The sequence below is a fragment of the Oncorhynchus keta genome, chromosome 10 (genome assembly GCF_023373465.1).
Source record: "Oncorhynchus keta strain PuntledgeMale-10-30-2019 chromosome 10, Oket_V2, whole genome shotgun sequence".
In the NCBI taxonomy this organism is placed as follows: domain Eukaryota; kingdom Metazoa; phylum Chordata; class Actinopteri; order Salmoniformes; family Salmonidae; genus Oncorhynchus; species Oncorhynchus keta.
In genome coordinates this window covers 23,860,499-24,004,677 of record NC_068430.1, presented here as the reverse complement: position 1 = coordinate 24,004,677, position 144,179 = coordinate 23,860,499, and the positions used below count along the sequence as shown (strand labels likewise).

The 144,179-nt window shown below is 42.7% G+C and overlaps 2 protein-coding genes across 12 annotated transcripts; both read left to right on the top strand.

Moving 5' to 3' along the window:
• Positions 1-29,483: 29,483 nt before the first annotated feature.
• Positions 29,484-96,566, top strand: LOC118388151 (FYVE, RhoGEF and PH domain-containing protein 5-like). 10 transcript variants are annotated; one of them, XM_052526728.1, is made up of 23 exons: positions 29,484-29,717; positions 32,341-35,173; positions 47,080-47,197; positions 48,069-48,127; positions 50,096-50,126; positions 58,661-58,812; positions 61,181-61,337; positions 76,844-76,934; positions 77,102-77,152; positions 77,467-77,525; positions 79,241-79,312; positions 79,513-79,581; positions 81,382-81,465; positions 81,594-81,673; positions 81,803-81,899; positions 82,712-82,849; positions 83,219-83,458; positions 83,584-83,712; positions 84,137-84,291; positions 84,465-87,346; positions 87,619-87,652; positions 87,755-91,016; positions 91,328-94,729. In XM_052526728.1, exons 1-20 carry the CDS (start codon positions 29,708-29,710, stop codon positions 84,499-84,501), a joined length of 4,662 nt encoding a protein of 1,553 aa, XP_052382688.1. In that variant the 5' UTR covers positions 29,484-29,707; the 3' UTR covers positions 84,502-87,346; positions 87,619-87,652; positions 87,755-91,016; positions 91,328-94,729. The 10 variants fall into 10 exon arrangements, with proteins under 10 accessions (XP_052382688.1, XP_052382689.1, XP_052382691.1 ...); XM_052526729.1 differs by lacking the exon at positions 87,619-87,652 and having other exon boundaries at positions 84,465-87,414; positions 87,721-88,502; positions 88,809-91,016; XM_052526731.1 differs by lacking the exon at positions 87,619-87,652 and having other exon boundaries at positions 84,465-87,414; positions 87,721-88,774; positions 89,727-91,016.
• A 12,564-nt stretch (positions 96,567-109,130) lies between these two features.
• Positions 109,131-142,973, top strand: LOC118388418 (protein kinase C delta type-like). 2 transcript variants are annotated; one of them, XM_035777485.2, is made up of 18 exons: positions 109,131-109,340; positions 127,125-127,325; positions 129,440-129,572; positions 130,420-130,689; positions 132,591-132,759; positions 133,410-133,441; positions 133,631-133,716; positions 134,787-134,916; positions 135,271-135,371; positions 135,484-135,577; positions 135,747-135,871; positions 137,540-137,713; positions 137,996-138,087; positions 138,255-138,317; positions 138,433-138,571; positions 139,112-139,300; positions 139,728-139,856; positions 140,024-142,973. In XM_035777485.2, exons 3-18 carry the CDS (start codon positions 129,464-129,466, stop codon positions 140,180-140,182), a joined length of 2,061 nt encoding a protein of 686 aa, XP_035633378.1. In that variant the 5' UTR covers positions 109,131-109,340; positions 127,125-127,325; positions 129,440-129,463; the 3' UTR covers positions 140,183-142,973. The 2 variants fall into 2 exon arrangements, with proteins under 2 accessions (XP_035633378.1, XP_035633377.1); XM_035777484.2 differs by lacking the exon at positions 127,125-127,325.
• The last annotated feature ends 1,206 nt before the right edge of the window (positions 142,974-144,179 follow it).

The following is a 144,179-nucleotide window of genomic DNA, read 5'->3' as shown; positions in this document are numbered from 1 at the left end:
AAATCACATTGTATGAATTATTTTTGTTTTAGATTTCGTCTCTCACAGTTGAAGTGTACCTATGATAAAAAATTACAGACCTCTACATGCTTTGTAAGTAGGAAACACTGCCAATTTTGTAGGTTATCAAATACTTGTTCTCCCCACTGTAGGTGTTCAATTGGGTTGAGATCGGGTGATTAAGACGGCCATGGCAAATAGTTTACATCTTTTTCATGTTTATCAAACCATTCAGTGACCACTCGCGCCCCGTGAATGGGGGCATTGTCATCTTCTGGGGGCATAGCCATGGTAGACAAAATAATGATCTGCCCAGTGTTTTTATACATGATCCTAAGCATGATGGGATGTTGCTTAATTAACTCAGGAACCACACCTGTGTGGAAGCACCTGCTTTCAATATACTTTGTATCCCTCATTTACTCAAGTGTTTCCTTTATTTTGTTGGTTACCTGTATATTATTCACACATAGTGTTGTACAAAGATTTTTCAGTCCCTATGTACCTCTGTGGTTCGGTGTCTCCTCGGTGCTGATCTGTATCACTGTATTGGATGTTTCCTATTAGTCACTGCATCTGACAGATAATCACAGGCTGTGTCTTTCAAGGACAGCACAGCACTATTACTACAAGAAGCCTTAAGACAGAGGAACGGAAATGTATTCTCAGGCTATTTTAACCCTGTTAGTCCTGCTTGAGCTTCCTATTTCCTGTCCTCCTCAGTATACTTCCTGTCGAGCCATATCTTATGTTTCTCTAATATAGAATGTCATCTGCTGAGCAACAAAAATAACCTGGAATTTAGTAAGCTATGGACAGTTCATATTTTTCATTGTACAACATTGTCAGGTAGGCCTACCACTGCAATGCTGGGCAAAGGGGAACTATTATGGAACTACTGTATATAGGCTAATGAACCATAACAGGTCTCATTCCATCATGTTTGCAGTGAAGAGGCTTTGGACTGGTGGATCCACTGTGTTTCATGTTTGTCTGTTCCCACCCTCTGGTTCATCCCCTGGGGAGTCTTTCAGGCCCACATTTTTATTCCCTCTTCTTTCCTCTCGGTACGCTTGGCTTGGGCAGGGTGGAGCTCTAGGAAGTGGGGTGTATCCTTCCTCTCTGCTGAGGACATGACTGAGAAGGGGGTGGCCAAGCCGGGGGAGGGCTGGAGGCCGGTGTTGATTCAGGGATATAGATACAGAGTGGGGCCCTCAGCCTGTCTCTCTGCTCTGACAATGTACACAACCGGTCAAAAGTTTTAGAACACCTACTTATTCAAGGGTTTTTCTTTCTTTATTTGCTATTATTCTGACATTTCATATTCTTAAAATAAAGTGGTGATCCTAATTGACCTAAGACAGGGAACTTTTACTTGGATTAAATGTCAAGAATTGTGAAAAACGGTGTATGTAAACTTGCGACTTCAACTGTATGTATCTTACACCTTAGCCAAATACATATAACCTCAGTTTTTCATCATTCCTGACATGCTGTTTGTTTACAGCTCAGTATTTAACACCACAGTACCCTCCAAGCTCATCATTTAGCACCACAGTACCCTCCAAGCTCATCATTTAACACCACAGTACCCTCCAAGCTCATCATTTAACACCACAGTACCCTCCAAGCTCATCATTTAACACCACAGTACCCTCCAAGCTCATCATTTAACACCACAGTACCCTCCAAGCTCATCATTTAACACCACAGTACCCTCCAAGCTCATCATTTAGCACCACAGTACCCTCCAAGCTCATCATTTAACACCACAGTACCCTCCAAGCTCATCATTTAACACCACAGTACCCTCCAAGCTCATCATTTAACACCACAGTACCCTCCAAGCTCATCATTTAGCACCACAGTACCCTCCAAGCTCATCATTTAACACCACAGTACCCTCCAAGCTCATCATTTAACACCACAGTACCCTCCAAGCTCATCATTTAGCACTCACAGTTACCCACAGTCCAAGCTCATCATTTAACACCACAGTACCCTCCAAGCTCATCATTTAGCACCACAGTACCCTCCAAGCTCATCATTTAACACCACAGTACCCTCCAAGCTCATCATTTAACACCACAGTACCCTCCAAGCTCATCATTTAGCACCACAGTACCCTCCAAGCTCATCATTTAACACCACAGTACCCTCCAAGCTCATCATTTAACACCACAGTACCCTCCAAGCTCATCATTTAGCACCACAGTACCCTCCAAGCTCATCATTTAACACCACAGTACCCTCCAAGCTCATCATTTAGCACCACAGTACCCTCCAAGCTCATCATTTAGCACCACAGTACCCTCCAAGCTCATCATTTAGCACCACAGTACCCTCCAAGCTCATCATTTAGCACCACAGTACCCTCCAAGCTCATCATTTAACACCACAGTACCCTCCAAGCTCATCATTTAGCACCACAGTACCCTCCAAGCTCATCATTTAACACCACAGTACCCTCCAAGCTCATCATTTAGCACCACAGTACCCTCCAATCTCATCATTTAGCTCGAGGCCCTGGGTGTCAACGCTGCACGGTGCAATTGGGTCCTGAACTTCCTGAAGGTCTGGCCCTGTTGGTGAAGATAGGAAACAACACCTCCACTTTGCTGATCCTCAACACTTGGGCCCCACAAGGGTCCATGCTCAGAACCCTCCTGTATCCCCTGTTCACCCATGACTGCGTGGCCATGCACGCCTCCAACTCAATCCGGTTTGCAGATGACAAAACAGCAGTATGCTTACCAACAACGATGAGACTGCTTACAGGGAGGATGTGAGGGCTCTGGGAGTGAGGTGTCAGGAAGATAACCTCTCACTCAACATCAACAAAACAAAGGGGATGATTTGGCACATCAGGAAACAGCAGAAGGAGCAGCACCCGATCGACATCGACGGGACACCAGTGGAGAAGGTGGGAAGTTAAGTTCCTCTGTGTACACATCACCGACAAACTGAAATTGTCCACCCACACAGACAGTGTGGTGAAGAAGGCACAATAGCGCCTCTTCAACCTCAGGAGGCTGAGGAAATGTTTTGTCACATAAAACCCTCACAAACTTTTATGGATGCACAATTGAGAGCAATCCTGTCGGGCTGTATCACCGCCTGGTACGGCACCTACACCGCCCACAACCGCAGGGCTCTCCAGAGGGTGGTGCGGTCTGCACAACAAATCACCGGGGGCAAACTACCTGCTTTCCAGGACACCTAGAGCACCCGATGTCACAAGAAGGCCAAAAAGATTGTCAAGGACAACAACTACCCGAGCCACTGCCTATTCACCCCGCTATCATCCAGAAGGCAAGGTCAGTACAGGTGCATCAAAGCTGGGACCAAGAGACTGAAAAACAGCTATTTCAAGGCCATCAGACTGTTAAACAGCCACCACTAGCACAGAGAGCCTGCAGCCTACATACAGACTTAAAATCATTGTCCACTTTAATAAATGGAACACTAGTCATTTTAAATCATGTCATTTTAAATTATGTTTACATATCTTGCATTACTCATCTCATACGTATATGCTGTATTCTATACAATCTATTGTATCTCAGTCTATGCTGCTCTGACAATTCTCGTCCATATATTTATATATTCTTAATTCCATTCCTTTACTTAGATATGTGTGTATTAGGTATTTATTGTGAAATTGTTTGCTATTACTTGGTAGATATTGCTGCACTGTCAGGAGTAGATGCACAAGCATTTCACTACAATAACATCTGCTAAACACGTATGTGTCTAATAAAATTTGATTTGATTTGTTCATGTTCCAAAATTGCACCACTGTTTGTTGTATTGCCCAGAGCTACATCCATTAGATCAATTTCAGTGACGTGCATCCAGTGTTTTAGTGGGGTTTGGTCTTCAGTATGTCTGGACTCATGTGTAACCTGCTCGAACTATTAAAAAAATCCCTGTTTATTATTTTATATCATAGTAAATTAGATTGGCATCTTTGGGTGATAGCAGGTTCCTCTGGATAATTTAGATAATGTACTAGTGTTTTCAGGCTCATTTTTGAAAATTACAACCAACTCTTAAGATATTTTTGGATATTAACAATACATTTTTCACAGGTACACTTTCTTAGGTGATGCTTCAGATGAAAAATTGTGCCATATGTCATGGAAAAATTACAAAGAGCAACGATTTGAGGTACATAACATAACATATTTTGGAGATGTGGTAGTTTATATGATAGACTCTGCTGTGACTACTCTAGATGTTGTGGATTTAACCTTCTTCTCAAAGGTGACCCAGTGTCCCCTTCTGTCAGTAGGTCCAGCACCTGATGGATCAGAACCAGACGGGCTTAATCTACTCCCGCCTGTTTCACTCCCTGCAGTCCCAGTCCATCACAACATCACAAATACAGCTTTTCCACAGCTACAGTAAAAATACAACTCCACATTGCTCCCCAGGAAGGTACGATGCTATACACTTCCATGGAGCTGCACAACACATACAGAACCAGTCTGCAACTGAATCTTGGACTTCCTGACGGGCCGCCCAGGCGGTGTGGATAGGCAGAATCGCAACCGCTATGCTGACCATCAATATGGGGCCCCTTAGAGGTGTATGCTTAATCCAATCCTGTACTCCCTGTTCATCCACGACTGAGTGGTCGAGCACAACTCCAACACCATCATCAAGTTTTCTGATGACAAGAAGGTGGTAGTACTGATCACCGACAATGATGAGGCAGCCTATAGGTAGGGCAGAGACCTGGCAATGTAGTTCCAGGACAACAACCTCTCCCTCAGCATCAGCAAGCAAGACAAAGGAGCTACTAGTGGACTACAGGAAACGGAGGGGCAAGCACACCCCCACCCGCATAGATTGGGGCTGTAGTGGAGCAGGTTGAGAGCTTAAAGTTCCTTGTGTCCACATTACTAAGGAATTAACATGGTCCACACACCCACACAGTTGTGAAGAGGGCACGACAGCGCCTCTTCCCCCTCAGGAGGCTGAAATTATTTGGCATGGGCCCTCAGATCCTCAACAAGGTTGACAGCTGCACCATTGAGAGCATCTTGACTGGCTGCATCACCGCTTGGTACGGCAACTGCAAGGCACCTGACTGCAAGATGCTACAGAAGGTAATGATAATGGCGCCGGAGGGGAGGGCTGCAGTTCTACGAGCTCCAAACCAAACGTGCTATTTTGCTTGTTTTTTGTACATAACTCATTTTGTACATAATGTTGCTGCTACCTACCGCCTCTTATGACCGAAAGAGCTTCTGAACATCAGAACAGCGATGACTCACCTTGAACTGGACAAAGATTTTTTTCTTTAATGAGTCTGAGCGAAGGATATACAGCTTTGTCAAGACAATGCCCACATCCCCGTCATCAGCATGAAGAAAATACGGAGGAAAAGGGTGAGGAGGGCGGGTTGCCCTGCTGATGTCCAGGAGGGCTCTCACCTGGGCTCTCACCTGGGCTCTCACCTGGGCTCTCACCTGGGCTCTCACCTGGGCAACTGCTGTATGGGAACAACAGATGGCCACGTGTTAGTTTGGAGGGGTTCGTGGAAGAGGTGAAGAATGTTTTTGATGCCCCGTTCTCCGGGAGAGAGGCTGCCTGGAAGCTAGTTAAGCTTCGGCAGGACACCCGCAGTGTGGCAGACTATGCAGTGGATTTCCGCACACTGGCAGCGGAGAGTGCTTGGAACCAGGATGCGTTGTTCGATATGTTCCTGAACAGGAAGAAGCCAAGGACGAGCTTGCTGCTCAGGAGTTACCTATGGATCTCGATTCCCTCATTGTGTTAACCATCCGTATAAATGGGCGAGTATGGGAACGATGGAGGGAGAGGAAATTTGATTTTGCTCGCACATCCAGACATTCCACCTTGCCTCTGAGTCATCCCGGAAGTCCCCAACGTTCCCGTTACCGAGAGAACCCAAGGCTTCCTGACCTCCCCCAAGAGTTGCTGAAGACTGCCGAGTCACCGCTTCCCGAGCCTATGCAACTAGGCAGAGCTGGGCTGTTTCCAGCACAACAGCAATACAGGATCAACACGCAGAGTTGCCTGTATTGCGAAACTCTTGTTCATTTTGTGTCCTCTTGTCTTTAAAAAGACCAGACTCACCGATAGGAGTGAGTACTCTGGTGTGCCATATGGGGAGCCTTTCTGCTTCCCTTGCTCGCACCCCTTTTCATGCCATTCTGCTGTTGGGAAACCTGTCTACATCTCTCCATGTCCTCATTGAAGCTGGGGACGATGAGAGCTTTTTGGACACTACCCTTGCTTCCAAGCTGAACATCCCCACTAAATCCTTCTCCATTCCCATGCTGGACAGGCACTCTATAGGCCGGGTCACTCATAATACCACTCCCATCAACCTACGGGTGTCAGGGAATCACAGCGAGACTATTCAATTTCTGCTCATCAAGTCTCAGATTCCTGTGGTTTTGGGATTCTCCTGGCTCCAGCGATACAAATCAAATCAAATGTATTTATATAGCCCTTCGTACATCAGCTGATATCTCAAAGTGCTGTACAGAAACCCAGCCTAAAACCCCAAACAGCAAACAATGCAGGTGTAAAAGCACGGTGGCTAGGAAAAACTCCCTAGAAAGGCCAAAACCTAGGAAGAAACCTAGAGAGGAACCGGGCTATGTGGGGTGGCCAGTCCTCTTCTGGCTGTGCCGGGTAGAGATTATAACAGAACATGACCAAGATGTTCAAATGTTCATAAATGACCAGCATGGTCGAATAATAATAAGGCAGAACAGTTGATACTGGAGCAGCAGCACAGTCAGGTGGACTGGGGACAGCAAGGAGCCATCATGTCAGGTAGTCCTGGGGCACGGTCCTAGGGCTCAGGTCCTCCGAGAGAGAGAAAGAAAGAGAGAATTAGAGAGAGCATATGTGGGGTGGCCAGTCCTCTTCTGGCTGTGCCGGGTGGAGATTATAACAGAACGTGGCCAAGATGTTCAAATGTTCATAAATGACCAGCATGGTTGAATAATAGTAAGGCAGAACAGTTGAAACTGGAGCAGCAGCATGGCCAGGTGGACTGGGGACAGCAAGGAGTCATCATGTCAGGTAGTCCTGGGGCATGGTCCTAGGGCTCAGGTCCTCCGAGAGAGAGAAAGAAAGAGAGAAGGAGATAATTAGAGAACGCACACTTAGATTCACACAGGACACCGAATAGGACAGGAGAAGTACTCCAGATATAACAAACTGACCCTAGCCCCCCGACACATAAACTACTGCAGCATAAATACTGGAGGCTGAGACAGGAGGGGTCAGGAGACACTGTGGCCCCATCCGAGGACACCCCCGGACAGGGCCAAACAGGAAGGATATAACCCCACCCACTTTGCCAAAGCACAGCCCCCACACCACTAGAGGGATATCTTCAACCACCAACTTACCATCCTGAGACAAGGCCGAGTATAGCCCACAAAGATCTCCGCCACGGTACAACCCAAGGGGGGGGGGCGCCAACCCAGACAGGCTGACCACAACAGTGAATCAACCCACTCAGGTGACGCACCCCTTCCAGGGATGGCATGAGAGAGCCCCAGTAAGCCAGTGACTCAGGCCCTGTAATAGGGTTAGAGGCAGAGAATCCCAGTGGAAAGAGGGTAACCGGCCAGGCAGAGACAGCAAGGGCGGTTTGTTGTTCCAGAGCCTTTCCGTTCACCACTCCTGGGCCAGACTACACTCAATCATATGACCCACTGAAGAGATGAGTCTTCAGTAAAGACTTAAAGGTTGAGACCGAGTTTGCGTCTCTGACATGGGTAGGCAGACCGTTCCATAAAAATGGATGTCTATAGGAGAAAGCCATGCCTCCAGCTGTTTGCTTAGAAATTCTAGGGACAATTAGGAGGCCTGCGTCTTGTGACCGTAGCGTACGTGTAGGTATGTTCGGCAGGACCAAATCAGAGAGATAGGTAGGAGCAAGCCCATGTAACGCTTTGTAGGTTAGCAGTAAAACCTTGAAATCAGCCCTCGGTCAGCGTGGTAGCAACACATGACCACAACATGGTAGCAACACAACATGGCAGCAGCTCAACGTGGTAGCAGCATAAAACAGGGTGCAAACATTATTGAGCATAGACAACAGCACAAAGAGCAAGAAGGTAGAGACAACAATAGATCAGTGATGTTGTGTTAAGATTTTCCCCAAACATGACACTTTGTTTTCAGGACATAAAGTTCATTTCTTTGCCACATTTTTGCAGTTTTACTTTAGTGCCTTGTTGCGAAAAGGATGCATGTTTTGGAACATTTTATATTCTGTACAGGCTTCCTTTTAATTCTGTCAATTAAGTTAGTATTGTGGAGTAACTACAATATTGTTGATCCATCCCTAGTTTTCTCCTATCACAGCCATTAAACTCTGTAACTGTTTTAAAGTAACCATTGGCCTCATGGTGAAATCCCTGAGCGGTTTCCTCCCTCTCTGGCAACTGAGTTAGGAAGGACGCCTGTATCTTTGTCGTGACTGGGTGTGTTGATACACCATCGAGGGTAATTAAGTGTAATTAACAACTTCACCATGTTCAAAGGGATATTCAATGTCTGATTTTTCTTTATTTTTACACCATCTGCCAATAGGTTCCCTTCTTTGCGAGGCATTGGACCCCCAATATTTATATTTTGTTTATTTTTTCACTATCTTTATCTTTTAACTCTGCACTCTGCTACACTTGTTGTTTCAAATGCAATAAATAAAAGGATGGAAAGAGTAGCAAGATATGGGAGAAGAAAGAGAAAGAGTAGCAAGAGATGGGAGGATAAAGAGAAAGAGTAGCAAGAGATGGGAGAAGAAAGAGAGAGTAGCAAGAGATGGGAGAAGAAAGAGAAAGAGTAGCAAGAGATGGGAGAATAAAGAGAAAGAGTAGCAAGAGATGGGAGAAGAAAGAGAGAGTAGCAAGAGATGGGAGAGAAAGAAGAAAAGAGATGAGAAGAAAGAGAAAGAGTAGCAAGAGATGGGAGGATGAAGAGAAAGAGTAGCAAGAGATGGGAGAAGAAGAAGAAGAAAGAGTAGCAAGAGATGGGAGGATGAAAGAAAGAGCAAGAGATGGGAGAAAGAGATGGAGATGGAGGATGAAGAGAAAGAGAAAGAGATGGAGAGAAAGATGGAGATGGGAGAAGAAAGAGAAAGAGTAGCAAGAGATGGGAGAAGAAAGAGAGAGTAGCAAGAGATGGGAGAAGAAAGAGTAGCAAGAGATGGAAGAAGAAAGAGTAGCAAGAGATGGGAGAAGAAAGAGAGAGTAGCAAGAGATGGGAGAAGAAAGAGAGAGTAGCAAGAGATGGGAGAAGAAAGAGAAAGAGTAGCAAGAGATGGGAGAAGAAAGAGAGAGTAGCAAGAGATGGGAGAATAAAGAGAAAGAGTAGCAAGAGATGGGAGAAGAAAGAGAAAGAGTAGCAAGAGATGGGAGGATAAAGAGAGAGTAGCAAGAGATGGGAGAAGAAAGAGAAAGAGAGAAGAGATGGGAGAAGAGATGGAGATGGGAGAAGAAAGAGAGAGTAGCAAGAGATGGAAGAAGAAAGAGTAGCAAGAGATGGGAGAAGAAAGAGAGAGTAGCAAGAGATGGAAGAAGAAAGAGTAGCAAGAGATGGGAGAAGAAAGAGAGAGTAGCAAGAGATGGGAGAAGAAAGAGAGAGAGGAAAGAGATGGGAGAAGAAAGAGAAAGAGTAGCAAGAGGTGGGAGAAGAAAGAGAGAGTAGCAAGAGATGGGAGAATAAAGAGAAAGAGTAGCAAGAGATGGGAGGATAAAGAGAGAGTAGCAAGAGATGGGAGAATAAAGAGAAAGAGTAGCAAGAGATGGGAGGATAAAGAGAAAGAGTAGCAAGAGATGGGAGAAGAAAGAGAGAGAGTTGCTAATCAGGGCAGAAAGTAAATCAAATCCTTTTCCTGTGCTCTGCCACAGAGGGATACAGTGAGTCTCTGGGGACACTGCATCACTGAACACACATTTTAACATATTTAACATATCACATACATTAGATCACTTAGCCTTTTGTGCTGGGACTGTTTACATGAAAACTCGATGACTCAAAGGAGAGCTTGGTATTTATGCCTGGTATGGCTGGCAGCCTGGCGCTGTCTTCAGCATCAGAGGACACAATCACATTTAATGGCCTTCAATAGGATGTAAACCAGCCCTTAGTTATTACACAGCTTCTCTCAATTCACTTACCATCAACTCACTCACCATCATCTCTCAGCTCACTTACCATCATTACCAAGTCTGACCATAAAACTGTTCATTACTTCACATCTCACTGTCACCTATGAATAATACATAATAGGTCTTTGTAATAAACAAGTATTATTAAAGACTTCAAGATTACATTAAAGATTACATTAAAGATATCATCAGGAAAAGAAAGAGAATTTGTAAAATGTCAGAAAATAGGGTGTTTTAGGTAGAAAACAGACATTGTCCATACTGAGGCAGCAAAACATTTTAGTCACGGTTTTACTCTATGTACTAAGTGGTGAGCATGGAATCTCTGGTGTCACTTTGAATGGCGGGACAATTAAATGAAACTGCCTGAAGACACTTTCTGGGCTAGTCATTAAGAATGATGTGTAAAATATCTACTAACAGGTCGATGTTTAGCTAAGTGTTCTGTTAATTGCATCGGTTAACAAGAAAAGCACTGAGGGGAGAATAAGTAGGGTGTTGTTGAAATACGGTAGTTTAAGTGGGAATCAAAAAAATCTCAGACTTGGCCTACACATACAATATGATTCAAATTGAATTCCTATCAAAGCTCTCCAATACATTTAGAGGTTTAGATGGTACAATGACTCTATGCACTGCTTGTTTTGTCACACAAAACTGAAATTATCTGAACCATTATAATTGTAGCAACCAGGCAATGGCGGAGCGATTCCCCCTTATTGCACCTTTTTTATAATTAGAATATATACATATTTTTTTACTTTTACCCTTTTTTTGTGGTATCCAATTGGTACTTTAGTCTTCTCTAATTGCTGCCACTCCTGTATGGACTCGGGAGAGGCAAAGGTCGAGAGCCATGCGTCCTCTGAAACACGACCCAACCAAGCCACACTGCTTCTTGACACACTGCTCGCTTAACCCGGAAGCCAGCCACACCAATGTGTAGGAGGAAACACCGTACACCTTGCGACAGTGTCAGTGTGCCCGGCCCGCCACAGGAATCACTAGAGCGCAACTGGACAAGGGCATCCCTGCCGGCCAAACCCTCCCCTAACCCAGACGATGCTGGGTCAATTGTGCACCTCCCCATGGGTCTCCTGGTTGCGGCCGACTGCAACAGAGCCTGGGCTCTAGTGGCACAGCTAGTAACTGTGATGCAGTGCCTTAGACCACTGGGGCACCCGGGAGGCCATATTGCACCTTTATTGGCTATTCTAGTCCCTGTTGTATGTACTGCAGATTGTTGCCCATGGATGCCTTAATTAGCCCCCTGCTGTAGAATCTCAGTGAAACGTCTCCTGTTCCATCTCACCTCCCACCACCGCTTCATTTCCGTCTGTCACATCTCACTTTCTGCTGAGGACAGGAACACTTCGATAAAAGTCACTCCATGCATATGACTTCTCATTTCTCCACAGCAAGAGCAGCATTTTGGAAGTAAGTTCCCTCGCCTGTGTCCCTCCTCACCTCATCACCTTACCGCAGTAAGGAAAAGTGCAGATATGCATGAGCACAGGCCATCCCCCATCAGCAAGAGGGGGGAGGGGGATGCTGAAACTTGTCTAACAACCGGAGAAAAGGTTTGTACAGCAGAATAAGCACATAACATATTATGTTCAACCTGAGAAGAAGAGGAGTTCAATGGTAAGTTTGCCCCGAGGATGTTTTATATTGTATGGCCCATTCACATCTGTGTTAACACAAACCATAATGGGACTCATTAAATCTGCTGTAGTAGAATGGACCACATCCCCTCCTGGGAGAACCTGTAGCAGCAGTAGCGGTGCGTGGATAAAATCACTGGTGGAAGCCAAGCCAGGGGAAAAAATCCATATTACAACCTATGTGTTGTGATAATTGTGTTGTCTGCTCTATAACCTGTTAGTTCATATGCCTTGCGACGGTGATAAATTCAACCACACCTTTGTTTCATCACAAAACTGGAGAGCAACCTCTGTACGGTGAAGTCCACAAAGCATTTTGTATGTAACAAACAGTTACATGACCTACAGCATTACATTATCAAATCACCAATGCTTCGTCTAATACAGTGACCACTAAAAGATACCAAAACTATTTAGTCCAATCAACGTTAGCTAAATATGATATGGCTGTCCATGTTTCTGATTTGTGTGTTTGTGTGCATGCATTCACAGAAAAAACATGTTGACTAACCCTACTTGTAGAGAAATGCCAATGCCATCCTCCTCTCTTTCATTTTGATTAAACTGTCTATCACTCTGTCATACAGTGTTAGCTTTTATTTTTTGTTGTCCTTAGGCAAGCTGACTAAAATGCTTGCTCGCTAGCCTAACTTCATTCATGGGCAACGTTAGCTAGTTAACATTAGCCTTCTACATCGAGCTACATATTTAACTTCCAACCTCTGTCCAGGGGCACAATGTATGAATTTATGGTTGGATCAGAATCGCCTTTATGGTCAATGGCCAGTACGGGGAATTAAGTAAAACCACAAGTCCAAATCCTGATCTCCATCCATGGCTAATTTAGGAAAGGGATGATTTTAGCTAGCTAGCCACCGGAGGACAACAACACAACAAAAAGCAACAATTCAAGTTGTTTCTGTCAATTACGTATTTCCCTTGATGTGATTGGAGTGAAGCCAAATCCAAACTTGCTTCCCTTGACCCTTTTTTATTTTGGTGTGCAAGCTCAACGCTGGCTTCCCTTGACCCTTTTTTATTTTGGTGTGCAAGCTCAACGCTGGCTTCCCTTGACCCTTTTTTATTTTGGTGTGCAAGCTCAACGCTGGCTTCCCTTGACCCTTTTTTATTTTGGTGTGCAAGCTCAACGCTGGCTTCCCTTGACCCTTTTTTATTTTGGTGTGCAAGCTCAACGCTGGCTTCCCTTGACCCTTTTTTATTTTGGTGTGCAAGCTCAACGCTGGCTTCCCTTGTATTCAATGCTACGGGTTGCAACAATGTAATACTCTTTATAACCAGACAGCATCAGATAGATGGCCAACACATACAGAGGGGTGCTGTTCGCTCCTATGCTTTCTCCAGTGAGACACCGTACATTAAGCCTCTTTCAAATTTTTGGAAAGTTATGAAAACACAGAGAGACTAAAGATCATTTGTATTATTTATTTTTCTTGGTCAATTGATTGGGGAGCTTGGCTTCCCTTGGCATCCATGAATACATTCCACTGTGCATTAGCACAATCTCTGAAGCTTGTCCTCACTTGCTCATTCTTTATGATCACTCATATAGTAAAGAGATGTCTACATCTTCACACTGCACCTTTGATCATAAGTGGTCAGTGGTTGTTATTAGTGCTACATAAAGCACAAGCAGACATTTTCGCGAAGAGGTCAAGACATAATGGGGTTCAATCCGATGCAGAAAGCTGCTGGAACCTGCTCTTTATACCGTTACTCAAGAGAGTGAGAGGGGGAGATTAGAGAATGAGAGAGACATGTCTAAGTTTATTTGCCTGCCTGCCTGCCTGTCTTTCACCAATTTATCCATTGCAGCTTTATCACCAAGTGTTTTTTGCCTTGAATACAATGTATTGACTTATGAGTCCACTGCTTCAATACCTTGATGCATATCGTGTGTGTGTGCGAGCAAGCGAGCGAGCGTTCGGTCTGCCTGTCCGCTTCATTGGAATCTGAGAATCTCTGTTTGTCTTGTCTAATCTTGCTACAATGTTGAGATCTTATGCTAACAATGTCAAGGTCAATCCACCATAGCTTTATTAAGACTGTGAATGCCACTCCAGAAGAGAAAGGTGGCTGCCATAACAATTACGCTTCATGACAGAATATTTAATACCACAGCTCATGAATCGGGATGCCATTTGAGTAAATCTCTTCTAGCTAATCGAGCATATTTGATTGTTTGAGTGAATTGTTCTCACTTTATCACCACATTTGTCAGTAAGCATTTCACGGTAAGGTCCTACACCTGTTGTATTTGGCGCATGTGACAAATAAATAAAATGTGATTTGATTTGACGTATTACTCAATAACAGTCGGATACATTTCAACAGTGCTTGGGGGTCTAAGGGAATTGGGTTTCACTGGGGTGACAAATGGGATCTGAATGAAATAAGGGACAGATGGGGGGGGATTCAAAGTAGGGAAGGTTTGTGTGGTTTGTTATTCGGCACAGGGGATGGTAGTGTGTTTTTTCCCCGGGTTTACATTAGCTCTTTTGCAGGTTTTACTACTGTATAGGTATAGTCAAGCATTAAGTCACCTCGGGGGTTTATTGTATATGGCCAATATACCACACCCCCTCGGGCCTTAATGCTTGACTATACCTCAGGTCAATATAGTCTACCAGTCTAACTCTATCCTGCCCTCTATCCACCATTCACAGTGAGAATAGGGGAAGGTGTACCGTTTGTCCAGATCTGCAATAGGTTAACTAGCAATCATACCACACATAAAAGCATACATTTTCAATTGTAATCCACAAGAACGAATAGCAGATAGGCAGCAGACAGGCCATGTGCATCATTCCCATGGAAAGACACTGAAGACATGAGACACACAGTTCAAAAAGCTTCCCTATTCATCTTGTTTAGGGACAATAAAATGATCCTACACAGACTAGCCTACAACACTACAATGAAATGAATAATTGCATTATTGTTTTAAAGTGAGTACAAAATTCTACTCTAGGCTGCAGTGAAAACGTCATTGGAATAACTGTGCAAAAGTCCTGTGATTTGACTGTTTCATTCCATTTGGATCCATTGTGGGTTTCCTCTGGACAGTTTAGAAAGACACAGTAGCAGGCCAGTCTGGCTGTATGTTTACTTCTGATACTGAGATGCTCGGTCTGTTGCAGTTCATCATTCTCCCAAGTAGTCCTGTAATAATGTGGCCTGTGCAAACCTATGCAGACATTTTTGTGGCAAAACCATCAGTAGGCCAAGAGTGGAAAATGCTATGGAAAACCATTTAGCATGAATTTTTTTATTTGGTACTGTACATGGGAATTTGACCGCAAAAGTAATTTTTGTCCACTATAATGTGTACTCAGACTTTTATCTGCAACAAGTCAATTTGATGGAAACACAACTCTGATGGGAAAATGTGAATATGGTTTTTATGCCGATTTTAGAATATTCACACAGTTCGTGTACTTCAGGAAACAGCAGAGCGAGCACCCCCCATCCACATTGACGGGACAGTAGTGAAGAAGGTGGAAAGTTTTAAGTTCCTCGGCGTGCACATCACGGACAAACTGAAATGGTCCACCCACACAGACAGCGTGGTGATTAAGGCGCAACAGCGCCTCTTCAACCTCAGGAGACTGAAGAAATTTGGCTTGTCACCTAAAACACTCAAACTTTTACAGATGCACAATTGAGAGCATCTTGTCGGGCTGTATCAACACCTGGTATGGCAATTGCTCCTCCCACAACCTCAAGGCTCTCCAGAGGGTAGTGCGGGCTGCACAACGCATCACCGGGCGCAAACTACCTGCCCTCCAGGACACCTACAGCACCCGATGTCACAAGAAGGCCAAAAAGATCATCAAGGACAACAACCACCCGAGCCACTGCCTGTTCACCCCGCTGTCATCCAGAAGGTGAGGTCAATACAAGTGCATCAAATCTGGGACTGAGAGACTGAAAAACAGCTTCTATCTCAAAGCCATCAGACTGTTAAACAGCCATCACTAACATAGTGGCTGCTGCCAACATACAGACTCAAATCTCTGGCCACTTTAATACATTTTATAAATTGCTAACCATGTGTATGTGACCAATAAAATTTGATTCGATTTGATAGAAATCTGTCGCCAATTGGATGTAAACCCAGCTATTGACACCCTAAAGACTCTGACAATTGCACAAGTCCACAGTCACTTTGATTATGCCTGCACAATATGCACATCATGGTTCACCAGCACCCCATACATCTAAAGAATAAGCTGCAGACCAGCCAAAACAAGCTTGTAAGATTTGTACTTAACCCCCCCCCCTCATACTCATCTGGTTGGTCCCATGTTTCATGAAGTGAAATTAAAGATTCCCTACATTTTCCATATGCACAAATCTTATTTCTCTCAAAGTTTGTGCACACACTTGTTTCCCTATTAGTACGCATCTCTCCTTTGCCAAGATAATCCATCCACCTGACAGGTGTGGAATATGAATTATCTGATTAAACAGCATGATCATTTTTACACAGTTGCACCTTATGCTGGGGGCAATAAAAGGCCACTCTAAAATGTGTAGTTTTGTCACACAACACAATGCCACAGATTTATCAAGTTTTGAGGGAGTGCGCAATTGTTATGCAGGACTGTCCACCAGAACTGTTGCCAGAGAATAGAATGTTCATTTCTCTACCATAAGCTGCCTCCAATGTCGTTTTAGAGGCCTGCATACTCACCAGACATGTCACCCATTAAGCATGATTGGGATGCTCTGAATCAACGTGTACGACAGCGTGTTCCAGTTCTTACCAATTTCCAGCAACTTCACACAGCGATGAAGAAGAGTGTGACAACATTCCACAGGCCACAATCAACAGTCTGATAAACTGATCCACGTCCATATCTTTTTTTGAAAGATATGTGACCAGCAGATGCATATCTGTATTCCCAGTCATGTGAAATCCATAGATTAGAACCTAATGAATGTATTTAAATGTACTGATTTCCTTCTATGAAATGTAACTCAGTAAAATATTTTAAATTGTTACATATTGCGTTTATATTTTTGTTCGGTGTAGTATTCATTAAATCAAATCAAATCAAATGTATTTATATAGCCCTTCGTACATCAGCTGATATCTCAAAGTGCTGTACAGAAACCCAGCCTAAAACCCCAAACAGCAAACAATGCAGCTGTTGCATTATTTTGTTCGGTGTTGTATTCATTATTTTGTTCGGTGTAGTATTCATTATTTTGTTCGGTGTAGTATTCATTATTTTGTTCGGTGTTGTATTCATTATTTTGTTCGGTGTTGTATTCATTATTTTGTTCGGTGTAGTATTCATTATTTTGTTCGGTGTAGTATTCATTATTTTGTTCGGTGTTGTATTCATTATTTTGTTCGGTGTAGTATTCATTATTTTGTTCGGTGTAGTATTCATTATTTTGTTCGGTGTAGTATTCATTATTTTGTTCGGTGTAGTATTCATTATTTTGTTCGGTGTTGTATTCATTATTTTGTTCGGTGTTGTATTCATTATTTTGTTCGGTGTAGTATTCATTATTTTGTTCGGTGTAGTATTCATTATTTTGTTCGGTGTTGTATTCATTATTTTGTTCGGTGTAGTATTCATTATTTTGTTCGGTGTAGTATTCATTATTTTGTTCGGTGTAGTATTCATTATTTTGTTCGGTGTAGTATTCATTATTTTGTTCGGTGTAGTATTCATTATTTTGTTCGGTGTAGTATTCATTATTTTGTTCGGTGTAGTATTCATTATTTTGTTCGGTGTAGTATTCATTATTTTGTTCGGTGTTGTATTCATTATTTTGTTCGGTGTAGTATTCATTATTTTGTTCGGTGTAGTATTCATTATTTTGTTCGGTGTTGTATTCATTATTTTGTTCGGTGTAGTATTCATTATTTTGTTCGGTGTAGTATTCATTATTTTGTTCGGTGTTGTATTCATTATTTTGTTCGGTGTAGTATTCATTATTTTGTTCGGTGTTGTATTCATTATTTTGTTCGGTGTTGTATTCATTATTTTGTTCGGTGTTGTATTCATTATTTTGTTCGGTGTAGTATTCATTATTTTGTTCGGTGTAGTATTCATTATTTTGTTCGGTGTAGTATTCATTATTTTGTTCGGTGTAGTATTCATTATTTTGTTCGGTGTTGTATTCATTATTTTGTTCGGTGTAGTATTCATTATTTTGTTCGGTGTAGTATTCATTATTTTGTTCGGTGTAGTATTCATTATTTTGTTCGGTGTAGTATTCATTATTTTGTTCGGTGTTGTATTCATTATTTTGTTCGGTGTAGTATTCATTATTTTGTTCGTGTAGTATTCATTATTTTGTTCGGTGTAGTATTCATTATTTTGTTCGGTGTAGTATTCATTATTTTGTTCGGTGTAGTATTCATTATTTTGTTCGGTGTAGTATTCATTATTTTGTTCGGTGTAGTATTCATTATTTTGTTCGGTGTAGTATTCATTATTTTGTTCGGTGTAGTATTCATTATTTTGTTCGGTGTAGTATTCATTATTTTGTTCGGTGTAGTATTCATTATTTTGTTCGGTGTTGTATTCATTATTTTGTTCGGTGTTGTATTCATTATTTTGTTCCGTGTAGTATTCATTATTTTGTTCCGTGTAGTATTCATTATTTTGTTCGGTGTAGTATTCATTATTTTGTTCGGTGTAGTATTCATTATTTTGTTCGGTGTTGTATTCATTATTTTGTTCGGTGTAGTATTCATTATTTTGTTCGGTGTAGTATTCATTATTTTGTTCGGTGTAGTATTCATTATTTTGTTCGGTGTTGTATTCATTATTTTGTTCGGTGTAGTATTCATTATTTTGTTCGGTGTAGTATTCATTATTTTGTTCGGTGTTGTATTCATTATTTTGTTCGGTGTAGTATTCATTATTTTGTTCGGTGTAGTATTCATTATTTTGTTCGGTGTTGTATTCATTATTTTGTTCGGTGTTGTATTCATTATTTTGTTCGGTGTAGTATTCATTATTTTGTTCGGTGTTGTATTCATTATTTTGTTCGGTGTTGTATTCATTCATTGGTCTGGTCCACAGAATTACCATGAACTCAGCCCCCAGGTATCTATCAAACCATTTTCCATTTGTTAGAGATGTCCACCAGCATAATGCCAAAGACTCTAATATTCACTGTTTTAAATGTAAGCGTCTATCTGGTAGGAACACATTTTTATATAGCCTACTTGAGCTGGAGAGTGAGACATTTACATTACATTACATTTAAGTCATTTAGCAGACGCTCTTATCCAGAGCGACTTACAAATTGGTGCATACACCTTATGACATCCAGTGGAACAGCCACTTACAATAGTGCATCTAAATCTTTTTAGGGGGGTGAGAAGGATTACTTACCCTATCCTAGGTATTCCTTGAAGAGGTGGGGTTTCAGGTGTCTCCGGAAGGTGGTGATTGACTCCGCTGTCCTGGCGTCGTGAGGGAGTTTGTTCCACCATTGGGGGCCAGAGCAGCGAACAGTTTTGACTGGGCTGAGCGGGAACTGTACTTCCTCAGTGGTAGTGCCCTTGTTTGGGTGTAGGGCCTGATCAGAGCCTGGAGGTACTGAGGTGCCGTTCCCCTCACAGCTCCGTAGGCAAGCACCATGGTCTTGTAGCGGATGCGAGCTTCAACTGGAAGCCAGTGGAGAGAGCGGAGGAGCGGGGTGACGTGAGAGAACTTGGGAAGGTTGAACACCAGACGGGCTGCGGCGTTCTGGATGAGTTGTAGGGGTTTAATGGCACAGGCAGGGAGCCCAGCCAACAGCGAGTTGCAGTAATCAAGACGGGAGATGACAAGTGCCTGGATTAGGACCTGCGCCGCTTCCTGTGTGAGGCAGGGTCGTACTCTGCGGATGTTGTAGAGCATGAACCTACAGGAACGGGACACCGCCTTGATGTTAGTTGAGAACGACAGGGTGTTGTCCAGGATCACGCCAAGGTTCTTAGCGCTCTGGGAGGAGGACACAATGGAGTTGTCAACCGTGATGGTGAGACCATGGAACGGGCAGTCCTTCCCCGGGAGGAAGAGGAGCTCCGTCTTGCTGAGGTTCAGCTTGAGGTGGTGATCCGTCATCCACACTGATATGTCTGCCAGACATGCAGAGATGCGATTCGCCACCTGGTCATCAGAAGGGGAAAGGAGAAGATTAATTGTGTGTCGTCAGCATAGCAATGATAGGAGAGACCATGTGAGGTTATGACAGAGCCAAGTGACTTGGTGTATAGCGAGAATAAGAGAGGGCCTAGAACAGAGCCCTGGGGGACACCAGTGGTGAGAGCGCGTGGTGAGGAGACAGATTCTCGCCACGCCACCTGGTAGGAGCGACCTGTCAGGTAGGACGCAATCCAAGCGTGGGCCGCGCCGGAGATGCCCAACTCGGAGAGGGTGGAGAGGAGGATCTGATGGTTCACAGTATCGAAGGCAGCCGATAGGTCTAGAAGGATGAGCGCAGAGGAGAGAGAGTTAGCTTTAGCAGTGCGGAGCGCTCCGTGATACAGAGAAGAGCAGTCTCAGTTGAATGACTAGTCTTGAAACCTGACTGATTTGGATCAAGAAGGTCATTCTGAGAGAGATAGCGGTAGAGCTGGCCAAGGACGGCACGCTCAAGAGTTTTGGAGAGAAAAGAGAGAAGGGATACTGGTCTGTAGTTGTTGACATCGGAGGGATCGAGTGTAGGTTTTTTCAGAAGGGGTGCAACTCTCGCTCTCTTGAAGACGGGAGGGACGTAGCCAGCGGTCAGGGATGAGTTGATGAGCGAGGTGAGGTAAGGGAGAAGGTCTCCGGAAATGGTCTGGAGAAGAGAGGAGGGGATAGGGTCAAGCGGGCAGGTTGTTGGGCGGCCGGCCGTCACAAGACGCGAGATTTCATCTGGAGAGAGAGGGGAGAAAGAGGTCAGAGCATAGGGTAGGGCAGTGTGAGCAGAACCAGCGGTGTCGTTTGACTTAGCAAACGAGGATCGGATGTCGTCGACCTTCTTTTCAAAATGGTTGACGAAGTCCTCTGCAGAGAGGGAGGAGGAGGGGGAGGGAGGATTCAGGAGGGAGGAGAAGGTGGCAAAGAGCTTCCTAGGGTTAGAGGCAGATGCTTGGAATTTAGAATGGTAGAAAGTGGCTTTAGCAGCAGAGACAGAGGAGGAAAATGTAGAGAGGAGGGAGTGAAAGGATGCCAGGTCCGCAGGGAGGCGGGAGTTTTCCTCCATTTCCGCTCGGCTGCCCGGAGCCCTGTTCTGTGAGCTCGCAATGAGTCGTCGAGCCACGGAGCGGGAGGGGAGGACCGAGCCGGCCTGGAGGATAGGGGACATAGAGAGTCAAAGGATGCAGAAAGGGAGGAGAGGAGGGTTGAGGAGGCAGAATCAGGAGAGGAGGAGGTTGGAGAAAGTTTGAGCAGAGGGAAGAGATGATAGGATGGAAGAGGAGAGAGTAGCGGGGGAGAGAGACAAACTGTCACAGCAACTCAAAGCCATACCAGCCAAAACCACTTTTAAAGATTATGTCAAAAGCTGGCTGATGTGTAAACAGTATACTTTTTTTGGGCTGTATCTCTGTAATGTATCTCTATAATGTGTCTGTATCTATGTCATTTTAAATTATGTATGTATTTATGTAAAACATAGGGAACACAATGGAAATAAGTCCCCAACTTTATTGTGCAATCCTTGTCACTTTTAAAAATCTTTGTACTGTGTGTATTTTTATTGACAATAAATAAATAAATCAAAACAAACTGAGCGGCGGCCAATCACAGATTGCCAAGCCTTCGATATTGGGTAGGCCTACAAGATAGGGAGGTATGTATTTTCTGTTTTCTGTTAGTCTATTTATAGTGGTTTTGAAGAAAGAAAACATGATATTGAAGTGCCAGAAGTCGGTATGCTTTGTTTATTGGTTGTGGACACTGGCACAGAAACCTGTTGGTGGATTTTTTTTCTTCATATACAGTATTTTATATAATGGTAAATATGGCATCAAAATGTTGAAAATCTCATTTCCTCTTAGCTGATCATTGTCTGCAGCTGGCTCTGATCAGCTGGCTCTGTAGCTTTTGAAAAAGGGTTGTGGAAAGTGCAAAGTGTGCGTGTGTGTGTGTTTTTGCCATGGCAAAAGCATGCTGTCTGCTGCTCCAGCTCTGACCACAGCTGAGTATCACCTTCATGTGCCACTTAATGTTGTTACAGGGAAATTAAAAGACACTTAAAAGACAGACAGACAGACTATACACACTTTGCACTTTCCACAACCCCTTTTCAAGAGCTATTCATCTTTATTGCCCACTTAAGGTAAAGTGCCCCAGATAGTTGAGGTTTAATCTCTCATTTACTGCAATGGCACCCCAACAATGGATCCATATAATGGTGACGATGACACAACATATCCATCATCCTTGTCAAGAGCGAGCCCCTGTCTTGGCAATAACGACTGAGATCACAAAGAAGATGGATGAGGAAGGGGAGTTTGACCCTAGAGAAAAGGAAAGATTCACATGAGGTTTTCATTTAAAACCTGAGAATAAAGGGACAAATTATCAGCTGTCAACTGTTTACCAAGATAGTGATTAGTGACATTTGGAGGGGGTATCATTTATTAAAAACAGACCTATTTGACCCCTGTGTTGCCATGGCAACAGCAAATCCATCACAATGCAGGTGCCCAGAGTGATAGACATACCAGTTGATATGGAGGTTGGCAGGACAAAGATGCAGAGAAATTGTCACAAAACATCCTATTTGAAATCCCCCCTTTCATCCTATGTCCTTTTCCTGATGTTCCATGCAGCGTAATTGACACAACCAATGTTTATTGCATACATGGTTATTAAAAAATGCAGTCACGCACAAAACCTCCCAAAACCTCCCGTACATATTTCCCCGAAATGAACATTGAATATGCCATTTGAGCTTCCTCCCTCCATCCCCTGGGCTGGGGCGTCCTGTGCATGTGAATGAAGGAGAGCTCCTGCTAAGACCATCCAAGCAAAACCTTAACCAACCCTCACAAAAGATATGTGTGTGTGTGGGTTTGTGCGTGTGGAGAGCAGAACAGACGCATTGAGAGATCTGACTATGAATGACACACTATGCTCCACGCAGTCTTAGCAGTACCTCAGAGGACCTGAGCAGAGGATCCCACGGGCTTCTCCCCTACAAGAGGGGCACTTTGCTCACCCAGGGGATCCTAGCACTGTGGGGAGTGTACGTCCTACTTATATTAGGAGATTGTGATGAGTTACCTGGAGGGAACCCGATCATCTCTGGGCATAAGGGGTGACAACATAAGACATGAGGGCATACCATTAAAGGGCATACCATTAAAGGGCATACCATTAGCTAGAATCCACAGTTTTGTTCAAAAGGAATGGGACTGGAAAAATTTAACCACTCTCAAATTCATAGACAGAGCTAAGGACTGATCATCCATGATATCAAAATTATAGTTTTAACCATGTTTTGAGGCTATACAGTGATTATTTAAATGTACATTGTTTACAAACATTGGAGTAAAACAAACTTCTATTTTGGGTTCTAATGGGGTACGACAGTTTAGCTATAAGCTCATGAGGCATGTATAAGTTATTTTCTTCAACAATCAATGGGTATATATCACACATTTATAAGTCCAAATATGGGTTTAGCAACTAAGGATTCTAGCTTCAAGGACACTTACTGTACAGTAGATGTACCACTGGCAGCTGTTATAGAACTGGACTGACCCATGAAGCCCCATGTAGGCTCCTGTCAGGATAGTAAACAACAAACAGAGCAGATTGACCGTTGAGTGGTCTGACATGTCCCATATCTGTCTCCTAATGAGAGCTGGCTGTCATTCACTGGCTGTCATTCATTGGCTGTTATTCACTGGCTATCTTTCAGGGCAGGAGAACTTGCATACACCGTTTACTCTCGACAGGTGACATTTTGACTGTGTACTATTGTCAAAACTGACTTCAAATACTCTATGGCATTCATTAAAAATGACTTTAGACAGCAGCTGATACAATGGGGCACTATGTGTAGGATAGGTGGAGACACTTTGAGTGTCAGCTGTGAATGCTGAGTATGCATAACTTGTAGTCCGGCGCTCTCGTATTATACAGTCTAACACTAATGTTATTTTGACCTTGATTTCTAATTTCCTGTCCATCAGGGATTAGAAAATATTTAATTAATCAAAATCAAAGGCAGAGGATAAAAAAGTGGAGCTACTGATATTGTCATATCAGACAGCCCTGAGCAAGAAGGAAGTGCTCTGTCTGAGCTGCCAAGAAGCAGTGTTTTGGGGAGGGGGGTGGGGGGATAAGAGACTGCTTTGTGTAAATGTCACGCAGGTCTGGCGGAAGAACCAAAACAACAACCATCTGTGTTTTGTAGTGGCCTATCTCCCCTGCCTGAGCAAACCAGTAGCCAGTTGACATCACAGAACTCCCTCAAATCTACACACAGGCAGTATGATGAAAGGCGCATTGTCAATGCATGTGAGAACCCCAACATATGTTTTCTTTCTTAGGCTTGCCCTTGTGTGATTGTTTTTCCAATAGACTACATTTTTCTTCGCTATAGAGGGTAGATTACGTAACCCAGGCCTAAATACTGACCGCTGATACATTATGAGGTTTGAGTTGTTTTTGGTACACTAAATGATTATGGTGCATAAACGTCTGAATCGACTTTCCACTTCTTTAGGGAAAATATCTAATGTTACTGTCATTTTTTTGTGATATCCTGGTGCAACGTAATCACATAACTTATTCCCATATAGTTACACATGAACAATGCCTATGCAATGTAGTGTTGCCAAATATATGTATTTGGCTAGAGTAGTATCTGCATCTTCCCAGTCTCCTTTGACTGAAAGATCACAGTCCACAGGAAGAGTAGGCTAAATCCAGGCAAGGGAATGTTTTAATTCATGATCCTATTATTTCCTTCAGGCCCTATAGAAAAATACCTTCGAACCACACGCTACAATTAAGCAATTAGGCACAAGGGGAGGTGGTTAATATACTGTACCACAGCTAATGGCTGTTCTTAAGCATGACACAACGCGGAGTACCTGGATACAGCCCGTAGACGTATATTGGCCATATATCACAAACCCATGAGGTTCCTTATTGCTATTATACACTGGTTATCAACGTAATTAAAAGAGTAAAAATACATGTATTGTCATACCAGTGGTATACTTGTGGTCTGATATACCACGGCTTTCAGCCAATCAGCATTCAGGGCTCAAACCATCCAGTTTATAATGAGCTTGATAACACAATTAAGGATTTCACATGATATCATGGGCAGAACCATGGGACATACCGTAACTGTTCAGTCCTATTACCATGATAAACAAAAACATATTACACAGAATTAGGAAATAGAAAGCCATCAAAGAGTGCACAGACCATACACTCTCGCAAAAGGATATACCTTTACAGTGCTCATAAATGTATAGCACTAAAGGCTATCGGCTGATGTTTTGACTGTGCCATTGTGCTTCATTTTAAAAGCCATGCACAACTCTTTTTACAATGCTTCTTGAGGGGTTTTGAGCCTTATAAACGGTTGTTTTTACAGTCAAGCGTGGAGGATTGTCTCTCTATGAATAGAGAAAGTAGAATGACAAATCAGTCTGTTATCAGACTGTTATTTTTCAGGCTCTCGGCGAACTAACAGTCATTGTACTGCCATTGTACAGACACATATAATAGCGTGTTATTAACTGGGGAAACAAAGCTAGAGAAGCACTTCATTCTTCATTCATAGCCTAAACCTTTTTCATTGTACACACACATTACAGAGATATCATTACAGACAAGTTGCAAATAATTAGACAATGTAAAAACATTTGAAGCAAAGCACTTAGTAATAACAAATGCAGAATGGAAAACTCTTCACAAGACAGTAGGAATACAAACACACGTTACAGTGCAGTAAATAAAAGAACCAGGCAAAAGGCTGTAGCAATGTGTATTATCAAGTCGAGGTTGGTTTCGGTGACCTAGGTGATACAGGTGGGCTGTATTGATTGGCTGAGGAGGTTCTTGGGCCTGTGGGAAATTGAGACTTTTTTTTTGCTGTTTTTTGATGAAGTGCTGACTTCCCAGATCCAGCTGTTTACTGCAATACTGTGCTCCAGACTGTGTTACTGGGGGAGGTGTGAGTAGTGGTCCTGGGTTTGTTCTGTTGGGAGAGCATACTGTATTATACACACATTTGCTGACACCAGGATTTTTTATTTCACTTTTATTACAAAGAAAAACAACTGCGCTTTGGCCAGTTGTGCGACTTCAGTGGATTTGGGTCATTGTATACTTCTGTTGCAAGTCCATTTGCACGCAATCAACCTTAATGAATTGAAATGGTTTATTATGATTATTTTCATCATATTTTCATTTTATTTTCATGCTTCTAATATTCAGGGGACTTGATGTGTGTAAACCTCAATAAAATATGTCAATACACTTTCAGTGTGTCACGCTTTACCATTGACTAATTACAAAGGGGTTGAGGTCATTTTATGGAGGGTTTCTTCTTGATTGCTCTCTGAAATGACACACATCAGTACACTAGAACCTTTTGCAAATAATGTGTAATCTTGGCTAACCGTTCCATTGAATTAAACTTCACAGGTAATACATCTGTGACGCACAGTAAGGACACATTGTGCAATGTTTGGGAGTGTGAATAAATACCTACCAAAACAGTGGTTTCCAGTAATTGGCCTCGTTACAAAAATAATGCCTGACAACTTTACTGACTGGGGACAAAAACATTGAGAACATCCAGGTTCAGTCGTGTAGCAGAGCAGGTGTTACATCTGGACATGTCTAAAGGGCTGGGAACAAGTCCCTGACCCCTTTCCCTGGTCTCTTTCCTGTCTAGGGCAGTGGAGGGAAAGGAGAGGAGGGGGGGCTGGGGATCGATTTGTTCTTTGACATGTTCCTCCTGGTGTCTCCCCTCCCTTTCTCTCTCTATTGCTTCGTCTGTGTTCCAGGTGGTGGGACAGAGCCATGCACACAGAGACCCTCATAGTCCAGGAAATGTGTCTTCAGTCCAAAACATGTTTTTATAGTCTATGCTACATCTGGTGGGATATTTACCCATGAACCCATTCTCTTGTCTGTCCACATCTATCATGACACATTACACAAAGACCCATACTCCAGAACCAAAACAGATTTGTGAAATAATAGTGAAAACAACACGGTCAGATACAGCACTCAATACAGCACTCAATACAGCACTCAATACAGCACTCAATACAGCACCCAATACAGCACTCAATACAGCACCCAATACAGCACCCAATACAGCACCCAATACAGCACCCAATACAGCACCCAATACAGCACCCAATACAGCACCCAATACAGCACTCAATACAGCACCCAATACAGCACTCAATACAGCACTCAATACAGCACCCAATACAGCACTCAATACAGCACTCAATACGGCACTCAATACAGCACCCAATACAGCACTCAATACAGCACTCAATACAGCACTCAATACAGCACTCAATACAGCACCCAATACAGCACTCAATACAGCACCCAATACAGCACCCAATACAGCACTCAATACAGCACTCAATACAGCACTCAATACAGCACTCAATACAGCACCCAATACAGCACTCAATACAGCACTCAATACAGCACTCAATACAGCACTCAATACAGCACCCAATACAGCACTCAATACAGCACTCAATACAGCACTCAATACAGCACCCAATACAGCACTCAATACAGCACTCAATACAGCACTCAATACAGCACCCAATACAGCACTCAATACAGCACTCAATACAGCACTCAATACAGCACCCAATACAGCACCCAATACAGCACTCAATACAGCACCCAATACAGCACCCAATACAGCACCCAATACAGCACTCAATACAGCACCCAATACAGCACCCAATTCAGCACTCAATACAGCACTCAATACAGCACTCAATACAGCACTCTCCAAAGAGAAACACAACTGACTGTGCCAACGACCAGGCAAGTGCTATCTTTAGAGGTGATTTGCCATTTGCAGAACATAAGGGCAGAAACTCCAGCTGTGAATGTGCTACTGACACATAACATTGACCTGGCTGGCTTGAATAGTAGGCTAATATTTCATGAAAACATTAACAAGCCCATGCAAAACTACACTGTGTGGAATGAGTCATATTATCATTTGAGGCTTTGCAAAAGTTAATCAGCCTATGTAAGACAATACAAACTCCACATAGAGTAGCAGGTGCCAACCATTTTTCAGATAGTCTAGTCTAGAGGACCTGGATCACCTACTGTGGCCTAATATATCTGCAACACACAGTGCTTTCTGCACCAAGCCATCTGGATTGGGGAGTTTGCAATGTGTAACACATGACATGCCTCTGCAGTCCATAGGCCAACCCACTGGGCACAGATGTCAATTCAATGTGTATTCCACTTTGGGTCAATTTCATTTCATTGAAATGATGTGGAAACAACACTGATTCAACCAGTGTGTGGCCAGTGGGAAGTGCTCTCCAGCGATTGAACAAAGGTGATTATTCTATTGTATTTTCCTCCATTCACCTCTGACGGTAATATATCCAGGAGGATCAGCTACAGTGTCTGACCTTCTAGTTTGTAGAAAAATAATAATAAAGAGGCTAAATGTGACCCTCCCAACCTGTGGGTGTTTAACCAGCGATGTTAGCTGGCAAATCAGGGGCCCCAGGAGACTGACTATTCCAGCTTCCCCTTGTGTCTCGGGATGTCTCTGTGTCCTTGAGCAGCCCATGTTTGAGCCCAGATAGAGGTTACTGAAAGTTTGGCTTTCCTTGAGCCTTGAGAATGTACACAGCACCACTCAATCAGCCGACATTAGCATACCTAAGGGGTTAACGTTGTCAGCCTTGTCCATCTGTTGCTAAGGAAGGGTTGCCTGTTGTGCGGGAAACAGGGAGAGCGGTTTCCTGTTATGTAGAGCGGTTTTTAAAGGGTTGCTTTTCTCCAATCATGCAACAGATGCCCAGCCAGAAAGCCGGGCCAATAGCAAAAGCTTTTGGTGTCCCAAAGAAACTGTTTTTAGAAACTGTTTTTGGGAACTTTAGAGTTCCTAGTAGTCTGGAAATGTTTGAGGGACAAATACTGTATGTTCTGGAATATTATAGTAGGTCTTACAACACAAGTTTATCATGACTCATACATATTGGAAAACGAGTTCTCAGACCTATCTCACATTCAATTTGTATTAATTATATATACATTTCAATAAAGATATCAATATTGAAAAGGAACGTTTGTTTTCTTCTTTAATAATAAGTTAATAATTAGAGACACTATGAAACCACAGATTCCAAAAATATCCACTTCATATGACTGTGATCAATGCCTCATATAGCCTTGCATACTCACACATCTAATACATCCAACTCTGTCTCAAATACATCAAAGGTTAATGCATTAATTTATGGTGTACATACCGTATATAGCTATTGAAATTTTAAATGTCTACTTTTTAATGATCTGAATGTAGATTAAGTGGGTTTGGTCAGTGGTCCTTGTCCGCGCGATAGACCTTCCTCCTCATCAGGAACTGCGAGAGAGCACCTCCCTTCACGAGCGCACCAGTCGCCCATCGGATGCAAGCTATGTGGACAAACAGCTGCTACCTTGACGGAGAAATCCTCGACAAGTAGCGAACACTTGGATAAACAGCGAGAGACTTTTGGATTTAGACGACTTGAATACTTTCAACATGAATTAGGGATAAGTTTCTAGAACCTGTGGATACATGTGGCGATTGTTTCCTGCTTGTGAAACATATATGGATATATGTTGCTATGGTGGATGATGTTCCAAAATGAACACAGGTACTGTATGTAATAACATTCATGTAGCGATGCGCATTCAATAAAATTGAGCTGCTATAGACTACTCATCCACCCAGTGTATTTACATAAAAGGATGCTCCAAGTGTGTGTGCGTGACATAGAGAATGTCTCTATTTTGTGTTCACAACAAATTCACCTTTTCCTACACCACTTGAAATAGCATTGGATAAATGAAATGTATTTTTTTTAAATCATTGCAGCATCATAGACCAAACAGGTACACAGTTTAGATTCGTTTTTATTTATTTGTATTACTTTTTCTTTGAGAGATCGCCTAATAGGGGGTCAAATCACTCTGGGTGAGATAACAGCTATTGCGGAATAAAATTCAATGAGTAGTGATGGGTAGTGAAGACACTCACCAGTGTCATCGCGGATGTCCTGCAGCAGCCTATAGAGTGATTCATGTGGCATGTTATACTGTATGACCGATTATGTGATTATTTATTAAACTTTTGAGGTGAACCCAAATATCTACTGAATTTCTACTGCACTGTGAAGATTGGCCTATTTACTGTGTAGTTTATAGCATTATTGTTCTTATTTAATGGGTGACATTTCATGATTCCCTCACAGTCTGAGATCATATCATGTGAGCTTGGCACAGTCAGGCTCCCAGTGTCTATTTTTCATTTGTTTTTTAAACATTTGTTTTAATTGAATTCTTGTTGCATAATTCATATCCTGTTGTTTGCAGAGGGACTTAGTGGGATGTTTGTTTTTTTCTCCGTTTTATTGTTCTTTGACACACTGAAAGGACCTTTTCAGCAAAAGTGTGTGTGTGTCAGGGGAAAAATGACAAGAAGGAAGTCCATTTGTGTGAGAATTTGTACTCCTAGAAGGGTTCATGAAGGAGTAAGGGTGCGCTGTTAATGTCCTTTCCTCATGGACTTCCTGCGTGGAGTCCTCAAGGGGAGTCTGCTGGAATAGTTTATTAGTGGTGTTGGAAAACAACAATGAGACAGACAGACAGACAGACAGACAGACAGACAGACAGACAGACAGACAGACAGACAGACAGACAGATGGACAAGGAGTGAGAGAGCATAGTGCCCGCAGGGTTTAATAAGTTGTGTGTCACGGCAGGTACTAAATTACAGGAAGAGGGGTAAGTTGTGTGTCACGACAGGCACTAAATTACAGGAAGAGGGGTACGTTTTGTGTCACGACATGTACTAAATTACAGGAAGAGGGGTAAGTTTTGTGTCACGACAGGTACTAAATTACAGGAAGAGGGGTAAGATGTGTGTCACGGCAGGTACTAAATTACAGGAAGAGGGGTAAGTTTTGTGTCACGACAGGTACTAAATTACAGGAAGAGGGGTAAGTTTTGTTTCACGACAGGTACTAAATTACAGGAAGAGGGTAAGTTTTGTTTCACGGCAGGTACTAAATTACAGGAAGAGGGGTAAGTTGTGTGTCACGACAGGTACTAAATTACAGGAAGAGGGGTAAGTTTTGTTTCACGACAGGTACTAAATTACAGGAAGAGGGTAAGTTTTGTTTCACGGCAGGTACTAAATTACAGGAAGAGGGGTAAGTTGTGTGTCACAGCAGGTACTAAATTACAGGAAGAGGGGTAAGTTGTGTGTCGCAACAGGTACTAAATTACAGGAAGAGGGGTAAGTTGTGTGTCACGACAGGTACTAAATTACAGGAAGAGGGGTAAGTTGTGTGTCACGACAGGTACTAAATTACAGGAAGAGGGGTAAGTTGTGTGTCACGACAGGTACTAAATTACAGGAAGAGGGGTAAGTTTTGTTTCACGACAGGTACTAAATTACAGGAAGAGGGGTAAGTTTTGTGTCACGACAGGTACTAAATTACAGGAAGAGGGGTAAGTTGTGTGTCGCGACAGGTACTAAATTACAGGAAGAGGGGTAAGTTGTGTGTCACGACAGGTACTAAATTACAGGAAGAGGGGTAAGTTTTGTTTCACGACAGGTACTAAATTACAGGAAGAGGGGTAAGTTTTGTGTCACGACAGGTACTAAATTACAGGAAGAGGGGTAAGTTGTGTGTCATGAAAAGACTTAACAACCAGCTATCTTTGACAGGTTCTCCATCCTTGAATTGTACTAGTTATTGAAAGCAAATAGCTAGAAAACACTTGACTTGACTGTAAGCTACATGCATGCAGTGCCTGAGTCTCAAAACATGGGACTTTGATATAGGTGAAATACAATAAAACTTTGTTCTGTCTGTGCATGTCGTTTTTTGATCAATTAATTCATTGATGAACATTAAATGATGATCATGCCATTTAAGTGTAGAACAATACGTCTCTATATTCCAGTCAGGAAGATATTATTGTTCCTACAGTGTGTTCCTTATGGCTTTGTTGTTTTCCCAGTAGATAGCCATCTGCATATCACAGAGTTTGAGACAAATCTGCAGTTTTTCTCTTTACAAATAAAAACAAAGGCTAAGGGATTGCTTGTTATATATCCATACAACCAAAATTCAACCAAATGTTTAAAAGGGTATGGAAATATGATTCTAGGTAGGTATTGCACCTTCATCTACTACTTCAATTACTATTGAGGTTGAACATTGCAATTGGACTGAAATTAATCACACCTTTCTCTCCTTTTCTTTCCAGATTTACAGAAGCGACTCCAAGTTCCCCAACCAAAGATCCGCAGTCACCTAACGATCAAGGTACAGTCCAAACTGATGTCAAAGCCTTGTCCCTCTACCCGGGGTCCCAAACCTCCCATCGCCCCAAAGCCCAGACCCTCCTTATCTGAGACAGAGCAAGAGGAGGAGCAGTGCCCCCCTCACGGTCTGAGCAATGGAGACCTGACCTCCTCAGAGGAGGAACCTGAGGACCCCCAGGAGGTGGCAGAGGACCACATAACTCACCCCACAGAACACAACCAGGAGGAAGCAGAACCAGAAGAAAACCTCAATGACATCATAGATGATGAAGGGGGGAGTGAACAGGAGGAGAAGGGAGATGAGGTAGAGAGAGAGGGAGAGGCGTTGACCGATGCAGTCCCATTGGATAACACTAGTGCTACTGACACTCACATTGCAGTAGAGGAGGAAAACTCTAAAGAAACAGATGACTTAAACCTTGAGAGTGACAGTAATGACACATCTGTGGACCCTGAAGATGTTTTGATGCCGTGTCTCTCAGAGTGTGAGAGAGGGAATGAAGAAGCAGAGTGTGTCAAAGAGCGGAGGGAGGAAGAAAATATTTTATCTGAAGAGACTGAAACACCCGGGGAGCCTACTGGATGTCCAGAAGAAGATGCAGAAGAACCGGACACAGAGGATTATGATCAGGGGAACTTCCCTAGTCAACCTGCCGCAGACACTAACAGTGGGCTTGAAGATGAGGACAGATCCCCTGGTGGATATTTGCAGTGCAAAGTACCCACTGATGAGGCTGAGGAAGAAGCAGAGGTTCTCTCACTGGGAGCAGACTGCTGTACACACACACCCGTCTGTGAAGACTATCCCTACGACGTGATTGGCCCTTCAGATGAGCCTGTTTACACATGTAACACTGGTGAGCCCGGTGACACAGGCGTGTGGCAGCCCGAGCGTGCCACCAAGGACCCCTCTGGGCGCTTCCGTTTCTCTGGCAGCACTGAGGATATGTTTGGGCCTTACTCTGTCATTGAGGCGGTGCCTGCTGACAGGATTCGCACCGCTGAGCCTGATGTGAATCACAACGATATATGCTGTGGTGACAAACCACACACTCCAAAGGAGATGGACACAGCAGGCACCTTTGACCAAGAGCCTTATTATGTGTCATCGGACGACATGGCAGAGCTAGAGGATAAACAGAAACTCCCAGAAGAGCGTGAGGTCCAGGACAGTCCTGAGCAATCCAGCCAAGACAGAGAAACAGCTAAGGAGGATATGGATGAATACGCAGACATCGATGACTCCCTCTGCCCAGAGGCCCATGACTTTCAGCATCTGGAGGGTGCATCATCAGAGGACTATGTGGAGATTGGGGACGATGATGAGACGGATGACACGGAGAGGAAGCAGATCAGAGGGAGGAGTGTGAGAGAGAGAACAGCCAAGCGTGAGCAGGCTTTCTCCAGCCAGCGGAACAGCTGCCAGCCCCGTCTCAGGCTGTGTAACATCACAGTGCCAGCAGACCTGGACCGGACACGGACCCCAGAGCTCACCAACAGGGTGGTGTTCGCCCACACCACAGAGGCCTTCGAGGAGGACATTGAGGAGCTGGACGGCCACATCGTGCCTTATTACGAGGACTCCAACTCAGATAGTGAGGAGCACATCTATGAGGAGGCTGGTTTTGACTCTGAGGGGGAGAACTTTATCTCTAAGAGCATTGTGACGCGGTCACGCTCCTACTCTGGGAAAGTTCCGGGTTATGTCCCTGAGACGGTTCCTGAGGAGACATCAGAGTACCAGAGTACTCATGACTACTGTACTGTGGCCTTAAACCAGAATGGAGAACCTCTGGTAAGTCCTGAGCAGCCTGAGATCAACAGACTCATCCCCTCTCTGAAGCCACGCCGCTTCCTACTATACCCACGCTCATACTCCGTAGAGGGTCAAGAACTGTCATCAGGCGCTCACACAGAGGCTGACCAATCGCTGAAAGAGGAAGACAGGATGAAAAGGACAGATGACACCCTCTATCTGCCATGTGCTGTCACTTCTTCAGGGAGCATTTCTCAACAGAGCCACCAGTCATCCAGCGGCATTTCCACGCCAACTTCTCTGGTGGACATTCCACCTCCCTTTGAATTGGCTTACATCACCAAAAGACCCGTCACTAAAAGCTCTCCATCCCTCCTGATCAGCGTCTCTCCTGAGTCCACAGACAACAAGCCCAAGAAGCAGAAGTCCTCATTCAAGCGCTTCCTGGCCCTGAAGTTTAAGAGGAAAATGGACACTAAAGGCTTTGGTGATGGTAGCAGCCGCTCCTCGCGCTCCTCCTCTGAATCCAGCCACCACGGGCCAACAAGAATCCTGGACCTAGAGCACAGGAGCACTGGCTCCCCTCAGCCCCAGTCCCAGTCTCGCATGGTGAAGCCCCAGCAGCGTCCTCCAGACCTGCCCTCAACCTTTCTGCCCTACAAAGATCACAGGAAAGGAGACCCTAAAGCCTACGGAAGCAGGGGCGTGTCCAGGGTAGAGTCCTTCGAGGAGCGCTCCCGTCGCCCCCTCATGCCCCTCCCCCTGACCAAACCCCGCTCTATCTCCTTCCCCAATGCAGACACATCAGACTATGAGAACATCCCAGCTATGAGCTCTGACTATGAGAACATCCAGATCCTCCCTGGAGGGAGACCCACCAGATCCATGACTGTCACAGAGTTCTTTGAGGACCCCAACCGCATGGTGGCCCCCTCTAATGACAACGATGGCTATGTGGATATGAACAGCTTCCCTGGGATCGACAGCAAACCCCAGTCACCTGAGCAGGAGCCTGAAAGGTACAGTCATTTATTATACTCTCGGATGTTGGGCCTCTTCAGTGATTGTCTGAACTGAATTACCAGCACATGAAAAAAATGCCTCTCAATTTCATACAGTCTGCAGAGAGGGCTCTTCCCCATAGTACTCTGCACACACTGTTTTCTAGTGAACTGGTTTGGCCAGGCTCCTTCAGTTCAACATTGCAATCTCCAGGCCAGCTGAGAGATAACTGTAGCTAAAATGAACAGCGGGCTCCTGGCTGACCACACTTCTCTTTTTTTGGAGAGTGTTGTGTTCTGTGAGAGATGAGCAGCCTGCTGTGCGGAGGCTCATTGGGTTTGGAAAGATGAACAATGCTTGTGGGAGAGCTTATCCCACTTTGTCATTTTCTGGATTTCAAGGTCACACCTGGTGTTGGTTTCATATGTCTTTTGAGGGGATGGAATAGCTCACAGACACTGAACACTGTAGACAGAGCTTTATGAGAGAGAGAGAAAGAGAGAGAGAGAGAGAGAGAGGTAGGAGTAGATTGGTATAATTGCTCTCCTGTCCTTGACACCTGTGGTTAAGTTTAGGATCGCTTTTATTAAAGGCAGTTTCCCCAATTGCCTCTCTTTCATTGAGCCCAGGAGGGGTGGTGAGATTTACAACAGGGCTGAATAGAGATAGGAGGAGGACTCACTGGGACCTGCTAGAACCAAATCTCTCTGTTCTCAGCCACTACTCTCTACAGCCACCTCAGGTCACCCTCCAGTCACATTTAGACACCTGTTTGATGGTGGCTGTGTTTTCATAGGGACAGAACATTTCTAAAGGCCTCTTAACAGATGTTTTATACATTTTCACAGCAATGCCTGGGAATTTATGGTTGCGGTATGCAAAGCTGCTTATTTCACACTTATTGTGATAATTTTAATTCATTATTTATATTTTGAAAGATTTGCCTAGATGGAGTGTTCTATTAACATGCAATTGCAGTATATTTTGATTCATAGAATAATTAAGCAATAAGGCACGAGGGGGTGTGGTATATACCCAATATACCACGGCTAAGGGCTGTTCTTAGGCACGACGCATCGCGGAGTTGGCCATATACCACAAACCCCCGAGGTGATTTATTGCTATTATAAACTGGTTACCAACTTAATTCGAGCAGTAAAAAAAGCTTTGTCATACCCGTGGTATACGGTCTGATATACCACGGCTGTCAGCCAATTAAGGCTACAGTAGGCATGTATCTTTCCTCTCCCCCAGAGCAGGATATTTTTCAGCTGTTGACGTTATCGATTGGGCTCATTGTGTGGTGGTGGTCTGAAATCTCAGGCCCTGCTCACTGATCTAAAGGGGACTATCTGTCCTGTCGCCTCGCCTCGGCTGCATTCTCTCTGGAGATACCTCTGTTGCCGTGGATGCTGTGTGTGTTTTGTTTCATTTTGCTGTGTGTGTGTGTTTGTGTGTGTCTGCATTTCAATGTTAGGGTGTGTAAAAAGCGTCTGCTAAATGGCATATATTACTATTTGTATTTGCCTGCCAAGCTTATGCTGAAGGCTTGACATTGCCACTGTCCGGTGGACCGATGATGGCAGGGTGATTTATTGAGCATGTATTCAGAAGTTAACACTCTTCTCTCACCACCCAATAGAGAGGAGCGAGACTGTTGAGGGCAAAGGGACAGTGGGCTGAAGTAAGACAATGGGATAATGCCCACATAAGAACGCAAATAGTTACCACAAAGTTAGAATGTTGCAACAGTATCTTTTTTTTTTTTTTACACCAGATTTGATTAATATACAACACAGTTCTCACACTGTTTAGCATAGAAAGGCAACGAAAAACACATTTTGTTTGTAAGTGTAAAGTAAGGCAGGGTAAAGAAATGCAAAGTAAGAATTTATGCAGACATTAATGAATGTGTGTGCCTGTTTAAACTAGGGTCCTGCTGGATCAGAGCTGGAGCTCACCGGGACAGACTGAGACTGTCTTGCCCTTGCCAACATAGCTGTATAGGAACAAACAGAAGAGTGAGCTCTGTGAGAAAGCATCATGTCAGAAAGGAAGGCGTCTTGACTGTGCTTGTGTTCTTTTCAGAGGGCAGTCAATGTGCTTATGCAGTACCAGTAGGATCAACAGCATCAGTGAACTAATGTCACCCCACTGGAATAACCCCACAACAGACCAAACCACAATAGTCAAGATGATATACATACAGTGTACATACTGTATATATTGTGCAGGTCTTGTTATAGATTTATATATTTGTTCCATCTGCAACATATGCAAATATATTATTAGAGAGAGTGAGAAAGGCCTGCCAATTATACACACACACACACACACACACACACACACACACACACACACACACACACACACACACACACACACACACACACACACACACACACACACACACACACACACACACACACACTCACTCACTCACTCACTCACTCACCGGACAGTTTATTAGGTACAGCACCCCGTTCACGAACATGGATCGCTCCTACAGTGAGTCACGTGGCCGTGGCCGCTATATAAAGCAGGTAGACAGGCATCATGACATACTGTTTGATTGAACACTGGAATGGGCAAAACGAGTGACCTAAGCGACTTTGAGCGTGGTATGATCGTCGGTGCCAGGTGCACCAGATCCAGTATCTCACAAACGGCCACCCTCCTGGGCTTTTCACACACGACAGTGTCTAGGGTTTACTGTGAATGGTGCGATAAACAAAAAACATCCAGTCAGCGGCAGTCCTGTGGGCAAAAACAGCTCGTTGATGAGAGTGGTCAAAGGAGAACAGCAAGAATTGCACAACTCGTCGATCCTCGTCACAGATGGGCTATTTCAACAGACGACCACACCAGGTTCCATTCCTATCAGCTAAAAGCAAGAAGAAGCAGCTCCAGTGGGCACGCCATCACCAACACTGGACAATTGAGGACTGGAAAAACATTGCCTGGTTTGATGAATCCTGGTTCCTGTTGCGTCGTCATGCTGATGGCAGAGTCAGGATTTGGCATCAACAGAATGAGTCTATGGACCCCTGCCTGGTACAAGCAGGTGGCGGTTTTGTAGTGGTGTGGGGAATGTTTTATTGGCACAAGTTAGGTCCCTTGATACCAATTGAGCAATAAACGTGGCAGGCACTTTGTATAATTCATGCCCCGAAGAATTCAGGCTGTTCTGTAGTTCTAGATGGGTGTACCTAATAAACTGGACAGTTTACAGTGTACATACTGTATATATTGTGCAGGTCTTGTTATAGATTTATATATTAGTTCCATCTGCAAAATATGCAAATATAGTCTTAGAGAGAGTGAGAAAAACCTGCCCATTATTCTTATTTATGGTAAAAAGGTTTACTCGACCTTGAGATACAGCAGCATGATGGGTAAACCCCTAGTTTGTATTTTCCAGTGATGATGACATGGATGTCTTATGGTGGGTTTTCTAAAATGGTTCAACATTCAGCACCTTTTGAACCTTTTGGCATTCAGGTCCAAAAAGTAACTTTATGAGCACTTCTACAATGGAAGATGTCGTTCAAATCAAAAAGGGTCCTGTCAAAACAAGTGATTCAAATCAAATGGATTTACCTCAGGGCAAGGCGGCATTTGCCACACCACTTTTTAATCATGTGTAGCAGTGCCACACCACTTTTTAATCGTGTGTAGCAGTGCCACACCACTTTATAATCGTGTGTAGCAGTGCCACACCGCTTTATAATTGTGTGTAGCAGTGCCACACCACTTTATAATCGTGTGTAGCAGTGCCACACCACTTTATAATCGTGTGTAGCAGTGCCACACCGCTTTATAATTGTGTGTAGCAGTGCCACACCACTTTATAATCGTGTGTAGCAGTGCCACACCACTTTATAATCGTGTGTAGCAGTGCCACACCACTTTTTAATCGTGTGTAGCAGTGCCACACCACTTTATAATCGTGTGTAGCAGTGCCACACCACTTTATAATCGTGTGTAGCAGTGCCACACCACTTTATAATCGTGTGTAGCAGTGCCACACCACTTTATAATCGTGTGTAGCAGTGCCACACCACTTTTTAATCGTGTGTAGCAGTGCCACACCACTTTATAATCGTGTGTAGCAGTGCCACACCACTTTATAATCGTGTGTAGCAGTGCCACACCACTTTATAATCGTGTGTAGCAGTGCCACACCACTTTATAATAGTGTGTAGCAGTGCCACACCACTTTATAATTGTGTGTAGCAGTGCCACACCACTTTATAATCGTGTGTAGCAGTGCCACACCACTTTATAATCGTGTGTAGCAGTGCCACACCACTTTATAATCGTGTGTAGCAGTGCCACACCACTTTATAATCGTGTGTAGCAGTGCCACACCACTTTATAATTGTGTGTTGCAGTGCCACACCACTTTATAATCGTGTGTAGCAGTGCCACACCACTTTATAATTGTGTGTAGCAGTGCAGACACCACTTTATAATTGTGTGTAGCAGTGCCACACCACTTTATAATTGTGTGTAGCAGTGCCACACCACTTTATAATTGTGTGTAGCAGTGCCACACCACTTTATAATCGTGTGTAGCAGTGCCACACCACTTTATAATTGTGTGTAGCAGTGCCACACCACTTTATAATTGTGTGTACCAGTGCAGACACCACTTTATAATTGTGTGTAGCAGTGCCACACCACTTTATAATTGTGTGTAGCAGTGCGACACCACTTTATAATTGTGTGTAGCAGTGCGACACCACTTTATAATCGTGTGTAGCAGTGCCACACCACTTTATAATTGTGTGTATCAGTGCCACACCACTTTATAATTGTGTGTATCAGTGCCACACACCACTTTATAATTGTGTGTAGCAGTGCCACACCACTTTATAATCGTGTGTAGCAGTGCCACACCACTTTATAATTGTGTGTGCCAGCAGTGCGACACCACTTTATAATTGTGTGTAGCAGTGCCACACCACTTTTTAATCGTGTGTAGCAGTGCCACACCACTTTATAATCGTGTGTAGCAGTGCCACACCACTTTATAATTGTGTGTAGCAGTGCCACACCACTTTATAATCGTGTGTAGCAGTGCCACACCACTTTATAATCGTGTGTAGCAGTGCCACACCACTTGTTTTTTAGACCGATTTGCCACATGATTTGACAACTGATGCACAATTTCTCTGTCCTTCACATAGGACTTCTGGCTGCAGGCTCTTAAGGTGTCTTGACCATTCAGATTTGCGTAAAGCGCAGGTTGCGTTGGTCAGGCACAAAGCTCAAGGCCTTATCTCCACTTTCCTCTGGTATTTATTTAGCAAGCGTGATAACACATCACTCCCGATAGACACAAGCAAAAACTCTTCCATAAATGTAGCAGCCTATACACCTAATCATTAGCCACGTGACATGCTGTATTGCATGGAAACAAGATAATTATTTAGTCTGATTAACTGTAGGCTACTAACAACAGCAACTGCATGGTCTAGCCCTTCTATGTACCTCTGGCCGGGGTTAACAGAGCGGTAAAGTTGTGTATTTATAGCCCTTTTATTTGTAAGAAAATGTAAATGGGGGAAAATGTGGTTTATATTCAAACTTGGGCTGATTAGTTTACTTCTACTTTTTCAATCCAAAATTATTAACTGGAATTAATCAACAAACGCAATAGCTGACATAGACTGTGACTTAATGTTGTATTAGGCCTACAGTTGCAGGGATGCAAACCTGCATAAAGCATGCTTAGCCCTGTGAGTTGTATTGTCCAATCATGTGTCTGTAACGTCTGAAGAGTGATGGGTGTGGAGTCAGGCGCAGAGAGCAGAAGATACGAGGGAAAACCGCTTTAATGTCCAAAACAACCAGGAACACGTGCAAATGGGTGAAGCCAAAACACAGGCGCAAACACAACCCAAGGACCACTGGTAATAACCCGGACAGCGAAAACCCAATACGAAACAATACACCTCTACGTACATAGCAACAAGCCTGCACAAACACAAGCGGGCTAAACTAACTTAAATAACACCAACCCCAAAACCCCAACAAGAAACAGCTGAAAACAATTAGACAAAACCAAATTAAAAGGAAAAGGGATCGGTGGCAGCTAGTAGACCGGCGACGACGAGCGCCGAGCACCGCACGAACAGACAGGGGAGCCACCTTCGGTGATATTCGTGACAGTTTCTTTCTCTGTGTCTGTATATAGGAAACCCCCTAGTCCTTTAAAATATAATTCATATGAACAAGTACAAGTTTGCTACAGTTTGACAGAGTTTTCACCCTCCCCAAGGCCAGGAGTTTGTCCAGGAGTTTTCTTTAAACTATTTGACCCGATTAGAAAAACTCTGGTCCCATCATAGCCCATATTCTGAAATATTAAAATGTTTTACAACACATAATTGACGTCATACTGTATAAGGTCCAGAGTTTTACCTGGTTAGGTTACCAGATCAGCAAAAACTACGGGCCCCAGAATTGTTTCTGTTGCCACACCACTCTGGGACCTGTGGTGCCACCTCTGATTTACCCTAATGTAAAGAGCAAGTGGGACCCAGTCTTGACCATTTAAACAGGGTGCTCACAGTATGACATGACACAGGCCCCACTCAAAAGACAAATAGCCTCTCAGATGCTCCTCTGTTGTTTGTGTGGATGGTCTATCATGGCAGTCACAGTCATACAACACTGTCAGACATCTAGCAGAGCAACAGTCAGAAGTCAAACAGAACGATCAACATAAGCAGAACAAAACCATTTAAAACTGTTCTTGTGTTTTTAAATCCCCATCTGCGATTACATTTCCCTTGTTGAGTCAACTAATGACCCTATTTACACTTTTCCTGTTTTCTTTAATAGCACAATTACAAGGACAGAATAGCACCTGACCTGTGAATGCACAGAATACATATTTAAATGCTCAATGTTTAGCCCAATTGAAATACATATTACAGTTGAAGTCGGAAGTTTACATACACCTGAGCCAAATACATTTAAACTCAGGTTTTCACAATTCCTGACATTTAATCCTAGTAAAAATTCCCTGTCTTGGGTCAGTTAGGATCACCACTTTATTTTAAGAACGTGAAATGTCAGAATAATAGTAGAGAGAATTACTTATTTCAGCTTTTATTTCTTTCATCACATTCCCAGTGGGTCAGAAGTTTACATACACTCAATTAGTATTTGGTAGCATTGCCTTTAAATTGTTTAACTTGGGTCAAACGTTTTAAGTAGACTTCCACAAGCTTCCCACAAGTTGGGTGAATTTTGTCCCATTCCTCCTGATGTAACTGAGTCAGGTTTGTAGGCCTCCTTGCTCGCACACTCTTTTTCAGTTCTACCCACACATTTTCTGTAGGATTGAGGTCAGGGCTTTGTGATGGCCACTCCAATACCTTGACTTCGTTGTCCTTAAAACTTCTTAGGGCTAGACACATTTTTTCTAAATATCTGCCTGACTGACACGCCCAAAGTAAACTGCCTGTTGCTCAGGCCCTGAAGCCAGGATATGCATATAATTGGTACCATTGGAAAGAAAACACTTTAACGTTTGTAGAAATGTTAAAATAATGTAGGAGAGATTATAACACAATAGATATGGTAGGAGAAAATCCAAATAAAAACCAACCAGAAATAGAGACCAAGCTCTTACAATGGAAAGTATAGGAGCATACTGAATTCTAGCTCCCAGGATGCAATTCCTATGGCTTCCACAGCGTGTCAGCAGTCTATGTTCAAGGTTTCAGGCTTGTAACTTCCAAAACAAATAGAATTTTAGTACATGGACACAGTCTTTGGAAATTCGTGTTTGGGCGCGCGATGAAGACAAGACGCACCTGCTAAAATCGGTTTCCTATTGAACATACTTCTATCCATAAGAAATATTTTAGGGTATCTGAGGAGTAAATAGAAATGTATTTTGACTTGTTGAAACAAAGTTTAGTAGTAGATTTTCGGATTCCTTTCTTTGCATGTTGAACGAGTGGATTACTCAAATCGATGGTGCCAAATAAACAGACCTTTTGGGATATAAAGAAGGATTTTATCAAACAAAACGACACTACATGTTATAGCTGGGACCCTTTGGATGACAAATCAGAGGAAGATTTTCAAAAAGTAAGTGAATATTTAATCACTATTTGTGAATTTATGAAACCTATGGAACAATATTTTGATGTGGGACGCTGTCCTCAAACAATTGCATGGCATGCTTTCGCTGTAATAGCTACTGTAAATCGGACAGTGCAGTTAGATGAACAAGAATGTAAGCTTTCAACCAATATAAGTATGCTTAGGGTCATTGTCCATTTGGAAGACCGATTTTCAACCAAGCTTTAACTTCCTGACTGATGTATTGAGATGTTGCTTCAATATATCCACATAATTTTCATTCCTCATGATGCCATCTATTTTGTGAAGTGCACCAGTCCCTCCTGCAGCAAAGCACCCCCACAACATGATGCTGCCAACTCTGTGCTTCACGGTTGGGATGGTGTTCTTCGGCTTGCAAGCATCCCCCTTTTTTCCTCCAAATATAATGATGGTCGTTATGGCCAAACAGTTCTATTTTGGTTTCATCAGACCAGAGGACATTTCTCCAAAAAGTACGATCTTTGTCCCCATGTGCAGTTGCAAACCGTAGTCTGGCTTTTTTATGGTGGTTTTTGAGCAGTGGCTTCTTCCTTGCTGAGTGTCCTTTCAGGTTATGTTGATATAGGACTCGTTTTACTGTGGATATAGATACTTTTGTACCTGTTTCCTCCAGCATCTTCACAAGGTCCTTTGCTGTTGTTCTGGGATTGATTTGCGCTTTTCGCACCAAAGTACATTCATCTCTAAGAGATAGAATGAGTCTGCTTCCTGAGCGGTATGACGACTGTGTGGTCCCATGGTGTTTATACTTGCGTACTATTGTTTGTACAGATTAACGTGCTACCTTCAGGCGTTTGGAAACGCCTCCCAAGGATGAACCAGACTTGTGGAGGTCTAAAATCATTTTTCATAATGTTCTGAGGTCTTGGCTGATTTCTTTTATTTCTTTTGATTTTGCCATGTCAAGCAAAGAGGTACTGAGTTTGAAGGTAGGCCACCAATTGACTCAAATGATGTCAATTAGCCTATCAGAAACTTCTAAAGCCCTGACATAATTTTCTGGAATGTTCCAAGCTGTTTCAAGGCACAGTCAACTTACTGTATGTAACTTCTGACCCACTAGAATTGTGATACAGTGAAATAAGTTAAATAATGTGTCTGTAAACAATTGTTGGAAAAATGACTTGTTTCATGCACAAAGTAGATGTCCTAACCAACTTGCCAAAACTATAGTTTCTTAACAAGAAATTTGTGGAATGGTTGAAAAACGAGTTTTAATGACTACAACCTAAGTGTATGTAAACCTTCTGACTTCAACTGTATATACCCCATCAAATCCTTGGAAAATGGGGACATGTACGCAGGTCTTTTAATAGAAAATCTCTCTATGCTCTTCTGAATTTGTCACAGTAGATTTAACTCCCAGTTATTAAGGAAGACACTGGTTGCAAAGTCAAAGATATTGCCAGCATAATTATATTGCTGTGTAATGAGCATTTTAAAGTCTTTAAAGTATTGTTCGTATTACCAGTTTTCCTGATGGCAAAATTATATACAGTGTAATGAGGACATGTATTGCATATGGAACCAGGGAAACATAGATGTTTAAATGTGGAATAGATATCTAATAAGAAAACATTAGGCTTCCTATTAAAGCAGTGGTTGAGCTGGAGTTAACTCTTGAAATTACCCTTAGTAGGTAGTAAAAGGCAAATATTTCAATCTAACTGTTCTGTAATGGTTTATGTATATTGTCATTAATGTAGCTCTATAGTACTTGATTGCTTTATGAGTACAATTATGTCCTGTGTGCCTAGACTCTGGGAGAGAGAGTACAGTACTATTCAAAGAGTGAGATATTATTGGAGAATCTGAGGACTGTAATGATCTCTGGTGTTGGTAAAATAGGGCCTTGTCTTGAACAGTCGTATATGGGAAGAAGTGCTGCTGGAGGCAGGTTGCTGTGCAGAAGTTGTGCTTTTACTTACAGTAGAAGATGGTGGTTCACAGATCCAATTGGCAATATTTACAAATACTTAAAACTATACATGCACATTTATTGAGACATGGATTGTATATGTGTGCCATTCAGAGGGTGAATGGGCAAGACATAAGATTTTTGTGCTTTTGAACGAAGGATGGTAGTAGGTGTCAGGCGCACCAGTTTGTGTCAAGAACTGCAATGCTGCTGGGTTTTTACACTCAACAGTTTCCTGTGTGTATCAAGAATGGTACACCACCCAAAGGACATCCAGCCAACTTGACACAACTGTGGGAAGCATTGGAGTCAACATGGGCCAGCATCCCTGTGGAACGCTTTCAACACCTTGTAGAGTCCATGCCCCAATGAATTGAGGCTGTTCTGAGGGCAAAAGGCCGGGGTGCAACTGAAAATTAGGAATGTGTGCCTAATTTCTGCTATAGTCAGTGTATAAAAGTAAGCAGACATGATCTTAATCAGAATCCGTTCACAAAGGAAACACCATTTTATTCACAATTCACAGTCGATGCATAGTAGTGAAATCCAGGTAGTTCACGTACTCTAGCCTAGAACGTTATACAGGAACAGGACATTAGAAACAGACGAGACGCTCCAAGAACTATCAGAAAAGAAAATACACTTGATAGATAGAGTCTTGCATATGTTCATGTGTATGTAGTTTAACTTGGGTAAACAACATCTAACATGTTGAATGCAAAAACAAAACACTCATTTGGCAGGAGAGTGCACTATGGAGAGATGTGCCTAGTGTGTCTTGGGCACAATATGCACCACAGTAGACACATGTCATATGGAATCAGGGAAACATATTTGCATTTTAAATGTGAAAATAGATCATGAAAATAAATAATTTGTGCTTCATAAAATATAGGTTGTGCAGGAAATGACTCTTTAGTCCAGACACTGGGTGAGAGAGTAGGTCTACTATTCAAAGAGAGATTCTATTGTTGGAGAAGCTGAGGATGGTGATTTAACACTGGTATGACAGAGTGCAAAAACTGAAGCAGTGGTCACAAGAAAATGTATAAGGGACTCCCTCTATTTTAAATACAGTAACTATGAGCTCATAAGATTCAAAGGTTCATAAACCCTCCCCTCTGGTCTACTCACCATCACTGTGACTTGGCCCCACAAGGGGATAGAGGGAGGTCACAGATGAGTAATGTCTTCTAGAGACCTCTTCCAACCCAGTCAATAGCACCCGTGTGTGAGCCTACATTGTAGTGTGGCCCAAATGAAGTATGACTGTGTCTCAGTGAATATGAAGTCTAGCTAGGAACTATTTTAACATTTGGTATTCAGAAGCTAAGAGGTTAGACATGCAGTACAGGCCTGTAATAGCCTCTGTCTTTATGGGGTGATCTCTTATAGTTATCAATATAACATGCTCGTTATACCCTCTACCGCAATGAATGTGTGTGTGTTTCCTTGTAAATCTTGGTACAGGACAACATGTGTGCGCCTATATTTGTTCATGTCAAACTGTGTGTGTGTGTTTGTGTTTGTGCGTGCGTACGCGCATGTCTGTGTGTGTGTTCCTCTGGTCTGTCTCTCTTTTATCAAATCTGTTCACAGCAGGATCCCAAAGCAGACACTTCTTCTCATGCTATTAATGCCCCTGCAATCTGTCTCCCGTCATCCATAGTACTACTGTAGGACATAGACACAGACACACACACTGAAACGCAAACTCACACAGCTGAGTGGCTATTACATGCAAGAGCAGGAGGAGCGGTGCATTGAAAAATTAAGAGCACATTTGACTGTCTTCTTTGCACTCTTGCAGCCTCTATAGTAAAACGTTATGTCCCTCTTCTCTCCCTGATTTTGCAGTGCCTACACTGAGCCTTTCCCAGTGAACCATACTCCAGCAAGGCTCTCAGCTGAGGAGGACCATGGACGTACCTCAGAGGAGGAGGAGGGAGGAGTGGAGCATGGCTACGACAAACAGGTGAGACATCTAGCAGGAAAGACAATAGACTATGTCATTTTATGAACATGTATTAAATCACAGGTTTCACAGATCTTCAAAGATTTGGGAATAAAACGGTTATGAGCTCATTTTTCTAAGATGGATGACCTTTACTTGTATTATCCACAAAATAATATTTAACTTGGCTACCATATTCAATGATGTGACTCACTTTCTGTACAAACTCCAGGTTCCTCCTTCTTTCTATTCAATCAGCCATTTTATAGCAGCCCAGAGAGGGACCCCACCCCATCCCTCTGCCACAATAATATCAGCCTGGCTCTGGCCACGTGACTCACACTTCCTTGTTTTATTTTTCATCAAAAGGAGAGAAATAGTTGAGCCAGTCCCAGGAACAGTTATCTGGACAAAAGTGGGGTTTGGTCACATTCTAAGGAAGTGAGGATCAACATACTAGTCCGGTTATATTTGTACGCTGTTCTGGTTTAGTAAAAAACTAAAAGAGTAAGACTAATGGCCATAATTCCCTAAAATGTGTTCATGTTTATTTTAGGTCCTAGAGGTTAAAGAGGCTAGTGATTGCCCACTAAATCAATGGGGAGCATCGTTGTCGCCACGAACACAGCCAATCAGCCTCTCATACATAATGCATCTGAATTTAAACCTGTGTATTTGAAAAGGCTTTCTCGTCTATGCTTCACACTAATGAAATAATCAGTCTTATTTTGACAGCAGAAAATCTAAAACAACCTGAATTTGCTTTTCCTCAATCTCCTGTTCCCCACGTCGCTGTTGCTATTTATGTTTCCCAGGAATAATTGCACACATAGAGCCTTTTAACATCAGCTCTGTTCATTCATCTCATGCTACTTTCCCTTCTGTCACGCAGATTGATGGGCGATCCAGAGCCTTTTACGTCGCCAAAGAGCTGGTGGATTCTGAGAGACTGTGAGTAACTCTTTTAATGGATTCAAAATCCTCCCTGCTTTAGTCAGGCCATTCACCACCTCTCTTGTTCTCTCTCTTTCTCTCCTCTCTTCCCTCTCTGTCCTCTTCATCACTGTTTTCACGAATTCATTGAGCAGCATCCACAGCAACCCAAACTGACAGACAATTCTATTTAAACCATAAAGCATGAGAACCCGGGGATTATTGTGTGATAACTCCCGACTGTTCTTAGGCCCGAAGGGAAGCCGAGAGCCGGGTAACGGCCCTTAGGAGGGCCTTGTTTATTTCATAAAATGGTTGCAAACATATAGTAAATGTGTTTTATTTCTTCCTTCCAACAGACGATATAGCCCAGGCAAAAGCCAATTGTTAATTCTGAAGTTGCTAACCAAACAGGCTGGTCGTTTATTCATGTTTTGACCAATAATCTATCTTGGCACTTCCCCACCATTCTAAAAAATATTTAGGAAACTATATAAATGCATTTATTAATGTTTTTGCCATGTTTATTATATTACAGACACCTTAATGCATACTTTTAAAAGTTAAAGTGTTACTGTCCCCACTACAACAACAAAATACTTAAACACATGTAATTTTGTCCTTTAAAGATGAATTGAAATACTGTAGAATGCCATGAATTCCTATGGAGGACTGCTCCTACTGGGTAGTGCCAATATGGCTGACTGGGGGCTTCAAAGACTCTCACTTGCCAGTACATAGCACCCAGGATCCAGGGTTTATTTACATCATTGGTTTTGACCCAGTCTTTCATTCTATTCATTCCACTTTGTTATGCTAAACAAGCCATTGGCATGTAGCTAGCTATGAGAATGTCAATGATGACGAGAGACAAGAAATTCAATCAATAATTATTTAATAAATATAAATAGGAAACAACAACTTCAGAAAATAATGATTTAATAAATATAAATAGGCAACAATAACTTCTTCAAATAATTATTTAATAAATAATTTATAAATAGGCAATTGTTGAGTTAATTCTACTGTATTAGTGACTGTATGTTTGTTAATTCCATGTGTAACTCTGTGTTGTTGTATGTGTCGAACTGCTTTGCTTTATCTTGGCCAGGTCGCAGTTGCAAATGAGAACTTGTTCTCAACTAGCCTACCTGGTTAAATAAAGGTGAAATTTAAAATGTAAAATAAGATAGCTATGGAGGACAGCTAGGCTAACTAGCCAACTAAAGCTAACACACAATCACATCAATCAGCTGAAGTGACAGCAAACTATGTGCATATTCATTTGTTTTACCTTTGTTTTTATTACCAATTCTTTGGATATATCCATTATAATGATCCTGATAAGTGAATTCGCCTGGATCAGAGAAGCTGTCAGTCTAGTGAAGTTCATATGCGTGCCACAGTGGAGATTGCAAAAATATATATAATAATGCTTGATGTTGCACAGGTCAGATAGGCACACAGCAAGGCTTATATAACCCCCACTGCACCAAACCAATTCATGTCTAGATGTTTCTAAGTTTATATAAGTTTATGCATGCCTGGCTGGGCAGTGGGACAGTGGATGCGCATTGATACTTGAAATGTAATAATGGTAATCGTTTTACTATACTGAACAAAAAATATAAATACAACATGCAACAATTTCAAGATGTTACTGAGTTAAAGTTCATATAAGGAAATCAGGTGGATGGATTATCTTGGCAAAGGAGAAATGCTCACTAACAGGGATGTCAACAAATTTGTGCACAACATTTGAGAGACATTTCTGAGATCTTTTATTTCAGCTCATGAAACACGGGACCAACACTTTACATGTTGCGTTTATAATTTTGTTCAGTATATGTAAATCATGGGAAAGACTTTGCACCTTGTTCTTTTATATCCTGTTATAATCTCCTACTATATCTGAATGGATGTGTGAATGGATTCCCATTCAAGCTGACAATACAATATCACTAACTCTCTCTTGTTGTTTTTCAGACATGTAAATGCCCTCAAGGTCCTTCAAGAGGTAAGATAAACAAACTGATCAACATCACTGTCAGTGAACAGACTAGAATGTATTCTGGAAAAAGCCCTCTGAACACTACAATTAAAGGTCCCAAAAGCCATTGATAACATCACTTCCTGTGTGTCTGCTCCTTGGTTTGTGGTGGTTCTCTCCAGCTGTCAGCCTGCACTGTGCTCAGGTTTATCAGTGTTGTTCCAGCTAGGTTGACTTCCTTGCCTTGACAACTTAGGCTGGTCAGCCCAGGGGTAGTCAGCCAGAGGATGACGCAGAAACGTACGCACCAGGCTTTGTTTTGGATGTCCTTGCACAAGCGCTCAGGCACAACCAAATTCGTTGACACCAGGGTACCTGACTAAGGTCAGGAATAGGTCAACCTTTTATTCAGTTGGTCAACCTTTTATTCAGTTATGCCTATTGTAACTTCACCTCTTCAATAAAAATGTTGGTACAAGATGGCAAGGGGATTGGTTCTTTGTACAAGTTGTCCTGGGCAGGAAATACAGCAGAAGTAGACATTTTGAATGAGGGCAGTGCAGTGAGGAAAACAAAGGGTTGAACTGTTGATTCCCAGAGGTCAGTGATGCATTAAACACAGAAGTGTCATTCCTCTCCATTATTCTGTTCTGCATGTCAGAGTAAGTGTCCAGTCCAGATCCCATCAGGGTTGGCTGAAAGATGGACATATCCCAGTAAGGCACTGAAGCTCAACCTTCACATTTAGGATAGATTGAATGTGGTACTCTGAATAATTCATCTGATCCCATTTTGTTCTCAGAAGAATGTTGTATGTAGAGCTGGTGTGTGGTTACTTGGACAGTTGGAACCTGACAGGTTGAATCCAGGGAACCTCATCATTCATACTGGATACCCTTGAGCAAAGGCACAACCTGAATTAGTTAGTTAGGTATAGACCCATGATTTATGATTGTTTCATTTGAAAGCTGTAGTCTATGCAATTTGATCCAATTAAACAAGCTGAGTGATACATTTACTCTCCACTCGAATGATCGTACTCTATATAATTATTATACTTGGTTTATTAGATACTATAGTGTAGACATAATGATATTTATGGGATTGTTTTGTTTCTTTGTTATGAGTCTTTCATGTAAAGATCATTCTTATTGTCGTTATGGTTTTTCCCCATTTATTCTTAATTCTGCATACTTCCCATGTTTTTTAATACTGAACGCAGGTAGTTTAACCTTGGGTTTTTACCTTCACAATAATGTTATTATTTAAGCTACTCGTCCCTCATACCCAGAGCCGCCTCTTCCTGTAGGCAGACTATGCACTGTGTGTGGGGTCCTGTGGCAGCTAGGGGGCCCCTGACCAAATAAACTCAACTTACTGTTGAGTTAGAAAAGCAGTATACACAAAGTGTAATTTTGAAATTTGGTAGTACATTGGCAGGTCTCCTCTTTCTATGTCAGTCACCTACAGTCGCTCAATGATCTCATTTCAGATTTTGATTTGCTAAATAAGGTAGTAATCTAGCCAGCTCTCTAAACCTTGTAGGCCTAATTATCACCAAATGACCCACTAAGCACACAGGGCATGTGCCCGGGGGCCCTGACCTCCACAGGGCATGTGCCTGGGGGCCCTGACCTCCACAGGGCATGTGCCCTGGGGCCCTGACCTCCACAGGGCATGTGCCCGGGGGCCCTGACCTCCACAGGGCATGTGCCCGGGGGCCCTGACCTCCACAGGGCATGTGCCCGGGGGCCCTGACCTCCACAGGGCATGTGCCTGGGGGCCCTGACCTCCACAGGGCATGTGCCCGGGGGCCCTGACCTCCACAGGGCTGCCATTGATTTTGTTAGTCACTCTCACATAGATATCATTATACCCGGCTCCACAAGGGGGCAAAAGGGGGCTTAGTCCCCTCAGTTGAAACGTGTGCCCAATACATTTTAATTTTATGTTCCAATGTAAAAAATAGCATTATTACTCAGCTTGTTTAATTGTTATTTTACTGCTGCTCTTTAATTACTCGTTACTTTTATTTCTTATCCATACTTATCCATACTTATGAATACTTTCTGAAGGCACTGTAATTCTTATCCATATTTTATTTTCTTATTCGGCGCAAATTCTATTTTTCTTATTTAAAAAATGCGTGAGTGACAGGTTGGTATAAAATCTGTATCTGCGCTGTATCAGCACAATGGACATAACTCTCTGTGATGTGTGTAGGGGGGCTATGGAATGCCACTGGGGTGCAGGGTTTCTGTTAGCCTCTAATTGCCGGCTTTTGGCCGATAAAATGAATGAAAAGCCGATAAATAAAATTGTTGCCGGCCAAATTGTTGGGGGCTGCCCTGCTGCAGAGGAGAGAGAGAAAGTGAGAGAGGAGCCTTGGCCTAGGCTACTGTTGATTTCTAAGATGGAGGCCTTTTTCATTGAAGTAAAAAGAAAGTTAGAGAGTATGCTATTAGGGCCCCACAATGGAGGTGTCATAATACCCCAAAAACCTAGTGGTCAAACAGGGAAATGGTACCTATCATTTTTCCCACTGGGAATTTTAGAAACACTTCAAATGAGGGCTGTGTTTTGTGTACACCTACCCTGGCATGACATTTTAATAACCATTTAAATATCTCGGACAAGGTGACTTTTATCAATATATTCAGATTAATTTACTCACAGATTTTGAAATGCTAATTAGCATCAAAGTAGACATCATACAAGACTACAAATCCCTGCAATCTCCTGTACGTCATGTCTAGCAAACATCTTAGCTAACAGGTATTGTGTACACTTAAAACTTGCACAAGACAGTTCAAAGAATTGTCAGTTTAAAGAAATTTAGCCAATCTATCCCATTACAAAATGTAACTAACTTTAGATAATTAACCCAGAGATCTTTTTTTTTTTAATGATTATATTTTTGGGGGATAATAGATTGTGGCTTCTATCAGTGTAATTGTCTGCATAATTTCCAATCCCCCATATATTTTTTGTAAATATATATACAGTATATATATATTATGTTTAATAAATATATATATTTTAAATGTGTTTTCCTTCTTTATTATTTTCCCTTAACCCTGCCACCCCTCCCCTAATTGGAGTAAACTAATTAAATATATTTTCCTTCTTTATTATTTATGGGAACCATACAAAACACCAATATAGAAATATTGAACTAGAACACCCCCTAGTCACTTGACAGCCTGTTGTAAAATAAATATCTTTAGCATATTGCTGTCATTTGTTGGGTATGTTAGGTGCTAGCTTTTCTTGGTAATTGATGCAATATAGCGTGTTCAAAACTTTTGTGAAGGTTCAAACCATTTCGCAAGTGTTTTGTTTCATTCTGTTGGGCCATTTTCTTTGGCCAAACGTTGTGTTTGCTGCAATATAATATCCTGCTTGTATTTTCCCCATAAATAATGGCTTGACTTACTTTTGATATTACCCTAATAAAGTTGGGAAACTATGAAGGTTTGTTGTGGTGTGGCTACTAGCCGATTATACTGCAAGCCTATGGTATGAAGGCAGGGCGCACAGGTGCTCCAACTGATTTCCGACAGTTTAACTTGAGGTGTGGAAGAATGTTTTTGGCCTATCAGTTACTCCTATAATCTAAAAATATAATGCTTATCTTTATAAAAAATATTAAAATTAACGTATTAGCTTCCTCCTCCTTTTTTAAATGTTAATACAGTGGACGCCTAATCCAATAGGCCTTGTAAGCAATGCCCTGATGCATTTAGTGCTCAAATCTTCAACAGCTGAATCGTGAGGTGAACAATTATTGTTTTAGGAAAGTAAAAACCAAAGAAACAATAGGCTTTAAAGTTTTGCATATGCGTCACATTGGAACACAAGGAATAGTGTTTTTGTACAGTGCCTTCAGAAAGTATTCATACCCCTTGACTTGTGTTACAGCCTGAATTCAAAATGTATTCATTATAATTTTTTTCACCCATCTACACACAATACCCCACAATGACAAAGTGAAAACTTGTTTGCACATTTATTGAAACATAAATACAGAAATATCTCATTTACGTAAGTATCCACACCCCTGAGTCAATACATTACCTTTGGCAGCGATTACAGCTGTGAGTCTTTCTGGGTAAGTCTCTAAGAGCTTTGCACACCTGGATTGTACAATATCTGCACATTATTGTTTTGAAAATTCTTCAAGCTTTGTCAAGTTGGTTGTTGATCATTGCTAGACAGCAAATTTCAAGTCTTGCCATAGATTTTCAATCCAATTTAAGTCAAAACTGTAACTAGGCCACATAAAGTTAATTTCTTAGTTCACTTTAGTTCCTTATTGCAAACAGGCTGCATATTTTGGAATATTTTCTATTCAGTACAGGCTTCATTCGTTTCGTGTCATTTATGTTAATATTGTGGAGTAACTACAATGTTGTTGATCCACCCTCAGTTTTCTCATATCACAGTCATTAAACTCTGTAACTGTTTTAAAGTCACCATTGGCCTCATTGACTTAGAAAGGACACCCGTATCTTTGTAGTGACTGGGTGTATTGATACACCATACAAATTGTAATTCATAACTTTACTATGCTCAAAGGGATATTCAATGTCTGCATAGATGCCCTTCTATGTGAGGCATTGGAAAACATCCCTGGTCTTTGTGGTTGAATCTGTGTTTGAAATTCACTGCTCAATTGAGGAACCTTACTGATAATTGTATGTGTGTGGTAGAGAGATGAGGTAGTTATTCAACAATCATGTTAAACACTATTATTGCACACAGAATGAGTCCATGCAACTTATTATATGACTTGTTAAGCACATTTTTACTCCTGAACTTATTTAGTCCTGCCGTAACAAAGGGTTTGAATACTTATTGACTGAAGATATTTCAGCTTTTCATTTTTATTCACTTTGTGTGTAGACCAGTGACACAAAATCTCAATTAAATCCATTTCAAATTCAGGCCGTAGCACAACAACATGTGGAAAAAGTCATGGGGTGTGAATACTTTCTGAAGGCACTGTAATTAGTTACCGTAAAGGTGGCTCTTCGGAAGAGGTAAGAAACAATCTAGCATATTGTTTTTTTAATCAAAATCTTGCTTTAGTTTTGTAGGGCACTGTCCATGGGTCTGATAGAGCGCAGTGGAAATTTTGCGTCAACCTATCACTTCTTGGTCAAAAGAATTTAAAAGAATTTAAAAGTTTGTGTGTATCGTGGTATAGCGTGATATAAACAGAATTCAATATATTTGTCAGAATGGTGGGTGTAGCTGGTGTATGCAGTCAGGCCCAGGAGAACAGAGAATTGGGAGCAATGTAACTTTAATCAGAATAATGAATGGTGCTAAGTAAAACAATACACTTGCCCAAACACAAACATCAACCCGTACGGCATGACGAGGTACTCATAGTGGCCTGATGTGGTACTAAACACCGTCTTCCCCTCGTCTCCGTCCCGGATACGCACCAGGTTGTACGCGCTCCTGAGATCCAGTTTAGTGAAGAAGCGCGCCCCATGCATTGAATCAATCGCCGTGGCGATAAGAGGTTGCTGGTAACTGTACCTCACAGTGATTTGATTGAGACCTCAATAGTCAATGCACGGGCGTAGACCTCTATCCTTCTTCTTCACAAAAAAGAAACTTGAGGAGGCAGGTGAAGTGGAGGGCCGAATGTACCCCACCCTGCGAATGTACCCTGCCCCAGAGATTCGGAGACATACTGTATGTTTCCATAGCCTCCGTCTTCTCTTACGACAGGGGATACGCATGACTCCTGGGAAGTGCTGCGTCTACCAGGAGATCTATTTCACAATCCCCCCGTCGATGGGGTGGTAATTGAGTCGCCTTCTTTTTACAGAAGACAAGAGCCAAATCGGCATATTCAGAGGGGATGCGCACGGTGGAGACCTGGTCTGGACTTTCCACCGTAGTAGCACCGACGGAAACTCCTAAACACCTCCCTGAGCACTTTCGTGACCACCCCGTGAGAGCCCTCTGTTGCCACGAAATAGTGGGGTCATGACAGGTCAAACAGGGTAGGCCCAGCACCACTGGAAACACAGGATAATCAATAAGGAGAGATTCTCCTTGTGACCCTCCTGCGTAATCATGCCCAGTGGAGCGGTGACCTCCCTAATTAGCCCTGACCCTAATGGTCGACTATCTAGGGTGTGCACAGGGAATGGCATGTCCACAGGAACAATGGGGATCCCTAAACTATGGGCAAAGGATCTGTCAATAAAATTCTCAGCTGCGCCTGAATCTACGAGCACCTTATGCTGGGAATGCGGGCAAAAATCAGGAAAATTATTCAACAAAATGTGAGCAACAGGGGGCTCTGGGTGAGCCTGGTGCCGACTCACCTGGGGTGACACGAGAGTGCCCTGCCTGCTGCCTCGACTCCCAGAGGAACCTCCCCAGCACCGACCGGCAGTGTGCCCTCTGCGGCCTCAGATGGTGCATGGAACGGCCCCTCCACCGGTCGCCCTAAGTGCAGCACCTCCCAGCTTCATGGGCGTTGCAGCGGTGGTGCTGTGGGATGGAACCAACAGAACCCGATCTGGACATCTGTGGGTAGCCATCCAACTGGATGGACATGTGGTCCTTCTGTAGCTCAGTTGGTAGAGCATGGCGCTTGTAACGCCAGGGTAGTGGGTTCGATTCCCGGGACCACCCATACGTAGAATGTATGCACACATGACTGTAAGTCGCTTTGGATAAAAGCGTCTGCTAAATGGCATATATTATGTCCACTAGCTGGTCAAAGGTGAGTGTGGTGTCCCTGCAAGCCAACTCCCTACAGACGTCCTCACGCAAACTACAACTGTAGTGATCGATCTGGGCCCTGTCGTTCCATCCCGCACTGGAGGCCAGGGTCCGAAAGTCCAATGCAAACTCCCGAAAAACAGGTGTGTAGAAACAAAGACAAAACAAATGGAAAATGAAAAGTGGATCGGCGATGGCTAGTAGACCAGCGACGCCGACCGCTGAGCGCCGCCCAAACAAGGAGAGGAAACCACTTCGGCCGAAGTCGTGACAATAATTCCAATGAAAGAACCCAAATCACGCCCCTGGGTATAGCTGGATATTGGTACAGTGTGTTTCATCATAGAAATGGATACATTAGATCATTTTTTTCTTGGTAGCCTATTGGACTTCGTGGTTGTAAATGGAACCGTATGTATTGGAAACGTGTTCGAGTTTGATTCACAGAAGTGTATTGTGCATCACAACGTGTTGCTGAACTCATGAGCAGTATGATTTTTCATGTCTGAAGCAGTGCTATAGGCCTATTGATTTGTCAAGACACCTGAGCATGACTACATCACTGGAAACTGTTTTGGTTATTTGGATCTCCATATTACCTTTGAAATCTCGCTTAGGGCCTCCAAAACGCTATAGGCAGCACTGCTCATACCCACCTATCAGGCATGACATCAAACCACATACACACACACACAAAAAGATGTATCAAACAATTGTTCCATTGTTTGATAAGGAATAACACAAATACAAAGAATTTCCAGACACTGTCCCCAAATGGAAAGTGAAGATCTGCTTCTGAGTGTTCTTCTCCAGGGCTTTCCCAGTGACAGGTTGAATATACAGTATGTTACTCAGACCTGACTTGATGTCTTTATAAAATGTGTCTATCAGGTTTGACCTAGCTTGACTGGCTGTTTTACCCACTGTCTAACACTGTCTTTTAACCTGGTACGGCTTCATTCAATACACTGGGGCCGAAAGGAGATTAGAGAAGTAGAGGGTAAAGCTGCTGACCTGTGTAGGGACGTAGTGAGCTGTGTGCAGGACAACAGTGTCCGTCCCTGGGGAGCGGGCGGCCAGGACATAAAGTAGCAGGTCTGCTTCACAGCAGCAGTGATGAATGCTAACTCAGATGGGATCGATAGTAGATGATGAACGGGAGGTGCTAAAGTAAAGTGTCATACTTGTTTTATGTCTGCAGTGTTCTAAAACTGAAATTGATGAGGTCCAGACGCTTGTCCTTGTAGACACATTATGGCTTTATATTATAGATGGTGTTTGCTACTAGACAACCATACCAGGAGGGAGAATTGATATTGGTTAAGCATTTTGACACCTACAATCGATTAGTGAGCTTTCATGTTTTCCCCAATTGTTGGAGTAGATAAATGACCCTTCTCATGAGCATTCCCTCCTAGTGCCATAACTCCACTGGCATTGTAGCCTCTGTGGTCACACTGACACAACCACGGTTTAAAGGCTTACCATGGTTGTGAACATATAAGTAATGTCAGTATGTTGATAAATGGTAGGGTTGTGTCAACAATGTATCAGCAACCAAAGTCATTATGTAACCCAACAGCTGGTATGTAACTCAGGTCCAACACACCTTTTCCTGAGTGGTTGGACAGGCAGAGATCACAGAAGGACACAGACTAAGTTGATACTGGATTAGGGGACGGGAAGAATGTTAAACTCTAGGAGAATCTGACCCATCACCCCGCTACCTCTCCCCCTCCTTCCCCGTTTCCCCCTCATTCTCCCCCCTTCGCTTCTCCCTCTATCCTTTCTCCCTCCCTTTCATGCAGGACTTCAGGGCAGCAGTGTTGGAGGCGGTGGGGGAGGATGGGGAACCTGTGGTGGAGGAACAGAGGCTGGGGGAGATACTGGGCACGCTCCCTGAGGTCTACATACTCCACAGCAACATCCTCACCGAGCTGGATGCACGCATCAGACAGTGGTGAGACATACAGTAGATAAAACACAGTGGGTATATGACAGTCTATATGCACTCATAGATAAATACCCACAGACTTGTAAACTCCATAGAATAAAGCCTGGAGAGTTTTGCATTTCAAGCACACCAAGTAGATTGTAAATAGTATATTACCATACTGTATGTTTGTCAAATCAAATTGTGTTTGTCATATGAATATAACGGGTGTAGACTTTACTGTGAAATGCTCACTTATGCACAGTTAAATAAAAATTCTGACATGAGTAATAAAATACACAACAATGGAGCTATATACAGGGAATACCAGTACCAGATCAATGTGGAGCTATATACAGGTTGTACCAGTACCAGATCAATGAGGAGCTATATACAGGTTGTACCAGTACCAGATCAACGTGGAGCTATATACAGGGAGTACCAGTACCAGATCAATGTGGAGCTATATACAGGTTGTACCAGTACCGGATCAATGTGGAGCTATATATAGGTTGTACCAGTACCAGATCAATGTGGAGCTATATACAGGTTGTACCAGTACCAGATCTATGTGAAGCTATATACAGGTTGTAACAGTACCAGATCAATGAGGAGCTATATACAGGTTGTACCAGTACCAGATCAACGTGGAGCTATATACAGGTTGTAACAGTACCAGATCAATGTGGAGCTATATACAGGGAGTACCAGTACCAGATCAATGAGGAGCTATATACAGGGAGTACCAGTACCAGATCAATGTGGAGCTATATACAGGTTGTACCAGTACCAGATCAATGTGGAGCTATATACAGGTTGTACCAGTACCAGATCAACGTGGAGCTATATACAGGTTGTAACAGTACCAGATCAATGTGGAGCTATATACAGGGAGTACCAGTACCAGATCAATGAGGAGCTATATACAGGTTGTACCAGTACCAGATCAACGTGGAGCTATATACAGGGAGTACCAGTACCAGATCAATGTGGAGCTATATACAGGTTGTACCAGTACCAGATCAATGTGGAGCTATATACAGGTTGTACCAGTACCAGATCAACGTGGAGCTATATACAGGTTGTAACAGTACCAGATCAATGTGGAGCTATATACAGGGAGTACCAGTACCAGATCAATGAGGAGCTATATACAGGGAGTACCAGTACCAGATCAATGAGGAGCTATATACAGGTTGTACCAGTACCAGATCAACGTGGAGCTATATACAGGTTGTAACAGTACCAGATCAATGTGGAGCTATATACAGGTTGTAACAGTACCAGATCAATGTGGAGCTATATACAGGGAGTACCAGTACCATATCAATGTGGAGCTATATACAGGGTTTACCAGTACCAGATCAATGTGGAGCTATATACAGGGTTTACCAGTACTATATCAATGTGGAGCTATATACGGGGAGTACCATTACCAGATCAATGTGGAGCTATATACAGGGAGTACCAGTACCAGATCAATGTGGAGCTATATACAGGGTTTACCAGTACTATATCAATGTGGAGCTATATACAGGGAGTACCAGTACCAGATCAATGTGGAGCTATATACAGGGTTTACCAGTACTATATCAATGTGGAGCTATATACAGGGAGTACCAGTACCAGATCAATGTGGAGCTATATACAGGGAGTACCAGTACCAGATCAATGTGGAGCTATATACAGGGTTTACCAGTACCAGATCAATGTGGAGCTATATACAGGGAGTACCAGTACCAGATCAATGTGGAGCTATATACAGGGAGTACCAGTACCAGATCAATGTGGAGCTATATACAGGGTTTACCAGTACCAGATCAATGTGGAGCTATATACAGGGAGTACCATATCAATGTGGAGCTATATACAGGGTTTACCAGTACCAGATCAATGTGGAGCTATATACAGGGAGTACCAGTACCAGATCAATGTGGAGCTATATACAGGGTTTACCAGTACCAGATCAATGTGGAGCTATATACAGGGTTTACCAGTACCAGATCAATGTGGAGCTATATACAGGGAGTACCAGTACCATATCAATGTACAGAGATTGGAATTTTAGGAATTTTAGGTAGATATGTGCATGAAGGCAGGGTAAAGTAACTAGGCATCAGGATAGACACTAATAAGAGTAAAATAAGGAACAGAGAAGCAGCAGGAAATGATGAGTGTAAGTGTGTATGTGTGTCTATTCAGTAGCTCAGGAGGTTCCTCTGACCATAATTCAATCATTTCCCTGTCAACTGGTATTCAATAACTTACATGTTAACTGTTATTCAATAACTTGCCTATCAACTATTAGTCAATAACTTAAATGTAAACTATTATTCAATAACTTAACTGTCATCAATCCGCCAAACCTCAACATGATTCTATTCCCCATCACCAGGGAAGAGAGCCAGCAGGTGGTGGATGTTATCCTGTCTCGTCAGGAGGAGTTTGCTGTGTTCGCTACCTACATCTCTAAGTACGACCGCAGCATGTCCCTACTGGCAGAGAGCTGTAAACTCAACCCTGCCTTCCATGACATCGTCAAGCAGTTTGAGGTAAGAGGCTGGACTTAGTTTGAGCTTACAGACTACTTATTAAAGTGGAAGACCTCTAAATAAAAACTCAATGTGAGTTTATAGTCTGTAAATTAACCTCTGCATATGCAGGCTCAGAAACATCAGTCCTGGGGCTGTACCTGCCAGTCTCATGCAGGTTTCTCTATGAGCAGAGGGATTTACTATAACAATGTCCTTATTCAGGCAGGAGTTCCCTGTTCCATTTTTATAGCAGCTTTAGTTTGTTATCCAGACTCCACTGGGAGTCAATGGCCTTTCCAAACTCTATTCTGCTCTGCTCTCCTCTACGGGACTGACCTTTTCAATGCGCTACTCTCATGTTTGATACCTTTCACAGTCCGAACACATACCTTTTTGTACTGTGAATCCCTTTATCTTGGCTGTCAACAGAACGTAGGAAGTAGTATCTGAGAGGATGTCTTCAAACTATATGCACAACTCCATAGTAAGCAAATGACTCCTCCGTTGAGTAGGAAGATATGTAATCAAGGCCCCTAATGATGATGATAGTAACCATTAACCATGGCAGAGGATATTAAACATGCTCTCAGATAAGACCATTGGGATGCAACAATGGATTTGTCATTTCCACTCCAGGCATGGGCTGACCTATAGACTTTATTCAGTGCTCATATAGTGGAAATCTCTCACATGCTCCAGGTTACCTAGCTTACCCTGTTAAGTCCTATTGATTGGTAACGGTAGAGTTAGCAGTTCGACTTGTAGAATGCTTGTTTATCTTTGTGCAAGAATAATGCACTATTTCTATGTTAAATTGACATTTGTGTTATGAAGTAATTCAATTAATTTACCACATTAAATTGAATCACCTCAAGTTTCATTATAATTATGTTAATTTTGGAAATTAGTCTTGGCTCTACATGCTACTAAGATTCTACTCAAGACCGCCCACAGAGATGCATAACATACTGTTTCTTGCATATTTATCAAATAGCAGTTCCTCACCATATTTTGATGCATAGTGATTGGTGGACATAATGATTCTACGCATCTCAATGGTGATTAGGATCGCAACCCGACAAGGAAGCAACTGTCTCAGAGCTCATGAATATTCAGGAGCAGCTGCCCTCACCAGAGATACTGTGGTTCTACAGGACTATGATAGGACAGGCAATGTAGGTGAGAGAGAGCGAGAGAGAGAAAGAGAGAGAGAGGCAGAGGCAGCAGCAAAAAAAATATCCTGCAGCAACAGGAAATGTGGAAATATTACATGGATTATAATTCATGGACATTTTTGTAGGGGGTTATATTTTTTGTAGGAAAAATCAAGTCACATTTCAAAGTGGAAATTACAAACTTCAGAAGCCTTTTTAAACCTCAAATACACAGGAAATCCTGCAACATGGGGATCAAATTAAGATCGTACATCTGTAGATAAAATTGAATTTTCAGACAGAAACAAGCAGAAAGCAAATCTAGGGTTTTTTGCTCAAATATGAACACTGAGGAATATTATGAAGATGAATGTTATTCCTAGTTAAATGCTTGTACTAGAAATAACATCCCCTATGCCTGGCTGTGTAGTGGTGTGGGGACTGCCAGGGGACTCCTTCTGTGTGACCTCCCCGTAATGTAACACACAGGGCTGTCTGGAACAGTAGAGACCAATGTCACAGACAGACAGTTGAGAGAGACAGTAGGCCTTGTTTACCCTACTATTTATCCTGCTATGGCAGTTTAGCCAGTGATCAATGCAGGAAGTGGTTGTTATTATGTCAGATGACCATGTAGATGATTTATGTATACTTTATATCTCTTCCTAATTGGTTTGTTTTTGTTGTTAATTTTGATAGCTTAAAGGAGTGTGTCCTTCATATTATTTCATCTGCTCTCTCTCTTTCTCCCTCTTTCTCTCTCTCTTTCTTTCTCTTTTTCTCTTTTTCTCTTTCTTTCTTTCTTTCTTTCTTTCTTTCTTTCTTTCTTTCTATCTTTCTCTCTCTCTCTCTCTCTGGCTCTCTCTCTCTCTCTCTCTCTCTCTCGCTCTCTCTCTCTCTCTCTCTCTGGAAGTGGAGGGTTAAGCTCTTTAAGCATTGGTCCAGCAGTCTTGTGTTGTGGTGTGTAATTTCATTGTGGATGTGGTGATGACAGTGATGAAGTAGCTACGGGCTGTGATCAGATCACCATAGGACCTTACAGGAATAGCCCCTCTTCAGCCAATTTGTTGTTTACTGTGCTGCTATGTGTGTGTGTGTGTGTGTGTGTGTGTGTGTGTGTGTGTGTGTGTGTGTGTGTGTGTGCGTGCGTGCGTGCGTGCGTGCGTGCGTGCGTGCGTGCGTGCGTGCGTGCGTGTGTGTGTGTGTGTGATGCAGCAGGTGCACAGAGAGAGATAAAGACAGTGCGATGGTGTGAAATCCCAGTATAGGCAGCTGGGCAATGAGGCAGACACAAGCTAATTAGAGATGCAGCCTCCTTTACAACTCCCCAATTAGATCAGCTGTGTGTGCAGCCAGTGAATCAGCTGGCCGTGTGTGTGTGTGCGTGTTTGTGTGTGTGCGCACTGGCATGTGAACTGCAGACATCTTCTCTCTTTGGCTCACTAACCCAAACAACTACTCACTAATTGTCGTCTTTGGCTCACCACAGAAGCCACTTCCGCCTTTCAATTGGATCACAATTTATATGAACAAGCGACACTTGAGGAGCTGGTGTTCTGTCAGTAAGGTTTTTTGAAGGGATGTTGTTATTGAACAAGAAGGGGAACATTTTAAGGGTAATCCAAAGATAAAGGAAACCACACTGAGCGAATGTATTGTAGTATTTTATTGGGATTTTCTTCCCGGGGTCCGAACAGGAAACTAAACAACAACATAATATACCTAATATAATATACATAACACTACATAAAATACATAACACAACATAATACTACATAATGATATATAATACTACATAATATCCTGCCTCTGCCTCATGCTTCAGAAACAGTAGATGGCTTCTGCCCTATAAGCCGTTCCGGGTCGCACTAGCCAAGGCTCGTGCAAGGTCACCCTCCTATATACTAAAATGCATAATACAGTACAACATGTATCAAAATGTCTGTCTTTTCACAGTCCTTGTTGTGCCGTAAAGGTGTTCTTTTATCTGTTTTTTAATCTGTTTTTATTGCAAGCTTGAGTTACCTGGGGTGTTACCTGGGTGTTACCTGGGTGTTACCTGGGGTGTTACCTGGGTTCTACCTGGGTGTTACCTGGGGTGTTACCTGGGGTGTTACCTGGGTGTTACCTGGGTGTTACCTGGGGTGTTACCTGGGTGTTACCTGGGGTTACCTGGGTGTTTACCTGGGGTGTTACCTGGGTGTTACCTGGGGGTGTTACCTGGGTGTTACCTGGGGTGTTACCTGGGTGTTACCTGGGGTGTTACCTGGGTGTTACCTGGGGTGTTACCTGGGGTGTTACCTGGGTGTTACCTGGGGTGTTACCTGGGGTGTTACCTGGGTGTTACCTGGGGTGTTACCTGGGTGTTACCTGGGTGTTACCTGGGGTGTTACCTGGGTGTTACCTGGGTGTTACCTGGGTGTTACCTGGGGTGTTACCTGGGTGTTACCTGGGGTGTTACCTGGGTTACCTGTGTTACCTGGGGTGTTACCTGGGTGTTACCTGGGGTGTTACCTGGGGTGTTACCTGGGGTGTTACCTGGGTGTTACCTGGGGTGTTACCTGGGGTGTTACCTGGGTGTTACCTGGGGTGTTACCTGGGGGGTGTTACCTGGGGGGTGTTACCTGGGTGTTACCTGGGGTGTTACCTGGGTGTTACCTGGGTGTTACCTGGGTGTTACCTGGGTGTTACCTGGGGTGTTACCTGGGTGTTACCTGTTACCTGGGTGTTACCTGGGTGTTACCTGGGTGTTACCTGGGTGTTACCTGGGGTGTTACCTGGGTGTTACCTGGGGTGTTACCTGGGTGTTACCTGGGTGTTACCTGGGTGTTACCTGGGTGTTACCTGGGGTGTTACCTGGGTGTTACCTGGGGTGTTACCTGGGTGTTACCTGGGTGTTACCTGGGGTGTTACCTGGGGTGTTACCTGGGGTGTTACCTGGGTGTTACCTGGGGTGTTACCTGGGGTTACCTGGGTGTTACCTGGGTGTTACCTGGGGTGTTACCTGGGTGTTACCTGGGGTGTTACCTGGGGTGTTACCTGGGTGTTACCTGGGGTGTTACCTGGGGTGTTACCTGGGTGTTACCTTGGGTGTTACCTGGGGTGTTACCTGGGTGTTACCTGTTTACCTGGGTGTTTACCTGGGGTGTTACCTGGGTGTTACCTGGGGTGTTACCTGGGTGTTACCTGGGGTGTTACCTGGGTGTTACCTGGGGTGTTACCTGGGTGTTACCTGGGTGTTACCTGGGGTGTTACCTGGGTGTTACCTGGGTGTTACCTGGGTGTTACCTGGGTGTTACCTGGGTGACCTGTGTGTTACCTGGGGTGTTACCTGGGGTGTTACCTGGGTGTTACCTGGGTGTTACCTGGGGTGTTACCTGGGGTGTTACCTGGGTGTTACCTGGGGTGTTACCTGGGGTGGCTGAGATTTCCATATAGTCATGGCTCTATTTAATACTGTGCATTTCCCTGCCTCTGTTCTGGACCTTGGGACTATGAAGAGACTGCTGATTGCATGTCTTGTGTTCTACCAATGAGTGTCCGAACTGTGTGCCAACTGCTTGAACAGATGGTTCGGTACCTTCAACATCTCGCACAAAGACCAGTAGTGATGCAGTCAAGCTCTCCTCAACTTAGAGCCAGGTGAGACTGACATACATGTTATTGGCATAACACTGAAGTCTGGACCTATTTCCATTGTGGTCCTCTTGAGACAAGATGGCTAGACAAGATCGAACACAGTGAAATAATAAAACAAAAACAGAGAAGAAGATCATCTATCTCATCATTCTAGTTACATTATAGGGGTTCTTCATATGGGCACAGAGGACATCAAACACATTTTTACTTTATTTTTAAAGCTGTCCAGAGAGGAAGTTGTTTTTATGAGCAGAAGCAACTCATTCCATTCTGAGGCTTCAGTATACAAGAACGTACCTTTCCCAACATTACTCCTGAACCTGTATAAGCACACATCAGCAACACCTGATCTGGTGCTGTGATTGTGTGCATCCCTAACACGAGGAAAGTAATCAGATATCTGGGCGCAGGACCATAAATACTCCTGTAAACCAAACCTAGTCTAATCTGGGACACCCTAGCCTCAACAGGCAGCCAGTTTAGTTCCTGAAAGCAGCTCCTGCCTATGTCTGTATGTGATCTCTCCTTCAATACATCCCTGATCTGCTTATTCTGGGCTATGAGTTGCCTCTGCCCAGAAAAACGATGTCCTCTCTGGGGCGGCAGGTAGCCTAGTGGTTAGAGCGTTGGACTTATAACCGAAAGGTTGCAAGATTGAATCCCTGAGCTGACAATGTAAAATTCTGTCGTTCTACCCCTGAACAAGGCAGTTAACCCACTGTTCCTGGGCCGTCATTGAAAATATGAATTTGTTCTTAACTGACTTGCCTGAGCTTCCCCTTCATAAGTTTAGATAAGCCCCCAAACCAGGAAGTACTACCATAGTCAAAATGGCATTGAATGAGGGCAGTAGCTAGCACTCATGGAGTCCTTATCAAGCAGCTTGGACTTTCTAGCCAAAACTTAGTCCTGGCATTAACCTTCCCTAGCACTTTATTGGCCATGCTCACACCTCCCAAGCTTCAATCTAGGATACATCCCAAGTAGCTAACAGAAGTTTTTGTAGTCAGCACATCGCCCCCTAATTCCACACTAATTTCAGAGGAACTACAGAATTTAGGTCTGTATCCAAAACTAATTGCTTCAGTTTTCCCTAAGTGCAGAGATAGCTTATTATCTCCAAGCCATTTGCTAATATTAGTAAGCTCTGTGCAACATAGTTTTCCTTTTGTGAGACAGCAGAAGTGTAGAGTCATCCGCATAAAGAAAAAGATGGCAAGATCAAGCATCTTTAATATCATTAATATACAATAAAGGCCCAAGCACACTACCCTGCGGAACGCCACAACTCATTCGTTTTGCCTGAGACAGTGAACCATTAACCTCTACTACTTGCTCCCTTCCTGATAAATAGGACTTTACCCAGCCTAGAGGGATACTACTTAATCCCAGTGCCTCCAGTTTGGAGATTAAGAGACAGTGGTTAATTGTATCAAAGTCCTTCTGTAGGTCAAGCAGTACCATTCCACAGAGATTTCCCTCATCAATCTCTTAGCTGATGAAGTCAGTCAAGTAAAGTAGACATGAATCAGTGGAGTATGTTTTTCTAAAACCAGACTGAAAATAATACATTACACCCTGTTTGTTAACATATTCATACATTTTGCTCATGTACAACTCTCTCCAGGATCTTTGATGATACACAGAGGATAGATGCAGGCCTATAATTCCCAGGGTCAGACTTTATCCCCTTCTTATATAGAGGTATAATATTAGCTTGTTTCCAAGATGGCGTAGCAGTGCAGAAGTGTTTTGTTCGTCCTCTCGTGTACTTCTGTATTTTTTATCTTTTGTTGTGGATATATTTCAATTTTATTTTCAATCTTCCATTTTAATTCAATTATACCTTCAGGTAACCTGCCTCACCCAATGTGATACGGAACCGCTATTATTTAAATTTTTTAGAGAACCACCTAGCCATCAGAAGCTAACCAGCTAATTAGCTACAAGATATTTAGTCATTGTTAGCCACTGGTAGCGGCCTTTACCTTCTACATACAGATACCAGACCTTTTTTTTCAGCCTGGATAATACTCGCCAGCCTACCAGTATCGGACTGTCTCTCCACTACATAGCCGGATTCTTGCCGTAATGCCTTGACCATTACTCCTGATCTTCACAGCAAGCTAGCACCCACCGAGTTACCCAGTACCGAAGCTATCCCTGAGGCCTACCTCCCGGCCTACTCAGTTGTTCACCCGGACTCCACTCAAACACAGCTAGAACCCACTACTCCACCGGATCCTTGCCGTAAGCTCTGTACCTTGGCACCGGATCACCGCTGCTACCGAGTGGCTATAGTGGCTAACTCCCCTGCCCCGAAGCTAGCACCAGTTAGCCGTTTGCCAGGCGCATCTCTCGGCTAGCAAACTAAATTACTACAACTACAATACCTCTTTCGCCATCTGGCTTGGATCCTTTGTCGACAAGGCGCCCAGCCGCACCACCACGACTGGTCTGTCGACGAATACTCCATCCGCTGTGCCTTCGACCGGCCTCTGTCGGACGTCGGGGCAGACGTTTCTACTAGCCCTAGGCTACTAACTTTAAACACTGCGTCGCCCGCGTGCTCGCGGGCTAGATAGATAGAACTGCCAAAGGAGACATTTGTGAATTGATCGCCCCCCATATAGCTTCAGAGTTCGTTCTGTTAGGTGACCTAAACTGGGATAAGTAATTAATTAGCATTTTATTGCATTTTATTGCATGACATAAGTATTTGATCACCTACCAACCAGTAAGAATTCCGGCTCTCACAGACCTGTTAGTTATTCTTTAAGAAGCCCTCCTGTTCTCCACTCATTACCTGTATTAACTGCACATGTTTGAACTTGTTACCTGTATAAAAGACACCTGTCCACACACTCAATCAAACAGACACCACAATGGCCAAGAGATGGGCTACAGGACAATAGGCAAGCAGCTTGGTGAGAAGGCAAAGAGAAGGCGAAGTTCAAGATGACGGTCAATCACCCTCTGTCTGGGGCTCAAAGCAAGATCTCACCTCGTGGGGCATCAATGATCATGAGGAAGGTGAGGGATCAGCCCAGAAGTACACGGCAGGACTTGGTCAATGACCTGAAGAGAGCTGGGACCACAGTCTCAAAGAAAATCATTAGTAACACACTACGCCGTCATGGATTAAAATCCGACAGCGCACGCAAGGTCCCCCTGCTCAAGTCAGCGCATGTCCAGGCCCGTCTGAAGTTTGCCAATGACCATCTGGATGATCCAGAGGAGGAATGGGAGAAGGTCATGTGGTCTGATGAGACAAAAATAGAGGTTTGGGACTAAACTCCACTCGCCGTGTTTGGAGAAATAAGAAGGATGAGTACAACCCCAAGAACACCATCCCAACCGTGAAGCATGGAGGTGGAAACATCATTCTTTGGGGATACTTTTCTGCAAAGGGGACAGGACGACTGCACCGTATTGAGGGGAGGATGGATGGGGCCATGTATCGCGAAATCTTGGCCAACAACCTCCTTCCCTCACTCAGTAAGATCATTGAAGGTGGGTTGTGGCTGGGTCTTCCAGCATGACAATGACCCGAAACACACAGCCAAGGCAACTAAGGAGTGGCTCTATAAGAAGCATCTCAAGGTCCTGGAGTGGCCTAGCCAGTCTCCAGACCTGAACCCAATAAAAAATCTTTGGAGGGAGCTGAAAGTCCGTATTGCCCAGCGACCGCCCCGAAACCTGAAGGATCTGGAGAAGGTCTGTTTGGAGGAGTGGGCCAAAATCCCTGCTGCAGTGTGTGCCAACCTGAGAACTACAGGAAACGTATGATCTCTGTAATTGCAAACAAAGGTTTCTGTACCAAATATTAAGTTCTGCTTTTCTGATGTATCAAATACTTATGTCATGCAAAAGAATGCTAATTAATTACTTAAAAATCATACAATGAGATTTTCTGGATTTTTGTTTTAGATTCCGTCTCTCACAATTGAAGTGTACCTATGATAAAAAATTACAGACCTCTACATGCTTTGTAAGTGGGGAAAACCTGCAAAATCGGCAGTGTACCAAATACTTGTTCTCCCCACTGTATATCCATCCTGCCCTGCCTTTCTAAAGTTTTCGAAAGCCAAGATAATAAACAGATCTCCGCTGTGCAATCCGGTTTCCGAGCCGGTCACGGGTGCACCTCAGCCACGCTCAAGGTACTGAACGATATCATAACCGCCAGCGATAAAAGACAGCACTGTGCAGCCGTCTTCATCGATCTGGCCAAGGCTTTCGACTCTGTCAATCACTGTATTCTTATCGGCAGACTCAACAGCCTTCGTTGTTCTAATGACTACCTCGCCTGGTTCACCAACTACTTTGCAGACAGAGTTCAGTGTGTCAAATCGGAGGGCATGTTGTCCGGACCTCTGGCAGTCTCTATGGGGATACCACAGGGTTCAATTCTCGGGCCGACTCTTTTCTCTGTATATATCAATGATGTCGCTCTTGCTGCGGGCGATTCCCTGATCCACCTCTACGCAGACGACACCATTCTGTATACTTCCGGCCCTTTCTTGGTCAAATCCATAACTCTATATAATACTTCTTGACTTGGTTGCTTCCATGCAAACCAGAACTGGGGGGCAGCTTGCTAACCAGCTTGCTGGAAACAGAAGTAAAAAAATAGTTCAATTCATTGGCAACCTCTGCTTTTTCATATACAGTTGAAGTCAGAAGATTACATACACCTTAGCCAAATACAATTAAACTCAGTTTTTCACAATTCCTGACATTTAATCCTAGTAAAAATTCCCTGTTTTTGGTCAGTTAGGATCAGCACTTTATTTTAAGAATGTGAAATGTCAGAATAATAGTAGAGAGAATTATTTATTTCAGCTTTTATTTCTTTCACCACAATCCCAGTAGGTCGGAAGTTTACATACACTCAATTAGTATTTGGTAGCATTGCCTTTACATTGTTTAACTTGGGTCAAACATTTTGGGTAGCCTTCCACATGGTTTCCACAATAAGTTGGGTGAAATTTGGCCCATTCCTCCTGACAGAGCTGGTGTAACTAAGTCAGGTTTGTAGGCCTCCTTGCTCGCACATGCTTTTTCAGTTCTGCCCACAAATGTTCTATATGATTGAGGTCAGGGCTTTGTGATGGCCACTCCAATACCTTGACTTTGTTGTCGTTAAGCCATTTTGCCACAACTTTGGAAGTATGCTTGGGGTCATTGTCCATTTCGAAGACCCATTTGCGACCAAGCTTTAACATCCTGACTGATGTCTTGAGACGTGGCTTCTTTCTTGCTGAGCGGCCTTTCAGATTATGTTGTTATAGGACTCATTTTACAAGCAAAGAGGCACTGAGTTTGAAGTTGGCCTTGAAATACATTGACTGGTACACCTGCAATTGACTCAAATGATGCCAGAAGCTTCTAAAGCCATGACATAATTTCCTGGAATTTTCCAAGCTGTTTAAAGGCACAGTCAACTTAGTGTATGTAAACTTCTGACCCACTGGAATTGTGATACAGTGAATCATAAGTGAAATAATCTGTCTGTAAACAATTGTTGGAAAAATTACTTGTGTCATGCACAAAGTAGATGTCCTAACTGACTTGCCAAAACTGTAGTTTGTTAACAAGAAATGTGTGTAGAGGTTGAAAAACGAGTTTTAATGACTCCAACCTAAGTGTATGTAAACTTATGACTTCAACTCTACCATCTCCCCCCTGATGTTCCGTCCAATACTGTTTAGTTTGTTTTTGGTAGTACTACTACAGCCTAGTTCCTTAAATGATTTCGAAGTCTTTTTAGGGACTTTTTTGGTCTCAATTATTTTCTCAGCAAAGTAACCCCTCTTAGCTTCATCCATCCTGCTCTGTGCTTCATTTCTGTGATGTTTATACAGGATGAAATCATGCTGCTCTTGAGCATTCTTTATTTTTTTTATTCCTTGCTTGGAAAGATTCTAGAATCTCATGATTAAACCAAGGGCTAGATCTCTGCTTTACCCTGGCCAGTCTAATGGGAGCCATCACATTCACCACATCAAGGAATCTACATTTAAAGACTTCCCAGGCACTGTCTACCCCTACACTATCTAGCACAGGTGACCAGTCAATTTTACCCACTTCCTGCCTAAACTTCCTAGGACTTCATCAGTCCTCTGATTCTAAAAGTTTTGTGACACTTAAATATATCTTTAAAAATCCTCCTTGTGTAAAATGTAATACAATGATCACTGATTCCATATACTATTACTCCACTCTGTGATATTTTAGATTTATCAGACACCAATATTAAGTAAATCGTACTTTGCACTGTTTCACATATCCTGGTGGGATATTTTATAATTTGGGTCATAGCAAGTGATCTACAAAAGTGCATAAATACATTGTGGGTTGGGCTATTATTTTTGCAGACATCAGTATTGAAATCCCCTAACAAAATTATTTCCTTCAACAGGGAATCATTACAGTTTGACAACACAAGTTCAAGACCTTCATAGAATGCATTCTGCTTGGGCGGCCTGGCCTATAACACACCCCCAACAAAATCGGCTTGGTTTTGGGAAGGCTGATATCCAGCCAGACAATCTCCAGATTAGCGCTTAAATCCGATCTGACGTTAAACGCAATGTCTGATCTTACAAACGCACATATTCCCCCACCGTTCCAATTCCGATCCTTCCTGACAACAGAGTAATTACCTCAATCTATCTCAATTTCTCAGTCACAAAAAGATTAATCAAACTATGTTTCAGTAAAACATAAGACACCCACCTCTGATTTGCAAACCAACAGGCGTATCTCATCGATCTTCGGTAGTAGGCTTCGGCGTTGAAGTGCACAAAATGTAAGCTCTTCTCCCCAAAGGCCTCATTGAATTCCCGATCCACTTGTAACTCGCCTCCCACTGCGCTGCCATCTTCCCACTGCACTGCCTCTGGTGGCCTCTCTGTTGCCATGGAGCACCCCTCCCCAGGTGCCACTCCATCGTCCTCACCACCGTGTCCCCCCGTCACTCGCCTCTGGTGGCCTCCGCTCCGCTGTGGACCCCCCCTCCTCCGGTGCACTCTCCACCCTCGGTCAGTCCTCTGTTCCCACTCCACCTTCAATGATCGACACGCCCCATGGGTACAGCACACCGACAGCAACGGTAAGCTTCATTGACACCTTGCCCAAAGCTAGAATTGCTGCATTTTAAGTTTTCGCAAGAGGAGCCTGGGTACATAGGCCGTGTGATGGGGTTGGTGATAAAGTGAGGTCCAGGGCATTGATGGATATCACCCGATAAGAGAAGGCATAGAGTTATTATAAGATCTCCACCATTAATTTGAGATTTCAGACTGGCTTTCAATGATCGTTTTTGTTTGTGCCAAGGTGCTATGAAAGTTTGGTGTTTAACATTCCTTCCAAATCCGAAGTGCTGGATGCCATCAAACGTGTTTGCATGACTGAGAAGTTGCTGAGAATGTACTATTCATTCATCTAAATTGCAGATGCAATTATTTCCAGTAACATTTAACACAAACACATAAAGTAAAAGTGCTGCCACCATGCCGAACTTGCCGGTCGCCAGGCAGAGATTGAAAATCCATAACACCTACGTTTTCTCAACAATAGGTTATGATCAAAGCTATCAAAAGCTGCACTGAAGTCTAACAAAACATCTCCCACAATGTTCTTACTACCAATTTCTTTCAGCCAATCATCAGTCATTTGTGTCAGTGCCGAGCATGTTGAGTGCCCTTCCCTATAAGCATGCTAAAATTCTGTTGTTAATTTGTTTTCTGTAAAATAACTTTGTATTTGGTCAAACACCATTTTTTTTCTAAAGTTTGCTAAGCGCTGGTGACAGGCTGATTGGTCGGCTGTTTGAACCATTAAAGGGTGCTCTGCTATTCTTGGGCAGCGGAATGACCTTTGCCTCCCTCAAGACCTGAGGGAACACACTGTCTTCTAGGCTTAAATTGAAGATGTGGAAAACAGGAGTGGCAATGTGTTCTGCTACCATCCCATTTATCAGTACTAGGTGGCTTGTCCTTATTTATTGATAGCAACCATTTTTTTACCGCTTCCACACCCACATTGCGGAACTCAAAACTACAATACTTTCATTATTTGGTCCGTTATGCATGAATATGAAAGCTCAGCGTTTTGTTGTTTTCCATGTCTTGAAAACAAAAAAGTGATTAAAGTGGTTGGCAATATCAAAGGGTTTTGTGAGGAACAAGCAATCTGCCTCAAATGAAGGATGGAGCAGATTTACCTTTTTTGCCTAGAAATTAATTTAAAGTACTCCAGAGCATTTTACTGTCATTCTTTATATAATTTATCTTTGGTCCATAGTATAGTTTCTTCTTCTTTTTGTTTAGTTTAGTTATGTGATTTTTCGATTTACTGTATGTTTGCCAGTCTGCTGTGATGTCAGAATGATTTGCTATTCCCTTTGCCTCATCCCTCTCAGCTATACAGTTTTTCAATGAATCTATCCATGGGTGTTTTGCAATTCTAACAGTCTGTTTCTTAATGGGTGCATGCCCATCAGTAACCAGAAGACGCAGTTACATTAATGCTTCAAGTGCTGCGTCAGGTTGGTCCTCATTAAACACATCAGCTCAACAAACATTCAACATAGGTATTATTGCAAAACCTCTTGTATGATCACTTATGCACAATTTTAGGTCCAGTCTTTGGAACGTTGTTTTTTCTAGATATTATATTAGGATCCCTACATCTGATGGATTTGGATAATGCTTTAGAGCAGATTTCTGCAGCATTAGTAAAGATGTGATCAATACATGTGGATGATTTAGCTCCTGTTCTGTTTGGAAATACCCTGGTAGGTTGACTGATAACCTGAACCAGATTGCAAGCATCAGTTATAGCTTAAAGCTTATTTTTTAGTGGACAGCTCAATATTTAGGGCATCCAGAAAATATATATCTCTGTTGATATCACATACATTATCTAGCATTTCACATATTTAGGGCATCCAGAAAAGATATCTCTCTGTTGATATCACATACATTATCTAGCATTTCACACATATAGTCCAAATACTGACTTTTAGCACTCAGTGGTCTATAACAACTTCCTATGAGAAAAGGCTTTAGGTGAGGCAGATCAACCTGTAGCCATATTACTTCTATATCATCTGACATGAGATCCTCTTTCAGCCTACCAGGAATCTGACACTGGACATACACCCTGTTGGAACACCTCCTCCGTTTCCATGTATATCTTTCCCGTATGCTCTATAACCATGTACATGTATAGATACTACTGCATCATCAAAGGAATGGTCTAAATGTGTTTCAGAGATGGCCAGAATATGAATATTTTCTGATGTCAGTAAGTTGTCAATTTCACGAAACTTGTTCCTCACGCTACATATGTTAATATTCTATTCTATTCTGCTATTCTGAGAGGCTGATCCGAGGTAGACATGTCAGTGACATTTAAGCCAATGGGCTGCCCACAGTGGGCATCTTCCTAAAGGCAGACAGTTTCAGTGCAAACAGTGAAATTCAATTATATGGGCATATGATTATTGCTGACAATACCCTCAGTGCTAACAGTTAAAGGATCATAGATTAGGTTGCTTACATTGACTCCAGTTATATTTCTCTGGGATATAATCTGATTCCCATGTCCTCTGTTGGTTATTATGACAGAGAGGACTGGAGCCCTACCAAATCCAGACCATCAGTCTCCTAAGCAGGCTGCTATGTTGATAGAGATAATCCTGGAAAGGCCCTTTAGAGAGAGAGGGAGTGGAATAAAAGAGTGGGAGAGTGAAACAGAGAGAAAGAGAATTTAGCTGATTAAAGGGGGGGTTGACACTAGAATCCTGCTTCCAAATTGTTGCTCTGCCTCTTCAAGGCTCCATCTCTGATAATGAAGCCAAAGGTGTGTGTTGGCTCCTAATTCTCTCCTTTACAGGGTAAGCAATATTATCTCACCAGCCCGGTGCATGTGTGTGCATAGGTATGCGTGAGTCTTGCGTGCATGTGTGTGTTCCACAGTCACCCAGTGTAAATTAAGGGATGGTTGTCTCAGTCCCGTGGGGTGTTCTCTCCCTCTCCAATGAGGAATGGGGCTCTATTGGATTAGGAGGATCCTCAGTCAGTGCTAATGTGTGTACCTGCTCCCACACTCTTAGAAAAAAGGTGCTATCTAGAACCTAAAAAGGTTATTTGGCTGATCCCATACAATAACCCTTTGAAGAACCCTTTTTGGTTTCCAGGTAGAACCCTTTACACATAGGATTCTATGTGGAACCCAAAGGAGTTCTACCTGGAACTTAAATGGTTCTTTGTACCTGGAACCAAAAAGGGTTCTGATATGGGGACAACCGAATAATCATTTTGGGACCCTTTTTCTAGGAGTGCACTGCTCTGGGTCCTCTTTATTATAGACCTCTGTCAGACACACTTACTATTATACAGATCTGTCAGACACAATTATCCCCTGATGGATTTAAAAACAATCTTTCTCTTATTGTCTTTTTCTCCCTTCTCCCCTTAAGTAATTCCAGAAGGGCAGAAGAATAGGGTCAGGTTGGTGGTCAAATGTTCTAACAAGGTTATATAAGCATTCCCTTTTTCATCTATGACATTTGAACCCGAGGTCACTTAGGCAGAGTAGTGTGTGCATTGTATTATCTATGTGCTTGTGTGAGGTTGTGTGTTTATGTCTCTGTGTGTGTATGTTCCACAGTTAAGAATGCGAGCATGTATTAACCTGACAATGTGTTTATGTGTTCAGAAGCAGGGCCCAGATGGACCTCAGTTCCCACTGCGGCATCAGCTGCTGCAGGTCATTGTGAGAGTCCTCCAGTACCGCATGCTGCTCACAGGTACCCTACACTCACCTCATGATGTACTATTGCAATATTGTAATACTAACTTTCATGTGCCCTATCATGGCTCTCCACCTTGAATAGTGTTTCAGTATGTGGCATTCTACACCTTATTAACCAGTTTATGTTTTTGACTCATTTGTCTGTGCCATCATTTTTTCTAGATTACTTAAACAACCTTTCCCCTGATTCTAAAGAATATGAGGATACACAAGGTATAGTCTTACTCTGTAGACTCTCCAATATACTTTAACAATTCAGTTGTTTCTTCAGCAGTCAAACACACACACACACACACACACACACACACACACACACACACACACACACACACACACACACACACACACACACACACACACACACACACACACACACACACACACACACACACACACACACACACACACACAGGCTGTTAGATATAATATCAGAGGATAGTTGTTCCGGGACAAACAAAGCTGTTTATACTCCCAGCATATTGATGTGCATTAACCCATTCTGTTTCTCTCTCCATTCTCTGCTTCAGCTGCCTTAGTAATCGTGTCAGAGGTGGCAGACCAAGCTAATGACAATCTCAAGCAAGGGGTATGTCAGTGTGTATGGGTGTTTCTGTATTTATTTCAGACTACTGTGTACATTTGTTCATTCAAGTGTTTGCTAGCGGTATATATGACAGCTCAGATTTCAGGTTTTCCCTGTGTAAATCCTTCTTCATTCTGGATGACAACACTATTGGGAGTGAAACCACGTCAATGATCTTGGAGACGCCTGTCTCTTTACTTTCACTGGGCTCTGTTGCCTATTGATTAATGAGAGGGTGAGGAAAGATGATCATCAAAAGATCCCAGGTGCATCGTAACAAAGGGTGCAGTGTGAGAGGACATTATGTACATTTTGAAACACACAAACACCCTCACATAGATCATCCTGAAACAGATCGTCTCTCCTGTCTCTCACATAATCCTTACCATCCCTCCCGTCTCTCACATAATCCTTACCATCCCTCCCGTCTCTCACATAATCCTTACCATCCCTCCCGTCTCTCACATAATCCTTACCATCCCTCCCGTCTCTCACATAATCCTTACCATCCCTCCCGTCTCTCACATAATCCTTACCATCTCTCCCGTCTCTCACATAATCCTTACCATCTCTCCCGTCTCTCACATAATCCTTACCATCTCTCCCGTCTCTCACATAATCCTTACCATCTCTCCCGTCTCTCACATAATCCTTACCATCTCTCCCGTCTCTCACATAATCCTTACCATCTCTCCCGTCTCTCACATAATCCTTACCATCCCTCCCGTCTCTCACATAATCCTTACCATCTCTCCCGTCTCTCACATAATCCTTACCATCTCTCCCGTCTCTCACATAATCCTTACCATCTCTCCGTCTCTCACATAATCCTTACCATCTCTCCCGTCTCTCACATAATCCTTACCATCTCTCCCGTCTCTCACATAATCCTTACCATCTCTCCGTCTCTCACATAATCCTTACCATCCCTCCCGTCTCTCACATAATCCTTACCATCTCTCCGTCTCTCACATAATCCTTACCATCCCTCCCGTCTCTCACATAATCCTTACCATCTCTCCGTCTCTCACATAATCCTTACCATCCCTCCTGTCTCTCACATAATCCTTACCATCTCTCCCTCTATCTGCTCCACTCCCTTCAGGATCCCTCTATCTGCTCTACTCCCTTTAGGATCCCTCTATCTGCTCCACTCCCTTTAGGATCCCTCTATCTGCTCCACTCCCTTCAGGATCCCTCTATCTGCTCCACTCCCTTCGTGATCCCTCTATCTGCTCCACTCCCTTCAGGATCCCTCTATCTGCTCCACTCCCTTCAGGATCCCTCTATCTGCTCCACTCCCTTTAGGATCCCTCTATCTGCTCCACTCCCTTCAGGATCCCTCTATCTGCTCTACTCCCTTTAGGATCCCTCTATCTGCTCCACTCCCTTTAGGATCCCTCTATCTGCTCCACTCCCTTCAGGTTCCCTCTATCTGCTCCACTCCCTTTAGGATCCCTCTATCTGCTCCACTCCCTTTAGGATCCCTCTATCTGCTCCACTCCCTTTAGGATCCCTCTATCTGATCCACTCCCTTTAGGATCCCTCTATCTGCTCCACTCCCTTCAGCTTCCAGCAGCACATCCCTTTCCGCCGCCCTCCTTCTCATTCACAAACAAATCAAATCAAATCACATGTATTTATATAGCCCTTCGTACATCAGCTGATATCACTCTCCTATCTTTGTCTCGCTCTCGCCCTTTCTCTCTGACACACAGGAGAACTTGCTGCGGCTGGTCCACATTGAGTACAGTGTGAGAGGCAAGAGAGATCTACTCAAGCCAGGAAGGGTGAGATCAGTCTGCCTCTCTCTCCTCTCCATCTCTGGACAGTGTTACTCTGTTCCACAAACATAACATAAACAGTGAATAATAGCAATCTCAGACCGTGGCCTACTAGGATTCCCACACAGGAACTAAAAGCCCAGTGATACTACAGTATAGGAAGCACCTCTTGCTAACATCGTCTCTGTTTCTCCGTGTGTTTGCAGGTGTTTGTGAAGGAAGGCACACTAAGGAAAGTGTCGAGGAAAAGCAGACAGCCCAGACACCTGTTTCTGGTAACTACTACCTGTCTAACTACTATGCTCTCCTTGTATCATTAGATACTATAACTTTCACTATCTAATATTTCAGTTTCACACATGGTGGTTATTCTGATCATAGAAGGGTGGGGTGTCGTCCAGGCTGGTAGAGGCAATCAGATATAGAGGGAGACATGGCGAGGCAGAGAGTTGCAAAGCGGGGAGGCCTAGAGAGGCAGAATGTATTGGGAGGCAGGAGGACAAGGCTACAGGGCCCCACCACACCCAGCCAGGGACCTCCCTCTCTCAGGGCTTGTTTTCGAGGGCCCTGCTTACTCACAGAATGTTTGGTGTGGGTTACTGGATGCTGGCTTCCTGTGCAGAGAGGGGACTGACAGGGCTGTGAAGGCCAGACACTCTGTTGGATGGGGGGGGGGAGACATAAAAACACAGTCTTAAGGAAGTAGATGGGCCAGAAGAAAAGTGTATGAATTATTAATGTGACATTAATATATTGTGAAATTCAGTTGTTTCTTCAGCAGTCAAACACACACACACACAGACACACACATGCACACACAGTAGTATAGACAATAACACTTTTAACACAAATCATCTGAACAATTCAAGAAAGAGAGAATAGGAATCAGAGAAATGGGAGATGAGAGGGAGAAAGGCCCATTGAGGAGCTATTTTCTTTCTCTGCTTCTTCACTTTCCTAGTGTCTTCGTGTCTCTCTCTCCATGTGTCTCTCTAAACTGGGTTGTTTATGAGTGATGGTTGAGAGACCGATAATGTGTGAGTAACTGGGTAGCTCCTCTGGAGTAGATGGTTGGAAAGGGGCAGCAGGTATAATATATGGGCCTTTAAGGAAAGTCCAAACAGAGAGGATGAAAGCCATCACTCACTTAGTGAAACTGAGGAACAGCGCTCAACAACCATCAAGGCACTGTCATGGTAACCAAAGGAGAGTCTTAGAGAGGAGAGAGCCATGAGTGAATGAAGGGATTAGGGGAGGATGGAGAAGAGAGAGGTACTGTCACACTGTCTTCCTCTCTTCTACTTGAGGAAGAGAAACGTGTTGGGAAAGTGAATGTGTTGTAGTTGGGCATCTAATGCATGGTCAAAATGGAGTTTATAGGTTGTACTTGGTACACATCTCTTGCCTGGGGTCATTTTGAGCAATCTGTATGTGGTGAGTTTGCTACTGAGAGTGAGTGTGTGAGGCAGGGTGGCATAGGCCTGCAGTGTGAGCACCACCAGAGGTCACAGTCAGGACTGTAGGGTCACATCCTGTTTTGTCCCTGCTGAGCTTGTGTTGTTGTTGTGGTGGCTGGTTCCAGAACCTCCATCCAGATCAGGCATGCTCTCAGAGCAGCTGGGAACTGGAAGGGAACGGGCAGAGAATTCCTGGATGCTGCCTTATGGGCCACACAGGTTTTAGAGCAAACATTATGTGTGACCAATGATGTCACCACTTTTGTCCCACTCTAAATAAGGCCCTTTAACATAATAGGCTGAAGTTCTGAGGATTACAGTATATTGGGTGTGATGAGCAAATAAACATTGGTGACTTTTTATCATGTAGCCTTTGTTGTGTGTTACATGGGAATGTCTGGTTTGAGGGGTAAGCGTGTGAATAATATGGAAATCCAAAGCTGTTTCTGTGGGACTCAGGAGATTCCCCATGAATTGCAAAAGCTTATAGTGCCCCCCTGTGGCATCATAGTTACACTAGCCAGATATTTAAATTAGATATACATTTCAGGCTGGTAGTCAGGCTTTCCATGCAAACAATAAGCTATGATTGTAACCATCTGCTTCTGTCTCCACTAGATGAATGATGTTATGCTGTACACCTACCCTCAGCAGGATGGTAAATACAGGCTGAAGAACACTCTCTATCTGTCTGGGATGAAGGTGAGTCCTCCCCCTCCTACAGAGATGACCTTCCCTGACCCTTAACCCCTGACCTCTGGCTCTGTCGTGACTTGTGTGTGTGTGTGTGCTGAATGTGCTATGCTGTGCTATGTGTCCTGTTCTCCCAGGTCAGTATACCTGTCATAGACAATGTGCTCAATGCCCTGAGGATCGAGGTGTCTGACGTCACCATCACCTTGTCAGCCAGGTGAGTCAAAGCAGAGGACACCTGTCTGGGGCTTTGTACAAGGCTTGTCCATTGGTTAGATACAGTATTTATGTGCATATGTATAATTATGTGTACAGCCTCAACACATATCTGTTTCTTTGCTCCTAGCTCCTGTGGAGAAAGGGACGACTGGTTCCACACACTGAGTCGGGCCATAGCAGACCATGCTGCAGGCCTGTGTACTTTTGGTGGCCCCTGCAGTGAGGTAATGAGTTCACCCCTGAATGACTCAGTACAGGAGATACCATTGAAGCTCACTTGTATAACATTTTACGTGTGAAATGTATGAAATGCAAATAAGGTTAATGTTATCGTAACATTGTTGTTATGTTATTGTAACATTGTCGTAGCGCTGTCGTAACATTGTTGTTATGTTATTGTAACATTGTCGTAGCGCTGTCGTAACATTGTTGTTATGTTATTGTAACATTGTCGTAGCGCTGTCGTAACATTGTTGTTATGTTATTGTAACATTGTCGTAGCGCTGTCGTAACATTGTTGTTATGTTATTGTAACATTGTCGTAGCGCTGTCGTAACATTGTTGTTATGTTATTGTAACATTGTCGTAGCGCTGTCGTAACATTGTTGTTATGTTATTGTAACATTGTCGTAGCGCTGTCGTAACATTGTTGTTATGTTATTGTAACATTGTCGTAGCGCTGTCGTAACATTGTTGTTATGTTATTGTAACATTGTCGTAGCGCTGTCGTAACATTGTTGTTATGTTATTGTAACATTGCCGTAGCGCTGTCGTAACATTGTTGTTATGTTATTGTAACATTGTCGTAGCGCTGTCGTAACATTGTTGTTATGTTATTGTAACATTGTCGTAGCGCTGTCGTAACGTTGTTGTTATGTTATTGTAACATTGTCGTAGCGCTGTCATAACATTGAGGTATTGTTGTTGTACCGTTGCGGTGACGTTGTTGTGAGAATGTGGTAACGTTGTGGTAATGTTGTGGTAACGTTGTGTTAACGTTGTGGTAACGTTGTGGTAATGTTGTTTCCCCATGAAGGGACGTGAGAAGCTGTGGATGGCCCTGGGGGAGGCAGCTCCAGTGCTGGTGCCCGTGTCTCATGTGATGATGTGTATGAACTGTACCTCTGACTTCAGCTTGACCCTGAGACGCAACCACTGCAACGCCTGTGGGAAGGTGAGACACACACCTTACTGTAGGCGTCCCTCACTCCTACTGCTGCTTCAGGACCCCTCACTCAAACTGCTGTTACAGGACAACATCCTGACCCCAGCCCAACCCACTTTTACATTATCCTGCCAGAAAGTGGCTCTCTACCTATGCTTTAATACTGTGGCTCAGTTGGTAGAGCATGGCGCTTGTAACGCCAGGGTAGTGGGTTCGATTCCCGGGACCACCCATACGTAGAATGTATGCACACATGACTGTAAGTCGCTTTGGATAAAAGCGTCAGCTAAATGGCATATATTTATATATTTTTTAACACTCCCCGGATCACCCCTCTCTCCACTCTCATACCTGTTCTCTCTCTCTATCCAAACCCAGGTTGTGTGTCGTGCCTGCTCCAGGAACAGGTATCCTCTGAAGTACCTCAAAGACAGAATGGCCAAAGTGTGTGACCACTGCTACGCTGAGCTCAGGAAGATAGGTGTCAGTATCTCAGGGGCGTGTGGTAACTCCAGCCCCTGCACCCACCGGGCCAGTCGGCCCCTCTCAGCCGTGTTCCAGAGCCTACAGCCCCCAAGCCTGTGGAGAAGCAGGAAGAGCACCTCCCCTCTCAACCAGGTCTGCAATATTCATCACATTTGACCTTTGACCTATCTTTGTAGTCATGACGTTCTGCACTGATGCAGGCAGCTATGGTAGACCCGGCTATCTTCCTGGCGTTGACCTGTGAGTCTTTGTTACAGGTGGCATTGCGGGCTGAGGACTCGGCCATGAGTGGCAGCCTGCAATGGCGTAAGAAGAGCAAGAGGAAGTGGAAGAGGCTGTGGTTCATCCTCAAAGACAAGGTGCTCTACACCTTCACAGCACGTGAGGTGAGGGGGCACAGAGTCTCCCACACCAGCCCCAAACAGAGACACATACACACACACACCCCCTTAATATACTCACATTATGCCTATACTATTCTTGACTCTCTTAAAAGCTTATACATAGTCTCTCTGTGCTCTCTTTCTCTTTCTTTTTTTGTACTGTTTATTGTGTTTTTGTATCAAGCTTTGTAGCTACCATTTTGAACAAGCAGTATCATTAACAACTGAACTCATGAATACAATTGAGCAGTTAGTTTCCATGCTTCTCAGAATGTTTTACAAATATCATTGGTATATACAGCTGAATATGTGACTTGTCCCTCATCAATGTCCCTCCCCCTCTCTCTCTCTCTCTCTGTCCGTCTCTCCCTCCCTCTCTCTTTCTCTCTGTCCATCTCTCTCCCTCTCTGTCTATCGCTCAATACAGGACAAGGTGGCACGTGAGAGTCTGCCCCTGCAGGGTTTCACAGTGAAGCTGACAGAGAGGCCAGAGGGTGAGGAGAGATTCAACGTGTTTCAGCTCTACCACAAGAAGACTCTATACTACACCTTTAGAGCAGATGACCAGCACACTGCCCGCAGGTCAGGATAAATACACACACACACACGCATGCACACACACACACACGCACGCACGCACGCACGCACGCACGCACGCACGCACACACACACACACACACACACACACACACACACACACACACACACACACACACAGGTCCATGGTGTTCATGTAGTCCACTTGTGTTTCACAGGTGGGTCAATGCCATGGAGGAGGCCACAGTGTTATAACATCTGCCTGTATGCACAGACTGACCCTGCTGTGCATCACCTACCTACCTACGCTCTCTGTCCTGGTTTACAGCTGTCCCTCACAATGCCTAAATGGAATATCTATGAAAACTTATTTTCTCTTGAAGGACATTGAATATCATTCTTATAATCCATCCCTTAATGCACTGGACCAATTCTCACTCTGGAAGAATTACACGTCTCTGTGCAAGAGCATCTTTGACATGGCTGCCATCTACAGGCAGAAAGAAGATCATGCAGACTCTGTGTGGGGCAAACATCCAAGTGTGAGGTTACTGCTTGGGAGTCTCTAAGGTGAAAACCTCTCAGATGAGTATGCTGCATGCAATAACATGCCACAAATTCCGCTCCTGTGTCTAAAAGCTCATAGATGATGTGTTTTTACAACTTTTTCCATTGACAGTCTTCAGTGCCATGTACATTCACAGACTTATCTTTACTTTCTGACACTTCTTTTCTACCATGGATGTGTATGTACATAGAACAACTTGGTATGGGTTTTGTTTTTGATATCATAGGCTTTTTGATGCTGTTTAAACAATACCAAGTTAATATGAACAGCTTATGTATTGTATGAGAACATATAAGAGTCATGTCATATTTGGAATATATAGTGTAATATTCAATTCCCATATTTTGAAGTGAGATATAATAATTATTTGTAAATACATAACAGAAATGTTATTACATGATGTTACATCATGCCCAATGTATTTTCTGTACTCTATGTAAACATACTTATTTTACACCGCAGGTTTACACCTGTAATAACAATGACAGAATGTGAAATGTTACAGACAGTATTAGTATTATTCAACAAAATATCATTTTGAAGTATATTTCATAGATAATGTATAGTTTTTAAACATTTTTAAAAGGGTGACTACATTTTTATGGGCCAATAGTCTCCACTTGAATGCAGTGTGTTATGGCTGAAAGAATGTGCCTGACGGGACGTTATTATCCTTCATTCATTCAAATGATAATTCATACGTTTTGGGGAGTAGTGAACTGCATGTAGTTTAACTAGTCATTTAACTATATTTTGCAGTAGCTTGGTGGTAGTTGAACTAATTAAAATACCTGACAGAAAACAGATTTAACATTCAGTTGATGTTTTTCATTTCCTGTCCAGTCATATGGTCTATCACATTAGATGTTTTCTATTTCCTGTCCAGTCATATGGTCTATCACATTAGATGTTTTCTATTTCCTGTCCAATCATATGGTTTATCACATGAGATGTTTTCTATTTCCTGTCCAGTCATATGGTCTATCACAATAGATGTTTTCTATTTCCTGTCCAGTCATATGGTCTATCACATTAGATGTTTTCTATTTCCTGTCCAGTCATATGGTCTATCACATTAGATGTTTTCTATTTCCTGTCCAGTCATATGGTCTATCACATTAGATGTTTTCTATTTCCTGTCCAGTCATATGGTCTATCTCATTAGATGTTTTCTATTTCCTGTCCAGTCATATGGTCTATCTCATTAGATGTTTTCTATTTCCTGTCCAGTCATATGGTCTATCTCATTAGATGTTTTCTATTTCCTGTCCAGTCATATGGTCTATCTCATTAGATGTTTTCTATTTCCTGTCCAGTCATATGGTCTATCACATTAGATGTTTTCTATTTCCTGTCCAGTCATATGGTCTATCTCATTAGATGTTTTCTATTTCCTGTCCAGTCATATGGTCTATCACATTAGATGTTTTCTATTTCCTGTCCAGTCATATGGTCTATCTCATTAGATGTTTTCTATTTCCTGTCCAGTCATATGGTCTATCTCATTAGATGTTTTCTATTTCCTGTCCAGTCATATGGTCTATCTCATTAGATGTTTTCTATTTCCTGTCCAGTCATATGGTCTATCTCATTAGATGTTTTCTATTTCCTGTCCAGTCATATGGTCTATCACATTAGATGTTTGTTTTTTTCTTCTTGTAGGTGGATTTACTTTTTGCCTGAGAAATATGGATTGGTAAAAAGTTCCATTCAGCTATGTCTCTATATAAAACTGTAGATTTAAGGCAATTTGTCCTTGGCTTCAGTTGTTTTAGCTGCACTGAATTTGCCTGTCTGGTTTGGTGGTTATGCGTGTTGCTAGTATGCACTAATTGGACAGACAAATACTGTGTTTAAAAAATATATATATAACATTCCTAAAGAAAATCAGAAGACTAGATAGTAATTTGTTTCTAACGTGAAGCCATGAGAGATTCTGATGCATTTTAATAAACTAATCTGGCAGCCCTGTTTAGAGCAATGGAGAGGGAATCTACCAGCCCTGTTTAGAGAAATGAAGAGCTAATCTGGCAGCCCTGTTTAGAGCAATGAAGAGGTAATCTACCAGCCCTGTTTAGAGCAATGAAAAGGTAATCTACCAGCCCTGTTTAGAGCAATGAAGAGGTAATCTACCAGCCCTGTTTAGAGCAATGAAGAGGTAATCTACCAGCCCTGTTTAGAGCAAAGAAGAGCTAATCTACCGGTCCTGTTTAGAGCAATGAAGAGGTAATCTACCAGCCCTGTTTAGATAAATGAAGAGGTAATCTACCAGCCCTGTTTCGAGCAATGAAGAGCTAATCTGGCAGCCCTGTTTAGAGCAATGAAGAGGTAATCTACCAGCCCTGTTTAGAGCAATGAAGCGGTAATCTACCATCCCTGTTTAGAGCAATGAAGAGGTAATCTACCAGCCCTGTTTAGAGCAAAGAAGAGGTAATCTACCAGCCTTGTTTAGAGCAATGAAGAGCTAATCTGGCAGCCCTGTTTAGAGCAATGAAGAGGTCATCTACCAGCCCTGTTTAAAGCAATGAAGAGGTAATCTGGCAGCCCTGTTTAGAGCAATGAAGAGGTAATCTTCCAGCCCTGTTGAGAGCAATGAAGAGGTAATCTGGCAGCCCTGTTTAGAGCAATGAAGAGGTAATCTACCAGCCCTGTTTAGAGCAATGAAAAGCTAATCTACCAGCCCTGTTTAGAGCAATGAAGAGCTAATCTACCAGCCCTGTTAAGAGCAATGAAGAGCTAATCTGGCAGCCCTGTTTAGAGCAATGAAGAGGTCGTCTACCAGCCCTGTTTAAAGCAATGAAGAGGTAATCTACCAGCCCTGTTTAGAGCAATGAAGAGGTAATCTTCGAGCCCTGTTTAGAGCAATGAAGAGGTAATCTGGCAGCCCTGTTTAGAGCAATGAAGAGATAATCTGGCAGCCCTGTTTAGAGCAATGAAGAGGTAATCTACCAGCCCTGTTTAGAGCAATGAAAAGCTAATCTACCAGCCCTGTTTAGAGCAATGAAGAGCTAATCTACCAGCCCTGTTAAGAGCAATGAAGAGCTAATCTACCAGCCCTGTTTAGAGCAATGAAGATGTAATCTACCAGCCCTGTTTAGAGCAATGAAGATGTAATCTACCAGCCCTGTTTAGAGCAATGAAGAGGTAATCTACCAGCCCTGTTTAGAGCAATGAAGATGTAATCTGGCAGCCCTGTTTAGAGCAATGAAGAGCTAATCTACCAGCCCTGTTTAGAGCAATGAAGAGCTAATCTACCAGCCCTGTTTAGAGCAATGAAGAGCTAATCTACCAGCCCTGTTTAGAGCAATGAAGCGCTAATCTACCAGCCCTGTTTAGAGCAATGAAGAGCTAATCTACCAGCCCTGTTAAGAGCAATGAAGAGCTAATCTACCAGCCCTGTTTAGAGCAATGAAGAGCTAATCTACCAGCCCTGTTTAGAGCAATGAAGAGCTAATCTACCAGCCCTGATTAGAGCAATGAAGAGCTAATCTACCAGCCCTGTTAAGAGCAATGAAGAGCTAATCTGGCAGCCCTGTTTAGAGCAATGAAGAGGTCATCTACCAGCCCTGTTTAAAGCAATGAAGAGGTAATCTACCAGCCCTGTTTAGAGCAATGAAGAGGTAATCTTCCAGCCCTGTTTAGAGCAATGAAGAGGTAATCTGGCAGCCCTGTTTAGAGCAATGAAGAGGTAATCTTCCAGCCCTGTTGAGAGCAATGAAGAGCTAATCTACCAGCCCTGTTTAGAGCAATGAAAAGCTAATCTACCAGCCCTGTTTAGAGCAATGAAGAGCTAATCTACCAGCCCTGTTAAGAGCAATGAAGAGCTAATCTGGCAGCCCTGTTTAGAGCAATGAAGAGGTCGTCTACCAGCCCTGTTTAAAGCAATGAAGAGGTAATCTACCAGCCCTGTTTAGAGCAATGAAGAGGTAATCTTCGAGCCCTGTTTAGAGCAATGAAGAGGTAATCTGGCAGGCCTGTTTAGAGCAATGAAGAGGTAATCTTCCAGCCCTGTTGAGAGCAATGAAGAGATAATCTGGCAGCCCTGTTTAGAGCAATGAAGAGCTAATCTACCAGCCCTGTTTAGAGCAATGAAAAGCTAATCTACCAGCCCTGTTTAGAGCAATGAAGAGCTAATCTACCAGCCCTGTTAAGAGCAATGAAGAGCTAATCTACCAGCCCTGTTTAGAGCAATGAAGATGTAATCTACCAGCCCTGTTTAGAGCAATGAAGAGGTAATCTACCAGCCCTGTTTAGAGCAATGAAGAGGTAATCTACCAGCCCTGTTTAGAGCAATGAAGATGTAATCTGGCAGCCCTGTTTAGAGCAATGAAGAGCTAATCTACCAGCCCTGTTTAGAACAATGAAGAGGTAATCTACCAGCCCTGTTTAGAGCAACGAAGAGCTAATCTACCAGCCCTGTTTAGAGCAATGAAGAGCTAATCTACCAGCCCTGTTTAGAGCAATGAAGAGCTAATCTACCAGCCCTGTTTAGAGCAATGAAGAGCTAATCTACCAGCCCTGTTTAGAGCAATGAAGAGCTAATCTACCAGCCCTGTTTAGAGCAATGAAGCGCTAATCTACCAGCCCTGTTTAGAGCAATGAAGAGCTAATCTACCAGCCCTGTTAAGAGCAATGAAGAGCTAATCTACCAGCCCTGTTTAGAGCAATGAAGAGCTAATCTACCAGCCCTGTTTAGAGCAATGAAGAGCTAATCTACCAGCCCTGATTAGAGCAATGAAGAGCTAATCTACCAGCCCTGTTAAGAGCAATGAAGAGCTAATCTGGCAGCCCTGTTTAGAGCAATGAAGAGGTCATCTACCAGCCCTGTTTAAAGCAATGAAGAGGTAATCTACCAGCCCTGTTTAGAGCAATGAAGAGGTAATCTTCCAGCCCTGTTTAGAGCAATGAAGAGGTAATCTGGCAGCCCTGTTTAGAGCAATGAAGAGGTAATCTTCCAGCCCTGTTGAGAGCAATGAAGAGGTAATCTGGCAGCCCTGTTTAGAGCAATGAAGAGGTAATCTACCAGCCCTGTTTAGAGCAATGAAAAACTAATCTACCAGCCCTGTTTAGAGCAATGAAGAGGTAATCTACCAGCCCTGTTTAGAGCAATGAAGATGTAATCTGGCAGCCCTGTTTAGAGCAATGAAGAGCTAATCTACCAGCCCTGTTTAGAACAATGAAGAGGTAATCTACCAGCCCTGTTTAGAGCAATGAAGTGCTAATCTACCAGCCCTGTTTAGAGCAATGAAGAGCTAATCTACCAGCCCTGTTAAGAGCAATGAAGAGCTAATCTACCAGCCCTGTTTAGAGCAATGAAGAGCTAATCTACCAGCCCTGTTTAGAGCAATGAAGAGCTAATCTACCAGCCCTGATTAGAGCAATGAAGAGCTAATCTACCAGCCCTGTTTAGAGCAATGAAGAGCTAATCTACCGGTCCTGTTTAGAGCAATGAAGAGCTAATCTACCGGTCCTGTTTAGAGCAATGAAGAGGTAATCTACCAGCCCTGTTTAGAGCAATGAAGAGGTAATCTACCAGCCCTGTTTTGAGCCATTTGGAGCTTTTTTATATCTTTCTTTGCAGCAGGTGACCATATAACTGGACAGTACTCTAAGTGTGATAGGACCAGGGATTGACCATATAACTGGGCAGTACTCTAAGTGTGATAGGACCAGTGATTGACCATATAACTGGACAGTACTCTAAGTGTGATAGGACCAGTGATTGACCATATAACTGGGCAGTACTCTAAGTGTGATAGGACCAGGGATTGACCATATAACTGGACAGTACTATAAGTGTGATAGGACCAGTGATTGACCATATAACTGGACAGTACTCTAAGTGTGATAGGACCAGTGATTGACCATATAACTGGACAGTACTCTAAGTGTGATAGGACCAATGATTGACCATATAACTGGACAGTACTCTAAGTGTGATAGGACCAGGGATTGACCATATAACTGGACAGTACTCTAAGTGTGATAGGACCAGTGATTGACCATATAACTGGGCAGTACTCTAAGTGTGATAGGACCAATGATTGACCATATAACTGGACAGTACTCTAAGTGTGATAGAACCAGGGATTGACCATATAACTGGGCAGTACTCTAAGTGTGATAGGACCAATGATTGACCATATAACTGGACAGTACTCTAAGTCTGATAGGACCAGTGATTGACCATATAACTGGACCAGTGATTGACCAGGGATTGACCATATAACTGGACAGTACTCTAAGTGTGATAGGACCAGGGATTGACCATATAACTGGGCAGTACTCTAAGTGTGATAGGACCAGTGATTGACCATATAACTGGACAGTACTCTAAGTGTGATAGGACCAGTGATTGACCATATAACTGGACAGTACTCTAAGTGTGATAGAACCAGGGATTGACCATATAACTGGGCAGTACTCTAAGTGTGATAGGACCAATGATTGTCCATATAACTGGACAGTACTCTAAGTGTGATAGGACCAGTGATTGACCATATAACTGGACAGTACTCTAAGTGTGATAGAACCAGGGATTGACCATATAACTGGACAGTACTCTAAGTGTGATAGGACCAGTGATTGACCATATAACTGGGCAGTACTCTAAGTGTGATAGGACCAGTGATTGACCATATAACTGGACAGTACTCTAAGTGTGATAGGACCAGTGATTGACCATATAACTGGGCAGTACTCTAAGTGTGATAGGACCAGTGATTGACCATATAACTGGACAGTACTCTAAGTCTGATAGGACCAGGGATTGACCATATAACTGGACAGTACTCTAAATCTGATAGGACCAGGGATTGACCATATAACTGGACAGTACTCTAAGTGTGATAGGACCAGGGATTGACCATATAACTGGGCAGTACTCTAAGTGTGATAGGACCAGGGATTGACCATATAACTGGACAGTACTCTAAATCTGATAGGACCAGGGATTGGACCATATAACCAGACAGTACTCTAAGTGTGATAGGACCAGGGATTGACCATATAACTGAACAGTACTCTAAGTGTGATAGGACCAGGGATTGACCATATAACTGGGCAGTACTCTAAGTGTGATAGGACCAGGGATTGACCATATAACTGGACAGTACTCTAAATCTGATAGGACCAGGGATTGACCATATAACCGGACAGTGCTCTAAGTTTGATAGGACCAGGCATTGACCATATAACTGGACAGTACTCTAAGTCTGAAAGGACCAGGGATTGACCATATAACCGGACAGTGCTCTAAGTTTGATAGGACCAGGCATTGGCCATATAACCAGACAGTACCCTAAGTGTGATAGGACCAGGGATTGACCATATAACTGGACAGTACTCTAAGTCTGATAGGACCAGGGATTGACCATATAACTGGACAGTACTCTAAGTGTGATAGGACCAGGGATTGACCATATAACTGGACAGTACTCTAAGTGTGATAGGACCAGTGATTGACCATATAACTGGACAGTACTCTAAGTGTGATAGGACCAGTGATTGACCATATAACTGGACAGTACTCTAAGTGTGATAAAACCAGGGATTGACCATATCACCGGACAGTGTGATAAGACCAGGGATTGACCATATAACCGGACAGTGCTCTAAGTTTGATAGGACCAGGCATTGACCATATAACCAGACAGTACCCTAAGTGTGATAGGACCAGGGATTGAATCACCTGATTCAGAGTGCTAGCTGTTACATACTCTGAATATTTTATTCTAACAGCAATTCCCTTACCCATCTTAATAACAATATAATCTATGTGTTCTGACCATGATAAAGCTGCGTCCAACATGACCCTTAGTGGTTGTTGTTTTTAAACTACGTGTATTCTATTCATCGACAAAGTCACTTGAGGGTCATCAGCAAGCATATATCTTGAACCAAACACAATACATTTAGTTTCAGAAATGTTCAACACTAATTTGTTAATGTCAACCCACTCAGACACCATTCTTAATTCACTGCTCAGTACATCTGTTAGCTCATTACATTCTGATGCTGCACTATACATTGTAAAGTCATCAGCATACATGCCCACTCTTGATTTGTTCATTACTGAAGGTAAATCATAAGTAAAGATAGAGTAGAGTAGTGGGTCTAGGCAGCTTCCTTGAGGAACACCACAATGTATATCTTTAATATTTGAAAAGCTACCATTAAAGAACACTTTTTGATTTATCCAGGATAGATACCATCCAGGATAGATACCATCCAGGATAGATACCATCCAGGATAGAGCTGCATCCTTAAAACCATAACATTTGAGTTGTCCTAGTAACAGTTCATGATCAATTACATCAAAAGCAGCACTGAAATCAAGCAACACTGCACCAACTTACTTCCTTCCTATCATCCATAATCTTTAACCAATCATCTGTCATTTGTGCTAAGGCTGTACTCGTAGAATGCTCTTCTTTGCATGCATGCTGGAAACCCGTTATCAGACCATTATATGAGAAATAATCCTTGTACAGATACAATTCTTTCCAATAATTTACTTAACACAGGCAGCAAGCTTATAGGACGACTATTAGGACCAGTGAATGCAGATTTTTTTTATCCTTAGGTAGTGGAATAACGTTTAACTCTTTCCAGACTTCTGGGCACACCCCATACATAAAGCACTTGTTAAAAATATGAGAGATTGGGGTCGATATTTGGTTAGCTGTAACTCTGTACCAAGTGGCTTTTCATCCGAAAGAGACAACAGCATCCTTTCTACCTCTTCCCTTTCTACTTAATGAAATTGGAAACTGAATTGCCTCTCCTTCATGATACAATATTTTATAGATTGTATCAATCTTTTATTTTATTGTAGTGGTGTAACTAACTACTGAAACTACACACTACTTGTTTTGCTAAAATAATTTAAAATATGGGTGAAGTAGGCAATCATTTCCTTTCCTTTTCTGCATCAGACCTGTGTAATTCTCACCTGGAATTTATTTTTTGGTATTTATTTATGTTAACATATGACCCCGACGTGATCTCTTCTTGCAATTTCTAGTCATTTACATATAATACTTCTTCACAAAGTAGTTTGGTAGTGAACTACTTTTTTAAAGTAATGTTACTTAAGTAAAATATATATATTTTAAGGGTATATTTAGTGTAGCTTAACGTCTTTCCGTGTCAAGTAATTGGTGGCTTGGTAAACTATCTTTTCAGAGGAGCTTCCTCAATCAACACTACAATTAATTATGTCTTAAGTGCCAATCTCTTCCAGGTAGATATAAAATAAATGCTCTAAACTTAGCAAAGAGAATCCTATTCATTTATATAACACACATAACATCTTATCACCTTAAACCCATGTGATTCCACTGTGTCTTTGCAATCACAAAAGAATATGTGGAAGTGCCATGTTGATGCCTTTTGGCATGCTGTTTTTTGCACTGTACTGTACAATTCATTAACAATTAGGTTAATACCATAATCTAAACACTCTCGACTACATTGTATATAAATGACATATACAAAATTATTCTATGAAAAAAAACTGATGCAAAGAAAATGGTAACTAAAAATACCTATATCAGTTTTAGCACCAACAGTCAATTTTCAAGAGAAACATTTGCCTTGTTTTTATTTTTTAGATGCTGATGACATCACTCTTTTCTAATTCTGCTTCTTTGAGATCATATGCTAACTGACTATCCTGTCAGGCTTGTCAGAGTACATTTTACAGTAGTCTGTTCAAAATGCAGCTTGTCATGCGTATGTCCTGTATATCTACACTTAGCCAATACATGTGTTCGTCATACCTGTGTTTATTGGTTATGTCAATAGTGTTATGGGATTATATCTCTAACATGCATATAATTCGGAATTGTAAATGTAAATGTTGATGTACAGTATGTAGTTAAAAGTACAGTAAATAAACTCAGCAGAAAATTATTTCCTCTGTACTTAAGACAAAGAAAGAATGTATATTTGATCAGAATCAATAGTGTTGCAATAGATATGACAGAGTTACTGGGACTATATAATAACAAAGTCAGTGGGACAAAGTCATAATAAACAAACTGATACCTGTGCAGATGGTTCTCGAACCATAGACTGTTAAAGAGTAACTTGAAAATTAAGTTAAAACAAACATGTATCCCCTCTCTCTGATATGCAGGTGTATTTGTAGATCAAGAAATGGTTAGGCACACAACACTGTTGGTGCTTGAGCCCTGTCTACTGTCTAGAAATAGCAGTAGACCGAAATAGCCTGAGACCAGACCTGAGATCTGGAGAGGAAAAGACCTTAGATCTTTAGAGGGAGAGAAAGATCTGAGGGGCTGAGCACAGGGCATGGTGGGGCAGCGGTCAGTTCAGTGGGTGTGCGTCGGTCAGGCACTTGGTTCTTTGTCGTGGGCTGGCTGTGCCTCTCATCCTTGTCCTTGCAATCAAGGACGAGCTGCTCACACCCCACTTATACCCCTCTGTAACCCTTCACCTCCTGAGTCGGATTAGAAGTCCACTCCGAATCTTTCTTCTCTGAGGTGTCTTGGAGCAGCATAGGATAAGTTCAATTGCCTGGGTGGTACGAATGAAGGATCCAATACAGGAAAGTCGTATTCCTGGTTGTAATGCTGGCGAGTTACCGCCGCTCTGATATCCAAAAGATATTTCCGGCTGTACGTAATAACATAAAAAACATTCTGGGCTAATAATGTAAGAAATAACACACCAAAAAAAACTAAATACTGCAAAGTTGCTAAGGAGCTATAAGCAGAGCTGCCATGTCTGTCGGCGACATCTTGCTGGCCTGGTGTGGTGGCCTTCATTATTTCTCCCCCATCTGGCAGACATTAGGAGAGAGAGGATAGACAACTTAGAATGCAAGCTATAAGATACAACAAGTAATAAAAGACCACATGATGGATTTTTGTAATATTGCGAACCTGTATTTAGTACATCTTACCTGTTTGATGTCAGATGGGTTGACGTTGCTCCCCGGGGAGCGAAATCATGAGCGCTGGAACATTTCCCAGTGGCCAAGGGCAACACGGTGCCTTATAGTAGGCCTCTAGGCGCAATGTCAGCAAGGACCCGCATTTATGCCTCCACAAAGTGATGTGTCGTTCCCTCCCGATAGCTGAGTGCTCAACACTCTCGACGACTGAACAGTTGATCTAAGTAGGCTGTGAATTTCTTGTACCTGTAATTAGGGTAAAGTAATTGAACAATGTCTTGTACTATTGCATATTGCTGACAAAATAAGGGAAAGTGTTTCCCCAAATAACAACATATCCCAAACAAGGACTGGATAAATTTATATAAGACTAAAACTGACCAGCAAGTCTTGGTTTTATCATTAGAAAATGACTGAACAAAGCTAATAGATCACACCTCATTATACTGTTATACTACACTAACCCGGCAACAACTGGGTTGTGTTTTGGCTGTTGATACAGGAGCTCAACCATCTCTTGCCTTGCATAAATTATGTCTTCGAAGACAGTCTACTCCACTCTCCTTGCTCCACAGTCACCTCCACACTGCCTGGACTAGGTGGGACGTGTAGAGGAGCAGTTTGGCCCCTAGAAAGGCATTTCCTAATGCTCTCCTCTCTGCCTTGCAGTCATCTGTAATGAGGCGAGGACCAGCCTGACCTCTTCCTCAGGACTTCCTTCAACAGTTGAAGGCCCTCAAAGGTGGTGATGTATGTTTCATAATTAACTACTCTTGGTGCAATTGTGATAACGTACAGAAACCCAAGTCCTTTTGTTCAGCCGACCTAGAATAACTCACAATTAAATTCCAACCGTTTTACTTCTGTCGTGTCTTTGTCTATGCCGGATTAAGTGATATGACATGCTATTCTATAAAATAATTTCTCCGTAATTAATATTACCTGATTGAGCTAATCATGTAAATGTAATTAACTAGTCAGGGCACCACAAAATAATATTTATAGAGCTGTTATCTTCCGAATAAACTCTTAAAGACCGACCTAGTAATATTTTACATCAATAGCAGTCAATATTAATCGTCACCTTAATTCAGTCTCAACCAAGAATTTACAACTTTCAGATATCTTCACGAACCCTGGCTAACAAGTTGAATCAGCAACACAAAATTGGGTTTAATTATTTATTTACTAAATACCTAACTAATCACACAGAATTACATATACACATAATTAATCATAACTTGATTACAAATTACGTCATAAAGGAAAACGTCCCTAGATGGCGGAACAGATATGACAACTGGTTACACAAAAGAAAAGGGCTGGGTTTGAGTGAAAGAGCGGGAAGACTGAGGACCAAAGGAAGAAGCTGTGCTATCGTAAATACAGTATCTTATGCATTCTAAATTACCACCCATTTGGAAAAGGAAAATGCAATAAATATTTACTCTGAGCTGCGCTTCGGTAGGTTGGTGGTAGATGGAAGGCTGTGTTGCCAAACCGAGTCCTTTGAAGAATGTCTATGGTGGTCAATTGGATACGTTGTAGTAACGTCGTTGTGTGACAGACGGGATACTCTGTCTGTTCCTTCCTAACCTACGTTTGCAGCTGCTGTTGCTAACTCAACGGCTAGGAGGTATCACTTCTGTAGTGAATAAGAGTTCAAAGTTCATACCATTCGCAACCAAAGCTCACGCTGATGTTGGCATCGTTCTGTAGTTATTATCTGAACCATTCTGACATCGGACCGTCGTCCTCACATCCTCGGAACAGAAGGTTATATTGTCGTCAAGGCTTTTTATAGTGGAGCGAGAAGGGTGTGTCTGAAAAGTTGACTCTTCACAGGGGCGGGCCACTGATTGAGCAGAGCCCTAACCTTATGAAAACCCAATTCTCACATTTTAGAAGCTAAAAATCACATTTCATCCCATCACAAATAATTTCATATTCAAACATTTAAATTGAACAACAATTCCATGTGAATCCAATAACTCTGATGTGTGTGTGGACTTTCCTCTGTAGAGTTTGTCATCTTATCATTGATGAGAATGTCTCAGATGACAACCAAACTGACATCATATTCATTAAGTACCACATATGTTCAATAGGTCGGATTATCAGATTATAGTTCATTTCCCCCCACCTTCTGATGTTCCCAGAATCTCTATATTAACCAAGGGGTTTGAAAATGTAACATCAGTAGGGTAGAGATAGGAAAAAGGGGGGAAGAGGTATTTATGACTGTCATAAACCTCCCCCCAGGCCAACGTCATGAGACTTCCCAAGAGAATTCTTTGGTAATAGTCACAGCCATGTATATTCCCCCTCAAGCCGAAACCACGATGGCCCTCAAGGAAATACATTGGACTTTGTGCAAACTGTTGACCACATATCCTGAGGCTGCATTTATTGTAGCTGGGGATTTTAACAAAGCAAATCTGAGGAAAATGATACTGAAGTTCTACTAACACATTGACTGTAGTACTCGCGCTATTAAAATGCTTGATCACCGATAACCCCCCTTTCGGGATGCCTACAAGACCCTCCCCTGCCCTCCTTTCGTTAAATCAGATCACGACTCCATTTTGCTCCTCCCTTCCCATAGGCAGAAACTCAAACAGGAAGTACCTGTGCTAAGGTCTATTCAACGCTGGTGTGACCAATCGGAATCCATGCTTCAAAATGGACTGGGATGCGGACTGGGAAATGTTCCGGGTAGCCTCAGAGTAACATTGACATATACACTGACACGTTGCGTTCATAGGGAAGCGTGTAGGGGATGTTGTTCCCACTGTGACTATTAAAACCTACTCAAACCAGAAACCGCAGAAAGACTGCAGAATACACGCAAAACTGAAAGTGCAAATCACCACATTTAACCATAGCAAGGTGACTGGGAATATGGTCAAATATGGAAAGAATAACTACACTGTTTATAAGGCAATCAAACAGGCAAAATGTCAGTACAGAGACAAAGTGGAGTTGCAATTCAACGACTCAGACGTATGTTCCAAGGTTTACAGACAATCACGGATTACAAAGGGAAAACAAGCCACGTAAACACCTTCTTCGTCCGCTTTGAGGATAACACAGTGCCACCAAGTTCATCAGCGTACACATCAACTGCTATCTGAAATGGTCCACCCACACAGACCGTGTTAGGTCTGTGTGGGGAAGAAGGCGCAACGGCGCCTCTTCAACTTCAGGAGGCTCAAGGTATTTGGCTAGGCCCCTAAAACACTCACAAAAGTTTGCAGATGCACAATTGAGAGCATCCTGTCAGGCTGTATGACCGCCTGGTATGGCAACTGCACCACCCGCAACCACAGGGCTATCTAGAGGATGGCGCGGTCTGCCCAACACATCACCGGGGGCACACTGCCTGCCCTCCAGGACACCTACAGCACCCGATGCCACAGGAAGGCCAAAAAGATCATCAAGGACTCAACCCTGCACCTTAGAGGCTGCTGCTCTATATACATAGACATGGCATCACTGGTCACTTTAATCATGTTTACATACTGCTTTACTAATGTCATATGTATATACTGTATTCTATTCTACTCTATTTTAGCCAATGCCATTCCGACATTGCTCATCCTAATATTTATATATTTCTTAATTCCATTCTTTGACTTGTAGATGTGTGAATTGTTAGATACTACTGCACTGTTGGAGTTAGAAACACAAGCATTTCTCTACACCCGCAATAACATCTGCTAAATATGTGTATGTGGCCAATAAAATTTGATTTGATAAAATTGTATTTTATTTGATACTGTGAACATGGAGATAGACCTCTGCACTTGTCTAGTAGGGCACACAGGAGCTCCATGCAAGCCAGCCTGCTGGGGTCCAGTTATACAAATACCTACAAACACTGGAGGGCTGAGTTGCTGAAGATACAGGAGGTAAAATAGTGGCTATTTTATTTTTGTTTATGGTTAGACAATCATTTTCATGTGAATATTTGATGTACCAAAGCAGAGTGCTGAAGTTGATTAAATACTGTATTTCTTATAGCAGCAATACCTCTGGATTTTCTGCAGCCACTGAGACAGCCAAGACAGCCAAGCTTTGGATAAAAGCGTCCGCTAAATGGCATAAGTCAGTCAGTAGATGCTGAATAAGCAAAACAGACACATGGATTTGCTTTCATTGCTCTGTATTGCTGTATAACATTTAGCTACCTTGCGATTTATTTGCCGACCTGTGCCTGTTGTTTGGCGATGCTTCTCCCACGTCGGAGTGCATATCCGTGGGCGCTTTTGATAAGGAATGTTGTTTGCGTGGCCTAGCGGTGCCCAATTAATAATAAAATCCAATTGTTAGATGGAACCACCCCCCTCCGAATCAAAACCAAACATGGATGTCAATGTCTGCGCTCGCACCGACGCTTCATTCTTCTTCCTGACGCGGGAAAACGTTGCCAAACTGGCAGAGGTACGGGCCGGCAAATATCCTGCACGCCTCTCCAATGGTATGCCCTAAGACAGAATGTTACTGTTAAAATGACTGCACTTACTGTTATTAACTGTATACATGACAGCAAGCTATGCAGGACTAGCAGTAACCATGTAGCAGGCCTATTATTACCCAGTTTTATTTCATAAATTAATAGATTGGTTTATTGCGTATTTCTCTCTCTTTTCACATGGTGATTTGCATCAAGTGAATTGTGACAGGAGTCATCAGACCTCAGGCAAGGGAGAAACAGAGATAGGGAAACAAGGTGGTTAGAGGGAGCATGCCTTGGACTACACAGTAGACTACACCTACAGACTGGAATGGTTATTCACTCACCACTTCTGTGCTGATTTTCCCTGGGCTGGTCATTGCATGCCTCCTCTGTACTCATCTTTGTGTTTGCCAATCGTGAAATCTGACAAGTAAGAGTAATATTCAAGATATTGTTAACATAAATAAGTGCAGTATAATGACTTGCACGTTTAACACCTGCATTTTAATCATCCTTTCCCTGTTATCTACATTGAATGTCTTCTCAGATTATGCTTTTACATTGCCGCAGACTACATTTACACATTTAGCAGTGAACATTTAGAAGTCTACACTCTATCCAGATGAAGAGAAGGACAAGAAGGCGTAGCCACTTAGACTATTAGGATGTTCCCTTATTTTGTTAGTTTGTCACTCACTGTTTACTAACTGAGGGTTGGAGTTGCACAGGTGCAGCTTGCATTTGTGACTGGAAGCTGTTTGAATGTCACACACACACGCCCACACCACAGCAGCCTTGTATTTGTGACTGGAAGCTGTTTGAATGTCACACACACACGCCCACACCACAGCAGCCTTGTATTTGTGACTGGAAGCTGTTTGAATGTCACACACACACGCCCACACCACAGCAGCCTTGCATTTGTGACTGGAAGCTGTTTGAATGTCACACACACACGCCCACACCACAGCAGCCTTGTATTTGTGACTGGAAGCTGTTTGAATGTCACACACACACGCCCACACCACAGCAGCCTTGTATTTGTGACTGGAAGCTGTTTGAATGTCACACACACACACACACACACACACACACGCACACACACACACACACACACACACACACACACACACACACACACACACACACACACACACACACACCCACACCACAGCAGCCTTGTATTTGTGACTGGAAGCTGTTTGAATGTCACACACACACGCCCACACCACAGCAGCCTTGTATTTGTGACTGGAAGCTGTTTGAATGTCACACACACACGCACACACACACACACACACACACACACACACACACACACACACACACACACACACACACACACACACACACACACACACACACACACACACACACACACACACACACGCCCACACCACAGCAGCCTTGTATTTGGATGAAAGAAAAGCAGAGTACATTAAAATCTTGAATTTAGTAGCTTAGTCATTCAAGTCATTTCCCTTGTTTTTTATTAACAAAGCCCTATCTCCACACATCTTGGAGTAGGTTTGCACTACCCAAACATAATGATTTATAATATCTGGAGCATCAAGATCACCAGTATTCTGGAGCATCAGGGTGGGGCTGTACATAGGCTCCCTCTGGTGGCGAAATAGGAGAGCAGCCTGTTTTCCCAACGCACCTGGAGCCTTCCCCTAATTGAACACGTGTGCACGCAATCTGACACACATGTGAATGGCCTCACACTCCAGTTCGGTAGGTGGCGGTGTTGCGATTCATCAAATACAAATTTGAGGGAGAGAGACAGAGACAGAGAATCACATTGTGAAGCAAAAATATCAGCCTGTTCTGGAATGTGTCACAGTGTAATGAGTTTACTCCCAGTGAAGGAACACAACTGGGATTGTGGAGTTATGGCTGGTGTTCAGTAAATGAGCCTGCACATTTGCTGTACTTAAATTGTGTTGTTTCTGTTATCACCCATGATGAATGTATCTTAAAACTATAACACAGTCATTGGGTGTGCTTCTGCACAGCTTATATGATTGTTATGTTCAGGTGGTTCCAGAGATATTCAACTCTTCTCCATCAGACCATCTGTAGTCCTATGCAGACATGTGTATGCACCGAATGGCCTTCATTATTCAAATGATTGTACTCTCAAAATCTGATAGTAAAGTAGACATGAGCTCATTTCCATTGTGAGGGGTTTATGATGCATACCGCTTGTGGACTATACCTGAAATCTTCTGTAGCTTCAGATTCTATCTCTATAGATGCATGTATCCCTTAGTGTCTTTGTGCCCACCCTGCTTCCCGGCTAGAACTGATGGTAATATGACACAACTGTGGTACGGTAATTAGCTATATCAAAGAGTTTCCCAGAGTCCCAACCGACCAGCACACCAAGGAAAGTAACGCAGCAGTTGGTATGAATAATTAAAGTTAAAGAAACAGCACAAAACATTTTGGCCTAATTCGTTTTCAACGCTAAACATAAGTACCTTGTTTTCACTTCAATGGCTGATCTATCCAGGTCTTCTGAAACCACCTCAAAGCCTGGGTTTGTCTCAGAGTATACAAACTAACAGAACCTTATTCAGGTCAGTGAGGAGAGAAGGAACGAGGGGATACTTGACAGAGTGAGCGAGGACAAAACTTGAAGAAGTAGATAGCAGGGGTTGAGGGAAAATTAAGATGTAGCAGGGTTCAAGACTGAAGTAGAGGTACAGTATGTTTGGATATGTTGGCTAAAGATTTTAAAAAAGATTGAGTTACTGAGATCAGAGTGAACAGTGAAGGAAAGATAAGAAATAAATGGAGTTAATAAAATAAATAAATGGGGTTGTTCTTAGTTACCACAATCCCTGACGTCACCGTGACCCAATACTAAGTTAGTGCTGAGAAGGAAAGAAAGAGAGGCAGGGAAACAGAAACAGAGACAACAGGAAAAATGTCCCTTTTCGAAAGAACAAAGTTGATTTGACCAGTGTGTGCCCAGTGGGCTTACTCTACTTTTCACGAATCCATCCATGTCCTTTGTGCTCTCCTTCTCCTCGAGCATGTCCCTCCTCGTTCTCAGGTGGTAGACCTCTCCCTCTCTCTTTCTCTCTCTTCCTCTGTCTTTAAGTCTCTGTGTTCTGTAGAGTCCTAAAGGTGAGAAAGGAGCTCTAAAGATATACAATGACACTTCCTGTCTGTACCTCCTCAGAAAGTTTCAGAAGCACATTCAGAAGTTACAATTTGTCATTGATTGAGTGCTGCACAATCAGAGGAATTGTAGACAGATGTAGAAAAAAGAGAGAGAGAGAAATTGTTTAGCATGCCAGATATATAGTTGAAATGTATTCAATTTTGAGTTTGCATCCCAATATTACACTTTATATACATCACAGGAGACTGAATTATAATGTTTATGAAATTATGAAATTATGAAAAATATTAACATTCCACCCATGAACCCACAAGGTCATTTGACTGCAGGAAAGGGCTGAAGGGCTGCCAATAGAAATGGAGAGTACAGTACATACGAAGGGATAATGTGTTCACCAATAGGACATAACTCCTTCAGATTTGGGACAGAACATACAGTTGAAGTCGGAAGTTTACATACACCTTAGCCAACTACATTTAAACTCAGTTTTTCACAATTCCTGACTTTTAAATCTAGTAAAAAGTCCCTGTCTTAAGTCAGTTAGGATCACCACTTTATTATAAGAATTATGACATTTCAGAATGATAGTAGAGAGAATGTTTTCAGAAGTGTATATACACCAATTAGTATTTGGTAGCATTGCCCTTAAATTGTTTAACTTGGGTCAAACAACTCAGGTATCCTTCCACAAGCTGGGTGAATTTTGGCCCATTCCTCCCTCCTGACAGAACTGGTGTAACTGAGTAAGGTTTGTAGGCCTCCTAGCTCGCACACGCTTTTTCAGTTCTGCCAACAAATTGTCTATGTGATTGAGGTCAGGGCTTTGTGATGGCCACTCCAATACCTTAACTTTGTTGTCCTTAAGCCATTTTGCCACAAATTTGGAAGCATGCTTGGGGTCATTGTCCATTTGGAAGACCCATTTGCGACCAAGCTTTGACTTCCTGGCTGATGTCTTGAGATGTTGCTTCAATATATCCACATCAATTTCCTTCCTCATGACGCCATCTATTTTGTGAAGTGCACCAGTCCCTCCTGCAGCAAAGCACCCCCACAACATGATGTGGCCACCCCCGTGCTTCACGGTTGGTATGGTGTTCTTCGGCTTGCAAGCCTCCCTCTTTTTCCTCAAAACATAATGTAGGTCATTATGGCCAAACAGTTCTATTTTTGTTTCATCAGACCAGAGGACATTTCTCCAAAAAGTACGATCTTTGTCCCCATGTACAGTTGCAAACCGTAGTCTTGCTTTTTTCTGGCGGTTTGGAGCAGTGGCTTCTTCCTTGCTGAGTGGCCTTTCAGGTTATGTCGATATAGGACTTGTTTTACTGTGGATATAGATACTTTTGTACTCGTTTCCTCCAGCATCTTCACAAGGTCCTTTGCTGTTGTTCTGGGATTGATTCATCCACAGGTACACCTCCAATTGACTCAAATTATGTCAATTGGCCTATCAGAAGCTTCTAAAGCCATGACATAATTTTCGGGAATTTTCCCACAGTCAATTTAGGGTTTGTAATCTTCTGACCCACTGGAATTGTGATACAGTGAAATAAGTGAAATAATCTGTCCGTAAACAATTGTTGTAAAAATGACTTGTGTCATGCACAAAGTAGATGTCCTAAACGACTTGCCAAAACTATAGTTTATTAACAAGAAATTTGTGGAGTGGTTGAAAAACAAGTTTTAATGACTCCAACCTAAGTGTATGTAAACTTCCAACTTCAACGGTATGTTGTGCATTAAAACAGAATGTACCAGTGTCCATTTGATAATCAGGCCCTTGATGTTATACACAAGGGCCTTGTATAGGTTGTATAGGTTAGCATGTAAAGCATATGAAACAGATGGACAAGCCATTTGTTCTAGATTAAAACATCTGTTAGTCAGTGGCTAAAAGAGGAAAGTGAAGTTTTGCTGCTTTGAGAGAATGTATTCTATGAAGTGCTTCACTGTTTGACACTCACACACTGTCTCCATATATGGGTAAAACAACTGTGTTGGCCAGAGAACAGTGGTCTGGTTTATCTCATGCTTGTGTGTAAGCCAATTTAATACACGCACAGACACACACATACAAACAAACAGTAGCCGATTCATACAGAAAGCCACTGTGTCAGTTTAAGAGCAGTTCGGTGTTTTCATGAAGCTCAAATAAACAAGGACATGTGAATCAAGACGTGAAGAGGAAGAGAAAATGACAGGACACAAAGAAGAAGTGAGAATGGATGCTATAGAAACAGGGGAGGAACATAGAGAAAGTCTTGCTCCGTCCATAGCGGAGGTCATGATGAGGATCATTTATTTCCTGTTTTATGTGTTGTAGAGTTCCCCTTCATTCATCCCTTCCTCTCGTTACTCACCCTGATGTTTGCCCTGGCACCACAGGGACGACAGCAGCAGGCATCGCCGTGGGAAACGTCTGTGCACCCTGCCCTAACGACCAGTGCCAATATGAATATACAGTTGCACAATATCCAGGGCAGGCAGGAGATACAGGAGTGATATACCACACAGCATCAGAGCTAAATGAAGGGTACAGAACACAACCAAATTCAGTCGTATCACTGTTTCAACACTTGAATTTAATGACAGCACAGGAGACAAATTGGACTAAAACAAAGCATTTACAAAAGCCAGAGTCATCTCTTTTACACTAGGTTGATTACACTGTACATGTCAAACACATGCACACTTTAGGGAAATAACCTAACTGAAACATATTGTGTGTGTGAAATAGTACAGCCTTGGAACCATGTACAATAACATTTACATTGCCTTCCAGGGAATGGAACTTTGTTGAGAATTTCAATAAGCATTTCTCTACGGCTGGCCATGCTTTCCTCCTGGCTACCCCAACCCCGGCCAACAGCTCCACACCCCCTGCAGCTACTTGCCCAAGCCTCCCCAGCTTCTCCTTCACCCAAATCCAGATATCATATGTTCTGAAAGAGTTGCAAAACCTGGACCCGTACAAATCAGCTGGGCTAGACAATCTGGACCCTCTCTTTGTAAAATGATCTGCTGCCATTGTTGCATCCCCTATTATCAGTCTGTTCAACCTCTCTTTCGTATCGTCGTATCGAGATTCCTAAAGAGTGGAAAGATGCCACGGTCATCCCCCTCTTCAAAGGGGGTGACACTCTAGACCCAAACTGTTACAGACCTATATCCATCCTGCCATGCCTTTCCAAAGTCTTCGAAAGTCAAGTTAATAAACAGATCACTGACCATTTCGAATCCCACCGTACCTTTTCCACTGTGCAATCCGGTTTCCGTGCTGGTCATGGGTGCACCTCAGCCACGCTCAAGGTACTAAACGATATCATAACCACAATCGATAAAAAACAATACTGTGCAGCCGCCTTCATCGATCTGCCCAAGGCTTTCGACTCTGTCAATCACCGTATTCTTATCGGCAGACTTGGTTTCTCAAATTACTGCCTCGCCTGGTTCACCAACTACTTCTTTGATAGAGTTCAGTGTGTCAAATCGGAGGGCCTGTTGTCCGGACCTCTGGTAGTCTCTATGGGGGTACCACAGGGTTCAATTCTCGGGCCGACTCTTTTCTCTGTATATATCAATGATGTCGCTCTTGCTGAGGGTGATTCCTTGATCCACCTCTACACAGACGACACCATTCTGTATACATCTGGCCCTTCTCTGGACACTGTGTTAACAAACCTCCAAACAAGCTTCAATGCCATACAACACTCCTTCCGTGGCCTCCAACTGCTCTTAACGCTTCTTAACGCTAATAAACTAAATGCATGCTCTTTAACCGATCGCTGCCCCACCCACCCACCCAACTATCATCACTACTCTGGACAGTTCTGACTTAGAATATGTGGACAACTACAAATATTTAGGTGTCTGGATAGACTGTAACTCTCCTTCCAGACTCATATTAAACATCTCTAATCCAAAATCAAATCTAGAATCGGCTTCCTATTTCGCAACAAAGCCTCCTTCACTCATGCTGCCTAACACGCCCTTGTAAAACGGACTATCCTACCGATCCTTGACTTTGGCGATGTCATTTACAAAATAGCCTCCAGTACTCTACTCAGCAAACTGGATGCAGTCTATCACAGTGCCATCCTTTTTGTCATCAAAGCCCCATATACCACCCACCACTGTGACCTGTATGCTCTCGTTGGCTGGTCCTCGCAACATATTCGTCGCCAGACCCACTGGCTCCAGGTAATCTATAATTCTTTGCTAGGTAAAGATCCGCCTTATCTCAGCTCACTGGTCACCATAACAACACCCATCCGTAGCACACGCTCCAGAAGGTATATCTCACTGGTCATCCCCAAAGCCAACACCTACTTTGGCCGCCTTTCCTTCCAGTTCTCTACTACAATGGCTGGAACCAATTGCAAAAATCGCTGAAGTTGGAGACTTATATCTCCCTCACTAACTTTAAGCATCAGCTATCTGAGCAGCTCACCGATCGCTGCAGCTGTACACAGCCCATCTGTAAATAGCCCATCCAACTACCTACCTCATCCCATATTGTTTTTATTTACTTTTTTAGTTATTTTGCACACCAGTATTTCTACTTGCACATCATCATCTGCACATCTATCACTTCAGTGTTAATTTGCTAAATTGTAATTACTTCGCTACTATGGCCTATTTATTGCCTTACCTCCTAACTCAATTTGCACACACTGTATGTAGATTTTTCTATTGTAATTGAATGTACTTTTGTTTACTCCATGTGTAACTCTGTGTTGTTGTTTTTTGTCACACAGCCTTGCATTATCTTGGCCAGGTCTCAGTTGTAAATGAGAACTTGTTCTCAACTGGCCTACCTGGTTAAATAAAGGTGAAATAAAATACAAATATATATAAAACAATGTGCTACCGCTATACAGTACACAAACATGTTAATAACACACTCTTTCCTTTCTTCTCTCACAACAATGCCACGGTCATAGGTATGACACAAAAGCATCCATGGGATTATTTTTGTGTCATTACCCTTCTCTGGCCCCTCATTAGAAACCACTGTATTATATTTATACTGGAGAGCACCCTGCTGTTTATGGATGTGATTGATGAGAAACCACCTCTAGTCTAACACACCAAATCTGTGTCAGCATTCACTTACAATTATAAATACAATTGTGTGTGTCATCCGTAAACTTTGAATGGGACTAAAAATAGCCGTATAGGAGCTGGGACAGATTGGCTAAATTTACCAGCTCTTTGTCTCTTATAGCCAGAGAGGTGGGTGGGCGGGGTGTGTGGGGTATGATGACTCAGCAGCACATGACTCTACTCTGCGTGGATAAGGAGGAAGAAATGGCTGGGCCACAGGACTGGGAGCATGTAGGTGGGGCCACAATGGTTTAGCCAGGCCTCCAAAGGGTGTTTCTGGCTGCTGTAACCTGTGGAGTAAGGGGCTTTCTGTTTGTGTGTACACTGCCCTTGTTCAGTTTGCAGGTTATATGACCCTCTGCCAAATACATATTTTCATGGAAAGTAGTAGAGGCAGCCTTGAATTCTGTAGCCTATTCATGAGCTTTACTGGGCTTTACATATTAGAGCTTTTAGAGGACTGCATCTTAGGCACCATTGTTGATACTGTTTGTTACAACAACAAAAAAACTGAATATCTTTGAGGCAAGTCTCCTAGCAGTGAAATGTAAAAATGTGGTAAACCTACAAAAACATTTACACCTCTCTCTCAAAATAGATTATGACTCAAATTTTAAGTAATGTTCTATTGGTGGCCAATTATCCCTTTCTGTGTACTGTACTCTCTATTTCTGACTTTCAACTTTCACAGAAATCAAACGCTCTGCCTCTCTCTCTGTACTTGGGATTGCACCTGGACGACGTCACCACCACTGAACTCCATAGCTGACAGGCTGCGAGAGAGCTGCGTGCGAATGCTTCCTTAAACACGCTGAAGATTCCCCGTGTAGCATACAAACAAGGGCAGAACATAATAAGTCAAAGCAAACTTGATCGGGACCTTTTTAAACGCTTTATAAAGGTAAGTCGACTCCCTAATATTTGAATAATTGTAACTCAATTGGAGGAAATCTTCAATATTTTACAAAATGACAGTAAAAGGACACGGTCGAATTGCACACTGACGTCACGATCGGGACGAGTTACTTTCGATAAAAATGCTGAAGCGCATTGTTTTTTGTGATTTTTTTACAATCAAATCTTACAGTGGTTTAACGCTTTTTGTGTTGATACTTTGGTGCACTACTTAGTACCTACCACATCTGCTGATTGCTGAAAATGAGCAATCGGACAAGTTTGTTTACTACAAAATCACTGCGGGAAAGTTTTAGGTAACCTATGTGCGCTTCAAAGCAACAACAAAAAAACGATACATCGAACCGGGTCAAAAAGAAGCTGTTGGTGGGTAACAAACATTGTGCTGTCAGATAATGATTTCCTCTCTGTTCATGTTACGTAAGCAATGTTCTGTGGGAATCCTTATTCATATACTTTCCTCGCCTTCTTTTGGTAGCCTCATTTTACGGTCTGTCAAATGTCGTTTTGGTTGTTTAGTAGGCTAATTCAATGCGCATTACGGACTCTCTGTTTTTGTGAGAATTAAGTTGATAAAAGTGAATCATCAATCAACTTTTGGTCATCCTCGTATAGTTTAGATGTCTTCATGGATCCGGGTGGACCCGATATACCCGAGACCTGACCCTGGCACGAATGGATTGGGGGCTGAAGAATACTAGCATGTCCATCTGGTCTGGATCGGGTCCTGTAGCATATTCTTATTTTACGCTAAATTGCTTTACTTATAAAAGGCCTAGCCAACATATAAAACATATTCCTTAACCAGTAGAGCAACTTGGCTGATAAGAGGGAAAAAATGATTTGTCACGCTAGTCCAGTTGGGTCTGGTCTAGACCCAGACCCGTTAGGGTACGGGTCTAGGTTGAGTTGTTCTCTGCTCCATTTGGGTTCGGGTCTCCATTTTTAAAAAGATGAGTAAATATAGTTTGGTCTGATTGTCATTCGTGAAGACCTGTAGTCTATTGAGTTTCCATGGGCCTTGAGCTGTAATATGGTCCCAAGGTATTCCGAACGGATTGTTATTTGTGTGGAAGGATCTGGCCCATTTCAGCTGCCACCAAAGTACATGATGTACACTATCATTTTTCTCTAGACTTTATGCCACAATGTTATTACTCTTCTATGTTACTGTGGTTACCACACACTAGTGTTTGCTAGTGCCCCTTGTAATCTAGGAATTCTGCAAAACAAGCCCGCAACCACAAGTTGTCATTTACAGTCGTTGGTGTCAATCACCACACAATACAGTGGGTCTATGCAACCTAGAAATTAAACATTTGTGACCACTGGCCCAGACTTTTTTCAACATTTGTCTGTGCTCCCTACTGAGAGGAAATGTATAGAAAGATGATAATACATTTGACCAAATGTATTTATCTAATTTTATTTGTCATATGCGCTGAATACAACTAGTGTAGACTGGTTGTGAAATGCTGTGAAATGCTTGCTTATGAACACTTTCCAATGATGCAAAGTTTAAAAATAAAATAGTTACACAAATAATTAAATTAAATACATAAGAATGGAGCTTCAGCGAGTACCAGTACCAGATCATTGTTTAGAGGTATGAGGTATTTGAGGTAGAAACAGTGGGGCAAAAAAAGTATTTAGTCAGCCACTAATTGTGCAAGTTCTCCAACTTACAAAGATGATGAGAGAGGCCTGTAATTTTCATCATAGGTACACTTAAACTATGACAGACAAAATCAGAATCCAGAAAATCACATTGTAGGACTTTTATTGAATTTATTTAATGAATTTATTTGCAAATTATGGTGGAAAATAAGTATTTGCTCAATAACAAAAGTTTCTCAATACTTTGTTATATACCCTTTGTTGGCAATGACAGAGGTCAAACATTTTCTGTAAGTCTTCACAAGGTTTTCACACACTGTTGCTGGTATTTTGGCCCATTCCTCCATGCAGATCTCCTCTAGAGCAGTGATGTTTTGGGGCTGTTGCTGGGCAACACGGACTTTCAACTCCCTCCAAAGATTTTCTTTGGGGTTGAGATCTGGAGACTGGCTAGGCCACTCCAGGACCTTGAAACGCTTCTTACGAAGCCACTCCTTCGTTGCTCGGGCGGTGTGTTTGGGATCATTGTCATGCTGAAAGACCCAGCCACATTTCATCTTCAATGCCCTTGCTGGTGGAAGGAGGTCATTCATTCTTTCCTTTACACGGATCAGTCGTCCTGGTCCCTTTGCAGAAAAACAGCCCCAAAGCATGATGTTTCCACCACCATGCTTCACAGTAGGTATGGTGTTCTTTGGATGCAACTCATCATTCTTTGTCCTCCAAACACGACGAGTTGGGTTTTTACCAAAAAGTTCTATTATTTAGGTCCCCCCGTGTGGTTCTGGGATTTTTGCTCACTGTTTTTGTGATCATTTTGACCCCACGGGGTGAGATCTTGTGTGGAGCCCCAGATCGAGGGAGATTATCAGTGGTCTTGTATGTCTTCCATTTCCTAATAATTGCTCCCACAGTTGATTTCTTCAAACCAAGCTGCTTACCTATTGCAGATTCAGTCTTCCCAGCCTGGTGCAGGTCTACAATGTTGTTTCTGGTGTCCTTTGACAGCTCTTTGGTCTTGGCCATAGTGGAGTTTGGAGTGTGACTGTTTGAGGTTGTGGACAGGTGTCTTTTATACTGATAACAAGTTCAAACAGGTGCCATTAACACAGGTAACGTGTGGAGGACAGAGGAGCCTCTTAAAGAAGAAGTTACAGGTCTGTGAGAGCCAGAAATCTTGCTTGTTTGTAGGTGACCAAATACTTATTTTCCACCATAATTTGCAAATAAATTCATAAAAATCCTACAATGTGATTTTCTGGATTTTCAAATTTTGTCTGTCATAGTTGAAGTGTACCTATGATGAAAATTACAGGCCTCATCTTTTTAAGTGGGAGAACTTGCACAATTGGTGGCTGACTAAATACTTTTTTGCCCAACTGTATGTGAATGAAGGCAATATAAAGTGTCTGATAAGGCATCAGGATAGATAATAGGGAGAGTTAAAAAAAAATAAAAGAAAGAGTAGCTGCAGAAAATGGTGAATGTGTTTGGGGGTGTCAATGTGCCATTCAAGGGATTTCCTATTTTTTAAATATTTCTTTTTAACCATTTTCTACATTGTAGAAACATATGGAATCATGTAGTAAGCAAAAAGTGTTTAAAAAAAGCCAGATATATTTTAGATTCTTCAAAGCAGCCGCCCATTGCCTTGATGACAGCTTTGCACACTCTTGGCATTCTCTCAACCAGCTTTTATGAGGAAGTCACCTGGAATGCATTTCAATTCACAGGTGTGCCTTAAGTTAACATGTGGGATTTCTTTCCTTCTTAATGTGTTTGAGCCAATCAGTTGTGTTGTGACAAGGTAGGGTTGGTATACAGAAGATGGCCCTATTTGGTAAAAGACCAAGTCCATATTATAGCAAGAACAGCTCAAATAAGCAAAGGGAAACGACAGTCCATCATTACTTTAAGACATGAAGGTCCGTCAATACGGAACATTTTAAGAACTTTGAAAGTTTTTGCGACTGCACTTGAATAAACTATCAAGCGCTATTATGAAACCGGCTCTCATGAGGACCGCCATAGGAAAGGAAGACCCAGAGTTACCTCTGCTGCAGAAGACAAGTTCATTAACATTACCAGCCTCAGAAGTTGCAGCCCACATACATGAAGAACTCTGTGAAAAATGTAACAGACACACCTTAACATCAACTGTTCAGAGGAGACTGTGAATCAAGCCTTCATGGTTGAATTGCTGCAAAGAAACCACAACTAAAGGACATCAATAAGAAGAAGAGACTTGCTTGGGCCTAGAAAAAAAATAGCAGTGGACATTAGACTGGTGCCTGTATGGTAGAGTGGCCAGATGGATGCCACTCTTCCACAGCCCACTTGGAGTTTGCCAAAAGGCACCTAAAGAACTCTCAGACCATGAGAAACAAGATTCTCTGGTCTGATGAAACCAAGATTGAACTTTTTGGCCTGATTGCCAAGTGTCCTGTCCGGAGGAAACCTGGTACCATCCCTACGATGAAGCATGGTGGGGGCACCATTATTCGTTGGGGATGTTTTTCAGGGACTGGGAGACTCGTCAGGATCAAGGCAAAGATGAACGGAGCAAAGTACAGAGAGATCCTTGAATAAAACCTGCTCCAGAGCGCACAGGACCTCAGACTGGGGCGACGGTTCACCTTCCAACAGGACAGCGACCCTAAGCACACAGCCAAGACAAAGCAGGAGTGGCTTCGGGACAAGTCTCAATGTCCTTGAGTGGCCCGGCCGGAGCCCGGACTTAAACCCAGTCGAACGTCTCTGGAGAGACCTGAAAATAGCTGTGCAGCAACACTCCCCATCCAACATGACAGACCTTGAGAGATCTGCAGAGAATAATGAGAGAAACTCCCCAAATACAGGTGTGCCAAGCTTGTAGCATCATACCCAAGAAGAAGCTATGCTGTAAACCCTGCCAAACATGCTTCAAGAAAGTACTGAGTAAAGGGTCCGAAAACTTATGTAAATGTGATATTTCAGTGATGTAATTATAAAAAATATCAAACATTTCTAAAAACCTGTTTTTGCTTTGTCATCAAATCAAACCTTATTTGCCACATGCGTCGAATACAACAAGTGTAGACCTTACCGTGAAATGCTTACTTACAAGCCCTTAACCAACAGTGCAGTTCAAGAAGAAGAAAATATTTACAAAGTAGGCAAAAATAAAAAGTAACACAATAAGAATAACAATAATGAGGCTTTATACAGGGGTACCGAGTCAGTGTGCAGGGGTACAGGCTAGTTGAGGTAATATGTTCATGTAGGTGGGGGTGAACTGACTATGCATAGGTAACAAACAAACGGCGAGTAGCAGCAGTGTACAAGGGCGGGGGGGTCTCAATGTAAATTGTCCAGTGGCGATTTTTATTAATTGTTCAGCAGTCTAATGGCTTGGGTGTAGAAGCTGTTGAGGAGCCTTTTGATCCTAGACTTGGCGCCCCGGACACCGCTTGCTGTGCGGTAGCAGAGGAAACAGTCTATAACTGGAGTCTCTGACAATTTTATTGGCTTTTCTCTGACACCGCCTATTATATAGGTCCTGGATGGCAGGAAGCTTGGCCCCAGTGATGTACTGGGCTGTTCGCTACCCTCTGTAGCGCCTTACGGTCAGATGCCGAGCGGTTGCCATACCAGGCGGTGATGCAACCGGTCAGGATGCTCTCAATGGTGCATCTGTAGAACCTTTTGAGGATCTGGGGACCCATGCCAAATCTATTCAGTCTCCTGAGGGGGAAAAGGTTTTGTCGTGCCGTCTTCACGACTTTCTTGGTGTGTTTGGACCATGATAGTTCGTTGGTGATGTGGACACCAAGGAACTTGAAACTCTCGACCCGCTCCACTACAGCCCCATAGATGTTAATGGGGGCCTGTTTGGCTCGCCTTTTCCTGTAGTCCACGATCAGCTCCTTTTGTCTTGCTCACATTGAGGGAGAGGTTGTTTTCCTGGCATGACACTGCCTGTTCTGAGTTCCTCCCTATAGGCCGTCTCATCGTTGTCGGTGATCGTCAGCAAACTTAATGATGGTGTTGGAGTCGTGTTTGGCCACGCAGTCGTAGGTGAACAGGGAATACAGGAGGGGACTAAGTACACACCCCTGAGGGAACCAGTGTTAAGGATCAGCATGGCAGATGTGTTGTTACCTACTCTCAACACCTCTTACCATAAGTCTTCGCTAGGTAAAGCGCCGCCTTCCCTCAGCTCACTGGTCACCATAGCAACATCCACCCATAGCACGCACTCCAGCAGGTATATTTCACTGGTTATCCCCAAAGCCAACACCTACTTTGGCCTCCTTTCCTTCCAGTTTTCTGCTGCCAGAATGAATAGAACGAATTGCAACAATCACTGAAGTTGGAGACTTATATCTCACTCACTGACTTAAAACGTCAGATATCAGAGCAGCTTACCGATCGCTGCAGCTGTATAGCCCATCCAACCAACTACCTACATCATCCAATATTTGTTTTAGTTTTTTCTTCTCTTTTGCACACCAGTATTTCTACTTTCACATCCTCATCTGCACATATATCACTCCAGTGTTAATTGCTGAATTGTAATTACTTCGCCACTATGGCCTATTTATTGCCTTACCTCCTTACTCCATTTGCACACACTGTATACAGATTTTTCTATTGTGTTATTAACTGTATGTATGTTTATTCCATGTGTAACTCTGTGTTTTGTCGCACTGCTTTGCTATATTTTGGCCAGGTCACAGTTGTAAATGAGAACTTGTTCTCAACTGGCCTACCTGGTGGGAAAAATACAAATAAAAATGGGACACAATAGGACTGGAAGGGTAACTCTACACATGCATTGGATGCCTAAGGAGGCTGAGAGGTGTGTCAATATTGGCTGTGGGCTGTGGGCTGTGGGCTGGTCTGGTGTCTGCTCTGCTTTGTATCCGGGTGTGAGGAGACAGTTATGACAGTTGCTCAGTGAAGATTTCCCCATGCAGCACTGATCCACAGGGAAGCACAACAAACACCCACTCTGGTGGGTCAGAATATATTCTTATATACTCAGAATATACTCTTGCCATTTCTGTGCTTGTCTGACCAAAAAGCTTAATCTGTAAGCCATAATGTAGTATTGCAATAGTGGGAAGTTGCTGTGCAGACACGATTACGAAACACACACAGACCTTGTTTAGATACTAATGCTTTGTTGTCTGCTCTGTTGTGGTGTAAAGCTACATGGCAGGCTTGTATTATTTATTCATTTTGAGCACACCTGCTGCCAGGCGTGGCTCTCAGCGCAACACACACACACACACACACACACACACACACACACACACACAGCGAGAGTGGGTGGGAGAGAAACAGGGGTACTTGGGCTGAATCTACAACACTCTCCCATACTCCATTATTTATCCTAGCAGTTATATAGGTGATGAGTTTGGTTTTTCACACATTCTGCTACTTAGTGACACTCTCTAAACACATTTTCTCTGTCACACACACCCAAGATGACAGCAGTTTAGCAGCACTCAATGTTGTCGTCTTGCATCATTTAGCCTCTCGCTCTCTCTCTATCCTACCCACCCTGTACTGTGTAGTGGAGTCAGTCACTCTCAGACACCTCTATTATCTGCCTGCTAGTCTGGCCACTGCACTGTGCTGTCTGCAGCTTGTGGTAATCAAGCAACAAGCTCTGTCTCACTGCAGAATTAGATGTTTCTCCAAACAGCAAATTTCAAAGTGTCTCTGACACCCTGGGTTGACTCCTGCTCAGTATCCTTCCATTGCTCCAAATGTCGAATTTAGAAGGTTATGGGTTGAGTTTTTGGATAGGGTTAAAAACATTAAAGGGTTTTTAACAACACAGTGTTCAAAGACTTAGTTGTAGTCACATTCTGGTTACCTATGACTACAAACATACACTGAACAAAAATATAAACGCAACATGAGCTGAAATAAAAGATCCCAGAATTGTTCCATATGCACTAAAATATTATTTATTTCAAATGTTGTGCGCAAATTTGTTTACATCCCTGTTAGTGAGCATTTTATCCTTTGTCAAGATAATCCATCCACCTGATGGTGTGGCATATCAAGTAGCTGATTAAACAGCATGATCATTACACAACTGCACCTTGTGCTGGTGACAAAAGGCCACTCTATAATGTGCAGTTTTGTCACACAACACATTGCCAACACATTTTGAGAAAAAAATTATCAGCCTAATCGGTGTCCAAAAATACCGATTTACGATTGTTATGAAAACTTGAACTCGGCCCTAATTAATCGGCCATTCCGATTCATCGGTCGACCTCTAGTTGAGACATTATTCCCGGATAGGGAGGAAAAGGAAGGCTTTTATTGGCTCTGTCCAGTCCCTACTGTGCTATTGTTCAGGAAACAACCTCCGTCATACCCAAAGTTATAGGGGATGATAAAGGGATATGCTCTCTTTTGTGTACATTTGTAGAAACATGTTTATTCATTTCACAGTGTGTTGTAGCATGTTGGGCTTTTGAGTCTAACAAATATAGTCAAATCAAATCATACTTGATACTTTCTTGCCTTATTTTTATTTATTTATTTTATTTTTGTACCCCTTTTTCTCCCCAATTTTGTGGTGTCCAATTGTTGTAGTAGATACTATCTTGTCTCATCGCTACAACTCCCGTACGGGCTCGGGAGAGACTAAGGTTGAAAGTCATGCGTCCTCCGATACACAACCCAACCAGCCGCACTGCTTCTTAACACAGCGCAGATCCAACCCGGAAGCCAGCCGCACCAATGTGTCGGAGGAAACACTGCGCCCGGCCCGCCACAGGATTCGCTGGTGCGCGATGAGACAAGGACATCCCTACCGACCAAGCCCTCCCTAACCCGGACGACGCTTGGCCAATTGTGCGTCGCCCCATGGACCTCCCGGTCGCGGCCGGTTACGACAGAGCTACATCTAAGAAATGTTGATTCATGGCAATGTTTTTGGTATTTTATTAGGATCCCCATTTCCTGTTGTGAAAACAGCAGCTATTCCTAGGGTCCACACAAAACATGAAACATGATACAGAACATTAATAGACAACCGCTCAAGGACAGAACTACATAAATTAAACAAAAATGACAAAACGCACATGTAGCCTACAATGCAAGCACACAAAATATCTAGGTCAAATAAGGGAGAGGTGTTGTGCCGTGAGGTGTTGCTCTCTGTGTTTTTCTTTTTTTGTTTGTTTGTTTTTTACTAGGTTTGCTGTTCAATTGAGCATTATGACATGGAATGGAGTTCCATGCAATAATGTCTCTATATCAAATTTTATTGTTCACCTACATATGGTCAGCAGATGTTTATTACGAGTGTAGCGAAGTTCTTGTGCTTCTAGCTCCGACAGTGCAGCAATATCTAACAAGTAATATCTAACAATTCCACAACAACTACCGTATACACACAAATCTTAGTAAAGGAATGGAATAAAAATATATACATATATGGATGAGCAATGTCAGTGGCATAGGCCAAGATGCAATAGATCATATAGAATACAGCATAAACATTATTAAAGTGGCCAAAGTCTCCATGTGAGCAGCAGGCTCTAATGTGCTAGTGATGGCTATTTAACAGTCTGAAGCTGTTTTTCAGTCTCTCATCCCAGCTCTGATGCACCTGTACTGACCTCACCTTCTGGATGGTAGCGGGGTGAATATGTCCGTAAACCCACCAGCCAGCTGGTCTGCGCATGCTCTGAGGACATGGCTAGGGATGCCATCTGGGCCAGCAGCATTGTGAGGGTTAATGTGTTAAATGTTTTACCCACGTTGGCCACAGAGAAGGAGAGCCCACAGTCCTTGGTAGATGGCTGCATCGGTGGCACTGTATTGTCCTCAAAGCAGGCAAAGAAGGTGTTTATTTCATCTGGATGCAAGACGTCCCTATTCTGCGATATAGCTTGTTTTCCTATTGTAGTGTGTGATTGTCTGTAGACCCTGCCACATACAGTTGAAGTTGTAAGTTTACATTGCATTCATTAACTTGTTTTTCAACCACTCCACAAATTTCTTGTTAACAAACTATAGTTTTGGCAAATCTACTTTTTGGCAAGTCATTTTTACAAAAATTGTTTACAGACAGATTATTTCACTTATCACTGTATCACAATTCCAGTGGGTCAAAAGTTTACATACACTAAGTTGACTGTGCCTTTTTAACAGTTGGGAAAATTCCAGAAAATTATGTCATGGCTTTAGAAGCTTCTGATAGGCTAATTGACATAAGTTGAGTCAATTGGGGGTGTAACTGTGGATGTATTTCAAGGCCTACCTTCAAACTCAGTGCTTTTTTGCTTGACATCATGGGAAAATCAAAATAAATCAGCCAAGACCTCAGAAAAACCTCCACAAGTCTGGTTCATCCGTGGGAGCAATTTCCAAACGCCTGAAGGTACCACATTCATCTGTACAAACAATAGTACGCAAGTATAAACACCATGGGACCACACAGTCGTCATACCACTCAGGAAGGACATGCGTTCTGTCTCCTAAAGATGAAGGTACGTTGGTGTGAAAAGTGCAAATCAATCCCAGAATAACAGCAAAGGACCTTGTGAAAATGTGTATAAAACGATCTATATCCACAGTAAAACGAGTCCTATATCGACATAACCTGTAAGGCCATTCAGCAAGAAAGAAGCCACTTCTCCAAAACCACCATTAAAAAGCCAGACTACGGTTTTCAACTGCACATGGGGACAAAGATTGTACTTTTTTGTAGAAATGTTCTCTGGTCTGAGGAAACAAAAATAGAACTGTTTGGCCATAATGACTTACATTATGTTTAGAGGGGAAAGGGGGAGGCTTGCAAGCCGAAGAATACCATACCAACCGTGAAGCACGGGTGTGGCAGCATCATGTTGTATGGGTGCTTTGCTGCAGGTGGGACTGGTGCACTTTACAAAATAGATGTCATCATGAGGTAGGAAAATTATGGGGATATATTGACGCAACATCTCAAGACATCAGTCAGGAAGTTAAAGCTTGTTCGCAAATGGGGTCTTCCAAATGGACAATTACCCCAAGCATACTTCCAAAGTTGTGGCAAAATGGCTTAAGGACAACAAAGTGAAGGTATTGGAGTGGTCATCACAAAACCCTGACCTCAACCCTATAGAAAATGTGTGGGCAGAACTGAAAAAGCATGTGCGAGCAAGGAGGCCTACAAACATGACTCAGTTACACCAGCTCTGTCAGGAGGAATGGGCCAAAATTCACCCAACTTATTGTGGGAAGCTTGTGGAAGGGTGCCTGAAACATTTGACCCAAGTTAAACAATTTAAGGGCAATGCTACCAAATACTAATTGAGTGTATGTAAACTTCTGACCCACTGGGAATATAATGAAAGAAATAAAAGCTGAAATAAATCATTCTCTGTACTATTATTCTGACATTTCACATTCTTAAAATGATCCTAAGACAGGGATTTATTTTCTAGGATTAGATGTCAGGAATTGTGATACACCTTAGCCAAATACATTTAAACTCAGTATGTACATTTCCGACTTCAACTGTACGTCTTGTGTATGGTTTAATAAAAAAAAATGTTCAGCTAAAACGGTCAGAAGTAGTCAAAGCTAGTGGAAAGCTTTTGTGGATGGTCAGATTCATTCACAGATAATTGACAGGTATATTTATGCCAGCTCTACTTGTGTGTAAGGCGGTATGGTTATCTTGAACAAGCAGCTGCCATACAGTTTAACCATATTAACAGATAAAGAGATGACGCATTAACAGGCAAACAGTAGTAAATTACACTCTTTGACTCCATTTTTTTCCGCATTCCAAATTGCCATTGCTGTTCTCACAATGAGCAATAACTTCAGTAGAAACCTTCTTTGAGTTGACACACACACACACACACACACACACACACACACACACACACACACACACACACGCCATGTTATTAGCTGTATCTGTAATCTAGTCCAGGCTGCCACAGGCGATGCTTGTTCAGGTTCATTATTGTCCTGTGGAGGTTGTTTGCTTAGCTCTAATTGCTCGGGCTGAGCCTGGCCCTGGTTTATAGGCCCTCCTTGTTCTCTGGCTGGATACTTTTCTCTCGCTCTCTTCTGTCTTTCACATCTCAAGTTACAGTCACTCTGGCCCTCTGGGTTTAGGAAAGGCGAACTTGTTCAAAAGCACAGAGCCTTTTACACTCAGTGACACTGCTGTTTGGACTGAACTGAGCTTGGCTTGGGTTTTAATCACACATTTGTCGTGCTAGAGGAATCCCACTGCCTGGAAAATGGTTTGTGTAAGATTGATTCTCAATATTGTGCACCAACCGGGTTTACGTAAAATTTCCGTGTTGAGTGTGCGTTGATGGAACCTGTGCACATACTGTACACACTCACTGTGAACCCAGACCGATTCAGACGGATCTATAGTCTTTGGTTGAACAGCAGTGGCAGTCGGTGCCGTTTTAAGAAGAGGGAGGACCTTTTTTTAAATCTTTTTTTGTAATGACCATGGCCTTATTTATATTACAGTATATTGGATGACTCTCATTAATATTCACCCAGTTCAATGTACCAGCGATAGGTTTAGGCTACTACATGATACCAACAAAAATTATTATACACATCATGAGGTTGCTACAACCTAGCCTATGAATCAAAGTTTACAACAGGTGCACACAGGTGAAGAGACATTTGAGGTTACAGTGACATTCAATACCGCCTTGCACACTCTTGCCTGCATCTAGCTGATATAGGGTGTAATTATTAGTCCAACAGTTGCAAACTAGTTTCTATTGGACAAATTCAGGTATGTTTATCCCCATTTTGTTCTGTTTGACAAACATTTTTCAACAGAATCAATGGAATGAATACATTCCTGATCACGAGTAAACAGAGTTCATTCTCATAACAGCCATGTTGTATTCCTTCTCTTCCCTTCGCTTGTGGACTTCAATGCACAACACATCAGCTGTGTGTTACAGATGAAAATACATTTTCTGATCCTTTGATTGGGTGGACAACATGTCAGTTCATGCTGCAAGAGCTCTGATAGGCTGGAGGACGTCCTCCGGAAGTTGACATAATTACTGTGTACGTCTGTGTAAGGGGGTGAGAACCATGAGCGTCCTAGATTTTTTTTGTTTTATTGAAGTCAATGTACCCAGAGGAGGACTGACGCTAGCTGGCCTCCGGCTACACCGTGGTGCTACCCTACAGTGCTGTTGAGGCTACTGTGGACATTCTTTGCAAAATAGTGTGTGTTAACAAGTTATTTGGTGACATGATTATATTTAGTATAGTTTTATCTAAAAGATAACTTGTTAAGTGTTTTACAAGTAACGTTTTTATGAAATTCACTGAGGAGGATGGTCCTCCCTTTCCTCTGGGGAGCCTCCCCTGTTGAACAGAGAGATCACACCAAGGCACTTTGATTAATGGACAGACAGACACAGACCCTGAGCTATCCCAGCAGCAGACAAAGTACAGTATGTGTGAGCGGGACGGTGTTTGGTAGGCATTTTCATATTTTCTATATCTGTCTACAGTAACAAAGACCATATGGTCAAAGCTGTTTGGTTCCACCCATTTGTCCAAAAACAGATTGCTGCATGTGTTGTGGGAATGGGTCATTTTCAGAGATGCTTCCTGGTTTTCCTCTCGGACCAATCCCAGCACTGCATCCACAGGGCATGATTAGAAAACCAGGAACACCTGTCCAAACCTATCATCCCGACAACCATCTCCCATAGCATCCAATTAGAATATGTGTAATAACATTCGAAAAACAATGGTAAATATTTGGTTGGAGTAATTAAAATAGTCTTTCCACCCACCTCACTTTTCACTTGTATCCATGTAATAAAAACAGAAATGTAGTTTCTGGTCTAGTGTGTTTTTAAAGAAGCTTTGGAACAGCCTATACCTCTCGTGAGAGTATTCTATACAGTAATATTATATCAGGCTTTATGGCCAAAGCACTTTGTGGTATCGGTGAGGAAATCTTCTCTTGTCTATCTGCCCTCTGGTCCCTATCATCAGAACCAATTGTTAAATGCCCTCGGCTGTTCACCTTATCAACCCTTTAAAGATCATCTGAAGTTCTCATGGACCTCCTTTTGTCTAAATCTCCTCCACTCTTAAAGGGAAATGTCACTCTTTTTCAACATCAAATTCATCATCTCCAGCCACCAACCCAACATCAACATATGTTTTGTAATCCAAAATATGTTTCCGATGACATCATCCAGAGACACTGATGACATAATCAGGTGTGCATCATGTGATTTTAACCGATTGTGAGCAGGCAAAGGTTACTTTACTAACCTTTGGAATGAATACTATGTAGGTAACAACCAAGAGTCTGTAACGATGCTGAATTACAGGGAACCTCCTAATGATGACATGATGCAAACACACTGTCATTGTCATTGTCCCTTTCCCATAGAAAGAAGGGCAGGGCAACTCATAATAGTGATAATGTAGCCAAAACGAAGCTCTCGGCCTAAACCTGTCTGCCCTGTTTGGGCAGGGCCCTGTGGTTAGTGCTAAGGCCACTCCCTCCCTCTCTAATGATTCTAATGATGTCTCTCTGCTGCATGCCTACCTCTCTACACATGTATATCCCTTATCTAAAGATATCTTTATGAAGATGTAGCCAGAGGGGTTTGGTGGTATCCAGACTTTCTTGTCGTTGCTGTACCATACCGGCGTATACAGTATTACTGGAAGTGCACAAAAGGGGTGCCATTTAATTCCAAACTGTTTTTGTTGCTATGGTGGGGGGGTAAAATGCTAACAAATTACTAGCGAAGTCCCATAGCAGACCCTAGCTAAATGCTAATTGCAAGGGCAGACAACCCAGCTCATAAAGTTATACTACTACTTTAAAAGGCTACTCACAGCTTGCTGCACGCACAAAACACATTTAGGCAGCAGGGATCCTGAACCAGGAGGGGATCGTTTGTCTCTGCTGTAACCAAGAAGCTTGCTCTTGCAAGCTAGCTACTTTCATGTTGCTAGCAAATGAACAAACCAAATGCATATTTCACACATCTTAGATGGTAAAACTGCTATAAACTATAAATTAATTATCACAAAAGGGTCCCCGAGCCAGCCCCCAAAAGTTTGGGAACCCCTGGTGTAGCGCACCTCCCCCCAAAAATGATGGTATTTTCAGGCCAGTTGGTACATACTAGCAACATGCATAACCATCAAACCAGACAGGTAAATTCAGGGCATATAGCACAACCCAAGGCAAGGACAGATCGCCTTAAATCTAAAGTTTTATATAGAGCCATAGCTGACAAACTCTTTACCAATCCAACTTTCTCAGGAAAAAAGTAAATCTACCTTAAAGAAAAAAATCAAAGAACATCTAATGTGAAAGACCATATGACTGGACAGGAAATAGAAAGTATCAACTGAATGTTAAATGTGTTTCCTGTCAGGTATTTTAATTGTCTGTATTGTCTACTTGTCAAATGTTTGTAAAGTCTTCATTTGTAATTGTAATGTCTTATTACAGTTTTTTTTTTTTTATTCTTTACAATCGCTTAAACACTAAAGGTGGGACTTGAGGCACACAGTAAAACCATTAACTCGTGTACCTAATCTTCAGAACAAGTCTGCAAAACTGCAAGCACATTATCTGCTTTACACTCAGTTTGTAATTGTAAAACACACTTTGGGCAGAACACTAAACACAGTTCTCTACATTAAACATTCAAAACTAACAGGTCTAACAGGTCTTGTTTTTCGTTTTGAAAACACTGCCATTCAAAACGCCACACTCCTTTACCGATTACCTACACCCAGTGCTCACGTGTGAAAACACTGCCATTCAAAACGCCACACTCCTTTACCGATTACCTACACCCAGTGCTCACGTGTGAAAACACTGCCATTCAAAACGCCACACTCCTTTACCGATTATAATAATAATAATATAATATATGCCATTTAGCAGACGCTTTTATCCAAAGCTCACGAAAACACTGCCACAGTCATGTGTGCATACATTCTACGTATGGGTGGTAACACTGCCATTACCTACACCCAGTGCTCACGTGTGAAAACACTTATAGCTAGGTGTCTTCACATAGAAATCAGTGCTTGAGAACTATAAATCGGCTTCAGGTTGGCTTTCTTGGTTTGGAGAACAATGGAGGCCAATTTTTGAGAGAGATTTAGAGGAGAAGGAGAGAGAGGGGGACGAGGACCAGGAGGAGGCCTGTGGTGACATAGACGAGGGGCCGTGCCAGGGCTGGATACGCCACTCCAGACGCTACCTCCCTCACTGGTCAGCCAGAGAGAACATCGCTTGGGATGTTGATGAGGTGCTGTGGCCAGACCCAAATAGGAGACAGGATGCACCCTAATTGGTTTTTTTCTTTATAGTAGCAATCCTATTTGTTTGTCTGTTACTGTTCATCCTGAAATCTGGATGAAAATACAATATTCTGAGAAAGAAATACATTACATTTTCCCCCCCTTGCATTTCTGTTTATAGTGTAAATATATACTGAATATGCTTAAATACTGTATATATTTGTGTACATGTGAGTGCTATGACAAACTGCCGTGGACTCCACTGAACATGCAAAAGACACAAAATAGTGTTTTACATTTGTCACATCTGTGTGTAGTTGGCGTGTATAAGAGCTAATCATTTGAAGGTTTGTATGTAGAGTTTTGAGAAGAGTTAAAATAGTTTTGAATGAAGTGTTTGGTTTTGCAAGGGGTGGGTGGGTGTGTGTGTGTGTTTTGGGGTTTTGTGGGTAGAGTCTAGAGAAAAGGAGCCATAGTTTCAGAAATCATGTGTCAGCAATAGTCAAAAACTGTAATTGGGGTTGGACCCCGGGAAGATCAGCTAACGTTATGGCATTAGCTAATGGGGATCCTAATAAAAATTCAAATTCTTGAGTATTTCAAAAATATCCCAGTATACCGCATAAACGGTATACCGCCAAAGCCAGACATAATCGTGGCTATGTCTCTGCTCATGCTGCTGTTTATATCATTTGTTTTTAGAATGAACTGAAGGAGTAGTAGAATGAGATTGTGAAAGAGACCAAGAAGTGGTCACATGGGAACTAATCGCTTCTTTATTATTTATTATTATTCTATTCACTGGAAGTTTCACTTGTCTTCAGGAGTCCTATATACTTGGTGGAGAATATTGAGATGACCTCAGATGTACCGTATGACTAATCGTTATCTCACACTAGTCTGGTTCCAAGAAATGTTCCTCCTTCAACCATGTCCTCTGAAGAGTTAATATACCCTACATAGGGATTTACTGTATATAGTTACATATAACTAGACCATAACTAGACATTCCTGTAAACGTCCCACCTAAGTATTCATTACACTAAGGATCACTTCCTTGAAGGTCACAACTGTTTAATTAGCATATTCCTTGGTGATGTATATGGTGACATTTGACTGGAAATGTATGTCCCCCAGGCCTAATTGTTTCCCCTCTTGTTCCAGCAACTACTCCTTCCTCATTGGTGTACTTTCAGCGTTCCTTGTGTCTGCATGTTACTGTGTGTCATCCATAAAGACATACCACATGTAGCTACTATATTATTAACACAAACCTAAAATGTGACATTCCAGTTGTATAGTTATGCTTTCTCTGGCCCTTTAATTCCAGCACACAAGCGTAATATTTACATGAGAGCCTAATCTAAATAGCACAACTGAGGACTTCAACACACAGAAACCTATTCTATCAGTGATCTGTCCAAGTGCATGTTCTGACTCCCCACTCGAGGTCCATAGTCTGCATGTTGGTCATGTTTAATTTTTACCCTGCCTATAGTATGCTGCTCCTCCATCTCCCTCTTTCCCTTCTCTTCCTTCTCCTATTTTCTCTGTCCACTCTCTCCCCAGATGTATTTGCAAATGCTCCACACGGCTCTCTTTTACAGCACTGTATGTGTAGGTATATGGCTGCCTGTCTACAATAGAGCGCAAATTAAATTGCTATGTGTATGCTGGTATTTTACAGTGTTTTGCAATGTATTACTGTGAGCTGTTTGACCGCTGGCACTGAGTCTATAGTTGATTTTCGACTGGTTGCCAGGTTGATTCCAAAGTCTACTTCCTGAAGCTGTGTGCGTGCGAAGGAAGACTGGGGGAGTTTCACTCAAAACTGTTTTGCCCCTCTTGACTTCAGGCTGCTCAAACTACAGAGAAACCAGATCCAAGCCAGACAGTGTGGATTTAGAATTAAACCAGCTCACAGTAACCCTACATAGAATGGTATTGGAGGAAAACCAGTCTACAAACATGGACCAGTTCATTTTAATGAAGTCACATCTACCAGTCGTCGTGAGCTGAAAGCCACAAGGTGTTCTAGACTACCTAGCTAACCCAGGTAATGACATGAAATCGTGAAAATGAGCATGAAAACAAAGCAGTGTCCGTTGATTGAACTTTTTACACCCAAGGGCACTCTGTACCACTATGGCAGTACATTGGCAGTGCATACCTACACTGCTTGCTGAGGAGTTAAAGGATAATATCATATCCTTTGCTAATATCACATGTACACAGAGTACTACACTGTTGTAACACTATAGAGCTTTGATATGAACAGCCACAGGACAGCCAAGTGGCTTGAGTCATGAGATGTATCCTTAGTTGGGTTACAAGGGAGTAGTACTTCTCTGAAAATACTGTTTGTTAATCCACATGATTATGCTCACAAAGACTCAAAAGAGGAAAGTAGGGTAGTTATGACACAAAGCTCATAAGAAAACCACTGTGTGGAAATTCTTGAAGGAATTCTGTGGGATTTCATGGCTGCTTGGGGGATTATGATGCAGGCTAATTCTGCCTCCCTCTTTGGCATGCTAACTCATACCATTTGTAGCTCTGCTCCTCTAATTGTTTGTTCTGAATAAGCCTTTCTGATACTGTCCATTGGTCCTGTTGCATTATGCAAGACATGGATTCCACAAAATCTAGTGGAAGAACAAGAGGTGTCATAATCCCAGAAACTACATGAAATTCTTTAAAAAGCAACTGAAGAGGACGGCTGTCACATTTTGAAATTGTTGGGAGCAGTAAGCTGAGTGAGCAGTCTTACTGGACTTACCAGTTCACATTAATTCAGCTAAAGTTATGGATCCTTTGAAGGTGTTCAGCCTGTCATATTAAAACAAGGCATGTCTCCCCCCCGTTGGGCCAATCGAGATTACTATAGCTCCCGTCTTGAGCCAATCATTGTAATGTTGTAAATGCCGGATCTCTATGGCAAGACTCATCGTTCACCCAAGTTTTGTCAAATTCTGACCAGCAGGTAGCCTCGGTTAGAGCGTTGGGCCAGTAACTGAAATGTTGCTGGTTTCAATACTAGAGCTGACAAAGTGAAAATAATCTGTTGCTGTGCTCTTGGGCAAGGCAAATTGCTCCAGGGGCGCTGTACAATGGTGACCCCTGACCATGACTCCACTCCCTGCGGTTGCCTCAGGGTGAGTTGGGATATGCAAAAAAACACTTGTGTGTAACAGGACAAATATATAAGCACCCCCAAACTATTGTAATTCTAAAATTGTGCCAGTGCTGTCTGAGATATCGCATGTGACCAACCTACTAATGGTCGGAAACAGATCCACAGTCCCCTCCCTGATTTTATCGCAGGGCACAATTAGTAGTTAGTGTAGCTTTGGGGGCATATGAGCAACATTGTCAGGCCTTTTGTGGTTCGTGTCAAGGTCACAAAAAGCGTGCCATGGTCCTCTGCTGCATATCCAGTCAGCTGTGCTAACACTCAGTTCTGAGAGCTCACAGACCTCATCACAGTGTTGTTTCCTCTCCTCTATGATGCTCCTGGTCTCTCCTCCGGTAGGGGTTCTATATCACTATATCAGCAAAAACCCACCTCAACCTTTTTGGGTCAGATATGGAAGGCTCTTGCAGGAGTAGGGATCTGGTTGGCCTCATTACCCAGGGAAGGACCCCTAGGACTGCATCTCAATGGCCTGATCCGTGTCTGTCTATATCAGCCAGAAAATCAAACGCATGTGAAGGAGCAGGGTGGATGGACACTATTAGTGGAGGGGAAGGAAATGCCAGCGCACCAGATTTAGAACACTCCCTCTCAGGGAATTAATATGTCATGTGAATCTGATCCCATTGATTTCTGTCTGATTTTCTCATTTTTCTCTCACTGGCTTGTTTTGCTCTCACTCTCACACAGTTTGCGGAACAGGAGAGGGATTTTCTTCGGAGTCTTTCACAACAGTCTCTCTTCCCTCTGTGATGTTTTAATGAAGGGCTTTATTTCAGCATTAGCGCGGCGCGTGACAGTGGGTAGCTTCCACTTCCTCTGTATTTCCTGTCTCTTTGGCAATCGCTGCCCACAGCTGTGTCTACTTCTTGTTTTCAGGATATGTGTTGTGTAAGAGTGTGCTGTGTAAGAGTGTGCTGTGTGAATTTATGTCTGTATTTCATAATTCTAATCCTGACTGTGTCTATGTTTAACAGGAGACTGCTGGATGAGTGGTCACCATGTCTCCCTTCTTACGCATCGCCTTTAATGCGTTTGATGTGGGCGTCTTGCCACCCCTGACTGACGCTCCCTTCTGTGCAATTAAGATGAAGGAGTCCCTCAGCACTGGTCAGTAGCATTACCCATTGGGTACTACTCAGTGGTGGGGAAAAAGTACCCAATTGTCATACTTGAGTAAAAGTAAAGATACCTTAATAGAAAATGACTCAAGTAAATGTGAAAGCCACCAACTAAAGTACTACTTGAGTAAAAGTCTAAAAGTATTTGGTTTTAAATATACTCAAGTATCAAAAGTAAATGTTATTGCTAAAAGATACTTAAGTATTAGAAATTAAAGTGTAAATGATTTCAAATTCCTTATATTAAGCAAACCAAAAGATACAATTTTCTTGTTTTTCTACATTTACGGATAGCCAGGGGCACACTCCAACACTCAGACATCATTTACAAACAAAGCATGTGTGTTTAGTGAGTCCGCCAGATCAGAGGCAGTAGGGATGACCAGTGATGTTCTCTTGATAAGTGTGTGAATTGGACAATTTTCCTGTCCTGCAAAGCAGGAAGCATAAAGCATAAACATACCTTTGGGTGTCAGGGAAAATGTAAGGAAGTAAAAGTACATTACATTATTTTCTTTAGGAATGTAGTGAAGTAAAAGTTGTCAAAAATGTAAATAGTTTACACACAGATACACACACAGTGTTTTTGGGGTGTGTGTGTGTGTGTGTGTGTGTGTGTGTGTGTGTGTGTGTGTGTGTGTGTGTACATGTGTGTGTGTGTGTGTGTGTGTGTGTGTGTGTGTGTGTGTGTGTGTGTACATACATACATACATACATACACATACATACATACACACTCTCTTTTCTCTCTCCCTCCCTTTCACACATATACAAACACACTTTGTCATGCACATGTGTAAGCTGTGGTGGTGTAACCTCTTTCTCTCTCTCTCCAGAGCGGGGGAAGACCCTAGTCCAGAGGAAACCCACTATGTACCCTGCCTGGAAGTCCACTTTCGATGCCCACATCTACGAGGGCCGTGTCCTCCAAGTGGTTCTGATGAAGACCGCAGAGGAGCCATTGGCCGAGGCCACGGTGGGCGTGTCCGTACTGGCTGAGCGCTGTAAGAAGGGCAACGGCTGTGCTGAATTCTGGGTAGACCTGCAGCCTTCTGGGAAGGTTCAGATGGTCGTCCAGTTCTTTGTGGAGGACACAGACACAGCAGGTAGTAAGCCAAACAAACAGGCTCTCAATCTAGCATTTATTGTAAATCTGTCGCTCTCTGTACTCTCCAGCACTCAAACACACTGGCTATAGAGAGTAAACAGTGGCCTCCAGGCTGCCAGGCCAGCTTGTCACATGGCGCTCAGCCTAGCAGCCATACAGGCCCTGGAAGGAAGATTGTGTGTATCTAGGAGCTGGCATAGGACCCAGACCCAGGGGGAATCTGTATGTTAGAGTGTCCCAGTCAGGCCCAGGGTAGGAGAGGGGGTAGGCTGGAGCAGCCTCCATCATACCCCCCTCTCTCTGCAGCTTTCCTGAAAAGCATATGTCCAGTGTTGACAGGTGGGAGCATCTCCTCTCTAAACATACACACCAGTCAAAGGAATGAGATGGCAAGGAGGTAATGTGTTAGTCTCCAATTTTCTCATTAGTCTCCTGTCTTTTAATCCATCTTCCCAGCTGTGTCCTCTTCCCTCACCCTCTTTTGTGTCTTCTCACAGTCCTCATTTCAGTTTTATTTTCTTTGTCTTTGTTTTCTTTGACCGAGTCCCCTTGGCTTGTGTCAAATATGGTGAATAAATAAGATTGTTTACTCAGGCCATTCACTAATGACAAGAATTGTCATGGTTCCTGTCTGTGTAAGTGGGCTTTCCCTCTCTTGAGTGAAACCAGGGTCTCATTTGCAAGGGGGCTCCCATGAACATACAATACATACAACAAGATTATTCAAAACAAACACCTTTCACGTATCACCTCCCTTAAACTCCATCTAATCTTTCCTGCGTGATCTGACTGTTTCTCCATAATATCTAGCATGCTCAATTGAAAGAGGGAACAGCTGAATCTGCTGTACTTAGTGTCCTCGCCCGACCCTGAAAAATGAGTTGGTGGGATGTATCGCTCTGGGACCCCCCCTCTGTGGGCCGGGGACAAGTAGATCAGAGTGGCCCTCCCCGATCAGCAAAAGATTTGGTAGCAGACTTTCTCGCTTTTCTCTTCTGTCTCTGATTTGCATCAGCTACAGCCACATTTTGCAGAAAGCCATTCTCACTGTTTACTCTGAAAGTCAAACAATTGTGACCTGACCTCATTCTTTAGATGACTTTTCCTTAATCTTCCTCAATTTGATGATTTGATGTTTAAAGGGATTCTCCAGTACTTTTGCATCATTTTTAGCCAGTAGTTCTGAAAGTAGCTCTCACGAGCCAAACGTGTCCCCTGAAAATGTAATATTTTATGTCACATATGTGCACCTAAAGTCATTGCGCTCTCTCTCACTCTGCTGTGTGATTTGCAGTAGTGTAAAGTACTTAAGTATTACTTAAGTAGTTTTTTTGTGTATTTGTATTTTACTTCACTGCATTCCTGTAATAATGTACTTTTTACTCCATACATTTTCTCTGACACCCAAATGTACTCGTTACATTTTGAATGTTTAGCAGGACAGGAAAATGGTCCAGTTCACACACTTATCAAGAGAACATCTCTGGTCATATTGCCTCTGATCTGGCACTAACTAAATACACATGCTTTGTTTGTAAATTATGTTTGAGTGTGCCCCTGACTATCCGTAAATTTAAAAAACACAAATTGTGTGGTTTGCTTAATATAAGAAATGTAAAATGATTCTTACTTTTGATACTTAAGTGTATTTTAACAATTACATTTACTTAAGTATATTTAAAATCAAATACTTTTAGACTTTTACTCAAGTATTTTACTGGGTGACTCAGTTTCACTTGAGTCATTTTCTATTGTTACAAACTCTTAATTTTCACCAAGGTACCATTTTTAGCTCACAATGTAACACACTATCTAATAATATCACCCACAGCAGACACAATGGTATATGATTGAGTACATCAAATAATTAATTGTAATATTGTTATGTGTCCCGAGCAGTGTTTAAGTCGAACGTGAAGGGGCGTGAAGAGGAAGATGGGGCGATGACACTGACCCGAAGGAGAGGAGCCATGAAACAGGCCAAGGTCCATTTCATCAAGAACCATGAGTTCACAGCCACTTTCTTCGGACAGCCCACCTTCTGCTCTGTCTGCCGGGAGTTTGTCTGGTGAGAGACTCAGACCACCCCATCCAAACACCACCGTGACCACCATACTGACCATGACAAAGACCGTTGAGCTTTCAACCTGTTTTACAAGTGTGTCGTTTTGCTACACAACGGTATTATGCTTTGGTTTAGCAGTTAACCACAGTACAGAGACAGTCGACTGATTACCCCAAAACCAGCCCCCCATGGGGTCTCTAAGTAGACCAATTAACAGCTCTAATTGACCCATACCTGGAGCAGTCTGTCCAACAATAACAGTCTGGCTGGCAGCGCCTGTTCTGTGGGCTGTGTGAGTCGCTGTCTGAGACGCTGTCTGGGGAAAACCCACAGGGTGTTGCTGCAATGTTCCAACAATGTCAGCACAATTACCAGTGCAGGGCTGCCCCCTTCCTGCCAGAGAAGAAAGTTGTTATTGGTGCCTTATGGTGACAGGTTGAGGAATGACCAATGTCCCTCGTGTGTGTGGATGGTGTAGTTTGTGCAAAAGATGAATGAATGTCTCTCCTCTCATTCTGTTAAACTACCATTGTTTATTGTCAATAGTTTATATTGAGATATTCTTACTATCTGTCAGTATGCCTTTTGGGAAAAGTGCACAAAGATGAGTCATTTATTGTATGAATCTTCACCCAGTTTTTCTTTCCAAACAGGGGATTCAACAAGCAAGGCTACAAGTGCAGACGTGAGTGTCTCTGACCTCTTGCCGTTAAAATCTTTCACTATATGGAAGTTGTTTTGGTGCTTGGGGTGAAACATCCAAAGCGTTCACTCTGAAATAATTTACTCCCAAAAATAGTCACAAATTTCTCATATCAATAAGTGAATATCTTAACTAGCAGCTTTTCCTAATGTGGCTTAATCTCTGTCTCAGAATGCAACGCCGCCATCCACAAGAAATGTATTGACAAAATCATTGGGAGGTGCACAGGAACAGCAGCCAACAGCAGAGAGACTATGGTGAGCAACATGACCTCACCTCCCAAAACACATAAATAACCTGGATATAATACTGTGTGGCCAATTGGCACCATGTAACCTGCTGTAGATGGTGTTTGAAGATCAGTTTTCTATGGAGTGATTCCCTTGATTTTATATTTTGACTAGGGTCCTAATTGTTCCATATTGTTTTCTCTGATCGCATCGGAGTCATGCAGCTGTGCGAACTGTGCCACGTTATTCTACACCCCTCAATAGGCAAGACGAGACACTTTCAGGGAGGTCAAATCAACAGCTATCAGAGACCAGGAGAACTGTGTCAGGCAAATCAATATGCTTGTGTTTAAAACTGAACAGTGGTGCTTCATTCCAGCTGTAATTTAGCTCAAAATTCAAATGGCGCTCGCACATCTGAACTCTGACGAAGGCTCTGAGGCCGATACTTAAAGCTTATTAAATAGCAGTGATACTATCAAGAGCAGTGTGCGGGTGCCTTCTTTTTTCTCATGTTATTCAGCTGTAATTTAGCTAGCACGGGACCATAGTAGCCAGTATGGTGCCAGTGGATTCAGCATGGGACAGTTATTACCAGTAGTGGAGCACTTTTGACTAGTGTTGTAGTCATGGAGTACTAGAAAGACTTGGAGTATTACCAGTAGTGGAGCACTTTTGACTAGTGTTGTAGTCATGGAGTACTAGAAAGACTTGGAGTATTACCAGTAGTGGAGCACTTTTGACTAGTGTTGTAGTCATGGAGTACTAGAAAGACTTGGAGTATTACCAGTAATGGGATCAGCTCTATAGCACCTGTGGCAGTTAGGTTAGAGAGGCCTTCTCTTCAGGGGTTAGAGGTGAACCTGTTCCCTGTCTGCAGCCTGTATGGGAACAGTACAGTTGGAGTGGTTGGCAAGTCAGTGCTGAGAGGGTGGAGTCAGTCCACTAGTTATCGGTGTAGGTGTGTGCCCCTGTCCCCTCTCTCTTGCTCCCTGTGGGGCACCATGAGGAGGTTCAGAAGGGCTGTGAGGCCCCACAGACACCCATTGGGTACTATGGACAAGCTCATTGATGATGGGAGCTCTGTGTATCCACAGTTCCAGAAGGAGCGTTTTAAGATCGACATGCCACATCGCTTTAAGATCCACAACTACATGAGCCCTACCTTCTGTGACCACTGTGGCAGTATGCTCTGGGGAATGGTCAAGCAGGGCCTCAAGTGTGAAGGTAGGTGTGAGGCCTCCATCTCTGTCTCTGTGTCTCTCTCTCATTTCAATATAAGGTGCTTTCTGGAAACATACATTGCCAAAGCAAGTCAAATAGATAATAAAACATTTACAGTTAACATTACACTCACAAAAGTTCCAAAAGAATAAAGACATTTCAAATGTCATATGTATATATACAGTGTTGTTACAATGAGCAAAGAGTTAAAGTACAAACGGGAAAACAAATGTATTTGCAATGGTGTTTGATAGAGAACAATCTTCAATCCACCCAATATTTTAACTCTGCCTCTTATATCTTTCCCTTCATTTTCTCCCAGCTACTGTCTTACTCTTCTCTCTTCTCTCCTGTTAGACTGTGGCATGAACTCCCATCACAAATGTGAGAAGAAAGTGGGAAATCTCTGTGGAATCAACCAGAAACTCCTGGCTGAGGCCCTCAACCAAGTTAGCCAAGTGAGAAAGACAGAGACACCTGGTCATGCCCACATTCAAACATACTAATGTATTTTATGGAGCCATGAATGCACATTCATAACCCTATTGTAATAGCATTATACCTCTTCAGAAATCCACAAGACGGTCTGAATCCAACAACTCTGAGTCAACGGACATTGGAATCTACCAGGACTTCAACAAAAGCCCAGGAGCGGACCCTAGTGGTAAGCAGCTGTCACTGCTGCAGTTGAGAGCAAATGTTATTCTGCAGTAAACAATATTTTAGTCCTTAACAATGTAGGTCTTTGGTTCTCTTTCGTTTTTTGTGGGTCTTTACGTGTGTATGCATCTATTGACATTATGCCCGTCTCTTTGTGCGTGTGTGTTCAACAGAAGGCTATGAGAAGCTGTGGGAGGGAGGTAAGGGCCCTGCCCCAGCCAGCATCACCCCCAAGACCCGCCTCACCATTGACAGCTTTGTGTTCCACAAGGTGCTGGGCAAGGGCAGCTTTGGCAAGGTACAGTACAACCACTGCTACATTCCTCATGCTCATGCCACTGACACCCATGCACACAGACTCAATGGCCTTCAAACACATCACTTGCTAGCACTGCTTTGTCTAAAAGGTTCCAGGGCACTCTTCAACTGCTGAGAGCCAACTTACTGTAGTGGTTTAGTTAGTATGTGACCCATGTTATTATCTGTTGTTGGAGTAGCTACAGTGCATCCGGAAACTATTCAGACCCTTTGACTTTTTCCACATTTTGTTACATTACAACCTTATTCTAAAATGGTTTCCATAAGAACATTTTCTCATCAATCTATACAAAATACCCCATAACCTTATTTACATAAGTATTCAGATGCTTTGCTATGAGCCTCGAAATTGAGCTCAGGTGCGTCCTGTTTTCATTGATCATCCTTGATGTTTCTACAACTTGATTGGAGTCCACCAAAAACCAAGCCATGAGGCTGAAGGAATTGTCTGTAGAGCTTTGAGACAGGATTGTGTCGAGGCACAGATCTGGGGAAGGGTACCAAAACGTTTCTGCAGCATTTGAAGGTCCGCAAGAACACAGTGGCCTCCATCATTCTTAAATGGAAGAAGTTTGGAACCACCAAGACTCTTCTTAGAGCTGGCCTCCCGGCCAAACTGAGCAATCTGGGGAGAAGGGCCTTGGTCAGGGAGAAGACCAAATAAAACGATGCTCACTCTGAAAAAGCTTCAGAGTTCCTCTGTAGAGATGGGAGAACCTTCCAGAAGGACAACGATCTCTGCAGCACTCTACCAATCAGGCCTTTATGGTAGAGTGGCCAGACGGAAGCCACTCCTCAGTAAAAAGCACATGACAGCCCGCTTGGATTTTGCCAAAAGGCACCTAAAGACTCTGACAATGAGAAACAAGATTCTCTGGTCTGATGAAACTATTTGCCTTGAATGCCAAGCATCACGCCTGGAGGAAACCTGGCACCATCCCTACGGTGAAGCATAGTGTGGCAGCATCATTTTGTGGGAATTATTTTCAGCTGCAGTTACTGGGAGACTAGTCAGGATCGAGGGAAAGATGAACGGGGCAAAGTACAGAGAGATCTTTGATGAAAATCTGCTCCAGAGCGTGCAGAACCTCAGACTGGGGCGAAGGTTCACCTTCCAACAGGACAACGACCCGAAGCACACAGCCAAGACTAATGCAGGAGTGGCTTTGGAACAAGTCTCTGAATGTTCTTGAGTGGCCCAGCCACAGCCTGGACTTGAACCCCATCGAACGTCTCTGGAGAAACATGAAAATAGCTGTGCCTCAACACTCCCCATCCATCCTGACAGAGCTTGAGAGTATCTGCAGAGAAGAATGGGAGAAACTCCCATGTCAAGTTTGTAGTGTCATACCCAAGAAGACTTGAGGCTGTAATCGCTGCTGAAGGTGATTCAACAAAGTACTGAGTAAAGGGTCTGAATACTTATATAAATGTGTTATTTCATTTTTAATGTTTAATTAAATAGCCAATACATCTCAATTCATTGTGAGATGTGTGTAGATTGATGGAGGGGCGGGGGGGGGACAAATGAATCCATTTTAAAATAAGGCTGTAACCTAACAAAATGGCCTGCTCTGGTCTGATAGTTTAGTATGTTCAACATGAGTATTCGGCTGTGTTGTATCACCTCTCCTGTGTGGCGCTCCAGGTCCTGCTGGCTGAGCTGAGGGGGCGAGGACAGTACTTTGCTGTGAAGGCCCTGAAGAAAGATGTGGTTCTGATGGATGATGATGTGGAGTGTACCATGGTGGAGAAGAGAGTCCTGGCCCTGGCCTGGGACAACCCCTTCCTCACACACCTCTACTCCACCTTCCAGACCAGGGTGAGACCTCTACCCCTCTCCAAAGCTTTATCTTTCATTAGGATTTACCGTCATCCATCACTACCTCCAAACACACACAGCACTCCAGGAACAATTGTTCATCAGACTGATGTGTGTCACTCGACTTGGGTGTTTAGACAGTAGTTTAACTGATAGGTGTGTGTGTGTGTGTGTGTGTGTGTGTGTGTGTGTGTGTGTGTGTGTGTGTGTGTGTGTGTGTGTGTGTGTGTGTGTGTGTGTGTGTGTGTGTGTGTGTGTGTGTGTGTGTGTGTGTGTTACCAGGAACACCTGTTTTTCGTGATGGAGTACCTGAATGGAGGAGACCTGATGTTCCACATACAGGATAAGGGTCGCTTTGACCTCTACAGAGCCACGTAAGTGACAGACTACAGTGTTAACTCACTATCCACCAGACGCGCAGTAGCTATTTACTTAGAACTCACCCACGACAGTTTCATAGCCGGTTAAGGGCCGACTGTAGGCATTTCGTAGGGATGATGCACCCAGAAGTTATTTGCCCTCTACCACTCTTCTCCCCCAGGTTCTACTCAGCCGAGATCATAATTGGACTGCAGTTTCTCCACTCAAAAGGAATAATTTACAGGTGAGATCAATGAACTTTAATGGTCTCGTCTGGCCTTGCACTTGATTTCCCTTATTAATCCCTGTACTAGCGCTTAGTAGATGGACCCTCCCCTCCCAACCCTTCCCTGCTACAGGGACCTGAAGCTGGACAATGTGATGCTGGACAGAGACGGCCACATTAAGATCGCTGACTTTGGGATGTGCAAGGAGAACGTGTTTGGAGAGAATCGGGCCACTACTTTCTGTGGGACGCCAGACTACATCGCACCAGAGGTGTGTGACTGTGTCTGTGCAGGATATGGTATTGTAGGATTCTGTTTTTATTTTTTTATTTTTTTACCTTTTATTTAACTAGGCAAGTCAGTTAAGAACACATTCTTATTTTCAATGACGGCCTAGGAACAGTGGGTTAACTCCCTGTTCAGGTGCAGAACGACAGATTTGTACCTTGTCAGCTCGGTATTTCAACTTGCAACCTTTCGGTTACTAGTCCAACTCTCTAACCACTAGGCTACCCTGCCGCCTCAGAACATGGCCAAGATGTTCAAATGTTCATAAATGACCAGCATGGCCCAATAATAATAAGGCAGAACAGTTGAAACTGGAGCAGCAGCACGGCCAGGTGGACTGGGGACAGCAAGGAGTCATCATGTCAGGTAGTCCTGAGGCATGGTCCTAGGGCTCAGGTCCTCCGAGAGAGAGAGAAAGAGCGAATTAGAGAGAGCACACTTAAATTCACACAGGACACCGAATAGGACAGGAGAAGTACTCCAGATATAACAAACTTATCTAACTATATCTGTCCATCCTCAGATCCTGCTGGGACAGAAGTACACCTTCTCCGTGGACTGGTGGTCGTTTGGGGTACTGGTGTATGAGATGCTGATTGGCCAGTCGCCGTTCCAGGGTGATGACGAGGATGAGCTGTTTGAGTCCATCAGGATGGACGTGCCTCACTACCCTCGCTGGATCACCAAGGAGGCTAAGGACCTATTGGAGAAGGTGCAGCTGCTGCTCATTCTCTTCTCTCACTAATTCCCCACACAACCTTGACCTCCTTTTCACAACGTTGTGTCCCTGTAAGTCTGTGACAGTGGGTGGCAGATTGGTGTCCACTAGTAAACAATGCAATCAGTCTTGCAATTTCACCTGACTTTCATCAACACTAGCGTTTGCACACAGACATTCATACACAGCCACACCTAGACTTAGAGATAGGCAGGCATTGGAATTACACAATGTTGCCTGTGATTAAAATGTTATGTTCCCTTACGTATGGAAGCAATGTTTCCGCACCCTTTTTTCCCTTGCTATTATATCTCTCTCAACCCTGCCCATCTACACACATGCAGGCACAAAAACACACACCTTAAATCCAAGCTGGATGCTTGTCCCAATGCTGTTGTGTGTCTCTGTTCCCCATCCCTAGCTGTTTGAAAGAGACCCCAGTCGCAGGCTAGGTGTGGTGGACAACATCCGCGGCCACTCCTTCTTCAAGACCCTCAACTGGCCTGCCCTGGAGAAGAGAGAGGTGGACCCCCCCTTCAAACCTAAAGTGGTACGATCTGGATCTCTGGCTTATAATGGAACTGTGGCTAGTGAAACTCCCACACTAATGCTCTTTTCAGATTTTTTTACACCATATTAATTGTTTATTTGGTGTTGTATTGTGAATGGTGTCATTGGTCTCTTGTTGAACTGACAGCCCTTCTCTGCCAATCACAGAAAGGCCCCAATGACTGCAACAACTTTGACCGGGAGTTCCTGAGTGAGAAGCCCCGCCTCTCCCACACGGACAAGAACCTAATCGACTCTATGGACCAGACAGCCTTTGCAGGCTTCTCTTTCATCAACCTCAAGATGGAACACATTATGGACAAATGAAGCCACAACAAGATTCCCCCATCTCTTTGTTTTAACCGCACCATTATAAACGCATAGGAAAGGGAGGAGGGGGAAACCAGTGTTGCATTTATCTCTGTGGTGGTTCCTTCATTAATGGTGTCTTTCTTTTCCTTGGGATCAAACCTTGAATTAATCCATGTACTGTACTTTATCCCCCAACATACATCAACACACTCATTTACACACACCCCATAGTTCAGTTGTTTAGTATTGTCCATGCTGGGATGTCAGGGGTCAAATGTGGCTCTCTCACACACCCGTGTGCTCTGCCTACTGTATGTCACTCTTTCCCGTCCCATCATTCACATCATTGTTTTGTGTGTGTGTTTTTACTGTCCTTGTGGGTACCAGAAGTGCAGGCAAGTGAGGACATTTTGCTGGTCTTCACAAGGAAAAATGCTATTTTAGACTTAGGGATTAGGGTTATAGTTAAGGTTGGGGCTAGGGGTTACGGTTAGGTATAGTTTGGGGTTAAGGTTAAATTTATGGGTTAGGGAAAATAAGATTTTGGATGGCAATCAAGTTTTTGGCCCCCACAAGGATAGCAATATAAAAGTGTGGGCATGCATGCATGAATGAATATGTCGGGGTGACAGCATGAATCTCGAGTATATTTTAAAAGTTTTATAATGAAAAGAACGTTTACTTTTTCAGGTGCAAATTCAGTACCCTGTGAAAGGTACACTTAATTAAATTGAAAGGGTAATAAACAGAGGAGGAGTAAAGTAGAGGATGCACAGATTTATACAGGCATGGATAGTCTCACCTTTGTCTGCCCATCCACATGATATAAAACTAAGGATTTTAAAATGGTACTGCAGCTTCCCCACTCTCCGGAACAAACCAGAGCTACTCTGATCAAACCACAGCTACTCTGATTCAGATCTGCGTTACAGTAGTGTGAAATGGAGTGGGACATCATACTGGAAGGAGTCAATGTAATGGTACTCTGCAGACATTCGTATTGAAGGTTATGGGTGTGTGTTGGGGGGGATTCCTTTAGAAAAAAGGATGGATAAATTGGGTCTTGTGTTACTTGAATGTAGGTATTTTAAAAAGCAAATAATAATATGCTGTACGTTAAATTAAAATGATATGTGCATTGCCTTCGGAAAGTATTCACACCCCTTGACTTTTTCCACATATTGGTATTACAGCCTGAATTTAAAATGTATTACATTTAGATTTTTGGTCACTGGCCTACAAAAACAATAACCCATTATGTCAAAGTGGAATTGTTAAAAAAAAAAACATTTTTACAGATTAATTCAAAATGAAAAGCTCATGTCTTGAGTCAATAAGTATTCAACCTAACCTTTTTCTTATGGCAAGCTGAAATCATTTCAGGAGTAAAAATGTGCTTTTCAAGTCCCAAGTTGCATGGACTCACTTTGTGTGCAATAATAGTGTTTTTAACACAGTCATAGAAAAAATACCATCTTTGTACCCCACACATACAGTTATCTGTAAGGGCCTTCAGTGAAGCAGTGAATTTCAAACCCAGATTCAACCTCAAGGACCAGGGAGGTTTTCCAATGCCTTGTAAAGAAGGGAACCTATTCATAATGGGTAAAAAAAAAAAATTGAAAGACACTGAATATTCCTTTGAGCATGGTAAAGTTATTACACTTTGGATGGTAAAGTTATTACACTTTGGATGGTGTATCAATACACCCAGTCACTACAAAGATAAAGGCATCTTTCCTAACTCCGTTGCCAGACAGAAAGGAAACCACTCAGGGGCCAATGGCGACTTTAAAACAGTTACAGAGTTTAATGGATGTGATAGGAGAAAACTGAGGATGGATCAACAACATTATAGTTACTCCACAATACTTACCTAATACACAAAGGGAAAGATGGAAGCCTGTACAGAATAAAAAAACATGGCAAAGCAATTAACTTCTTGTCCTGAATACAACGTTTTTGTTTGGGGCAAATCTAATACAAAACATTTCTGAGTAACACTCTCCATATTTTCAAGCATAGTGGTGGCTGCATCATCTTATGGGTATATGTTTAATAGTTAAGGACTGGGGAGTTTTTCAGGATAAAATAGAAATGGAATGGCGCTAAGCACAGGCTAAATCCTAGAGGAAAACCTGGATCAGTCAGCTTTCCACCAGACTCTGGAAGATAAATTCACCTTTCAGCAGGACAACCTAAAACAGGACAACCTAAAACATAAGACCACATCGACACTGGTTGCTTACCAAGAAGACAGTGAATGTTCCGGAGTGGCCAAGTTACAGTTTTGACTTAAATCTATGGCAGAATCTATGGCAAAACCTGAAAATTGTTGTCTAGCAATGATCCACAACCAATTTGAAACAGCTTGAAGAATTTTTAATAGGAATAATGGGCAAATGTTGTACAGTCCAGGTGTGGCATGTTCATAGAGACTTACCCAGAAAAAGACTCCGCTGTAATCGCTGCCAAAGGTTATTCTACAAAGTATTGACTCTGGGGTGTGAATACTTATGAACATTTTTGTACTTAATTTTCAATCCATTTGAAAACATTTCTAAAAAACATATTTTCACTTTGTCATTTTGTGTTGTGTGTAGATAGATGAGAAAAAAATATTTAATCTATTTTCAATTCAGGCTGAAAGACAAAAATGTGGAATAAGTCAAGGGGTATAAATGCTTTCTGAAGGCACTGTATATTGCCCTAAATAGTTACAATATTTGGTGATGTAAGGATATACTTTTTTTACTGTCTTCATATTTTACATCTGATTATAAATAAACAGATATTTAACTCTAAATTGTTGTCCAGAAAATATCAATATTATAGGCTACTGATAAATTATTTTTCCTTCTATTCTCCTTGTAGGCTTAGTTAGTGGTTAGTTTAGTTTTTATTCCCTGGCATGATGTTTTCCCATTTTGCAAACATGTAGGCACTTTTTGACCCATTTGTTTTCACAATTTCACTCCTCAGATGCACTTTCACAGGCGGGTGGCCTATTAACTGGCTGCAATAGGACTTTGGCTACCCTGCCATCTAGCGGCCAGGTGCTACAATTACTATTCATCTCTTCATTGTGTCGGAGCCTCCAAGGCCGACGACATTCATTCAGTGCGCACCGGGAGTGTCCTCCGAGTCCGCTCTCTCTCTCTCTCTCTCTCTCTGGCATCACAATATAGGCTCACGTTTGAAAAGTTGCATCATTACGACGTCGGACAACATTTACAAGCCTTCTGAGGCTGACTTGCTCATGAAGTTTGCATACCTGAATTAAGACTAGCCGTAAGGCATTTATAAGCATAGGACTGCATGTTATTCCATCCTATGCATCTCGGACACTAGTGAAATCTGAGACTTTATCATGAACTCGTTTTTTTCAACAACATAAAGTTACATAGGCCCATATTATGTTTCAAAATTACACTATACTCCTTTATTTCATAGGTTATTATCATGTATGTAGTTAGACCACATTTATTTTTAAAGAAAGATCAAATCGACGTTGTAGAATTGGAAAGAAGTTAGGCTAGAAATTGTTTTAATGTTCAAGCCATTCGTGCCATTCATTCAAGAATATTGAATGAATTCTCCTTATGCCACATTTATTGAATTGTAGTTATACCATTTCCTTTCGCAACGATTGTGCAACGGAAATCTCAGAAATGTTTTCTATTCATCTACCAAATGCATTGGTCTTTTGTGGGGATTAATTCAGCTTTAGCCTAGTCTACATCGTCGTCGTGAGAACATGCCTTTATCAAACGGAGCTCCTTTTAATATAGCCTAGTCAAAACGAGAAACACATTTGGTTCGCCGTGAAATTGGAAGCATATTGCTATGAAAGCATATCTCTAAAAGCTCCACACCCAAACATTTCACAAACACCTTATTATCACACAGTCCCCGACACCCCCCCGTGAAATCTTAGATTTTCTGATTGTGGAAAAAAAGCCTGCTATGTTATTCCATTATATCCTTCAGTTTCCTCATCTGTATATGTATT

What these genes read in the sequence shown, in the direction of transcription:
- LOC118388151 (XM_052526735.1), top strand. An exon ending in CCCTCAAGGTCCTTCAAGAG is followed by an intron (nt 50,127 to 58,660) that starts GTAAGATAAACA and finishes CCTTTCATGCAG; the next exon opens with GACTTCAGGGCAGCAGTGTT. An exon ending in GACCAGCACACTGCCCGCAG is followed by an intron (nt 84,292 to 84,464) that starts GTCAGGATAAAT and finishes TGTGTTTCACAG; the next exon opens with GTGGGTCAATGCCATGGAGG.
- LOC118388418 (XM_035777484.2), top strand. Translation starts at nt 129,464, where the DNA reads ATGTCTCCCTTCTTACGCATCGCCTTTAATGCGTTTGATGTGGGCGTC. An exon ending in GAAGGAGTCCCTCAGCACTG is followed by an intron (nt 129,573 to 130,419) that starts GTCAGTAGCATT and finishes CTCTCTCTCCAG; the next exon opens with AGCGGGGGAAGACCCTAGTC. An exon ending in TCAAAAGGAATAATTTACAG is followed by an intron (nt 138,318 to 138,432) that starts GTGAGATCAATG and finishes TCCCTGCTACAG; the next exon opens with GGACCTGAAGCTGGACAATG.